The sequence below is a fragment of the Bombus pyrosoma genome, linkage group LG10, assembly GCF_014825855.1.
Source record: "Bombus pyrosoma isolate SC7728 linkage group LG10, ASM1482585v1, whole genome shotgun sequence".
NCBI lineage: Eukaryota > Metazoa > Arthropoda > Insecta > Hymenoptera > Apidae > Bombus > Bombus pyrosoma.
The window spans coordinates 1,840,426-1,962,321 of record NC_057779.1 but is presented as its reverse complement, the minus strand read 5'-3'; the positions used below and the strand labels follow the sequence as shown (position 1 = coordinate 1,962,321).

Below are 121,896 nucleotides of genomic sequence, written 5' to 3'. Positions count from 1 at the left end.
TCGAGAGGAAACTTTCGTTCCAGATTGTCTAACGACCGAGGATGATGGTGTAGTTGGAATCGAACGATCCCAAACCCTAGCAGATAACGGCAAATTCGGAGAATCCTGCATCGTGCGTGTCACCCTAAAGCTTATCAGTGCTTTTAACCAGGATTTAGACCCGTGTGTTCTAGACTCGCTTACGGCATGCGCGCCGACAACAGACCATGGCAAATATTAACCTAAGCGCTATCTTCGATACGGGTACGCTTCCTGTCTTTCGTTAGTGTCTTCTATTCCTAGCTGAATATGTTTCCTTTTTTTTTTCTTTTTCTTAATCTCCTGCGATAGGATTTTATGGACTATAATAGTTTTTAGAATTATGTTACGTTCTTCGTTGCTAGGGTTAAGACAGGGATCGTTCTTTTGCAGAAAATCCATCATTTTCACGTTAGAAACATTGTAATCTCGTTGCTCGCAAATTGTTTCTTTAAAAATGCACGAAGACAAAATCCCAACAGTTGCGTCTGTCTAAGGGTCGAGCAATTAAGGCTAAACTGTCGTTTTAACGAATACGTCAGAGCTATCAAATATGTACACAGATGCTTATGAGTGTACTCGCACAGATATTTAAATATTTCATTCAGAACAGTCACATGTATATCAGGATACTCATACTGTAACCACAACTTGAATCTTAAATAATTAAGACGACGCAACGTATGCGTCAGTAGCTGCAACGCGTTAACCTCGAGTAATTATAGCTCAACGTCGACTGTAATCAAAACTTAGGAAGTGCTTAAGCTCCTCCAGAGTCCGGCACCCTTAAACACTCGACGTTGCTGAAATTATTCTCCTCTTTTTGCCACTCGTCTTGGACCTTCCTTCAACAGTCTATCCGCGTGTCGTCTCGCGAGAAACAAATCATAGCTCTCGTCGACCATCGAAAAGGCAGAGGCCACTTGTTCAGACCGGCCAGCCGTCGTCCTCAAGTATTCAGCCAGCCGAACACACTAGGCATCGTACTCGCTTTGACCGAGTCGCATGCATAACTAAGTCTTCGTCGATCGGCTATTTATTTAGACTCGAGGCTCGAAACTCGATGGCGCCAGAATATTTGCGATATTGCGGAGACTGGTTCGAGTGGGCGGTCCAGGTGAAATGTTTATGCGTTTTCGTAGAAGCTGCACGCTCAGGCTTCTTCTTCTTCAGGTGGGGAAACCGACGAAATATACCGTGAAAGAGCAAACTTATACGCGAGACCGAACGTTAACGTTTCTGCAGTCGATTGCAATTTTGAGAACGCTTTTGCTGCTTGAAAATGGAAACCGTGATAAATTCTATATATAAATGCTTCGATGTACAAACGCTGGTACGCAAAGTAAAGAGAAGTACCTAAACTTCGAGTTGCTGTGTATTCGATTGCAATCCAGAGTGCCACTCGAAAATAATCAAGCCGAACGTAGAAATTTCGGGAAATTGGTGGACGTTCTGATGTACAAAGGATGCACGTTGAACTATAAATTTTGGCCTGAGTCTCCTATATTAAATTACACTTTAGCTTCGCTAGTTAGAATACACGATCGAAGCAGCACAGTTCCCCCCGCATTCACTGCGACAACCCATTATTATCGGACGAGTAAAAGTTTCCAAGGGGAACCTACAGAGATGGAAATATCTGAATAACGGATACCAAGAAGTTTCATTCTCATCGAAAAGGAACAATACTTATCGCTTTAGTGTGTAATTCCATCACGATTGTTATGATCGTATGTACACGTTCCGTGCAGCGGGAGCGCAAACAGTCAGCGATCTTCTTCTGGTAAGTTCACGAGTTTGGTCAAAAACGAGCAACTAAGCGACTCGTTCCGACCTGCCACATAATTATTCTGTTCTATTGGAGTCACAACGACCTGACAGGCAGCTGCTCACGCGACCGCTTTCGTCTAACGCGTCTATTCCTTTTCGATTCCCCGGGGGCATAATTAAAGTCTCGTAGATCATGCGTAAACGTGTCCCTATGGTACGTAATAATGATGCTTAGGACACGTTTGTTATTGGATAATTACACGAGCCGCTTGAAAACTACTTGATCGCTTTGATCCTGATGAACGTTTGAAAACATCGATGTGTTAACAGGATACTTCAATGGATTTATTAAGATTATAGACGCATCACAATTATGTCATCAACACGTATTTTGATGGACGATATCCCAGTATATATGTAATAAGATCTGTCAAGAGCCTGAAGAGATCAATTTAAGATTCAAGAAAAATTGCCAATTGATGGGAATGTCAAGGTAGTTTCAAGATAAAACTAGTGTAATATTTCAATCACGATATACACTATAATATACACTATAATATACACTATAATATACACTATAATGGCATCGTTCTCTATGATTCCAAGAGGAAGAATCTTTAGAATGTAAAGAATGTATCACTCCAAGTTGCTACGTGCAATGATTCTCATGAATAAAATTGTACATTCGCAGGAATCTCATTGTTAATTTTTCTATTCAAAACTCCATGAAACAGCACCTACATATTACAACGAGTATTTCATGGCCGAGTTCTCAGGAGTTTATTGGAAAACCCAATGTCCCGGTGCCATTTGTCGAGACATTCTCACTCGGGGAACTCTTGCTTTTATCATTAACCGCGAGGATGCAAGAATGTTGGCTGATAGTACGTTAAAAGGTAGTACACGAGATAAGGACGGGGTAGGTTAGACAGGGGAATGTGTGTCGAGTAGTCTGCTACACTTTCGAATCCGTAACAGAGCTACAGCTCGAGGAGCTTGCTGTGTGCGTCATACATAATGCAGGGACAAAGTAGAGATGAACGGCTGCCGAGTAACGCGCATGTTAAATCCGCAATGCAAATTTCACGTGAAAACTTCCGATCGGTTGTCCCATCGCATCGCGACGAATTCCTGTTTTTCATCAATAATTTACCCTCGCTTTCCTCTCTTTCTTCCCTACCTGACCAGAGAGCGTGCGAACTTCCATCGGGGGTATCTGGCATGTTCATCTCAACGTTCGTTTCGCTTTCTTTCCATAAGAATAGAATACATTTGCAGGAGACGAGAATGAACTGTCGAGATCTGCAATGAATACGTTCAGTCAGAAACTCGTGATGCAGCGTCGAGTGGTTTGAGTTTTCGTTTTTAATCCTATCTGCCAGTACCCTTGTACGTTACTTGTTCTCTTCTTCTTTTTCCTTCGTTTCTTTATTTTATATTTATATTATCCTGCTTTTTGTATAGTGTAAAGCCACTTTATAAAGTGACTCGTGTTGTATTGTGTTGTATTAATCGAATCGAGCCATTCATCTTCACCCCAATCGAAACAAACATCCCCTCCGTCCTGCTCGATCGAAGCTAAAAAGTACTAGGCTGCTCACATGCTAATCCCACGTTAGACGAGTGCTGCTTGTCTCATTTACCGATAGATAGATCGAATTACTAGCGGACCACCAACGGATAGAGAGCAAGAGTTACTTTACACTGAATTAGGTCACCTGTTCCTTCGGTCTCCGCAGACAGGAAGTCGTTGAAGTTCGTCGATTACACGGTGGTACATCCCCTTTGGCTCATTAACGTGTACTATTCATTCGTTGTGACGCATTTTTTGATGGACTGGTCGTTTCAATCGAAAAGAAGACGAGGGAAAAAGAAACGTTGACGCTGCTGGCAATCTGTTCCAAGTACTCATCATCGTAGCCATCATCTGGCTATTTATACAAAGCTGACGCCCGCGTGAAATTAAACTGTGCGGCTTGATTAAAACGAAGCGTAACCGTCGTGCGAAAGTATAGGAAGAGGAGGAGAAGGAGGAGGCCTCTATCCGCCTTATTTCCTCCGTGGCCGGAGTCGTTAGCGGCCTGTCTCCTCAACGATTAGGTCATCTTCACCCTTGCGGCGTTTTCATCCGCGACGACAAAGCCACGGCATATCCCGGATGCGATGATTATCGTTAAGAATTACCGAGTCTTACCAGCCCCTTGCTCTTGCCAATCTGTTCGTTCCTCTCTTTTCTTCTTTCGATCGTTGGCTGGCCATTCCTCTCTTTCCTGTCTTCGAGACAGGACGACCACGTGCGCCCTGTCAGGGCCCACGCGACACCCATTACGAGCAATCGGCCCTTCAAATGCACTATAAATGACGCGGGCGATTCTTCAATCTCGCCGTGGAATGCGTTTTCAGCAAGTGGTCACGCTTATCAGAATTATAATATTATCTAGTTGGAGCGCAACCGGACAAGAAGAATCACCCGACTCGTTATGCAACAATGTGTATACTCGCGACGCGATCGTTGAAAATTCTTCTTACAAAATGAGATGAACGTAGATTATGGTCGCACGAAGTGATAATGATCGTTCGATACATAGACGCATGTTATGATGCAAGCATTAATTTTATATTTCTTTCTACACCGTGGGATCGTTACTCGTGTATAAATTAAACACGTGAGTCGTCCAAACGAAACAGGGTTGTCTTTACAAAAAGTGTTTTACTCACTTACACTCGTGTACAATACATTATTTCGTACAGTATAAAATTACTTTCCTGTTTACATACTCACGAAATATTACAGTACAATATTACAGTACATTTACACCGTGTATGCATCACACGGTACGACTACTAGTATATTACAAACGTTCAAGCGCTGTGGTTTATAAGAACATTCGAGAACCTTTATAAACACATTTTGATTCTATGGTAAAAAGTTTGGTGACAGAAAAATTTGTTAACTAATTACAAGTGCACGTTATATAATATCGCTATTATACATCACGAAAATTTGATAATAGAGAGACATGTACAGCTGAAGGAAAATCGATTATATAGAAATATTAAGTAAATTTAGAGTAATATCATTTAAAATTGCCAATATTTCACAGAGGGAAGAAGAATATTGGTAATTTCCCCTAGCACCACCACCACACAAACAATCATTAGATAAGGAATTTTGAAAACTATACGATAAATTGATCGCTTCGTTCTATCACGAAAAAAGTAGTATGCTTCAAAATCATTCAGTATTTGAACTGAATACTATTGAATACTATTATATACGATTAATAAATAAAATTCTGTATGGAACATTGTAAATAGTAAAATATCTTAACAGAGTTAAAATAAATATCGATTGCATAAAGACGAACGATTCTTTTCTTCCATTTTAAATTAAGAATATGTACTCGTTGATATTTTAAATTATAAAAAATTCAATTTGGACGGGGAATTTTTTGGCACGTAGTGGTCCATAGCATAATGGCACTTTCCAAAACCACTTTTTTAAAAGTGGAAAAATTAATCGTATTGATATTTTGTTTTCTAAAGTTGCTCCACTATATCGTGATCGTTTTTGTAGGAAGATTGTTTTATACTAATTTTCTGAGAGTGCTTCGTCCTCTGTAATTCTTTAGCGAAATACATTATCGTCTTTTTAAGTCCTTCAGCTAAAGGAACCTTCGGTTCCCAATTCAAATACTTCTTAGCTCTAGTAATATCGGGTCTTCTTCGTTGTGGATCATCTTCGACCGCGGCAAGTTCGACTATCTTACTATTAGTACCAACTAGATCCTTTATTATAAGGGCAAATTCTGTAATCAATTACAATTGACTCGTTGTATATTTTCTATAAAGTATTCGATCGATTTTTCTAAAAGTGTTTGACAATACCATATTTACCTTCTATTGTATGCTCGACAGGATTTCCAATGTTTATTGGTTGAGTGTAATTAGACGCCATTAGGGCAACTAATCCATCGACTAAGTCGGATACATATTGAAAAGATCGCGTCTGTTTTCCACTACCATATATCGTAATCGAGTCATTTTGTAACGCTTGTAGAATAAAGTTCGAAACTACTCGACCATCATTCATGTGCATCCTTGGCCCAAATGTATTAAAAATTCGGGCAACACGCACGGAGATGCCTTCTTGTCTCATATATGCATAGCTTAATGTTTCTGCTACGCGTTTTCCTTCGTCGTAACAAGCTCTTGGACCTATGAAAATCATATCTCTAATTTTTATTTTACTATCTTACATTTTATTAAACAAATGCAGTTGCAATTATTTTCATATATACCTATAGGATTCACATGTCCCCAATAAGTTTCTGATTGAGGATGTTCATTAGGATCTCCATAAACTTCAGATGTGCTAGCAATTAAAACTCTTGCTCCTACCCTTTTTGCAAGACCTGATATAATTGGATAATTATGTTTACTGACTACTTAAGTGAGATTCTCGACGCTCTAAGTTGGCACAGTGTTTACATACCTAAGATATTTATTGTACCTAATGTATTTGTTTTTATGGTTTTAACTGGATTAAGCATATAATGTGGTGGACTAGCTGGGCTAGCAAGGTGATATATTTCATCAACTTCTAAATATAGAGGTCTAACAATGTCATGGTGAACAAGCTCAAAATTTTCATGGCCAACCCAATGTTCAACATTACGTTTCCTGCCAGTAAAAAAATTATCTACAACTATTACTTCATGGCCAGCAAGCATTAAACGGTCGACCAAATGTGATCCAACAAAGCCAGCTCCACCTGTCACCAATATCCTCTTTCGATTCTTATAGTTAAGAAATTTGACTGTTGGAAAGTCCTTTGATACTTTGTTCTCAATTTTAGCTTCAAGATGTTGCAGTTTGCCCTCTAATTCACGAATTCGTATTTTTGCTTCTTCGATATCTTTGATATCAGTGTAACGTACATTTTCTTCAGCCTCTTGAATTTTTTCATTGACATTTTCAATCTCATTTACATCTTCTAGACGAGATTTACGATCTCTTGGATGAAGTCGGGCGAAAGATTGTTCATCTTCTGGATTGACTAATGTTCTGTAAAATCCTAACACTGCAAAAAGATAAATATATGACTTTGATTTTATCATTCAAGGGCAAGTGCTCACAGGTGTAAAGAAATATTAACTGCTTGCTAGAAAGCAGCAACAACATTTACCTAATATTATACAAATCACGAAGAAGGCAACCTGTTTCATCTTTCGCGGAGTGACAACCATGCTTCAACATTGCACATGTCATGGAGATATTTACATTACTTTCCCATCAACTTGTCACAGACTAACGTCATGATAATATCTAGTAGATAAGAAGATGTTCAATCGCCACAAATATGTCATTTTCAGGTTTCTATAATTAAAAGACATAACCTCTTACATCATCACCTTTTATCGCGAAATTTGCGATACTTGAAGCGCTATTTTATTTAATTATTGACGTAATGTTGGTGCTGCTCTCTGAACACCATAACGCAAACGTTTCACAAATTTTGTTTCTTATTGTCTGTTTGATCCATGTTTGATCTGACGTATCGTGGGCCGATAACTTAACCTCAACATTTTCTGTGAGTATTTACGCAGGCGCAGATGCTGTTTTTTGATTGATATATAAGGCTGTGGCAGTACAAAGGAAACATCTCAAGTAGTTTTTCTGGAGTTGCAGTGGCAGTGGTATTTGAAATATGGCAGAGGTCATTGATTGTAATTTTCCTGTTTGGGGTCTTTTACCTAAAAAAGAAACTGGTGTCACTCAATTTCTTGCAAAATATCCTGAATATGATGGAAGAGGAGTCATCATTGCAATTTTCGATTCAGGGATTGATCCTGGGGCTCCTGGTATGCAGGTAAGTGAAGCTTTTATATAGACACGCCTCGCGATTGTTCAAGTCCCTGTTTTTTCTTCCACTTTTCTTTCATTTTTAAATTTTAACGGAATATCATAATTTTATTTCTGGCAGTAATTGTCAAAAGTCTTGGCTTGCTGAATTCCTTTTGTTTCTTATAAATTTCTTTGTGTTTTCTTTGTATACAAAGTGGAAGTCTTTGAATAATTTTATGTGAAATTAGTAATTTAAATTTATTCATCTTTTCCTTTATCTTTATTTTGTAATTGCTTCAATCTCAAAGATTTTTGTTACATTGTAATATAATCATTGATTGCTATTTTGTGTCAATTTTGTTGTAAATTAACAATTAACGTGAACATTGTTTACCATGGGATTATAGGTGATTAAATACTAAAATGAAATACATTAGTCATTCTTCCTTGCTGTTAAAATTTATAAATTTGAATCAGCCTTTCTTGTATATTTGTGAAATGATAATACAACAGAATTTTCTTGAACAAAGGAGTAAAATTAAATTTAAATGAAATGCTCTATTTTACAACAAATACATTTAATATAGGAAACTTCAGATGGAAAGCCAAAAATTATTGAAAGATATGACTGCAGTGGAGCTGGAGATGTGGATACCAGCAAAATTGTACAAGCGCCTGATGGATATATAATAGGGATAACTGGTCGTAAATTAAAGGTATATTTCAAATAATGTCTGAAATTAATAGTGCTTACTAGACACATATAACAGTAAAAGAAAATTATTTTTCTCTCAGGTTCCATCCAACTGGAAAAATCCTTCTGGACAGTACCACATAGGAGTAAAAAATTTGTATTCACTATACCCAGGAAAATTAAGAGAAAGAGTATTATCAGAAAGAAAAAAACGATCATGGGACACATGTCAAAAATCTGCACTTGCAGAAGCATCTAGGCAATTACAAGTAAATAAATTAATAATTGCATTTTGATTGCATATGATATACACAGAAATAAGAAACTTTCATTTCAATTTTATTTATTCATTAAAATTTGATATCTTTAAATTGGCTCTCAGATTAATTAAAAGCATCAAATATTTAAGAACAAAAATGTAAATAGGCTTTTAGACCATGTGATCCAAAGATAGGGTTGTTGTGGATATGTTGAACCATGCAATCAAATGAGGCCAGTTTCACAATGTGTCACAGTGATCTGTATCTAATGCTATATTTATAATTGGCAGTTTGATCTATTGTAAAGGCATTGATTCGTTGCATAATACCATGTAACGTTCTTTTATATTTTTTAATAGTGTGCTTCGAAACAAGAAAATGATTTTAATTAAGATATAAGCAAATATTTTATGGATATGTAATTTTCCAATAAATAAGAAACGACTTGATTTTTACGTTACTCAACTATTGTACATAGGAATTTGAAGCAAAGAATCCACAAGTAAACAGTTTAAAAGAAAGGCTAGAAAAAGAAGAACTTGAAGCTAGAGTTGAAATATTAAATAACCTGGAGAAAAAATACTCTGATGTAGGACCTACCTATGACTGTATTGTTTTTCATGATGGTGAAGTTTGGAGGTAAAGATATATGCAGGATATTTAGGGTTTCAATTAAAACATTTCCTTTATAAACATTGCTATTTGACTTAATTGTTTATATTCTGTTATAGAGCATGCATTGACACTTCTGAAGAAGGTAATTTAGAAGCTGGTGTCTTTCTAGGCGAATACACTTTAACAAGGGAATATGCACCCCTTATACCAGAAGATCAATTAAATATTAGTATTAATGTTCACGATGACGGAAATACGTTAGAAATCGCTGGTTTATGCTGTAGGTATTAGTGAGATTCTATTCGTTATTTTATTTCGTTTTCGTAACTACAATTAATTTCGTTATATTGCAGCAAGTCACGGAACACACGTAGCTTCGATTGCAGCAGCGTATTTTCCTGATAATCCTGAATCAAATGGTGTAGCTCCTGGTGCTCAAATTATTTCATTAGGTGTCGGAGATGGCCGCATCGGTACAATGGAAACAGGAACTGCAATAATACGTGCAATGATACATGTAATGAAACACAAAGAGAAAATACATGTAATTAATATGAGTTATGGAGAACATCCTCATTGGTCTAACACTGGGAGAATAGGAGAATTAATGAATGAAGTTATCGATAAATTTGGTGTAACATGGGTAGCATCTGCTGGTAATCGTGGGCCTGCTTTGTGTACTATTGGTTAGTTGAAAGAACATTCGAAAATTTTAAATATATACTTGAAACATTAACATCTAGTACATCCCATCCATTTTAAAATCATATAGGAACACCACCAGATATTAGTACTAACAGTGTGATTAGTGTTGGTGCCTATGTTTCTCCTGATATGATGGTAGCTGAATATTCTTTAAGAGAAAAAATGCCGGGCATGTCATACACGTGGTCATCTCGGGGTCCAATGATCGACGGTGGAGCCGGAATTACCGTATGTGCTCCAGGAGGAGCTATAACTAGTGTTCCCAATTTTACATTAAGAAAAAGTCAGCTCATGAATGGTACAAGCATGGCTGCTCCTCATGTTACTGGAGCTATTGGTATATATAGACATTTCTAAAATATAAAGTTTATGTTACTATAATGAAAAGAAGTATATTTTAATATGGTACTTGTATTACAGCACTACTTATGTCAGGACTTCTTGCCAAAGGTTATCCTCTCTCTCCATATAGCATAAAAAGAGCGCTTGAAAATACAGCTCTATATATACAAAATCTAGACCCTTTTGCACAAGGGTCCGGGCTATTACAAGTCGAGCGTGCATTCGATAATCTTCTTACTTACAATAACGTACCTGAAAGGGATATAAGATTTACCATTAACTGTGGTCCAAATAACGCCAAAGGAATCCACATGAGAAGTGGTGTTATTGATCGATCAAAAGATTATGCTATTAACGTTGAACCTGTATTCCTTAATAGCGAAAATACTGGTATAATTTTACATATGTTACTGTAATACTATATGCCTTAATTGGATGTGATTTATTATAATACTTGAATACTTTATAGACCCCGCAGTTAAAATTGCTTTCAATTTGAAATTAACTTTGGTATGCGATGCACCTTGGGTACATTTTCCAACGCATCTTGATTTAATGAATATGGTTCGCGCATTTGCTATTAAAATTGATGGATTTAATTTACCCGAAGGTGTTCATACAACTAGGTAAATACGTTCGGATTAACATATTTTTTTTATATTAATAACGTGTAATATCAGTACTAATCGTCATTTATAGTGTACGGGCGTATGATGTAACAGACGTTGCAAAAGGACCAGTGTTCCAAATACCAATAACTGTAGTGCAGCCACAAACACTGCCAAAAACTGCGGTCCTTCCAGACTTAGCATATACAAATATCTTATTTAAACCGAATACAATTCGTCGACATTTTATTCTCGTTCCTGAAGATGCAACATGGGCGGGTATGCATTTTCAGCAATATTTATTTCATATGTACAATATTGAACACATAAAATGAATGTTTTAATATAATTCAATTCAGTGGTTAGATTGAAGAGCACAGAAAAAGATAAAACTGGAAGATTTGTGATTCATAGCGTTCAACTGAAACCACGTTTGTCCTGTAAAACTCTTGAAGTTAATAAGTTGTTCACTGTTACTTCTCAATCAGAAATTGTTCATCCATTTGCCGTTCAGGTATTATTAATTCTCTTTATACATTTTAACAAAACGTTTAGTATTATCAAATAAGAATTTAGATGTAAGTATTATCAAATAAGAAACATATTTTATTCATAGGGAGGATTGATCTTAGAAGTGGTCATCGCGAAATATTGGGCAAACATAGGTGACATGTTAGTGGATTACTTCATTGAATTCCATGGTGTTCATATCATAAATGGGAATCTTACAATGCAATCTGGAGATGGAATAAATCGCTTAGAAGTGCGAAGTTCTCTTAGAAACGAAGAAGTAGTACCCAGTATTTGCCTTAAATCATCCGTACAAATATTGAAGTACGTAAACTAAAAGTGTTGCACACGATATATATCAATGCAAATGAATTAATGTAGTTCTATTTTCTTTCCTAATATTACAGACCCACTGACGCAAAGATCGCTCCTTTACGAGACAGAGATATTATTCCTCCTTCACGACAAATTTATGAATTGCAATTAACATATACGTTCCACTGTGCAAAGGCGACTGAAGTAACTCCAAATGCCGCGCTGCTTAGCGATTTATTATATGAAAGTGAATATGATAGTCAGATGTGGATGATTTATGATACTAATAAACAACTTATTTGTTGTGGGGATGCGTACCCATCCAAAGTAAGAACGAGTGTATTAATATGAAACAATGAGGAAATAATGCTATTTTTTATTACAGTATGCTAATCAAAAATTAGAGAAAGGCGATTATACTTTGAAAATACATGTACGTCATGAAAAGAAAGATTTACTTGATAGATTAACGGAAATGCCGTTCCTTTTAAGTCACACGCTAAGTAATCCAATTAGTCTAGATGTATATGCCAGTCAGTCACAAGCCATTATCGGTGGCAAGAAAATGATAGCAGCTTCAGTTCCACCTGGCCACATTCTTCCTTTGTATATTGCTCCTTTATCGAATGAAAACAAGTAAGTATTTTATTTGAAGTATAATATTTTTTTTTAAACACTATATATGACAAGGATTATTATTTGCTATGATGTTAAAGAAAATATATAATTATTTTAAAGTTTATTCACGCATAGCTTATATTCCTTCCTAAGATTATTATTTTACATTCATTTTGCATGTAGCAGTACATATATTATTTCTTTATGCAAATAAAAATTGGTGCATGAATGTAAGACGTAGTATATATGCAAGATGTGTACGTTCAAAAAATGTTAGATCAGATAATTTGTGAAAAATTATTTTATATTTTTTTTATCAATCAACTGTTTCTAAAGTATTACTAAGAAAATTTTCTTTTTTTTTTTCGTTCCGCACTGCAGCGCTGAAAACAAGTAAGTCTATAGCATTCTTTCTGTAAACATTTTTAAACATTTACATGCTTCTAATTAAAAATAACATCAATTAAAACAGATTTTCCTTTAATAGATATACTTCTATTTTATGCATTACTTCATTGCATCTACATTTTTATTTAGTTTCGTGAATTTACATGCTTTATTATTTAAAAAACATTTTATTTGTTGCTTACATTTTAGATCTGAATATTTAGATCAATATGTGTATCTGTGCATATTAGAAGATTTTTTAATAAATTTTACATAGTGATTTTGCTTTATATAGACATAATATTTTAGGTATAATGCTTTATGTATGCTTTTTTAAACATAAAAATGCTATACACTTCCTTTTCATCTTAATTTGTTACCTTCACGTTTGATTTCGTTTATAACATTTTGTTGTAGCGAGATTCTTAGGCAATATTAATCTGTTTGAAAGAAAACGAAATTTCTATTTCATTTTAAAGAGTTTCCAGAGGTGCTGCCTTAGGAAATGCTAGTTACTTACAGGGTACACTGACCTTCTGCAAAGATGATAATGGAAGGAAGGTGGATTTCCATACGTTTAAATATATTTTATCTGAACCAAATAAAAAATCTAGTAGCAGCAGTAGTAGCAGTAGTCCCTATCATTCATCAAACAAAGAAAAAACTACTAAGTGGGATGAATACAATGAAGCACTCAGGGATTTCAAATGCAATTGGCTTACAAAGCTGGGTAATCAGATTTTTCACACATCTAATATTGATTATATATAATTACGTATTGTGTAAGATTTAGCATCATATAAATATCTTGTTTTTCTTTCCGGTTTCAATTCAACAAATAGCGCCTTCTACGAGTAAGTTCATTAGAGTGCAATAAAACGTTACTCCAAAATTTGATTTGAAACCCTGTTCAGTTCCCTTTAGATGATTATCGAATTTCCTTATAGCCATTTGTTTTATTCCAATGCACGACTATGTAATATGTATAACAAATAATTTACTATAATTTGTCTTTTCTTCTGTAATGTTCAAAAGAAATTATTAGTAGTAATATATATCATTTAACAACATCATTTCAACACAAACATAAACGTATATGTACATTAGAATAATTCATTTCAAACAAGTTTATACAAAACCTGTCCTATTGTTTTTAATGCAAGCATATGTCCACATTTTTATATTATTATTTGAAAATATAATTAATTTGGTATTATTACTAATAGAACCTGGAGAATATGCAAATCTACTCTATGGAGAATTAAAGAATCTCTTCTCTGACCATTTGCCCGTTCATACTGCCATGCTGATTTCTTTGGACTCACCTGAAGCTCGACGTCATGTACCACACGATGACATTTCAGAAGAATCTGTTTCTCTAGCAAATCAAATAATAACTGTCGCAGATGCCGTGATTACAAATATTGATCAAGATAAGCTCTTAGCCTATTATGGCTTGAAGAGCGATCAACGTGACGATGCAGCAAAAATTAGAACGACAATGGAGAAACAGAAACTTAGCTTGATAAAAGCATTAGTAAAGAAAGGATGTGCATTAGCACGATTGTACGTACATAGTGCAAAAAAAGGAGAGGGAGATCGTCAGTCATATGAACATTTATTAGAGAGTGTGACACATCACTGGCAAGAAGTACAAAAATTCGCTGAACCAACTGACATTAAGGTAAGAAATTTTGAAATATGGTTGCACTATTATTTAACAATTATTATTATTTATTTAAAGAAGCTATATGTAAAAACAAAATACTTCTTTACTTGCAGGTCATTACTCTCTCACTGTGGCATGCTCACATTAATAATCATTATGGTCGCTATTTGAAATTACTGTTGCGTTATTACGAAGACAACCCATTAAAAGAAGTTGATGAGAAATGTATAGAAATTGCAAATATCTTAGGATGGGAACATTTGTCACGTCATATTAAGACAAGTATACCGTCACGTTATCCTCCTTCGTACAGATCGTTTTGATCAATGGTAATTGATACTCATTTAATTCTAAATTAGTTGTAAAATATAATGAAGTGCACAGGTATCTTTTCTAGGTACGCAGAAATCAATTTGATATTCTGATAATGGAAACTAATCATGGCAAACAGTTTCCAATGCACCTCTATGGCAGAACTATTTCTGTTGAGTCATTCAAGTGTATTATACACTTATAAATATATACTTGTGTTCATACTCTTTAAAAAGTACGAAAAAATGATATTAGAAAAATATATCAATTTTTAAACTTAAGAAATTAAACATAAGAAATTATATTACTAAAAGTACCGCTGTTTTAATAGTGCATTTTTATGGCGTTTATCGCATCAAAAGAGAAAGAAGCGCCAGAATATCATGGAAACTGTTATCAATTTAGAAATTAAAGTTTTTAAACAATAATGTGTTGTTTGAGAACATTCATTTCAACTAACACAATGTATATCATTTAAAATTATTTAGGTTTTTCCATTTTTACAATATATTAAATGTAAATAAATATATATATTATATATATACATATGTATACATACAGGTATTTTCTTTATATCCACGGTATAGTAGTAGCGTTATCGTACTGGATTCTGTTATTTAAAACTGTATACATTTACTTATGTGACTGTGAGATTCATATATAATATATTCAGGTTTTGCTGTCATTGTGTTACATATAGCAAATGTTTCTTCACTTTATACAATAAGCGTTAAGTACGCTGGTGTGTATAATGAGAAAAACAAAAAATAATTAAAGCTCTATTTGAATTTTATAGTGAATATGAAATGTAAAAGGTAATTCATACCTTTTCGTTTTCTTGCTGTTATAAATTCAATAATTGGAGAATAATTGCTTAATATTGATTGTGCTAGAGCTGTACTATTAAAGGCCAAGATAAAAATAATAAATGCACTAATACTAGCCTTTTAAAAGAAAATAGAATGTCTTATTTTCAAGAAAAACTTATATTAAAGCTTCAATTGTGCTTCATTAGTACGAAGTTGCGTACATATATTTCTATTGTAACGTTCCTAATTCGATTTACGTGAATATAAAAACAAATTCACCGCTCAACCAGCTTCATGGCTCTTAATAGTTGGAACATTAAATTTTTTGTAAGAATATACTAAGTCAAGATAAGAAAAAATGCTTTCACACGTAAAAATTTACAAGTAATAAATGACACGTCAACCGAAATTTGTATAAAGAGTTATGTCCTTATCGCTGTTGCTCAACTCTTATTTGTCTTCGTATGCGAAAAACTATTTCGAAAATAACGTGAAAGTACTTTGGTACAATCAGGAATTTTCACAAAGTCGATTCCCACCAGGACAAACAAGTAAAAAAGATATCTTCTCTTTTATTTTATCTGCACCGTTCCGAATACGATATATAATTTTTAACACAATTCTAGTTAGCGAAGCATGTACTCTTATTTGCCTCCTTGTTGCTCAACGAATATCTCAAACAGGATTAATAATATACGATGCGGAGAAATCTCCTAAACTTATTGCTATCATAGCTGAAGCTATGATAGAGGGTAATACTATCCATGCATGGATTGTTAAAAAAGGTTTAGTTTCTCATCCTTATCTCAGTACAGAAGAGGCACTGAGACTTGGGGGCAAAAGTTTGAGTCTATTAAGAGAATGGGTACAAATTAAATTGACATTTTATTATCTATATTTTGCAATGATTTTGTAATTTATGTAGAATTTGTTTACTCGACAAGATAGGATATAAAACAATATTAATGATGTTATAGACATTTCAAGTATTTCATGAAAAGATTCAGAGAGGTTTATATCAACATATAAGTAATTTTTTACACAAATGGTACTTAGCACCAAAGTCTAAGAATTTATTTATGCTTCTTATTACTTGTGGACGAACAGTACTGTTTATATTTCAAGAAAAGACTTATATGGTAAGCAAATTAGCAAAATCTGTAAAAATGTTTCTACATAAAACTTTTATCTGTAGGTAACTTTTTTCGACTCTCATAGTCATAGTACAATTACAAATCCAAATCGGGGATTAGTTATTGCACAGGTAAGGATTTGTAACAATATATAGCAAAATCAATATTTGATAAATACTGCAATATTTTATATTTTTAAGTGATAGTAATGCATGTCATATTAACAGTAAAAAAAATAATGTAGACATATATAGAGAATTTGGAACATTTATGCAATTGGTACACGAAGGATATATTAAATAAATGTTACAATACAAAAGCAAACCAATATGAGCTAGCCTTTTTATATCCATCCAATTCACCATGCTGTGGCTGTGATCCTGTATGTAACTGTGGCAATCATTGCAAAAAACAATAACACATAATCCTTACTTTTCAAGTGTCAATATGTAAAAAACTTTTTAAAGTTATACGTATACATACAAATATATTTTAAAAAAAGTAAAATTTATATATATAACTTCATTATGATGTGTGTATGTATGAAATGATCATGGAACTTTTTGTTTAATTAGACATATTATTTAGATTAAGACTGACGGATTTATTTACATTATGTACAATTTCTTCCTAAAACTATTACAATTTTTTGGTGTTCACGCAATGCATAAACTACTAAAAAAATAAAGTAGTTTAAGTCTGAAAATCGTATTTTCTTTAGTATTAATTAAATAAAATGTAATATACATCTTTCATGAATTTTTTTCTGCATTGCGCAAACATATTTCTGACAATATTTTACTGGACTCTCTTTTTTATATTGAATGTATATGTCACGAACTGTTTTCATTTTACCTATTTTAACATTTTTATAAAATATAATCCAAAATTTCTGGACGATGTATTCTTTATATTGCTAATTCTCTACTTTGCACCTTTCAATGTCAATATATCTAAACTGATATAATGTTCTGGTTCCTTAACTGTTAACCATAAAGTTGCAGAGATATATATTTTTTTACATTATATTTCTTTAATCTCTTTGTATTATATATAAATTAAAATGATTAGTAGTAAATTGATGTACTTTACTAAACTACAAAAGCATTAATCACATATTGCATTGTGAAGTAGGGAGAAAATATAAAACTGAAAATGTTATTTATAGCTTCAACACTTTATAGTACAAGCAAAAAGTCTGTTATGAAGATTAAATCTGCTTTTATCAGTTGTTCATTATTTTTAATCATTTGATGTGTACTCGATTCAAACATGCCTTGGAATCAATAAATACTTATAATCACGATTTTTATGACATCATAAAAAAATATATTTTATCTGCACTAATTATAAATGAAACCCATAATTTAAACTTGTAAAAAATTCTTAATTTATTTTCCCTAACATCTATTATACTTCAGAATTACAATATAAATATTACTCTTCGCTAATAAAACAAAAACAAATCTTTTTCTGTCACCATTTAAATCGGTGATTGTAAAAAAGATAAGTATATCAGTGCCGAAATAGCAATACGTTTAAAATACAGATTTCTCTCTGTGTTTTCTTTTGTTTGTATGTATATTACAAGTGTTCTGTAGAGTGTCGTAAAATTTATTTAATAACAATTTTTAACAACGTAATTTCTAGAAATTACTATCTACAAAAAGGTATAAATGAATAAATTTTGTGATTTTTCCCTTTCGAAGCCAAATTCGTGCAAAGGAACACAGTCAGCGATTTCTTCCGATGTTTGCAAATACCTTCGGTAATTGAGCAACATTTTTTTACTGTTATTGTTTTTTCGAACAAACTGATCACATCATATTACTTTGTACAGATAGATATATAATAATGCACCTCTTATGTAAAACTTTAATAGTTACATAATTTGGGATTAAACAATATAAAACCTGTAATTTTATATGAAATTAACTTATTGCTTATAAGCAATAGTTTCTTCTCTTATATAATTTTGTTTACATATTACAGAGTTATTATACACTAAATTGATCCTAGCAATTGTAATATTCCTTTGCTATATATTCTGTACACAAAGTAAAATGATGCTCTATCAGAAAAATATGATCAAGTATCACTTGAAGAATATAAGATTTTATAATTGAATAAATAAAGCTTTTTTTTATATGAAGTTACAGATGTAACAAAAAGATGTTAGAGGGACTGACGAATGCGGGGTTGTGCCCATTCTACAAAATCATCTATCAGTACAGGCCAGGCTCCCTCTTCATCATAATTACTCATATCTGGGTTGATCATGAGTGCAAAGTCTAATAATAAATTCCATGTATCTTTTGGAATTGACCTCTTATGGTGTTCCTAAAAAATTGTGTTAAGTATTTTGTATCATAATTTAGCTAGACAATATGTAAGTTTCCTTCTTAGGCTTGATCAATATTTATATTATAGTTCACATGTACATATACATTAGATATCTTACCTGTAAAAATTGACACCATAAAGGGAGGAACTTAAATTTATCATCTAATACAATGTTCCAATAAGCAATTGCCATATCAAGATCCAAACCCTTCTGTCCTGGGTTTTTCGCATAATTAAACGTAAACTGATAAAAGTCTTTAAATTTTTGAGGATCCCTTAATTCATTTTCTAAACTACTTAAGCAGGCTTTTAATTTATCTATACTGTCCACTCTAAACAATAAGTTTAATAAACAATATTAAAATAATACATAAAGGATTCAATTCTTTTAGAAGAAAGAACATTAAAAAATTTGCTTTACCCTAAGTCTGTCATTCCATTCATAAATTCATCTTTAGTAAATTCACATTGTGTTTCTGCTCTGAATTTCCATGCAATGATTAATACTAATTTGCTTTCAGGGCTTAAATCCAAATCATCCAAAAATTTCATTATTCCATCTGCTGTAATCTTGTCAGGTTCATTTGGATCTATTTCAATTATGAAATTAAACATTACGCAAACGTTACAGGCATATTTTTAATCTTATGTGTACATAGCTATTATGTGTCAAGCATCTTTCATAGAATTACCTTGATATCGACTAAATAATATTTCTAGTTTCTTTTTATCTACTGTATTTTTTGGTTCTTTACAATATGCCTCAGGATTTTGGAAATAATTATCACTTGCCAAGTCTAGCTTCCAATCATTTTGTGCTAAACAATATATTGCAGTTTGTTCTCCAGTGTGTGTAAAAGTTATGAATTTCTTCACTTTATCTCTTTGTGAGAACTTTAACTTATGCTGCAACAAAGATTAGAATTACATTATTATATATTAATATATTAAAGATTAATATAAAAAAAATTATAAGTTCTTCTACTATACAACATTGAATATCACATTAAATAAAAAATCTGCTCATGACCATGTATGTATACATTATAATGTTTCACAATTTTTAAATTTATAACAATGAAATCAACATGGACGAGAACGTATAAACAAAGATTTTGTTGCATGTACAATAGCTATTGTTACTACTTTAAGTAGCACCTTGTTGATTTTAAGAAATGTGATAATACCTTCGTGACAATCTAATTTATTAGACTAAAAGGATCATGTATTATTTTACAATGTCATTAATCAGAAGGTATGTCACGAAATTGATTTGTATTTAATGCAAAAGGGAACAGTAACGTTGACTCACGATAGGTTACTTTAACATTTTTAATACACTGTGTGGACATATAAGGGAAACTATGGTTTTTTTAGTAAAATTAAGTCACGAGGATCGTTGGATTAACGTAATCCATAAATTTACTAAGTGCTCACCATTTTAGTTAATTTTAGGCCCCCGAAAGCCAAAATATTATTTCCTTTGCACTACACTTGACATGAACATGCGCATGTTCTGTGAAGGCCCTGAGAAATGCAAATACACCAACAAGATTATAAAGCAATGCCACCAGACGTTGCCAGAGAAAAGTAACTTCGAGAACAATGTCGCGGGTTATTTAAAAGATTTGCATACATTCAATTTATTAAACATTGTATTTTACGATACGATCAGATTAAAAAATTCATCGAAAACGTCACGTGATTCGGTTTTACGTCGGGTGGCATCGGTGAAAATCTTTCTTTTTTCTGCGTTTTGTAGAAATCACGACGGATGAAAGCCTTCGTGAAATAACAACAAAACGCTATCGTAAATATTGGCCCACGCAAATGAATGCCTATACTACACCAAGTTACAAGGCCGTACGTCAAAGACCGAATGAATAAACATTAATGAAGACACAGCAATATTTTTATTGATACTGTTTTTGAATGAATTATTATTGGCTCACTGTGAACCTTTGATGGGAAATCTTGTGATTTTGTCAATTCTCTATGCGTATTTTATATGGTTGAACAATTTTTTTAATAAGAATGTACATAAAGTAAAATATATTCGTCAAACTAGTTTGTAATAATATTGATGATTTGTTTCTAATGATAATTGGTTGTGTTTTCAAAAAATGTGAGCGGAAAATACTTCGTTGTTAGGTTATTAGTGAATAATGTCAATCAAAATTCCACAATTATCATGTTCTTGGTAAGTATATTCATGAGCATCATAATTTTGCTACTTATATCATTATTGCTATAAAAAGATATATAATAATATATCGTTAATATTTTGTGTGAAATAAAGAAAATAATGTTGCTTATTATAACAATGTCTTCTCATTGTGTTGGCAGGAATTTGTCAAACAATCACAAAACAAGTTTATTGATTTGAAATTTAAATAAACATGAATGATAATCTATAACACGATGGGAGGAAGTATATTTGAAATACTTCCATTGTACCATCAAAATGGAAGTGGCAGAGAAATTTGTCATTGGATAACACATATCAAATTATCTAGAATTATAATGTTAACATCCGCTGTTTTATTCATTGTACCATTATTTACTCACTATTATTTATCAAAGGTACTGTTTTTTATTCTATATGTATACATATATTTAGATAAAAATGTTATATGTATGAGTGATAAATTTAAAATTTAAAATTTTTTATTTTTAGGTGGAATCTGACTCTCCAGATAAAGACATTTATCGTACATTTTCCACACTGGAAGCTTTTGAAGATTTTACTCCTATGAAAGCTTCTCAATTGAAGATGAGAATAGAGGAGATGCTACGTATTAAAGTTTCTGTAAATAATGAGCTTAGGGATTTGAGTGCAAAGAGACAAAGACTTCAAATCGAAGTTAGTAGCTTAACTCAAAGAATTGATGAATTAAAACAGGAATTATTACACCAGCAAACAGATCTCGATAGATTAAAGATCAGTGTTGAACAAGCACAAGTAGCTCAAAGAGAAGCAGTGGAAAGAAATACGCCAGAATTGGCTCCACCCAAACGTATTTTAATGAATTCTATTCCTGTAGTATTACCTAGCACAATTCCACATTTGTGTAGAATGTATAATTGTTTTGACCACAGTCGATGTGCATTGACTAGTGGTTTTCCAGTATACTTGTATGATCCTGATCAGTATTCTGTAGTCAATTCTGGATGGGATGTTGATGGATTTTTGAAAACTACCATAAAACAAACTTTAGGTATATATGGATAAATAATCTTTTATAACTATATATAAACACTTTTTTTTTAATAAAAAATTAATTAATATCTTTATTTTACAGGATACAATCCGCATCTTACTACAAATGCAGCTGAAGCTTGTATATACATAGTTCTTATAGGAGAAGCTCTCTCTACTCAACAAAATGTAGATAAAAAATTTCGTAAACCTATAGATGTAAAGAAATTACATGCACTCCCTTATTGGGGCGGAGATGGCAGAAACCATATTTTATTAAACTTAGCACGTAGAGATCTGTCTGTAGAATCTGGAGATATTTTTAATGGAGTAGATACAGGGAGAGCCATAATAGTCCAATCCACGTTCTTTAGAAATCAATTTCGCGAAGGTTTTGATTTAGTTGTTCCTCCAATTTTGGGACCTCCGGGTGGCGACGTGTGGCAAGAATGTGCACAAATGTTGCCAGCAAGAAGAAAATATTTATTATCTTTTCAAGGAGAGATGAGATCTCCAAGAACAGCTACCATGACACATCAAATTGATGATGCAGATGTAGATATGGAAAGGCTAACAGTCGATGAAAATAATTTAGATGCTTTCATTATTCAACATCTTAAAGATATGAGTATAGGATTAACATTGGATAAATTTTTCATTCAGTTTGAATGTATACCAGCCTCTGAGGAGAAAAATTTAATAGAAATACTTGACTGGTCTTTGTGTGGAACCGATTCCTCGAGAAAAGCTATACTGAAAGAATCAACATTTACTTTAATTTTAGCTCCTAGCAATGCCTCGTTTGTAACTACTTCATCTATGCAGGCTAGATTATATGAAGCATTGCGATCGGGATCTATTCCAGTTTTTTTAGGTGGCGATCAGATTTTATTAAGTTACAGTGAAGTTATTAGCTGGCGCCGAGCTGCTATTTTCTTGCCAAAGGTAAAAACTACAATGTACTTATCTTGATATTATTTTTTATTATTGGACATGTTTTAAATTTCAGGCTAGGGTAACAGAAATGCATTTTCTATTACGTGCCGTTCTTGACACTGATCTTTTAAGTATGCGTAGACAAGGCAGATTAATCTGGGAACGTTATTTAAGTACTGCTCAAGGTGCTGTAGATACTATTATAGCTGTAATTAGGGACCGACTCGGCATACCACCCCTGCCAGCACCTCAGACTGCCAGTCCAAGTGTCTTTAATGAAAGCTTTGTGGTAAACGTTGTAATATACAGTTATGCAGCTTCTTTTGTGTTACGCATAATAATTTTATTTTTTCTTCAGCCTTTAAAATCTGATACTATTATTGCTGAGCCAGAAGCAGAAGAAAGTCTGGGTCCTTTAGAGCCACCTTATCCATCTCCTGCTTTTAAAAGAAATTATACCACAATGCTGCTGCAAGGGCATGAAATCTGGAACGATTGGGTGGATCCGTTTTATTTGTATCCACAATTACCTTTTGATACCGTTCTTCCTAGTGATGCAAAATTTCTTGGTAAATAAATCTATATTCTCCATCCAATAACAATGATCTCATTCGGTATATTATGAACTGTAGGTTCTGAAATGGGATTCAGACCAATTGGTAAAGGTGCTGGAGGTGCGGGTAAAGAATTTAGCGAAGCTTTAGGTGGAAATTATCCAAGAGAACAATTTACAATTGTTATGTTGACATATGAACGAGAGCAAGTGCTTATAAATTCTTTGGCTCGGTTGTATGGTTTGCCGTATTTAAATAAAGTGCTAATAGTGTGGAATAGTCCAAAACCACCCATGGAAGACCTAAAGTGGCCTGATATTGGAGTTCCAATTCATGTAAGCTTTTTTCTAAAAATTAAGTGAGTATATTCAGTTAGTGAATAATAAGCAAAAGTAGTGATTTCTTTGTATGTAGGTTATCAAGGCTCCACGGAATAGTTTGAACAATAGGTTTCTTCCATTTGATGCTATCGAAACTGAAGCTGTTCTTTCAGTAGACGATGACGCTCATTTACGACACGATGAAATTATGTTTGGATTCAGAGTGTGGAGAGAGCACCGAGATCGTGTTGTTGGATTTCCCGGTCGTTTCCATGCATGGGACCAGAATTATCACAATGCGTGGAACTATAATTCTAATTATTCCTGCGAATTATCAATGGTTTTAACTGGTGCCGCATTCATTCATAAACACTATACATATCTTTATACACACTGGTTACCGCAAGCAATACGGGACAAGGTTGATGAATACATGAACTGTGAAGATATTGCTATGAACTTTCTGATATCTCATCTCACAAGAAAACCACCTGTTAAGGTGAATGCTAATACGCGTGAAATATTTAATACGCGTGTAATGCTTAACCAAATCTCTCTTTCTTTGTTCAGGTTACATCGCGTTGGACTTTTAGATGTCCTGGATGTCCAGTTTCTCTTTCTGAAGATGATACTCATTTTCAGGAAAGGCACAAATGCATCAATTTCTTCTCTCAGGTAAGTGTGTTTTACTATTTTTTTATCAAGATTTTTATTGTTTTTTTCACATTTTATTTCCAAAAATGAAATGTAGTTGCAGTGGATGTATTGTAAAAATCGAAATTGTAATAATTTCAGGTCTTTGGATACATGCCTCTCTTAAACACTCAATATCGAGCTGATTCGATATTATTTAAAACGAGAATTCCACATGATAAACAAAAATGTTTTAAATTTATATAAAAGAGAAAAAAGTAAAAATAACAGAATTATATATATATATATATATATAATTATATATATAATTATTATTATATTATATTATTATATATATATAATTATATATATATAATGTATGTATATATTATATATACATATATATATAATTTATACATACATTATATATACATTTAGTAAATATCACTTGATAGAATTTACATGGTTTTGATAAAATTTTGACTGAATTTCCTATAAAGTATATAAATACATAGGACAAACATCGTAGGATTTTTTATTGTCGTCACTTTTTTATTGTACCTTTTTTTATCGATGTACACGTTGATTGAGTGAAATGCACGTTCGAAAAAATTTAATGATGAAACATCGTTGACTGCATACATATATTATAGTGAATATAGGACATAGTGCATAATTTTTTTATGTCCCCGTACACATAACTTATATCATACCAATGATAACGATTTACGACGGAGCGTAATAAATTTATTTACAAAATCGAGTTTAGTTTTACGATGCACGAAGCAGGACGAAAAATATAAAAAATGATATTGAAGATGTGTACAATACGCATATGTATGTATTAAAAGTTCTGTACGATCGAATTGGAATACATCACTCTTAATTTATTTGAGAATACAACTAATATGAATACGATCGTTACTCTTCAGTGATTATTGTTATGTACAATTTGCACAATAATCTCATTTGTACATAACGACAGTGTAAACTAAGCTATCTAGGAATTATGCTTATCGAGATAATGTAAATAACTATAACTAAATGGAAATAATTAAATATTACTGTTATGGCAGTGCGCGCTAGTGAATGAATACGAAAACGTATTCCATACAAAATTGAGAAAAAGTGCTCCTTCTACTAGAAAATCGATAAAAAATATTTATATCAACGTATAATTATCTTTTCTTTCTAATTTCGTTTGCCATTTATTCTTACATTGCTCTTTGATAATGCTTCAATTGTTATATGTTATTTTCCACCTAAATGTGCCAAATTTGTAAGAATTTAAATTAGCTTCTCTTAATCTATTAATTTCACATAATACTCTTAACAAATTATTTATAAGTACGTGTACCGCACATTATTCAATTTTATGTAACGCATTGCAATCATTATGAAACATGATATATGTAAAAATGATTTTGTCGAATCTTATACGATTGATTGTAAAATTTGACCTGAATTGAGTTCAGGTGCACGTGCAAGAAAATAAAAATATATATTATTTATGATTGTACATTGGAACCTGATTTACGATACGTATAATATTATTTTTTATTTGATTCTCGCGAAAAAAAGATACGATTCAGTATCTTTGGCTACCCTCCATACATCATTAATCATGCGTGTACTGCATACCATAAAAGCGGATCAGCAGAGTCTACTACTTTAGGTTGATGGCTGTTGGCAGCTGATTTTAATATTGCTCTTGATTGATCGACATTTAAGATGTGATCTGTCGAAACAAAGTTTTTTTCATTTGCATAAAATCTTTTACTTAGATACTTTCTTATCTCACTCTTTATCGAAATTTATGTTAAAATAAGATAATGTAAGGCACCACTGTTTAAGACAGTATATACTGTCATCGCTAGTCAGCCGCGCGCCAGTAGTATTAATACAGTCTATGTCAGACGTTCGTCGACCAAGCGCTGCAACAAATTTCTCATTCTATTTATGATCTTATTCGCAAATTACGATTTTATTATTATCAATTAATTGGGAAATTCATCGAATTAGACTTTGAAACATACCTACATACAATGTACATTGCACAAAACCATCATCCAAGAGCTTTCAAGATAATTATCGCCAATGATATGCGATCTCACGACATCGATGTTCGACGAGAAAATTCATACTTTACCGGCGTAGAGTGTTGGCAGTGACTGGTTCGAATTCACCGCCAGAACAGTAAGAGTAACACCGTTGCGGCGGTGAACCCCATTGGCCTAGGGTGCGATCAATACCAGGTTTTCCATGACGTAAGTGCGGCCTGTGATCCTTATTGGTTCGAACATACGCCGCATCCCATTATTTATTAAGACCGCATGAATGGATCGTTTCTCAGCGATCAACTCGATGAAACCTAAACTCAAAGAATCGTCGTACACCTACAAATAGGACCCGGAAGTCAGCTGGCGTGCGTTCCTGTAAAATCAGGAGAGTGGAAGTGGCCGCGAGCGACAGACGTCCTTTCAGGACGCGTTTCTGCCTCCCCACCTTGGGCCTGGCACATGCACGGGAAGAGAGCGGAATTCGTGCAGGTCGGGTGGTGGTCCCGAATGGACAAACACGTAGGAGAGGGGGTGTGTGAGTGGTTCGCGCAACTGCGGTCGTACACAAGTACGAGCCGTAGGAGGGTGTCCTCCGCGGTGAAAGGTCTCGGTGGTTTTCGACTCGGTTCTCCCGTTTCTTTTGTTTCTTCCATGAACGATAGCGAGTGGAGCCGAGGGTCGTTGGTTCGTCGTCGGTGGTTCGCGCGATTTCGATGCCAGAATTCTAACAGGAAGTCGATTCGCGGTCGGAAATTAGCCCCCTTCGCGGAGACCGGTTTTCTCGTTTCAGTTCGTTGCGGAGAGGGACGAGGGAAAGGGGCGAACGAGATAGAAGTAGATAACGTAGGTAGAGGGAGAAAGATGTAGGCGATCGGTGGGAGAAGGGGCGAAAGGGAGACAAAGAGGGCGAAGGAGGAGGTGGAGAAAGAGAGAGAAGGAGAGACCGAGCCGTCAGCGAGAGTAGTACCAATCGCGGAGCGTTGGCGGACATAAGCGCGCTAGGGGTGTGGAATAAGCTCATTCGTGTGTTGTTCTAGCATCGAGCGTTAGCGAGAGAGGAAACGTTGAAACACAGAAATGAGAGAATATCGTTCGTTTCGCTATTCGCCGTCAACGATTCGACTGGACGCCGTTGCCATCGTCTACTCGCGTGTGTAATCAGTGCGAGCAACGGTAAACTCAGAGCCAAGCACGAAGTCACCCGCGATAACACCGTAAGTGGTCGTTTTATATCGACGAGGGAAGATAGTACGAGAATCCATATTTCCGTGGAAATAAATTATAACGCGAGGGTTCGTAAACGAGCGAACAGCTGACACCGCGAGCTGCTAATCGCACGAACGCGACTTGAAAACGTCGTGAACAGCCGGTCAGCTGAGAAAACGGCTCTCGTGGGTGTGGAACAATCCGGTCTAGGGCGATTGATTGTGTGGGTGTCGCGGTCGCTGCAGAGACGTCGAAGAGCGCCATCGTCGTCTCGGCCGCCACGTGAATCGCAAACACTGAGAAGAATACTTGTAGCGTTGAATATCGTCTGGAAGCGAGGCATACGTGGCACGGATTTCCTCGTATGATCGAGGCTACGCGTGTATTCTACCGCTCGCATTAACGCGTTTCTTGTGTCGATTCATTTTCCAAGGATTCGTCTGCTTTCAACTTGTGAAATTTTGTTGATCGCACCTCGACGTTTTCGAAGAATTTTACGATTAATTTTGCTGTGATACAACACGACGTTACGTTGTTTTATAGTTGAAGAAGGCGAGAAAATACATACATGGAAGAGTGTTTTTCTGTGCACGATTCGAGGCTGAAGAAGAAAAATCCCGAGAGCCACTAGATATTATACCCAGTGACCCGTTTCCGTTCGAAATCGATGAAATTCCGAAAACGTTTGACAGAGGTCAGAAACACGACCACGTAGCCATTATTATCGTATCGTATCCGATTGGTCGTGCGGCCGTCAACGCGACACTTGGCTAGTGCTGAAACGCGGACTGGTCTCGTTAAACCGGTGGCAGAAGCGCTCCACCTGCGGCCGCCGTGTATAGGATCGCGTATTCCCCTGCAAAGTTCAAGAACCTGGGCTTCGTGTGTACGGCAGAAACGAGTGCACCAACGGCACCCGTGACCCGTTTTCGTTTTCAATCGATGTACTCGTGAACTGGGCCGCTCGTCCGCTTGAAACCTCGATACCTCGCGAGGTGTTCGACCATCAAAACAGAGGGAACAGGGTAAACAAATCTGCGAAAAGTGAATCATAGAGTACACGATACGATAGTCGTATAGGGAGAGATATACGAGGAAGAAGAGTAGATTAAGATAAAGAGAAGAATCGGAGCACGTTAGAGAGAAGCAAAGAGAGCGGGGGAGAGCAGTGCGCACATTCTAACCTCGCAGCCGCCATATCGAGGACGCGAGGAGGAAGCTCGTCGAAGGTCGCTTTCGAGGAACACCTGGGGACAGCCCTTGTATCGTTCCATGCTGGCTTCGAGCGGAGAACTAGGATCGGGGACGGAAGAGAGAATGCGAGAACCTCCACACAGCCTGTGAAACATGATTTGTCATACAGATGCGGTCGTTGGTAATCGTACGACGAGAGATAACGACGACGAGGACACCGACGGAGACGAGGATCACGGATCTGTCCAGAGTCGCGTCGATGCCTCGACGAGTCTCGATGACGTTCGCATGAGAGCCAGCCTCGAGGCGGACGATAAGACGCGCACGAACAAGACAGTCCGGTGTCGAGTGGCTTCAACTTGTCCAGTCGAACGTCGGGCGAACGTGCTGGTCGTCGTCGACGGGCTTCCAAGCTGCGTACCGATCGTCACCGATTGTCATCGTCTTGTATGCTGTGACAAACGGCATAAACAGCAGCGACAGAAACAGCAGCAGCGGGATAAGCAACAGCCAGTGGAAGATACGAAAGCGAGAGCACGGCATAATCTACGCTCGTCGAAGGCGTACCCGTGTTGTCGTGGCCAGCTGCGCCGATTACCAGGTGTCGGATGACTCCCCCCGTACGCTACAGCCTTCCCGTAGTCGTAGAAAGGACGCGATATCCCGTAGGAACGAGCGTTGTCGCGCGGCGAGCGATCCTCGTCGCGGTACCTCATCGGCGGCGTCGTCGGTGCTGCGCCGGCCCGCGCGTCGCGCTAAACTCCTCGCGATTAGACCTTCCCGTGCACGTTCCTATCTTACGTCCGTGATGGCGGCTGTACCTGATATGTCGCACCTCACCCCTGAGGAGAGGAGCACCATCGAGGAGGTTATAATAAGGCAGAAGCAGGAGGAGGAAAAGGAAAATGAGATTATGAGGTACGTCGGTTTTGCAACCTGTTTTTTCGACAACCACGATGCTGCGGCTGCTGACGATACTTCTGCCTCGTGCACTATGCTTCCTTTTTTTTATCCTCTTTGTATTTAATTATTTTCTTTTATTAGCCTTTATGATCAACATATAGAAGGATTTTTCGATTTTATTTATTGACGCAAGGAAAAAAAAAGGAAGGAGACGATGATCGACCCTTTGGCTACCATGGATTACAAGGACTACAGTATTTGATAGTTAACAATAAACAACAGAATGCACTTAATTATTTAAAAGTATAAGAGACTTTCTTTTAAGTTGCTTAGAGGAACGAAAAACGTAAAATGTTTTCTATAGAACGTTTATTTTTATCAGCCATTTATAATACCATTATTTTTTCATTTGCATCCCTCTTATCGAAGAGATTAACGTTCGAGGAGATTTATGCGTTTATCCAAGAAAATCAGGCCCCTTTGCGCGTTTCCACAAAGAAAGAAACGAACGAGTTAGGAAAGAGACATTGCGTCGAGCAAGTAGTAGAAGGTCTGAATGGCCAGACAGACTAGGCAGAGCTACAAAATGTGACCATGGACGGTCACGCGTCGTTGATCAGAATTACTGAACGAACGAAACGATACCCGATCGATCGAGTACGTGTATTTCTTGACCAGCAAATTGTCCCCGCTGACGTTTTCCGCCTATTTTCTCTGCTTACCTGTTCGTTAGTCCTTGACCGTTTTATACCTATCGTATCTTCCCTATTTAGGTATTCGTCGCTACCTCGGATGATTATCCCGTCAATTCTACATTTAGCATTTACCAAATAAAAATCTAATCCCACAAACTTCGTCTAGTTTAACTAAATTAAATCACTCAAATTGTCTTTTGGATAAACGTAGTGAATTTCTATCTTCTTAAACTTTTCTCCTGGAAAGTGTGTCCGCGTAATTATAGGAAACACGTAGAACGAACGTTCCTTAAGATCGACGAAGCGATTGTCTGAAACTTTGCATCGTACACCGAAAGGAATCAACGAAAACTGATCCTTTCAACGGCAGGCTGGCACCTAACCGTTGCAAGAGGCAGCGGGTGACGGATGCGCCAGCAGCCTCATTCGCATGTAATTACGGTGCCAGAGTCGCAGCGAGGCGACGCCGAGGAAAATGGACGGCGTTCTTCGAGGAAGGCGTTTTATTGATAGGTTGTCGCTGATGGAAAACGGGAACGTGAGAAAGCAGTCGAGCGGAGAACGGAGACAGGCAGCCAGCCAGTGTGAGAGAAAGAGACAAAGAACAGGGTGAAAGAGGGGTGAATCGACAGAGGAAGAGAAGTGGAGAGGGGATGGGCATCGAGAGAAAGGGAAGGAGCGAGAGAGTAATGAGGAAAGCGTGCTTCGCCATACCGATGCGAGATCGTGTAATGTGGACGATAAGTACGTGTAGGGACGCATGTAAAATGCAAGGCAGCAAGCCTTGACGTGGCTCGGTAACGAGCTGCTGTAGTTGCATAGGGTATGCATAGGGTATGCAGTTGCAGGCCGTGGATAGAGTGTGAAAGAGGCTGGATTGGCATGGTAAATTCTTGGATCCTGAAATGTACAGGGTAGCCCGTTCGCGGAAGGGTGACGCGGTTTTACGCGTGGTTCCAGAGTCGGCAATTACAGCGTGTGGGTTAGGTTTTGTATTTGCTACGTTGTCGAGTCACGTATAGCAACGAGAATCCTTTGATATCGCGATGATAATTTTAGTCGTGGTATGGATGGGAGGTCTCCCGTCGTGACGCATCACAAGGCGATTCGCGCAAAAATAGACGTAACCTTTTCCGTCCCTCGCTTTTTAGGCTGGTTCATGCGTGCGAACCGATGTAATTTTCTGATGTAATTGACGTCGAACTGTTTCCAACGCTAATTCCTCGTCTACCTTTCACCTTAACGAGTAATATTCTCCGATATTTTCTTTCCCTCTCTATGGATATTGTAAAGCTTGGGTATAATAGACGAGGTAAAGTTTGAGGCATGAATAACAAAAAAAAAAAGAAAAAAGAGAAAAAAAAATGAAACGGAGGCTCGAATGGACGGAAGTTTCGACGCGTCGCGCGAAGATCGGGGGAGAGGGTAGGGACTCTTTGTTCGAGCGAGGCACGTAGCCGGGACGTCGTGTGAAAAGTCGCGTAGTGCGGATTTTGTGGGACGGAAAAGTCGCGCGTAAATCACGGGAGGTATTCGTTAAGTAACCTACATTTCTCTGCTCTGGCTTTGATCTGCTTCTCTCCCTTCCTTCCCCTCTCCTCTCCTTTTGTCACGAAAGAATATTTTTTTTCTCGCGTGACGGATAGATCGTGTCTCGGGGAAAACGCGGCCGTAACGCGACGAGCCGCGTTTCAGCTCGACCGATTGTCGTCGCGTGTTCGCGAGTCGCGCGCGATTATTGGTAAAGCAATTAGAGTAACGTAGGCGGACACACGTACACGTTTCTCTCTCTCTCTCTCTCTCTGTCTGTCTGTCTATATACGGGTGTAGCGCGTTGTATATGTACTTTGTGACATGCAGCCACGACCTTTGACTCGATCGGCAAACTCAAGATTTAGGTTACCGCCGCTCACGACTGTTCCATGCAAATTTCCGCTCGAAACTAGAATCGACTACCGCTGTATTTAATATAGGCGTCTCTTCCTCCTTTGTGCCAGCAGCTATAGCTAGCTAGAATGATAGCGATCAAAAGGAATTCGATGCGTTGTTCTCGGGTCTGTTTCGTTGGGATTCAAGTTCGAATCCGCCGTCCCAGTGCCAACAACCCTCGTGATTCCCAACTTTCATTCGTCCACGTACATACGACCTAGAGACACCGAGGGCTTCCGATCTCGTAGATGGGCTAACCTCGTGCCAAGTATTCCCGCCTTCCTTACTCCCTCGTGCATTCGTGCTAACCTACTTGGCTTGCGAATCCTTCCTGCCTGGACCGGCTTGTCATCTTCATCCCTTGTGATTAGGATGGTTAACGTTGTTTACGAACCACCCTTCCAAAGAAACTCTCTTATGATCATCGAATCGTGTACACGCTCAAAGCGGGTGAACACAAATTGAAAATTCCTGTGTACACACCAAGAGAGGACAAAGTTGGAAGTGTATCAGAATTTCATCGTCTCGACGAAAGACACGGAAACGTCGCAAGTTAGCGACAGGCTGGAATAAATCGATGACATCGGCCACATACCATTCCAGTTCAATTACCTCAGCGATAAATTGACTCTCCTCCGGTATCAAAGCCTGGCCATTCCCTCGACTGCAACCGCTCACAATCCTATCTTTCTGTCCACTAATCGAAGAGTGCCCGTTCGTTTCTTCCATTCCAAGACTTTCGCGAATGATCCCGCCCTTCTTTCGATTGAAATCGAGCACCTTAACAAAGTCCCTTCCATCGAAGATCGTTTACCAGACGACCATTCACTAGAGTCTTACATACGACAACTTCAAATCTATAGAAACTCGCTAGAAAGTTCTTTTTTCATCGATTATTCTATAGCCTGCAAAATACTTCGCATCGTTCACGAAGCGATAGAAACCAAGTTTCCCTTCTACGCGTTATCTCCTTCGCTTCTACCGACAGTCAGAACTCTAGCGTCGTTCATACGGTGTATAAACAGCAGGACTATAGTCGTAGTCGACATCGAGTTTCTGAAGCTCGATAATAAGACGTTCGAGTGCGTTTGCATGGGGATTGGCGATTTCGCATCGTTGAACGTTACATGGAACTCTATCGCGCCTTCCACCCTCCTTGCTTTTCCTTTCGAGTTTCCAGTCGATGCTGATAGTTCTATAAGCAAACTCTGTTCGATAGCAGCAGAGAACGTTCGATAAAAGCCTCGCGTTCGCTGAATTCACCGAGGCTGAATTCTCTCGGACGTCTGATGGCTGTTCCGGTCTCTTGGATCTCGAAAACCGCGCTGAAAGCTAAACGAGCGGGGGTTAAAAACGTCGCGCTTCGAATTAGTTACGCGGCTGGAATTAAGTAGCTCTGCCTAAACGAAATCATAGCGGGTGCAGATAAAAGTGGAACGACGACGGTGCGATGCAATTTACAGAAAAATCTCAGCTCGACGAAGAACGACCGACGATAGACTGAATGTTAATAGCAAACCGAGAGAGATAGGAAAAGAAAGAGGAAAAGATCTGGAGGTCTGTTTCTTAGTTTTGTTTGGCCGAAAATCTCGAAATTGAGGATTCACAGTTACCAGGGAATCTACTGGCGATTCGAGTCGAGTCTTCTGAAGCATTCCCGCTCGAAGAAGCACGCTTTTCTCCTCTGTTTTCCTCCTCGAAGCTCGCTGATGCGAGCATACCGCGGTAGGAGGACTTCGCTATCTGTTCTCGAAGCTACTTGCTACAACGACGAGAAACGAAGAAGAAGGGTTTGTTAGAACGGAGCTAAGCACGTACGTACACGTGCGTCTACATATTTATCGAAGCTGGTGTGTCGTCTTCTATCCGGGGTCTGTTCTTTTTCAACGTATCCCCCTCGCATGCAGCGTTCGTTTGATGGTTTAGCCTGTAATTTCCATACGACGTCGACTGCTTCTAAACGTGCTCCCTTCCTGTCCTATCTGCCTTCGTGATATCGCGTTAGTCTTCGAGAGACGTGATGAAATTGCGTTTCTTTTTGCATCTTCCTTTCAAATCGATCCAAAGTAGCGAGATATGTCGTAACCGATTTTGTCGTAACCAAAAGGAGAGGAAACATCTTGCGTTCTAACGTTGCCGGAATTATCTTGAGCTCCATCTGACATTTTCAATGTTTATAAAATAGATTCCTTCTCCCCCTATTCGTTTTGCTCACGGGGGAATAATACGTTTCTTATATTATACTTTACAGACGAAAGCAGGACGAGGTGACGATCCTCGAGGAAAGGATACGGGCCTGTTCGGAGAAACACAAGAAGGCGGGAGTGGAGTTGCACGCCACGTGTCACATATGCCTGAAAACCAAGTTCGCCGACGGCGTCGGCCACATCTGCAACTACTGCAGCATCCGGTGCTGCGCACGCTGCGGCGGAAAGGTCACTCTACGGTCGAACAAGGTAGGGGCGAGATCGGAAAAGAAGCGGCAAGATATATTGTCCGAAGGAATCGAGTTCTCTTTGAGCTCTCGCGCGTTCTAATTCCCTCTGTTTTTCTTACTCGTTCGCGTTCTACGTTCGAACACGCCGGGGTGGGGTCCCGGCTGACTTATTAGCTACGTTAACTTTTCTCTGTTCGATCTACTGTCGTCGAACCTTATCCGAATGCAATGTCTGATTTACCGATTGTCTCCTATTGCTAGCTATATTTTAGACTTTCGAATCCATTTCTTTCCACCGATAGCGAGTTCATAGTCAATCGACCGATCGACTATCTTCGTAGTCTGTATTCCATCCACTGATTTCTCGAATCTTGTATCGATATAAGTTTTCATCACGATTATCTTATATCATTAGCTGTACTTTTGAATTTATTTCACTTATTTCACTCCACTAGTTAGTGTAGTTTGATAACGATAAATATCGATTAATTAATTACTTTAACTTTTCTATTATCCGATCTACTGTCGTACCTTGCATATATATAATATCCGATGCTTTCTAGTTTACTTCATTTCACTGGTAGAGAGATTGGTCTCGATATTGATTGACGTTAACTTTTTGTATTTCATCCACTGCCCTTTGAAACTTATATAAATACAATGTCCAACAATGATTGTCTTCTACCACTAGCTGTACTTCAAGCTCTCGAAAATATTTCTCTTCACTGGTTGCGAGTTTGGTTTCAATATTGTGCAATCACGAAGAAATCGTCGCTCCTCGCTGTCTTCCATAGTTTCAAATATCTTTAGAAGCATTGAGAATAGTATTTTTGTATTGTTTCGTTGGTTACTCGTAGAGAGTTTTGGGATGATTTTGGCGAGAGAATGCGCGCTTTCGGTAGAGGGTGGCCAGATAATCCGCTATTTTTCTTTTAATTACGGAAGCCACTTAAATTTAGTGAACATCCATGCTTTGAGGGATCACGAGTTTTATTTGTCGCCAGACCGGTCAGGCTCGCGACCAAAAAAGATTCATTACCTAAATGAAGGGATCAAAGGAAATCCACTGTGACGGTGCATTCGGTACGCGAGCACCGGAAACGCCTTGCCTCTCGTGACGTTCCAAGGCTCGTTCTTTTCACGCCACCCGAAGATTCAAATAAATTTGTCCCCATGCGGAAATATTTGAATTTCTATCCTCTTAATTGCAGTAAATGAATCGTTTAAACTTATCGGAGAATACAGATGAAATTCTGTTGTATAGATCGTTAGAAGCAAATGAAAGATTTGTTTAAATTCGAGAAAAATATTGAAATTGAAGATGAAATGAAAAGCATCACAGATCGATAAGCAATGAGATCTGTCGTACGAATCGATAGGGTGGAAACTAGCCCGAAAGTCACAGTCACTCGCTCGGCCCTTGCTGATAACTCTGATCAATGGGATCTTGGGCGCGAATCTGTGCACTCGGGAGAACGGAAACGAGGCTACGATTGCCGACTCCTTCGAAGTATTATCTCGGGCTTGTCGCTGTACGTTTCGTTGCACTATATTCGCGCGTTGCACAATCTTGCTATCCTAAATAGAATGGCGACGAGAATCTCTGGTCGACTAGGAAAATTGAACCATAAATTCTGGTGGTACTTTTCTCTTTCCATTTCCAGCCTGGAAATTTTTGAACGCTCTATATAAAGTCTTATTCGGTGAGATCATTATAAACATTTATTATACGCTTAAGATGTATGCTGATATACTGTATGCTAATCTCTCTTCTGTACACATTTTGGCATTTCAATGTGTTTTATATAATATACAAATTTTCCATGATAAACGGTCAAACGTTTTCATGAGTCGTTGTATATATAATTAGACGAACACACGGAGGCGTACAATTTTTATTTAACAAAAATTGAGACGAATCGTAGGAGGAGAGATAAGAACCGTTGAAAAATTAGATCGACGTCAAATGGAATGGTAGCGTGAGAGGCGGTTAATGGCGGAAGAAGGTCTCGTTCGCGCGTTATCGAAGATTCCAGCGATTTCACGCAGTTCCAGTTCCCGGCGTTCGCGGAAAATTGGATCCGCGCCGCTGTGATTTATCGCGTCTTCAAGGCAGTCCATTTATTTCCTAAGCGAAGAGATTTCGAAACACGAGCTTTGTCGTCGTCGTCGTCGGGACGGCCACGATTACCGCCACCGATGGTTTGGCTTTGGTGTTAAAAGTGCAGAAGCGGTCAGCGTTAGAAATGTCACCTTCCTGGAAACAATTAAGAGCAGCCCTATCGTAAAAGACGATAACTGGCCGCGTATCGTCGCGCACGTTTGAAATACGTGGAAATAATTGACCTATAGCGGCGCTGTTGTCCCCCTTACCGCCAACCCTTCTCCATGCTACACCAATTAACCGTTATTGTGGACGTGCGCGTGTGTAACGTATGTGGGCGTAATGCCATCGTTAAATAGCCAGCTAGCGAATACGTTTCCTATCTATGTACGCTGGTATTTCTCCGGTCAGATCGCACAATTTTGATAGGATTTTCATCAATGGGAATGAAATAGCGCTTACGGACTTGCCCGCAACCTAACTTTTTATTTCTTGTTCCTCGCCTTTGAACACGACACGCCCTTCGTCATGCATCCCCTTTTCGAGGCGATATTTAACAATCGGGTGATTATGGACAGATTATCATTATTGTCATTGAACATTTATCGTCGAAAGCTGGATTTTATAATCGATCGTTGCGATTTTATTTGCGATTGAAAGTTCCTTGGAACGTTACTTCTTCCATATTTAAATTTCTATATCTTTTTATATTTAAGAAAGTAATGCCGATGATAAGTTTGTAATTTGGCAAATTTGATTTTTATTTATTTGTCGCTTACCGGCTCAAATATAGCCTTACCACCAGCTGTTTGGTAAAGTAACGTCGATGATTTAAAACGATTCGAAGAGAAATCCTCGAATAGATCGCGTAACTCGATTAACGACACGATAGTTTAGCGAGCGATTCTTCGAGGTTGCGGCAGTTATTCGCTCGTATTCAGGAGGCCCGCGGTATAAAGGGTAATTTAACTTCGTTTTTGAAAGCGGCGCATCCGGCAGCGGAGAAATAAGAGCGACAACCGGGGCTTTACGCACGTACAGAGAATACACGCGCGCGCATTTCACCCGGCGAGATACAATAATATAGAGGCAGACGCGCGGAACTTCGGCTTACAACTTCCTGTAAGTTTATTGGTTTTCATCGTATACTAACGCGGCTTAAGAAACGGAGGCTGGCTATGCAGTCGGTTAAAGTGAACCCTGCGCGCCCGGTTCCCTCCCCGGCCACGTATTCCCCCAAGAACGCAACAACAATTTACGATACTTTCGAAAATATTTAATCTTCGATTCAACGCCTTTGCCTTTGAAACTTTCGCGAAAGTATCATCATAGCTGCCAGTTAGTTTCTTAGTCGTGCACCTTGCTGCAGATTCGAAGAGATTCATTGATCGTTCTCTGAGAGACTCGTATTCCTCTCCGAACATCCATCCCCGTTACAGCGAATCCTCGCTTAATACAGCCGAAAATATATGATAGACCGAGGAGGTGGCGTGTACGCGCGTGCCAATGGTTCGTCCAGCGAATACGTACTCCCACATGAGCACCAGGGCCACACGCAAGCACGATGATAAACGTCACGGCGCGCGTTACGACATCATCGATCCGCTAGAACGGAACGCTCGTACGTTTCTTCGTTGCTGTGAAGAGAGAAAGAGAAAGAGCCGGAGCCACGGTACGCGAGGTTCGTTCAATTACACGAGCCCGGGCTTTTTCGCCAAACGGGGTTCTTCGATTCGTCGGTTCTCAGGGTCCGAACGAATCCCTTTTTTTCTCTTCCCTTCTTCTGTGTTTTTTTTCCCCGAGCCTTTTCGTCTTCCTGCTACTACACCATTACGTGCGATCAAACCTAACACGCATATACACACCTTCCGCCCCCTCCCTCGTCTTTCTTTCTTTCTTTCTTTCTTATTTTCTTTCCTCGCCGATCTCTGTAGTCGTTGTGGTTTCGTCTCTCTGCGTGAGAGAGCCTATGAATGGGGCGCGTCCCTGTGTGACGTCACGTTCCAGGGGTAGAGGGCTGGGGTCAGGAATGAAGCGCGGGGTGGACGAAGGTGTGGGTGGATGGATGTCGGGCGGCGTGCAGGGAGGCGAAACGTGACGCAACATATTGATCTAAGTTTCGTAGGGAGGGTTACAGAGTCCATGATGGGGACACACCAACCGACGCGGACAGGGTTGGAGGGGCTCGAGGAGAGAACGGATAGGGAATGGAATACAAGGTGACCGGTAAATTTACGTTGTTCTTCGTTTCGACGCGGTCGCGGTGTATTTGGCGTGGCGGTGCCTCCCGTTCATCGAGGGGAAGGAGTGGCTTTGAAGCTGGTCGCACACGCGTGGGCGGAAGGGTGGCCAAGGAGACGGGCTGAAACGTACCGCACGGCCGAGGCAGTTGCATTTCTCTTAATGAAATTAACGCGGATTGAACGTTGATCGGGAAGGATCCCGTTAATTGAAACGATACAAAGTCCACGATATATGATATAATAGTTCAAAGGGAAAACTGCGTAGAGTACAATAGTGCTTCGGTAACTGGTCGTGGGTCGAGATCTTATTTGGTCAGCTATCGAAGCAGCGAAATCCTGAGTATTTCTCTTCTCAGATTGAGATACGAATGCTTGGCACGTACGTATCAGAGCCATTAATGCTATTAGGGAAATTTTGGGAGCTACAGAGGTTAAATAGATTTTCAGTAACAAGTTTGGTAATAAAACAAGCGAGTTTCACAAACTACAAATCAGCTAGCCACTTTATTCGACACGAAACTGTAAGACTATGGAAACTGTTTCTGCAGAAGTTTGTATCCTACAACTTGTCGCTTGTCGTTTTATTAATATTCATTTTATTTGAATTCCGTTAATGTTTATTTAGTAAAACATCGTGCAATTATGTCTGGAGACTCTTTCGAGGTCAGCTTCGCGAACTGCTAGGGTCAGTCAAAACGATACTATCGAGACTTACGATTTAAGGATTAGAAAAATTTCAAAATAATTATGTTCTGTGGAACATAAATACCTAGAATTCCAACTATTATCGTTTCCACTCGCGCAGCCAGACAATGTCCCTAAACCTTTCGACATTGTTCGCGTTACCGATGCAACCCAGGTTGCATAGTTCGCGGGGCTCATCGAATTATGGCGATTTTCGATTAATGACCGGGTCGTTCCGAGATTACTGAAGGTCCAGAAAGCTGGCAGGCACGCGGAGGTGAATAGCTGCAACGGTCCGTGGGACGTGGCGACTGGTTCCAAGGTTCTCTGTCGATCCATTGTGCGCTCGTGTTCGGCCGAGTGCACGCGTGTATCTCTGGTATTTATGTCAGAGCGGTAGGGACTGACGGTAATTCTAATCGAACGCTGTCCGAGGAAGTATCCTTCGTTCCAATACAGCATTCCACAGCCCCCGTTCCACAGAATCGATCCTACCCTACACGACTTCCTCTCTACAGCTGTTCAAAAATCGACACAATTTCAATTTTCTCATAACTCGAAACCACTTGTAAATTTAATTATTAATTTGGTCTAACTATGACATTTCTCTAATTATCTGTTCGCGTTAAGCCGTTCTTCATCTTACCGGTTGAAATTAAACTTGGGACTGTCGTCGAAGTTTCTTTGGACTACACGTAATTCGTGATTGTCGTATTTGGAGTTTGGTGAGGAAAAACTGGATACCCTTCCCCGAAAATGATTAAACGCACGCTCGCGTGATTCTCATTACGAGTGCACGGCTACCGTTTCACGTAAAATAAGCCGCTGGTAATTGAAAGTTCCGCAAGTTTCTCGTATTTGCGGGCTCCGTCGAGGCATCTGTCGTTCCTCCACGAGCTTCTTCCTCGTGGTCGAATCAGGCAATTGGAGTCTCGTGGCGTGTGTATGTAGGACAGCTGAAAAGTTCGGGGCCGCAAAGTTCCAGAGCTCGTGACGCTAATGCACGCGATGGTGGCCCCCGTTTGCCGAAAAATCGAGGAGGCGGAAAGGCCGAAGTTGTTCAGAGAGACATAAAGTGTACTCTGAATAGAAGAAGAGAGGAGGGTGAGGACCTCGATCGTCGAGTCTTTGCATACTAATTAGTTGTTTACGTAGGTGTGCAACGCCCACAAACTTCTTTTGTACGTAATCAGACACATCGGCGATTGCCTCGTTAGTTGTCCCGAGAATCGTTTCTTTCCCGTTTGGCCAGGGCCAATTCAGCGTTTGCATAAATCTTGTAATTACGTCGACCTTTCTTTAACCGTGGGACGACGTTGCCCTCGATTATTCCGTTTTGAGGCGAGAACGAATTACCATAATCTGGAGAAATTATGTGGAAGGCGCGAGGCAGAGAGATCTTTCGTTTGGCCGATCGATCCTCGGTATTATACCTAAACGCGATTTCAGGCTAAACTTCAAAAGGATGCGCCGCGATACGACGTGTCTGTGAAACGGTATCGTCGCTAGTTTGGATTGAAGGGTTGTCTGAGCACTGATGCCACTCGGCCAACAGACTTTATTATCTGAGAACTGAAACTCTTGTCCACTATCTTGCTCCTACTTCAATCTTTTCTTCGTCTTCTTCCTCATTCTTCGAAATATTCTCGCACTTCCGGCATTCAATGGTCGCTGCTTTAGACGCGAAGATTCTTTGCCGTTGCAAAAGTCCTCTTACGCTCGACGATTCGCGTACATCTCGTTAGAAATGAAAGAGCTCGACAGCTACTTGGCGCCGCGATCGTCGTTTGCCTCGGGGAAACTTACCGAGGGTTTCCATCGACACCATGAAACGACCTCTTCCCTTCCTCCACCAGTACAAGTGCAATCTCAAACGTTCTTTCATCCCTTCTTGTCGTCCGTTATTCCGTTAAACATCTGGACCAAGGAAGAGTTTTGGTAACGATCGACAGACGAATGTCCATACAAATCTAGCAATGGAAGCGAAAGTCCCGCGATCGACTCGAACGTCCAATCGACGAATTAAAAGGATAATTCGTCGCGAGCGTTACGCGCGGGCACCGAGCGTTATTGTCGGCGTGGCGAGTTATCGGACTGGCTTGAACGAGCGTATCGATCGCCGGCTGCTGTACTCGAGGCAACGGGACGTCAACGTCCACGTCGATGTCTCTCTGTATCGTCGTCGTCGTCATTGTCTTGTCTCGGCCGGCGTCGCCTGAGCGCGGTTGACATACTGCCTGCGTACACAGGGCCCGTGATAAAGTAATCTGAATTAATTGGCCTCTAATTAATTAATGCAAATCACTGACAACTCGCCTCGAGCCGGCAAACTAATGATCATTTACGTTACGGCCCAACACGCAACGTCGTGTTCTCGTTCCTTTGGTCCACCACCACCGAACACCACCCAACCTAGGCGGGTGTAACGACGGGCAGAGGGGCGAGACGCCTCGAGGGCCATCTCATTCCCCTACGTCGAATCTCTCTCTCTCTCTCTCTCTCTCCTCTCTTTCTCGGTCCTTTTCTTTCTCTTTACCACTACCAACAACAACGTTTTTCTCTTTTTAGGCTGCGGAAAATAGCGCACACGTACGTACGTACGTACGTACGGAATGTTCGGTGGTTGGGCGAAAAGGACGCCGCTAGCACAGGGATGAGCGAGAGAGTGGTGGAAAGGGGTTGAGCTCTTGACATATTGCTACCTAGGCAACTCGACGAAGTGCTCTTCACCTACCCCTTCCCCCTGCTGCCGCCTATCTTTGTTTCTTCGTTTCTCGCTCTCCTCTCCGTTCCTGCACAGTCCCTCGACACCATCTTTCTCTCTTGCTTGCTTTTTTTCGCTCGTGCACCCTTTCTCTTTCCTTTCTTGTTCGGTGCACTCTCTGTTCTACGGCCGGGCCGCCAGTCTGCAGCGAGGTTCGGTCGGCGTTGCAAGCATCTCGAGAACAAAAAAAAGCTACCTCCTTTTCGCGGATGCACGCACGTCTCTATCTGAACGAACGGGTCGACCGACGACTCGTACGCGGACACGCTCGAAAATCATGTGGAATCGTAAATTTTCCTGGAAACCCGTACTCCAGGGGTTCGTTTCTCAGTTACGTTCTCTTATGTTAAAGGACGTCGTCGCGACTCGATGCGTCGACGTCCCTGATTCTCATCGTCTGTAATCTCGCGATCGAACGATGCAGCTTCTCGAATCGCGCGGAGCCGTCACGCTCGGTGTGTAAGTGACGGATATTTTTAACCCACTTTATACTGCACCCTATGTTACTCTGTGCACCGAAAATCACGTTGCAACGATGAAATAATTACGTTCACCGCTCGGCAGCTCTGGAAAGCGTTTTCGACAAAGAGAACGCTCCTTTCATCGGAAACTGTTCACATATTAAGCAGCGCCAGCAAGAAGGTAAAAATAAATTCACGTTTACAGGCTCGCTTTTAAAAACTGGGACGCCTGGTCTGACGGAGGGACGAAATATCGTTCGTTGCTAAAGAGATCGGGTAAATTGTGTTCCGCGCACCGAATCCTCCACTTCATCGTGTCATCCATTCGTAAAGACTTCTTCGTTTTTTCTACTTCGTCAAACCTGAACGACGCTTCAACCTTTTTTCTTCTTCTCTTTTCCTTTTTTCCTTCTTTTCTTTTCTTTTTTTTAGAGAGACGCATCCGTTTTTCCGCGAGATCGCAGAATTTATTCTATCCTCTTTCGTATGCGCGCCGGGAAAGAATTTTCGAACGTCAACCCCTGCAGTCGGATAAAGGACACATTAAAGTATTATTTACGTAACAGGCTCTCGGCCTGTTAAGGCTGTCATTACCCGTTTTTACGTAATGCGACGCCGACTGCGATGCAATTATGTTATCCCGTGCAAAACTCACGATTCGACCTCGCGAAAATCGCCACCCTTTCTGTTCTCGGCCTATCTATTTATACAATACGGGAGCCGAATATGCGCTCACTATCTCGTTACGCAATTGATTCAACACGATAATAACAGAGAACGTTGATATAAATCGTGGAATAGAAATAGATCAAACGGTGATTGGAGTTTCAGTGATGCAATCGGGTGACAGTTACTACGTCGTTTCAAGAAGTTGCTTTTTATCGACGTGTCGATATTTTTAGAAATTAATTCCTGCATGTTTTATCGTTAACTCCGTATTATTAAATGTTTCACGCTCATAGAAATTGAGAAAGAATACGAAGGAGAAATACGATAGAAAGATTCCTTTTTTAAAGAACATTGTTCGAGCTTTTCGTGCCAAAGCTTTCAATGGCTTGATTGCCTCTTGACGAGAAAAACAGCCAGACTGTTTCCGTACGAGGCGCAATCGTAGCTGACTCGCATCGCCTAACAGGGGCAAACACGTTTTCATTTGCAGCAGCGTCCTCGGCTCGCGGATTAGCGGAATATGCGCTCGCGAATCTGCATTGGATTCATCGAACAACGATAATGGACAAGAATAATTGTGCAAACGCTGAGCGTGGCCGACCGTATATCGCGATATTCACGTCTGAACTGGCGTCTCTGGACCGTTCTCTGCCTAATTCCACTTTTCCTACCGAAAAAAGAATACCGAGAGGAATTATTAATCGAACCCATTTTCGTCAAATTCTATTTCGATCAAGTATAATAATACTCGATGATATATACACGCAATAATGCTAATGATGATACGTACAAACTTTCAAGGCTGATTACGGATTGAACAAGAAGATCGTACGAGAATTACATCCAGCATAATTCCTGCTATCCCTTCTCTTTATCTTAATCGAACTCATTTTCATCAAGTTCTATTTATCGAGCGAGTGGCAAGATAATAATTAACGAAATGCGAGTGCTTGGTCGAAGAATGAGCAAAAATACTGCATGAATATATAAAGTCAGCTCACCGTTATTTTCCACAAAACAGTATTCCGTATTTATTGTTGCAAAAAGTTCGTTATATTTTTTCAAATCACGAAACTAGTATTATAGAGAAGAATAAAATTATAATTGCATTAATCGCGAGAGCCAAGGGTTAAGGTACGCGATTAAATGCAAATTCTACGAATTTTGACATACACCGACTTACACTACGATTTTTAATCTGTCAATTGTACCGAACGTCATTCGAGGATCGTAGATGTTAAATTATTCGATCGATCAAAAGCTCGAGTGCGTATTTTAATCCCGCGGACTTTACGGCATCGAAGCGGTCGTAATTCAAGGGAGCAGCCCCGTGTCCTTGCGGCACGTTGTTCACGCCATTATAGTTGGTACAATAATACGCGTGAATGGGCATGGAAAGTGTTATCGATGGGAACCGGCATGGGCATTGTTTTACGGTTTGCTTCTAAATGGTCCATCCATCACGCTTTATCTTGATGGAGTATTCTGCCCGCCTATTCATCCTTCAAAACGCTTCGCTACCGCCGCCAACGTCGCGCTAGCCCGCTAATTATTAGCCTTTCGTTCATTGTACAAGGCAGTGAATGGTCGCCAGGCGAAGAATGCGCTTTTCGTCTACGAAGAGCCGCTCGATTTCCCTTTTCCTTTCGCCGACTCCTTCGCGCGTACTTTCGCGTTGCGCGTTTCTAAAGATTCGCCGCTCCAATTACTTCGTAAAGGAAGAAGAGTACGAAGAACGGTGTGTCTTGTTTCCTGCAACGTGTTTTCGTCGTTGTTGGATCGTGGAACGTTTTTCAACGTTGGACCAAGACGTTTCGATAATCGTGCCGAGCCCAGGTTCCTCTAGAATCTAGAGATTCTCTAGAAACCTGGATATTTGCAGTAAGTCGCTATACGCTGTCCTCTATCGGCGTCGGATCCGCTTGATTTAATTTAACGTTACTCGGAGCTTCGTCGGATTTGCATAAGAATTTCGCCCGAGGCGATGAAGTCGGAGACTTCGTTAAAGGGGATTTTACAATAATTTCTCCTCCGGCTGCGCGAAGATCGTCGAGTTTTCCAGTTTGCCGCGAAAACTGCCAGCGAATATATCTCCTGTAGTCGAGAATCTCGCTGCCACTGGGCCCTCTTCACTTGCCCGCTCTGGGTATCGTGTATTTTTAATGCCATTCTCGCCATCCTTTGACAGTCTCGCTCGACAAATATTCCGCGAGCGCGAAAGGGTGTCACCGTGAATCTATTTCGTTGTTCGAGCGATGGACGAGCGCGCGTTTTTCAAGGGTTGCAAATTGAAAGCTCGCACCACCCGCTTACACGTTTCAATTAGCATCGTAACTGGTCGACTTCCTATAGATAATTTCCTATTAATATCCTCGCTACAAGCGGTGACCTGGATCGATCAGTTTCAGGACTCTTTCCCTCTCCTCGCTCTTGCTAGAGCTATCTCCCTTTCGCGTCGCCGTGGATTATTTTAGTTACACCCCGCGATCGAACGCTCGATGGGATCGAAAAAGAAACGTTAGGATTTTAGAAGACTCTGGAACTTTTAAAACTCCGATGCTTTTAAACATTTAGCGTCTCGATGATACTTTAACAGCGAAGAGAAGGAAAAGGACGATAGTACGAAAATTATCTCCAGCCAAACCTCGGCAATTCCAACATCTACGATTCGAAAACTTTCATACGAAGATAACGGTTTTGTAAATTACCTGACGCTTGCCCGTGCAAACTTCTAGAAGTCGAAATATTAACTCGCTTGATCTCGATGCAGAGGTTGTGTAATGCGGTTTGATTGCAGGTAATATGGGTGTGCATTCTCTGTCGCAAGAAGCAAGAATTGCTGTCGAAGACCGGACAATGGATAACGAAGGCGGGCCTAGCAGCCGGGGACAACGCGATGCTGCGACGGATGCAGGACATGCAGGTGGGTGGTCCTCCGGGACTCGTGGACCAAACTCAGGATAAAAGACCGAAACTCGAGAGAGCGCACAGCGCGGCTGAAAAGGAGAATTTACCATTGTTACTAAGGAGCGGAAGTTTGCTCAGAAGACAGTACTCTCAGCAAGAGCAAGTACGATTTACTTCATTCATTTAGTGTTCGACCGCGGGGATCAGCTTCCCCGTGGCCATTAAATAGCGCTCGTGCACGCACTGTTGCTCTGGATGTACAACAACAACAACAAATAATTAAAAAGCTACTAAACAATCTACAACAACAATTGCAAAACACTTGGCTAAGCGAATTCGGTCGAAGCAAGGCAATGCAATTGGTATATTTCACCGTGTGTCACTGTGCTCATTGTCACTAATCATTGCTGCTGCGTCTTTGAACAATTTATTTTAACGTTGTAAAATGAAATTCGACATGTCCAATCTTTTTATTCAATTCATCTTAACGTTGATAAAAATCGACAAACAAAATTCGATATATATTTGTTGGAAATTTTGTAGATAAGTCACAACAATTGATGTAACTCTTCTTACCAGAACACATCACCATTGCTTTCTCTACTCTGTGGCTAGTTCATTTACGAGTAATGTTTCTCTTTTTTGAGACAATGCAATTATGTTTCGAATGACTAGCCATCGTTGGGTATCGACACATTTTATCGTACATCTTTCACTAATCATACTCAGTCTAAATGGTCGCAAATTCTTTCAAAACTGAAAAGCGCCAGACTAACCGTCTTCGACAATCTCTGAAAACGAGTAGTTGTTAACATACGATACATATGACAATATATACGATAGATTGTCCAAAGACACAGTGAAACTGCATATTGTTCACCACATGCTGATATGATCAAACAAGAACGCAACAAATCGCACTGTTTGCATCCACCACTGCAACCCACACGTGACGAATCGAAACCGGGCCGATTGCGGCACGAAAAAATGGCGGTTTTCTGCTGGGGATTACAGGGCCCAGGGCGTCGACTGCCAACGAGCGATAGCGGAGTGGATATGTCCGTTTCGCCTCACTCGAGAAGCCTGCCGACGCCCCACGTAGCTTCGCCGCATCAGATGCAACAACCGCCGAGGCATCCGGACGCGTACGCGGAGGATGACCCAAATCTGTACAGAGGCGAGATCGACGGTCTTATGAAACAACAGAACTACCAGAGACAACGACCGATCTACCCGGTGAGTGAGTGGGACCGCGTTCTCGCGATTGGTTCAGCCTGGATCGAACGTGACGATGATGTTAGACGCTCGAAAGAGGGAAAGAGAGAGCAACTTGGAGAAATTAAACATTCAACAAGTTATGCACAACCCTGTACAAGCTGCGAGCGCGTAGGAGCAGACCGCTAGCGATATTCTTACGTGGGCGGTGCTCGAGGGGATGTTCTCGACGAGCCCAGCCACACGAACAGATCCAGTGGAACGAAGTTATCGAAGGGGAACCGAAAAATTTCGATGTCTGCTTTATCCTGGTCTATACTACTTCCTCGTGCTTCGCTACTGTTACCAGCTGATTGAGAAACGCGTATCTATCCCGTTCAGGACGGAGCATTATTCTATTTCACTTTCACCTTCCTTTCTTCATCTCATTTCATCTCATCGCCATCTCCTGCTTCTGCGCTGTCTCACTTGAATATTATATCGTGTTGTAATATGAAAATTGACGTCGTCTTGTGACAACTTGGTGTTCGATGGTTTCCGATTTTTCTTGCCTCTGAGAGGATCCGTTCGTTACCTTTTTAGGATCAGAACACGGATCTCGCGATGACATACGGTCAACCAACGGTAGAAGCGGGCCCACCACGAAGCGCTGTGCATCCTACTCAGCAACACTCGGTGCATCAAACGCAAAGCGCGCACCCACCGCAACCGATGGGTGGTCAGGTTGGTCTTCAGCCTCAGAGAAGCTTCAGCAGCAGCGAGGAAGAGCGAAGCACACCCGAGTGTGCTAGCGACGAGCCTGACGAGTCCGAGAAGGGTGAGTCTATGCTCGATTCTTGCTTCTGTTGCTGTTTCTTCTTTACGTCGAGTTTTTTCTTTAATCGACTTCGAGAACGAGATCCGTGCTTTAATCTCGTGGCCGGTATGCAATTATCGCGACAACAATTTTCTTCCACCGTTATTTTCCTCTTAATACAACTATGATCTTTAGCCGAGTAAATTTATAAACGATTTCAGAGTTCGAGTTTAATTAATTTTCTTCCGGTGGAGTCTCTTGAAAATCAACGATTCGTAATATCAATCGCGTCGCGATTCAGGGAAACGCTTTGAACAAAGATTGAGCACGACGGCGCGCGAAGGAGGTGACATTTTCCTAACCAATTTCCAATAAATTCAATGATCGTGTTTTTCTTCTATAAATAATAGTCGAGTAATAGCTCAAAACGGAAACAGACGAAGCTTTAATGGTTCGAGGAGTATATATCGTTGATGGCGTGGCGGCTAAATCTGACTGGTGGAAGTACGTTCGATCAGCCAGTTCGCTCGGACACGTGCAAAGTTCATTGACAACGATATTGGCCGTTACTCTTTCGGGATGTCACGTCCCCGCGGTGCCAGTCGTATAATTCAACAGCGACGCGGTTAAACGTCAAATCCACCACCGAATTACCGTCAGAGGCTGGTGTGGAGAATCGGTTGCGACGGAGAGTGACATTAGAGAGGGCGAGAGCTGATCGGTAGGGTCAGCTTTGCCCTTGAAACTCGGTGCACGAGGAGAGCACAGGTTTTCCGTGTCAGTGGATAATTGGTTTACGGAGAATGTGTGCACCTGTATCGCGATATTTACACGCGAGCCGTCGAAGGAAAGTGTAATCGACCGATCCGATGCTCATGCAGTCTAAAAAGCTCTCTACGTACGTACGCGTGTTTACAAAGCGATTAACGCTGCACAGCTAGCCAGCTAAGAAAGAAGCGGTTCGTTCCGGACCAATACGAGGTCGCAATCAATCTGTTCCATCAGTTATACCACAGATATCAATTGATTTTCAGGATCTACAGAATCCTTGAGATGATTCTATCTCTTAAAGATCAAAAAAAGAAAAAGGAAGGGAAAGAAGAAAACCATCGATAAAGGGAATGATGCGTAGAGCAGAGATTCTGCGTTGATTCTCACCTCAAAGAGTAGAATTTACCACAATTCTTAAGGTAATTCTACCCTTTAAATATAAAAAACAGAATTAATTATGGAAATGATGCGTAGAGCGGAGGTTCTTCGTTGGTCCATTGGATAGTGGAAAGCACTGGGAAAAGAATATCGAGGCAAATGAAATATTTGAAATGGGAAAGTAGGTCTACTTGGTGGCAGGCAGATCGGCTCGAATGGAGTGGCAGATGAAAAGCGATACCGCATTATCGTGAAGGCGGTAGGCGCGCGGGGGAAAGCGTAACCGGGTTCCTCCTTGGCTAATGAGTAAATTTAGGTTACCGATGCTGTGCAGATCCCCGGGTTCGGCCTGTTCTAGTGCACGCGTTCCTCCGTGTTCACGAGAGAACACTCGACACCGGCGCTCGCTTTTATGCGACGCATTCGAGCTGGTTTCGAAGAGCGGACAAGCGCCAGCCAGAGGGAAAGAGAATACGCGTATACGTGGCTCACAGTTGATTAGTGACGGGGATCGGTGAACTGTGAACCGATTCATCGAGGTGCGCATCATTGGATGGAGAAAAAAGCCTCGCGTGGGCTACTAACACACACTAGCTACCTGTCCGCCTGCCTCTTTCTTTTTCCTCTTCTTTTTTTCCTCTCCTTTTTTCTTTCTCTTCGCGCTGTTCTTCAACGTTACGCTGCTTGATATTTATTCTTCACAGTGTGACGAGGCGATAGGAATGAGTTTTCTGATTCTTTTGGAAATTCAAAGGACAGTCTTGATATATCGTTGGGTTTAAAGTAGTTTTCGATCGCTACGAAACTCTAACTTCTGTATTCCTCGTGGGAAGAGCTTCCATGGAAATGTGAGGGTTAAGCTCGTTTTTTCCATTCGTGAGAGTATCAGGCGAAGAAATCCTTGCTGGTGAATTTTCTTCCAATTTTTCCAATCCTCTACCCGAGTATCGAGTTGACCAAGGATACGTGTGGACTCCTGATCGGTATCCTGCGGGAATTCTCGGGTTCTGCCCTCACGGTCTCGTCATTGCATTGATTCTTGGTTATCTTACACCCCGCCTAGTTTCCCCCTCTCTTTCCGTTATATCTTTCCACCTTTTTCGTACCACCTTATATACACTCCACTTTTACAGCCTTTTACACTTTACTTCTTTCTTTTATTTTTATACTTTCTTAGAAATCGTTCTTTCCGTTCTACCTCTGTTTCTCTAGTTCATACTATTATTTCTCTAATGTTTTTTTTTTACGACAGTTACATTGATTTTTCCTTGCTTTCTCATCAACTAACGATATAATATTCTATCTATAATATTCTATCCGAATAAATATAGAGAATCGTCGTTAAGTAATGTTTCCTTCAACTTAGAAATTTAATCAACGATGAGAACCTGTTTTCAACGTCATTCGGTGAGAAAAATTTAACTTCAAAATTCGAACCACTTTCTCTGGTCCATCGACTCTACGTCCTCTGAACACGAAGTACTTGATATTACCCCGTTTGAAATTTTCCATCTTTTCCATCACCTTCTCTACAGTATCTTTTCCGTAGCCAGTACATTTCGACCATTCTTTTCACCCTCTCTTCCGATTCGCGCATCCGTCGTTCCTTTTTTCCGCATTTTCCCCCTCATCTCCATCCCCTACTCAACTCACTGCCACCCTCTCCCATCGCTCGCTACGCCCACACGGTCGGCGTGACGTCACGCGGACAACACGTGGGCGAATTCAAACATCTGCCCCTTTGCTATTTCTGGAACTAGTCTTCGCAGCAAAGAGGAGCAGAAAGTACCGGGCAGTCGAAAACAACGCTTCTCTTTGAGGGTTCCATTCACTCGCTGGAACCCCTTTGGGATATCGTTCCCGCATTTCAGGACGAGCATTTTCGACAGGGGCATGCACGCTCCACGCTCGCGTCAATGCTCGTACGTCGTGCACATAGTTGGATGCTTGGCTTCAATAGATCCTCCACGGTGACCGTGTTTACGCTTCTCGTCGCCAGCTACTCGGGATCGATTTTACCCGAGGCTGGGGTGGCGAATTTGAGCAGCGGCGAAACCGGATTCTCGATGAATATAGAACTGTAGTCTCTTCAAAAATTGAGGAAGCGGTCCACGAATTTGTTATAAGCTTACGAAGGTACCGTCTTCAATCGTTGTTGATAATGAAGTTGAAAATAGGACAGTGAATGTAACGAGAAACGTAAGGTACACGACGAAATTGCGTCAGTTTTTTTTCCGAGTTTCTTCAACGATTGTTGAGAGTTTGTTAACCTTTTAATGGATTCGTTTCTGGCAGCCAGGTTACTTTGATATTTAATTCGTCCCGAGGCGTCATAAAAAAATCGTCAGCGTCAGCGTTAAGTAGTGCGAGATTCAGCAATTCTGGTATTAAACGCGTCTCTTCTCGGTGGTCTCGTGACATTTCTTCCTCGACACTCTGTGTCACGAAGATTCGATGAAATTATGATGAAGAGGTCGGGGTTTTGAAGATCACGCGGAGAGCGTCTTCTAAATTTTGTACGAGTTTTATTAGGGACATTCATTCTGGCGGAATACGCGCTAGAATTAATACCAAAGGGATACTCTTCGTGAAAGCAAATGTTCAGGCCAAGCAAAGGTCGTGAATCACGAAGCCGATTTTCATTATATATAATACGTTTGCATACGAAACATCGAGAGTAAATGCGATCGCAGCAAACATGATAAGTATATTTTCGTTGATTTCAATGTCACTTTACGACTAAACAGAAGAACATCAGCATAGGCATAATTGAAGCTACCAACTCGATCATTCGCAGAGAACGCGTTAAATAATTACAAAGTAACAGACCGTTTTCCGACATTAAACACCCCCTTTACTATTCAGCTTCCTTCTTCCTTTCAATTTTTAAATGAGTTCATTCGCAGCAAACTATAGCCAGGTCTTTGGTTCACGTTACCGGTACTGCTTTTCCGATAACACGTCGAACGACTCTTTGTGCATCGACCTTAGGGACCCAAGAACTGCGCTGTCGGGACGCAGACGACCCCCTCTGGCAGTTTCATCGAAATTTAATCCGAAGACATTGCAATTTGACGGTCGACTGGTCGGGACTCGGATTCGAGTTCCCTTTACAGGCTGCGGGTTCGTGACCCCGCATTATCCTCATCCGGAAATGACTATCGGAATTGAAATTACTTTGTTTACCGATAGAACCAAGAAACTTAGTGAATCTTAATCCCCTTCCGGGATTTCCTCCTATCCACCGCCACGTAATTGAAAATTCGTTTATAAATATTTCCACGATATAATTGGCTCAGTCTTTTTTAAGCGCATCCGTATAAACAAACAAGATCGTAGCTACTCGTAATTCATAAAAGCTTTCACAAAATCACCGTTTAACACCGGTTACAATAATTTCTCGGACTATCCCTGGCTCAGTCTTAACGAAGCCAGATTAAAGGCTTACAAAACACATTGGCGGAGTTCGAAATGGTTGGAAACAGCGTCGGGGTAATCAGACTGGTTACTACTGAGCTGTCCATCCGTTTTCAGCATTCATGGAAACGCTGGCTGTCTGAAGCAGTTGAACGTTGCGGAACGGCGCGAGAGATTCTGAAATTGTATGTACAAGTGAGACGCGTCGACAGTAATACAGCTATACGCTTGGTGCGTACGCGCTGATGCGGATGGCTGGGCTAGCTGTTATGCAGAGATCGTGCCTATTAAAGTCGTTGTCACTTCTGTATAGCGTTTCGAATTTAGCTATTTCTTTGTTCAAACGTTGACGATCGCCGTGAAGATCTAAGTAGTGACCTGATTCGCTGAATTATTTTTCCCTCGATAGGAAAATGAATTTTAGGGTTAAACTTTGATAGAAATGGGTAAACGAAGAGTCGTAGAAAGACAATGATTGCAACAAATGTCAATTAGAACTAAAAAGAGCATCGATGCGTCGATTACACGATCCAGAAGACAAGTCTGTCGCGATGTAATAGTAAGAAAAATCGAAGACGAATCGCGTCGAGTTGAATTTGAATAGATGATGATTAAGGGGATTGGCTCGATAATTAGCGATGAGCGTGTAGGCTCGTTCGCGATGATTTCGTGCGTCGCGTGTGTGGTGGTGTCACGCGCGCGCGCACGCACCCGAGAGAGAAAAGGAAAAGTGACCGGCGTCAGTCGGACGGCGTTGTTGCTCCCATTCGTAGATGCACACAATACAATTAGTGACTAGTGAAATTAGTTTGTAGAAGTTACGAGAGGTAAGTCCGTTTACGCGCGCGCGTTCGCATCTCGCAAGTTTCCCTTTAACGAAGGATTTGCAGAGGGGCGCAGAGAGCTGCTGCACGTCCATCGGATCCCAGGCGGACGAGGAGAAGGGAGAGGCGAAGGATAAATTGTCACGGCCACGCTTTGGCCTTTCATCGAGCCTGCTCCGCCTTTGATTACCTTTCTCCTTTGACAGTTTCCGTCCGGCCCGACACCCATCCACGTTTTCCCCCGTTCATGGCTAAAATTCTATTAAACAGATTTTAATTCGTTTTCAGGAGCAACCTGCGTTCCCGGAGAGAACTCCCGTAGATTAAAACCTTCCCTCCCTATCCGCCCATCGTCCTACGCGTGTTCCATGCTGACGTTATCGACGCATCCACCGGCGACACAGAGAACTCTCGTAGAAGGGGAGAAACGACGTTTAATATATTTAATATACAGTAGAGTTATGGGTCAGGATATGACGCGGATATCGCGACGGCGATGTGGCGACGTTTCGTCGCGAACGGCTGCCAAATGAAAGGACGTTCGTGGCTGCGGAGCTGCAATTATCGTCGAGGTCTCCGATCACTCGATCTTGAGTTTTCTGTGTCGAGGAATTCACCACTACCTCCCCCTCATTGGTCTCGTTCGTCGTCGGAATAAAGTACACTCGGTGCTGCGTTCTAAGTTTAGCGATTTTTCAACGTGGGTGGAACGCGAACCAGATACGGACGCGAATACCCGGGGACCGATGGATCCGGAGGGATGAACTCGGCGTCATCTAACTTTTAAATTAAGACTTCGCGTCATCGTAGCTTCGACTAACGACTGTCTGTGTCTATTTACACTTGCGTCGCGAGTTTTCTATTTATCGTCGATACTATCGCACGGCAGAAGGTATCGCGTTCATGGATAGTCATAGCGCGCCTATCTTGCCTATCTCGAACGCTCTTCAAACACCCTTTGACACTCTGCCTGGTTCGTTCGTTTCACGGTACGAAACGTTTCTTTCGCGCGTAATACTTTGTAGCGGCCGCCGGGGCTGATTATGCAAAGGACGTCTTTTGCGCGGAATACCGATTATCGCTACTCTTTCAACTCTGAACGTTGCCAACCCCCGTCGTAGTATTGCAAAATGGGGCGCGTTTTCGTTCCTACGAGACGTCGAATTAGTTCAAGTACACTTGTCAGCTCGGTAACTAATCGCGACTCGTGAAAAAGAGACAAAGATTCACATTTTATAACTCGTTACATCATAAAATCAAGGTTCGGTACGTTTCACATTTAAATCGAGGACGCGGACCGATACAGATACAGATATGTCGTTCGGTTATATAAGGAGACGACGCCAGGCGCGTCTCGCGTGGCGATCGTATGGCCAATTTGCCCATTTTATGACGCATGATCATTTACCTTATTTGCAGCGAGTTTGCACGACGAACGAGACCTCGTCGACCCCCTTCCTTCCGGCTGGATCCTCCTTTCAGAAACGATCCAGATCGAATTCTCGAGGCCGGGCCGTATCATAATGAAAACGACGACTTACTTCTTGCGTGTAGCGAGAGAACACCAGACTCTGCCTGCAATGTATTACGATTACCATTAGTTTATACAGTGTTCGATTGTTTAAACATATAGAGCAGTTCTCATAGCAGTGACCAATCTTTGTTTCTTTTCTTTTCCCTCTCTGTTTGCATTGAAACCGATCTATATATCTAGAGTATAGACACCCAGAATTATTGTTCAGAGATTTACTACCATTCATCCCTGCGTTACCACCAAAACGTAGTTGATACTCTTCGAGGAGACTATTATTGTTATCCACTCTCTCGTTTGAACATGCATCTACACACACTTGAATTCTCCGAGAGCGGGGGGGGGGGGAAGGGAGGGGAGAGTCAAAATGAGAGAAACGATTTCTAGAATCGTCGTCATGAATTCGAAGAGATAATCGCGACCGCTCTTATTCGTGTTCTGTTCTTTTTTTTTTTTAAGTTTAGCGATAAGCGAAGCACCGTTACGCATCTGACGCAACATGTGTGATTTAAAGAGAGATCGCCTTTTAGGGGATAAACCGCCGTCCATGGTGGTGACTTCCAGGAGCTCGAGGGAGAAGCCCGGGGACAGAATGAATCGTCAGTTCCTCGCGGTACCTACTAATTTTCTCAAATGCAAATAAGGCAGTTCGTTTTCCGCTATATATATGAATCGAACGCATACATATATATATATTTACCTATATACATATATAATATATTTTATGTATAATATATATATATATATTATATGTATATCTTTGCGTATGCGTGTGCATGTGTGTGTACGTCATCTGCCGACCGGTCGCGAACGTATCGCGTCAGAATTTTCGGAAGATCTGTACGATTCGATCGATGTGTTTCTTTTTAAGTAGAACATCAAGCTATTTCTTTGGCAGTTCAATTCGTCATTGGGCTTTTTCGACTAGCCTAACGACGCGCGAAAACGAGCGAACGATTTGCCAAGGGACACGTGTGCGCTCACATGGCGTCATGTTTCTTTCAATCATCGGCGATTGCTCGAAATTGATTTTTCACGAATCTAACGAAACGGAACGTTCGCGCTCCTTTTTTCTAACTTCACAGACTTTAACGAAAAGAATCAATAGAGGAATTTTGCGATAGTTCGTGACGAATTAAAACTCGCGCGAACGAGAAGATTCTCGAATGTCTCGACGTGGAAGTGCGATCGGTCGGCAGAGCTGTAACAGATTTTATTTGTTCTACTTTGGACGGCTACGAATCGTGCACAGGTATACAAGTATCTTATCGTTTACACCTCACTCACGCCACGTACACAAATCGCCCACCAAAGAATACTTCCGACATTCTCACATTCTGTTGCTTCGATGTTCGTCTCGAAGACCCACGTTCTCTACCCATACATGCGATACTGTGCAACTACGACGAAGATTTTATCTCGTGTGCCCCTATATTATTCCGAAACGTTCCACTCCGTGCCCGTGAATTCTCGCACGCTAGCGTTTCCCTCCGACGATTCAGCCTTTCACGATCGAATCATACGTTCATCGAACGACTGTTTCTCAAGGGAATCAATCAGACATCGTCTACGATTCGCCTGAAGCGTGCGGAATTCTGTCTTTCGATGTCTCACCTAAATATACGTAAGTCCCCAGGCAGGAAACTTTGTGGTCGCTTTTTCGAGAAACGGCATCGCTATCATGCACGCACACATACGTACACACACATACAACACACACCTTTGCACACACCGAAGCGTGTACAGTGGCGTTCTGGCGGCCGTGCGGCTCCCGGATGACATCCGGTCCAACCGAGCACCGTTTTCCTCGCACACTTTTCCCCCGAAAGGGTAAGCCTGCACCTATCTCTTGGCTGGTTTTAATTCGACAGGTATACTTAACGAACGCGATACACTAAAATGCACACGTCTTTCCGGAGTGGAAGGAAATTAGTTGGAGAAGGGAGAGGTATAGATGGAAAATATGGACATGCGGTTAGCTTTCGCTAGGCCTCTGATTAGGAACGACGTGACGGTGTTGTAATAGGACGTGTTAGGACGTAGAATTTTCGTGAGTCTGGCAAACTTACCAAGGATTAAGTAAGGGGTTGGAAGTTAAGGAAACAAAGGGATTGCGAAGTAAACGAGAGATAAATGGGAATAAATGATATGGTAGAGAATAGAGTTAAAGATGTGACGGTTAATCGGATAGCAGAGAAAGAAAGCAGAGGAAACGAAAACGTTTTGGATCTACTGTAGGGAAGGGGTACTACCACCATACGGGAGGTCCGATATCAATGTCCAGCGGTGGACGTAGGCACAACGGACCTCACAACGGGCACCACAACATGGCCGCGATGACCATCGAATATAACGGTCATCATCCACCGCGAGAGCCGCGAAAAGAGGAGAGCACTCTCGTGAGACGGAGCTTCCGAAGGAGTGGCGACGAGTGGCGCTCCGACAGTAGGAGGTGCGTGTGTACAATTGGCGATCGTGCGTTCGTTTCTCCATAGAAACTTTCTATCTCTCGAGTATCCTATAATTTCGATTCTGTTTTTGTTTTTGGCTCGTTTCTTTCGCGCTGTTCGCGTCGGTCGTCCCGGGATTGCCAGTCTCTGGCGATACCTGGATGCAAAATTTCCAACGTGTCTTTTCTTTCATTCTCACGTGTTATTGGATCAAACGGTGGATCTTTAATTGTTCAGTAATATAATTATTTCAAGTCACGCGAATTCGCCATCTCTGGCAAACTCGGGATCAAAGATCGTTACGTAGCGTAGGAGCTCTGTCTCTGAGTTCGAAAGTATTAGACACATGGTAGAGTGCGAAACTGTAAACGGGACACTATACAAACAACACCGTATATATAAATCCATGTTAAAGAGAACACTCGCAGACGAACACACAGTTACCACAGACACACACGTTCTCGTATCTCCTGTGTATGTGGCGTGTCCATTAGGTTCACGGAGAGGAGGGGGAAAAAGACAGTGCGATTTCACGGTGGGACCAATGTCGGCGGCCCTCAGGAGGATTGGTCTTGGGAGGCCGATCGGCAAGGTAGCCAAGACAGCGCGACCAAAGACTCCGGAATAGACACCTCTAGCACGTTCACGAGCAGTGAGGACAGCAACAGGGGCGACCTGCCCAAGGTACGGGCCCGTTACTCGACTTTCGCATCGATCGATCACATTCGGCAATATACTTTTGCTTGTCGATCGAACAACACACATATACAGGCTAGAGTTCCATCGGTTTCTCTTGACTCTCGAGTTTCTCTCGAGTACGAAACATGGCCAGGCAGTCGCTTTCGATTAGAAGTATACACTTAGGAGAACGAAAGTAGCCGGTGGATGATCGAGTAAAAGGGGTCTCTGTCGCGCGTGTGTCGACCGTGTCGAGAGAAAAAAAAAAAAGAAAAAAAAAAGAAAAGAAAAGTAAAAGAAGAAACAATTGACACGCTTACAAATTTTACAAGCTCTACTTTTTTTTCCTGTCGCGTGAATCGCGCCGAACTTGTATGAATGGCGCATAGAAAACCGTCGCGGGTCTCTGTCGTCCAAAGTGGAATACGGTTTTTTTAATTCTTCCTCGTTCCTTGCTTCTCACATAGCTTTAGCGAAGAGAGATACATAGAACGATGATTATCTCCGTGGTCTGTTTAGTGCCTGATGATATTTGATTGGTTCATGTACCACTAGTGTAGTAGTTTTAGTAACGTTTCAACTTAACCCTTTCGTTCACGGCCACGCGTTTTAGAGCCCGTCGAATGTTCGATGGCAGATATGATTCTCTTTACGTTTCGTCTTCTTTTTTTTTTTCTTTTTTTTTGGATAGTTATTTAGTAGCGTACGGTAGCACCGTAGATGTAATTTGCCTTAGACGCTTTGTTCGTTGATCTCGTTCGCAAGATGGAACGTCAACTCGACCACACATAGAATCGAATGCGTAACGAAGGGGTTAATTAATTCGACGTAAGTCAAATGCCGGGCGAGCCGAAGTTTCAGGGAGGGAAAGATCCCGTCTCCACTCGCGCCTTGATGCGTCTTACTTCAAACATATACAATTTTCTTTTTTTCAATCTCTATATGTTTTTTTCCACTTTCTTTCTTTCTTTCTTTCTTTGTCATTTCATACTACATTAACGTGATACTTCGTATGACGAAGAAACCTCTTTTGCTCGATTCACCCCCAAACTTCGAGCTTGAAGGCTTTCGTGCTTGGATTCGCGTCCTTTTCGTTACGACATTACTTTCCGACGCACCAGTTTCTATATAGTATACATAATACATATTTATGTATATATATATATATATCTTATATGTCTTATATATATAATATATATATATAAATCGAGTTCATTAACTGAATACTGGTTGCTACTATTGCGTGCAAAGTCCTTCGGACCTCCTTTCGTCGAGCGTCTTTCTAGCAATCAGCGACACGTATCACGAAGCGAGAGTATTTGAAGAAACACGTCGGGAATGCAACGTTCCTGGCAAACATAGTTGATCGCACCTGATCGCATGAGTCTTGGATTGATCTCACCACTAACAAGCTCTCGGGCCTCGCCCAAAAAACCTCCCCTGCCGTGATATAGCGACATAGAATATAGGATGCTTTCTTCGCGTACCCCCCATTCTCTCTCTTTCTCTCTCTCTCTCATCATTTAATTTTTCTTAAACTAGCCACGTATTATATATATATATATATATATGTTCTTCTCTTGGATCAAACGACGCGACTCAACGGAACGCCAGCAAACCGGATCCCACGTTCTCTCGTCATTTATCGACTTCTCAGCTCATTTATCGATTGCCTTTCTAATCGTTTATCAAAACGCATCTCGATCTCCATCCTCCGGATATTCTAGAGAGACGTTTCTGTCCTAGTTATCGATCGTTTCGCGTTCTTCGCTAGTTTCACAGCGCCGTTCCGACGACTCGTGTGAAACGTCGTCTCGCGATACACCCGACTCTCATCCAAACCCTCACATCGCCACTGTTCATTCACCACACGATACATCCCGCTACGATATATCGCTTCGCGTTATTAAACGAGCAGGGGTTCAGAGGCGAGAGAGCGCGACCACGTTTAATCAAGTTTCCACGGGATCACCGTCGAGCCGTTTCGTTTGACGAATTTTCGAAAACGGAACGTCGCTGTTAATTGGAAATTCGTCTCTTTGTCAGCTTGTTTTTCGCGAGAAAAGATTATTCTCTTCGCCGCTGGCCCCTTACAACTTTAAAGCGAACAATGTTTAAGAAGAGCTTAGATTGCGAATATAATTGCTCCTTCATTCAGTTTTTCATCTTCATTTGGTAAAACGAAATTGAAACGATAAATTTCCAACGATATACTGCTGGCTGTATGTATTTGAATAGTCTACATTTATTCGAAAAGTCTAAATTTTAGTTCATCTGGTATTCCATATTATAAGACACTCATGATGTGAATGATATCGCTATGTTGATACAGTTAATCAAAATTAACTCAATATAACCGGAGTAAATAAATACACGTAATCGTGTTTCTGTATCGATAAAAGCAAACGCTGATACTGTCAAAAACGCTCGTATTCGGTAATTGCAAAGACAAAAATTCCGTCTGGTTTGATAATCCTAATCTCAACTATCAGCACGTATCCTAATACTGATAAGAACGACCAGCAGCGTAAAATATAACACGATATAAAATCGTCCAAACCATTAAAATTTATCGTCCTTTTATTAAACTCTCAATTAATCGTAAAATGAAGCAAGTTCTACTCTACCATTTCAAGATTAACCGAAGATAAGCGCTGTTTAAAAAATATCGAAGTGATAAAAAGGCTAGAGTCATTGCGTGAAAAGTCGAGCAAACAGGGCCGACATCATCGTTCGTCATCGTCGTTCCGGACGGATGGCTTGCAGCATTCAAACGCTGGTTTTCCGATAGTCTCCTTGCCGGGCGTATTTGTCAATTTGCCGGCGTCGGGACGGACGATGGGCAACCACGGTTCGATTATCCGTTATTGTTATTACACGATCCCGTAAATCGGCTTCGAATTTCGATCCGCGCGCGGCCATTCTTTCGAATCTTTCCCACACTCCGTCTCGGATGTCTTTCGTTCGAATTCGTTCGAACGGAACCGACCGCTTATAAGCCATAGAACACCGCGACAGTTTGCATCGGTTTGACCGATTAATCGTTCGTTCCCGGATAGAAAGGTTCCGCGAACTTGTGAATTAAGGACGATCGTGAGATTCGAATCTCTCCCCGGTGGGTAAAACGATAGACGAGACGTCTCCAATGCTTTCAGTTTAAACGGTACTTCGAGAGAGAAAGACTAATCGACCGTAAGTATTTGGGTACTAGGAAACTCTAACAAATTTTACTTTATTTGTTATCTTAACCTTGCTAGCTCTTTTTATTAAGCATTTGCCCGACATATTTAAATATATTACTTTCCAATACGAATGAACAATTTCAAAATACGAAGAGGAGATATTCAGCGATATACAAACGCGAAGCAGGCGTCGGGAGGGGGGTAGAGTTAAATCATAATACAGATACAAATATAACAAAGTAATTAAATTATGATATATAGTATAGATTTACAATAAAGCGACTAGAAGATAAAGATACAGTAAAAAGCGTTGAATTTCTGTTAAACAAATACTTACGGCAGCTGTCTTAATACTTACGGCAACGTGCATTGGATTTATAGACGGAAAGTATTTCACGAGACGACTTTACGACAGAGAATTTTCCTCCCGATGAAATAAAGCAGGAAATCTTGTATCGATTTTTAGCACACGTGTAGCAATGGTGGGGAGGGGGGCATGTTTCAAAGTTTCTCCCCGGTGAAATGAGGGAAATTATAGCTTCTTAAAGCCCGTCCGGAACACCCTGTACGAGCCGCAATAAAAACGACAATTCAGTGCTCGCCAAGAGGTCGAGGTAATTCTTGAAAAATTCTCGGTGCCGCAACGAGAACGAGGGAATTGCGGCTGTGTCACGGTGCCGGCGTGACCGAGTTCCCGAGGCCCCCTTTTTCGACGGCGAAAATATCACTCGATCGTTCTCCTTTAGTTTCTACAATTACCCTGCGTCTTGATCTCGTAAGAGATCTTTGTCTCGAACGGGAACGAACGATTATCCTCGCGGCCAGTTTTGAATCGCGTGCATCTTCAGGCAAGCCGATATAATCACCGGTTTACGGATCATCGCTCGATAAATAGAAGAAGACAGGAAACTGTAGGGGATGGAAAGGCCGTGCTCCAATTATGCGAAGCAAATAAGCAAGATTAAATTCGGTCCGAATAAACGAACGGCAATCGAGCAATTTATCCATCGGCGATGAATCTCGTGTACTTTTTCCGTCGAATCAAGATCGACCTCCTTCCGGGATTTTGTCATTGTCCATTCAAGTCGCCGATTCTTCTTTAAAAATCGTTTATGATCAGAAACCGTCGATTAGTTGATAAACGTATACGATGATCAGAATGTCTGGAAATTGCATCGTGATCGAAAATAACCATCGTACGAAATTAAATTGTGTATTCCGTAGTTGATACGCGTGGATTCTGTTATTGAACGAACTCCATTCGAGCGGATAATGTTGATGAAGCAATATTTGTGAGAGTTTCACGAGATAATCGTTTGCCATTCTACCGATATCCCGGCTACATTGAATCAAAGTTGCGTACGTTCATGCTACTTTGTTTTATAAATATCGATATATCTTCGTAATCCTGGTCACAACCTTTCGTATGATTTTCTTGGAAATAATAGTTTGGGAAGTTGAGATCTGTTAGGAACGTGATGACTGTCAATTCGTGGAGGAATAGGGGATTTCACGAGTCGGTACCGTTCCAAAACGTCCAATTAAAATGGCCGAAAGGATGGTTGGTTGTTGAGAGAGGCGTACCTGTTTCATAATTAATCGAATTGGAGCACGGCCAAAGGATATCCGAAGCAGTGACGAGTCTCGATGACCTCGTTAAGTCTCGTCGATCAGTTTCGCGGTGTCTTTTGATAAATCCGCGACTTCTCGGCGTCCCGGAAACGAAACACGGATGTAATTGGCTGCAGCCGTGCAGTATCAGCGATGAAACGAGAACTAGTTCTCGGTGTTAGTTTCTAAGTTGCGCGTACTTTAAATAGAGGCAGAGAAAAGCAAAATGGAAGGGAAAAAATCATGGATTGAAACTCACATTTCATAATGGGAGAACGGACATATTTTAAGCGACCTCTTTCGGGTTTAACAAGAGTTCTTAACGGAACTTCCGAACGCGCGTTTAGCTCCGTTAATGAAATATTTAATTACAACTATTCCATCCGACTCTGTGCCGTGAAATGAAAAGTGGAAAGAAAAGCCCGTGTCGAGTGCATAATCCAAAGTTCCTTAGATCCTTTAATTAGGGCAAACAAAGAGAAAAAAAACGAAAGAAATAACAAGGAGGAATAAAAGATAAACGTGACACGGTTCAGGCAGCCAATTATATCGGGGTTAAGCAAAGTATCGTAATAAATGAAAGCTGAGAGATACGATTGAAATTAGGATTTAATATAGAACCAATCGTTTGCTGTACGAATGATACTTTACGATATTTGTCTGCGAAATCAAAGTGCCACGACTCACTCACGATCGACACGATCAACTGGAAACCGAAAGGAGGCGACCCCTCTCCCTAAAGTAGATCCACCAGATGAGTCGAGTCGCTCTTCGACAGAGAAACCTCAACTTCAACGGTGTTTTTTTTTCTTTTACGAAATGCAATCACGTCGCTGTCGCATGCCTGGAACCTTGAGTACCTCGAACATCGGACGTTCGAAGGGACTGACTGTTGCTTTTCTGCTCGTATGTCTGTTGATAAAGCATGTCGCAAAGCATGAACATAGTAACTATTCATACTGTATAGATGTACGATCATTAGATGTACGATAGCGTGCTTTCTCCTTTTGTCGAGCTTGATCGTTCTGCCATTCGCTCTTAAACATGTAGATTCACTTCACATACGAACACGTTTTTATAAATCTAGAGAATACTCGAATGAAATATTTCGATCGTTAAACATTTACGGAATTTGTGTAACACACCCATGTATATTACAATTGAATCGATAACAAGATTCGAGTATCCTCTGTGTCGCGCGCATCGCATCGCCCACGAAGGCTACCATCATTCTCTTCAGCTTCTCTTTCATCAGAATACCCTGCGACAGAAATATCCTGCGACTGATGACGCGATCGATACCGAGTTCCTTTGGTGGCTTGATTAACGCTATACAATCCGGCAGGCGCAGGATATTCTTCCAGGAAGGTCAGCTTGAATCCATCAACGTCACAGTCCGTTTCACGAATTACTTTCATAGCGATCAGTCGAGTCACGCCAGGAATTTGGAAACCAATGCACGATATTACCAGACACGAATCCTCCGGAGATTCCGTTTCGCATCGCATTTGGTTTCCAAGTCCTTCAGCGTGAGAAGACACGCGTTCCTTCCACCCACCCTCTTCTCATCTCACGCGAATCCGCGACAGAAGTCTGACAATGAAAAGCAAAGAAAAAAACCAAAGAAAAACCGTTCTCCGCGCTTCGTAGCATCCATTATCCTGGCAAGTGAGCAGAGACGGTCAGAAGATCATTGGCCACATGGTGTTGCGAAAGCAGCCCGGAAGCGGCTCCGGAAGCAGTAGTAGCATACTGGGGCTGAAAGTGGTCGGCGGCAAACTGTTGGAGGATGGCTCTATGGGCGCCGTCATCGAGAAGGTCAAGAAGGGTAGCACGGCTGACATAGAAGGTCAACTGAGACCCGGTAAGAACGATAAATTTAACCTCGGTGCCCTAGAATCCTGTGCCTCCAAAAGCTTTCCTCCTTCCTAGCTTCGACCAATTGTTTCACCGACTCTATGATTCGTAGAGTATTTCAGAGAAAGACAAAGCGATTCTATATGCATTTTCTAAAAAGAGCTTTGGCACTGTTATTTAATATATTATTTTGAGCGACAATTCGAACCAAAAGCTTGTAGAGAACGATTTCATTTTTCAGTTATACGTTCATTGTATCATATTCATTTACTTCGCAAACTCTAAATTATTGGTAGTGCAAATGTAGCGAGAAGTGACCATCCTTATCCATAATATGCGAACTATCTCCAATTTAGGCGGAATTTATCGACGATTAAATAAGTTACGTAAACGCGAAGTGCTTTAACGTCTCCTCAAACCGAAAAAGCCTTCGTCGGTTCGATCCAACCCGCCACAAACGCAGTTTCATCACCTGAAGCTAGAATCACCGTGTCAGGACTTTTCCTCCACAAAAGCTTCAGATACCATCCCCTTGCATACCCCGATCCATTGGGAAACCTCGGTAGCATTTCCAGCGAGGAGCTCACTGTCCGAAGTAAATAAATCCCCCGTTGTCCATCCCCACTTCCCCCCGGTCCCGGAGGCGATCCAATAGGAGAACAGACCGGACATTCAACGATTTCAGGTGACGAGGTGATCAAGTGGAACGGCAGGTCCCTCCAGGGCAAAAGCTTCCGTGAAGTTTACGACATCATCGCCGAGTCGAGACAGGAGCCTCAAGTGGAGCTGGTAGTTTCGCGGAATCTATCGTCGACGACGGGTGCGGTGACGATGCCTGCGGGGCTGACACCCACAGCGCCGATGCCGTCAAGGAAGATCGCCGCGCAGATCCAATGGAGACAAAAGCACCCGGAGACGATATCCGGGCCACAGCAACCGCATCACAAAGGTGACTATGTGCTTCAAGCTTCGTTCGTTCCCTTCCTTCTTCTTCTTCGTCTATTTCTTCTTCGACTGTGTTTCTTTTCTTTCCTCCTACCTCGTTGGACACACGCTCTCAGGATCTGTTCTCAGGCCGTTCTCTTTTCTTCTTTGCCTCCCATATTATCTGGCCCGAATACATATACATGTCTCGTAGAGTATACTGTATACACACACGGTCGCTGACAGATGTTTTTAAAAAGCAGAAAAAAAATGATGATAGCATTTAAAACGCCCCCGGAGCATAACGCGCGTTTAGACGACAAGGTAGAGAAGGTAGACAGTGTATCAAGGAGTAGCTCAAACAGCTACTCGATAGATCACACTTAGGATGTGTTATGGGAGTTTGCGAACGAGTAGTGGTTTGAGAGAGAGAACTTGTACCTCGTTCTACGATGAGTACTCGGTCTCCCGTTATTGTACGAGGTGGTTGTTGAACGATAAAAGATATCAATTTATCGACAATGATCATTATCATTGAATGTATAGTTTTACGATGTTGGAATATTAATAAAGTCGGAGAAGTGGTAGATTTCTTATGTAGATCGTTCAGCAAGTCTACCTTTAGTAGCATATTGTGTAGTATAGAGAGTTATAGAGCTAACTTAGCAAGATACAATTTGTCGTATTTCTCCAGATCGTTGAAATTTTAAGAGAATTTGCAAAAGTCGTTAAATCAATCGGTATGAGAGCATACGAGAAAACATCGGGTCCCTACCTAAGTCATACCATAGACATAAGTACAGTTAAGCGTATTAAAAACGACGCTATATTGTCACAGATTATATGATTTTTCGTATTCCAGGTCTTAAGAAATGTATTCTATGGGGTAGGCCTCAAAATTTCTTAAATTTCTCGATCCCAAATAATCGGTGTCTCCCCCCTCATTCGTGTTTGTGGTTCTGTATTTCACTCCCTTTGAATCTTTCTGTTCCTTTCTTTCCTGATTCAATAATCTTAGGAAGATTCATTGGGAAATGGTAAAACGAAAGGGTTTTGCCATTCTTCCCATAAAGTAGAACAAAAAAAAGCAACGATTATCGAGTGCACCGGTATCGAGATCGATGCTTAACGAGAACCATTACGACTGTTATATCGCTTTCTGTATACCATCGATGTTAACGTAGAAAGTAGAGAGTAGTGCCAATGCACCCCCTGCTAACACCGCCGTTTTTACGATACATAGTTTTATGGGAGCAACAACTTGAAACAAGTGAATCTTTTGTGTTTTTTTTTCTTTTTTTGTATCTCTACCCCTCGTTGACCACGAAGGACCATACATTTAAATCCTTCTGTATATAATGCGCCATTCTGCGATTTACCCATTTTATAGACTCTTGGAAAAGCTGCACCGTTTTACGATTCGCGATTTACGATGTAAAACGTTTATAGAAATGAAGAAATAAACGTAGGCGTTTATTAACGTTTCGCTTGTGTGACGATATCAATCATCGTGTTTCCGAGGTGAATAACACGATTATTAAATTAATACGTTTTAATCATTCTTTGTCTGTGTAATGTAAAAACGATTGTTTGAATAATTGTTATTGTGAAGTAGTGTTATTTTATAAACTGACGATAGCTAGACGTCTTCAGGAAGAGAACGTGCGGAAGAGAACGCAACACTACCGACGTGTATGCACTTTCCATGCTGCATCGCGGGGCTGCGTATAAACGCATCCGCGAACCATTTTACTGCATCTACCGCTAATCCGCCGGCTGCGTTCGATGCATCTACACAAGGATGCGTTATTTTCGCTATCGGCAGCTCGAGAGAGTATCCTGCACGTGAATTGTGATATCTCCCGAGGAATGGATGTATCTGCCCGCAAATTGCATTACACCCTGCTGATGGAAGGGAAGTTACGGGTTTTCGGCGAATCTTACAGTGATTCGATGGTTAACGCGGTTGCAACCATTCTAAACGTAACCTGCCGGAGTAATCTGTGAATTTCCACGGAATTAAATTTCCCAACTCACAGGATGCAACCACCAGACGATGTATGAGGATGCACGCACGAACTACCGTCGAATCTCTGTAACCCAGTATAATCTACCCGTTTCCCCTAACCAAGAATAATCCAAATTCGTGGTCGCAAAACGTTTTCCATAGTATAACAATTTATCGAACATCTCGCCGTAAGTTCCTCGAATTTCTTGCATTTTCCCGAAACTCGAACGTCACTCAATATTCCCCGGCTACCTCCGCCTGTATTCCAAGATTCGGTGTCCTAGTAAAAGATCGTCGAACCGACGTCCCCGTTCGCCCAAACGTTTTACGAATTCGTTCGCGAATTTTGCGTACACCTTTCGTACACCGCGATACGAAGCATCCCACTAGCTGCACACGATGCCATCTTCCCTCTTTTTTTCTCTTTTTTCTAGCCGTTCGTGAATGCTCGTATCACGTACGATATATACCTACACTATTTTATATATATATATATATATATATATATATATATATATATATCGTATATTACATAAATAGACCCCTTTAAACACACCACGTAGACCAAATTCCACCGTTCGAAGTTCTACCAGGTGTACGAAGAAGATCTAAAGTCTAGTCGGCACTGAACAATCACTTGCAGAGTTATACGACGCGAGGCGCGAGAAACCTTCGGTTTTAGTGACCTCGCCGGGCTCGCCGGATCTTCACGCTCAAGGACGCGCCAGGCACCTCCGACATACTTCCGGCAATGCGAACGTCGGAGGTAATCTTCAGGTGAAGCTGAGCTTCGATCCCGTGGCGCTACGGTTGATCGTCACGTTGATCTGTGCGGCTGGGCTCACGCCCAGGAGCAACGGCCAACCCAGAAATCCCTACGCCAAGATCTTCCTGCTTCCGGACAAGAGGTGAGTGAGCTCGATTGGCCCAGAAACTAAATACGCCTCTACGTGTGCTGTATTTTGTCTTGCACTGACTTGTTTCTTCTTAAATAATTCTATTCCTCCTATCCTACGTTACGAACGAGCGATATTTTATAAGAAAAAACGTTATGTTCCGGCGCTGGAACGAATTTCTTCGTTTTCTCCGAGAGATTCTCGATGGAGAACGTGCTTCGTTTTTCTCGTTGAATGTCGATAAACGGACGGTGTATAGATTTTTATGGGCCACGAGCGTGCGTTTCAAATCACCAACGGAAACTTCCATCCTTTTCGTAGAGTAGAATGTAAAAAGAATCGAGCGCACGATGCTCGATGGCGCCGGGCAAAGATTTCGCGAGGACGTTTATGCACGTCGGGGAAAACAGTGCGATCATGTCGAAGTCGAAACTGTCCTGCTTTCGAGATAAATCATTTCCTAAAGAAGCGTTCGCGAGCCAAAAGATAGCCGTTGAACTTGGCCGGGCTGCCAAACGGTCTCGCTGCTACACCAGAGTTCCCCAACCACTGTTTCGTTTCCCTCTCTCGAAGTGGCGTTGTCTTGTTAATGCTCGACATCGATCGTCTGGTATTGCCCCATTTGCGCGTCGATTCTACGAACGTATCAAGGACGTGTTCTATCATTCATCCTTCTATCTAATTCGTGTCCCGATGCAGCGAAAAGTCGAAGAGACGAACGAAGACGTTGGCGAACACGAACGATCCAAAGTGGAACCAAATGTTCATCTACGATGGAATCAGGAGGCCAGAGCTGAGGAAAAGGGCGTTAGAAGTAACCGTGTGGGACTACGGGAAGTACGACACAAACGATTTTCTCGGCGAAGCGATACTGGAACTGGCGACAGCTCATCTCGACGAGGAGCCCGAGTGGCATCCGCTGACCGGCCATGGGGAACACCGACATATTGGGTATGTGAATCAGCTCGGTAGACCTTAGGATGTTTCACTTCTTCATGCCTCTGAGATGAGACGCAATCGCTACAACGCATTCGTTCGCTTGTTGCAATGAGAGACTAGGAGAGATATCTTAGAGATTGGTGACTGACGAATACTCTTTGCGCTTCTTAGTCGCTGAATGCAAACAAAAAGTAAACCGAGTCTTCTAGAAAGCTTGTGAGAAGGGCTAGGCCTCTGTAGGCGTGCAGCTATTTTTTCCGAGTATTTAGGCTGAGGGAGAAGGAATCCGTCGACGGTCATGTGCGTTAACCCTTTTCTATATCACGTACGATCGCGGTGTATATACGGGCAACGTTTAATTCCCGTAGAATCAACGGAAAGATGATAAAGAAAAAGAAAAATGAAAAAAAAACGAATGAAAAGACGTTGAATAATACGATGCAGCGAAAAGAACAAGTATTTTCCGAATGACGTCGCGTGGTTCAGCGAATCCGTTCGGCTGATTCTTTTTCACCTAGCGCTAGCGAGAAGAGCGTAGCGTGAGATCTAAATTTCGCGTTGCACAGATACTATCAGGAGCCCGATGACATGGTGATAACTCCGGTGGACTGCCATCTCAGTCCACCGTCGACGACGTCGCGGCTGAGCGACTCTGACACTTCCGAATGCGATATCACGGACTGCGACGTCTCCAGGGAGCAAAGGAGAACAGCTGACGGTGCCAGTATAAGCAGTATCGGCAGTTCCTCCAGGTAAGAGCATCCTTCGAAAATCTCTCTACGTCGCGTCCCGAGAACTCTTCCACCAAACCGCCCCGAAACGATATACAATATAATATAAAACCGGGGGAGAGAGAAGAGCCCGTGCTATTTTCACGGCCTACGCGGCGCAAAAACCTTCTTCTACGACCGCACACCGGCCGGGATAACCGAGAACAGGGACCCGAGTCGAAAGTTGAAAACGTTTCGTAACGAGAAATAATCGTCAACGTCGTCTATCCATCGTCGATCCATCGTGGGAGTATACGCGGATCCACGTAAACACCGTCGATAGTAAGATGCAGATAGAATTAACGCTATGAGCAAGAAGTTTGAGACCGCCTCCTTCTCGTTTCCCTTTCTTTTTGTTCTCCCTAAAGACAGTACGCGTTTAGTTGCATCTACGCGTAGATATTGTTCTTTTATTTGCATGTGGACACATAGTACGCTTTGGTAATCGTTTTCTAATTTTTTTTTTTTTTTTTTGTAGCACCCTCGGTTCGTCAGTCCAGTTTATCTATTTAAGAAGAAACATTCTAAAAATGAGTCGATTCTTTTTACAGCGAGATGTTAACGTCTATATCAACGTTATTTTCTCCCTTTCGTTAAAGAAAGAAAAGGAAAGAAAAATATATAAATGGTTCGAGCTACGCAAGAGATGACGACGAAAACGTGAACGATCCATGGGGTGGTTTCAAACTCGTGTTCGATAGTGTGCCTCGCGTTGACCGCGAGCTGAAGAGGAGACCACGAGATTAACGCGCGTCGATTCCCTTTAATCGATCCACGGACTGTCTTGAACGGACGACGAAGAATCTGTCGAGAAGCGGAGAGAGAGAGAGAGAAAGAGGGCTGTGTCGTGCAAGGTCCCACGTGGCTGAACCAGTGCAGTTCATCAGGAATTAATGATACTTAACGGGAGTAGCGTGCCGATGTCCTTGGCCAACAGAAATCGCGTTACTAATCTGTTCGAGAGTTCCTATTCCCGGCTTAAGATCTCGTTTACAGGTCCCGTAACCGACACCGTAACTGTCGGCATAATGGTTATTCCCTCGGTAGCGTGCGACTTGGTCTTAATCGTCAATAAGACGAGCCGACGCCGCTACTCGAGATTAGCCGCAATTCGAACGTTCCTTCCATGCATCGTTGCTCTTTCTTGCATGGTTGCACCTCTTCCGGTTCATTGAGGAGACACACGGGTCAGGCGTGCGTAAGGGATGGTCCAGGGTCGATCGTGCAATTCCTGTTATTTTGGACGATATCATGTTTACACACTGATAAATATTCTATCAATTATTGATATATCGATTCTTCGTTATTCCAATCAAATTCTGTAATTTCTCCAAAGTTCGACTTTTGGAAAACTTGTGCATGAACTATACTCGTGTTTGAGGGTGTGAATAACGGAGTCTTAAGAGGAGCAGGGTGTTTACGCGACTTAATTGCTCCAAGTCGGCGGAGGCTGATCTCACCAGGTGAATCTCCGGATGATTGAAAGAGGAGCATCTTTATCTGTTGTGCTCGCGAAAGGCGGCGTCGCCGTGACGTAAAGGCGACGACCAGAACGACGAAATGGAGACAGAGACAGAGACAATGCGGCGGGGGTGAGAGGTGTGCGAATAAAGGTGTAGGTGGGAGGGGGAGGGTTGTGGGAACGAGAAAGAGAATTAGAGAAAGAGAGAGGAGAGAGGCCGTGAGCCAAGTTATAAAACTGGGCAACAAGCCAATTGACATGCCAGTTGGCCTGCAACCACCGCTGGCTGCGGAAGCCAGCCTCTGAGCCTCGTATCCATATTAATATTCCAACGATGACGTCCGATCGTTATTTGTGAGTGCAAAGTGCTTTCCCTCGAATATCTCAGTTCTTTATTTTTCTCCGAGGAAACGAGAAAAAGAGAAAGAAACACGGACTATCGACAAAGTGGCGGAGTTGAAACCGACAGGGGGTGAAAAACGGAAGGGTGAGCAAACTAGGAGAAAAAAGGGTAAAACAAAGAGGATACGAAACGAAGCCCACGGCTACGGACGGTGGTAAACGGCGTGTCTAAACAAATCCACTTTGAACGAGACGCTTAATAAAGTTTTTTGTCGTTTGCACAGAGGGCACGGCCCGCAATTCGTCCAATTTCCCCTGAATTTCGTGGCCACCGTTATCTTTCGAATCCAGTGACTCGCGAGGGTATAGGTCAGGGCCTCTGACGAGTTAATCGACTTCCTTTTGAACTCGCCAGGATTCGTGACTAGCTTCGAATTTGCTGATTTACACCCGCAACGACTGGACCATCTACCCTTTTATCCAAGTGTTTGTTTCTTCTGCGGGAAAATTCAGTGTTTCGATGTGTTTAACGGTGACGAAGTAACGAATGCGCGTGACACGGAAGTAAAAGCAACATCGAGTGTGCGCTAATTATCGTATAGCGTTGTTTGAATCACTCGTGGCCTTAATCCGAAGACCGCTCAAAGAACCATTGAAGATCGAAGAACCATGAGGTTACCACTCGTCCGTGCCGTTGCAAGGAGGAAATATCGAAGAAGGAAGGAATCTCTGTACCTCAGAACTCGCTGCCACTTTGTCCCTCGTCCGTTTGTGTCTCTCGGTTACCGATCCCGGTTCTAATTGGTCGAATCTTTGTAAATTTATTCCACGGATGATGCTTGGAATTCTCGAGCCACGTTTCCTCGAGAGCGTTCTCTGGTTCTCGTAGAGGAGTAATGCGATTGCCATGCCGGCAGGAAACTCCGCCTGCACGCTCGTTCGTTTTCGTTTGTAATCAATCGCCTTATCTGGTCCGACCCTCCTTGATTCGAGGGTGCTTGAATAATAATATCCGTAAGTTTGCCGGGGACTCGTTGAAAATTGCACGACACAGCGTCGAAAGCCCACGAAGGAAAAGTTGCCGGATCTTCTTCGTTGAAAATTTTGCGGCCGGTTTGTTCAATTTTTCATCGAGCATGCACGTCGCTTCCGCGGCCACCTCGAGGTCGCTACGTCGAGGAATCTGTAGAAACGAATCGGAACGGCGTGCATGCTTCGTTAATCCACGCTGGCCTCAATCTGCGAGTCGCTGACCAATTTTTTCTCCCCTCTTCTTCTCCCTATCCGTTTCATCCCCATTGACTGGCGATGATACGGCGAGATACGGTCGAGACGAGCCCGCAAAAAGACACGCGCGCGGCGAATAATTGAAACATCCGGCGACATCCGAGGGAGCCGATCGTACGGTGTGCAGATATTTAATAACCTTCAATATCACCTAATAGGATTATCCGAAGGGGTTTCACTGGTTACATTAATAAATCCATCGTCGGTCGAGTCGGCGGCCGCGACGTGTCGTACAGTCAGATTACTCTCTTTTCTTTCACCGCTACGTTCTTTCAGCCCGTTTTCGAGGGCACGGTGTAGATATTCTTTATCTTTTTTTTTCTTGTTCAATCGATAATCGAGGAACGTCCATAGTATCCAGTATCGCGTTAACGATGATTCTTCTAACGAGAAACAAAACATTCTAACGAGCCGTAATTTCTCGCGTTGGCGCTAGCCATCCCGTCTATTGATTTTCTTTGTTATTTATCTGTTCTGTTGTTTATTTTTTAGGTTTCATAATATGCCGTCAAATTATAAGCGGTACGGCCATTCAAACTTATATTTCCTCCTCTCTCTCACGAATCACGCAGTCACACATGTTCTTGCATCCTCACCGCTAAGTTAAATAGCGTTCCGAGTGTAGATCAATTATTAACGAACGTGATCGAATATAAGATATATTATATCGCATATATAGAAACCAACGGACGCAAACCGACGCGATCTCTCGACTCTCGCTGTCGAGCTAGATCGATGAAAACCAACGTAAAGAAATAATAAAAGCAACGTAGCACGATGAGTGCTACGTCAAAGAGATCGCGGCGTTTGTCAGACGTATTTCCACGTTTCCTCGAAAGAGGCGACTAACGACGCCGTAGTTTCGCGTCATTATCGACGAGAAACGACGGAGATCTAGAAATCCTCCCGGTAACCGTTCACTCTGGACGCACTCACGATGTAAAGTCACTCGAACGTGTCCGTGTGCATCAATGGCAACAGGAGGGTCCGTCTGAGAAATCGCTCGATCGTACTAATTCGTCTTTTCCGTGATAAGCTGCCTTTATTTCTTTGTCTTGAAACGTCTCTCGTTACGTCCAACGTTGTACCGAAATGATATTCGAGCTCTATCAACCTAGCGGAAATTCACGTGCGGATACGCTCGTTAAAACGACTGTAACCGATCTTCCAAACATATTCGAGGTCTTTCGCGTGTCGAGCTTCTATGCAAGAGACCAGACGCAGGTCGACTTTCGGTAATAGTCGCCGGAGGCTGCTTCCATCCACCCACTTGATGTTCCTGTGTTTGCACGCGGATCGTTCTCTCAGTCGCATGTGCACCGATCGAATGAACTTTATTCGATAGACGAACGGAATGAAAGAGTTTAGCACGTCGGCATTTAACACGTCGGTGTGCTGTAGATACGCACGACGAGAAACCGTGTGTATGGTTCGTTTTTCGTCGAACAGCACACGAAACGATTAGACTATATACGAATGAAAAATGAAAGTTAAGAAGAAAGAAAAGCGCAAGAACAAGTAGTTGCGCGCAGAGATTCAGCAGGTCACCGATCATGTAGGCACACGTAGGCGTCATCGTGTCATCGCTTCTTGCATTTGTCCCACGTTTTACGAGACTTAGATTGCGCGAAAGGACATGGCTTTTAGTAACGCTTAGTGCAACGCGATGCATCGGCCGGGGTGGCTCCATTCCCCTGTTCTTTTTATTTGTCCTCTCTCCGGCAAGCTTTACGTCGCGTCAGTGGATATTTGTTGGGCAACGTCCAGTTCGCCAGGGACGTTTCGCGATGCTTATTGGTGTGCCCGTTGCCAGGAACCGGGACGATGACTGTCAGTGGCACCGTTCTCGAAGCGATTCGCGCGCGATCAATCTCCCGGCTACGGTTTTGTACGCATTTGGCTCCGTTGATCAGTCGCGGAACCATTGTTTACAGCAGCCAGGCCAGCCTTTCTTTACCAAGTAGCTTCTTGGCAACCGAATCTGTCCTTCCATTTCGTCGAGGACACCACGGAGAGAATCGTCCAATCTGTGTCCGGCTTTTATTGGCAAATAACTCGTAAGAGATTAGCTTTCGCGCGTGTATCGCGACGTTGTGTATTTGCACTTAGTAGATCGACCGGTTTGCGACCAGTTCTCCGTCCGCAAAATGAGGTAACGAATATTAACTCGAAAGTATAATAATCCTTTCCGGTGATACATTGGTGAACGGATGAAACAATGAAACTTATTGAGAAACGCGAGCCTCCGAAGTAACGCTTCATCGATCGTTGAAATGTACCGCTCGTTGTTCGTAAATTCGTAACTCTTAGTTCTCCAGTTAGCCAGACCCGACGACGAAAGACGCAACGCTGATTGTTTCAAGGCTGAATTAGAGCGACTGTCTGTATAGTCCGCATATCTGACAGACCATCGTAGGACGTGCAAATATTTGAAAGGAACGAGCTCCTGACGAATTTTAACTATGGATTACGAGATTGCTTTTAATCTACGGGATATCCGGAAAACAATCTTTTTGTGTCCCTTTATTATTTCTGCCACGTAGTAGAGTAACCTGGCATTCTGTGTTTTGGTCTGCCGCTTAACCGAGTTCATTTCGTGCGTGTGTCAGGGGTCGGCAGAAAGACCACGGCACGGTGCAACGCGCAGCGTAGAGAATGCATATTTGATAAAGCATCGCCAATGAGAACCAGCCTGGCCGCATGCACTCTGTAATCTAGCGCGAGATCACAGCACTCGCCTTTCCCCTACGTCCATAATTTAACGTAATCTAAGCGTGACAAGACGATCACTAATTGGCGAAAAAATGAACGCATGCCGGAGCAGCCACTATTCTAGTCCCCCGCCGGAAAGGGAGCTGTGCATCGACGGGGAGCATCGAAGTCGAAGGGACATGTCGCCGCAGGGGCGTAAACGGGCCGCCATCATGATACGGGATCAGCCAGCGTCTATTTCTGGTTACCAGACCTATCGCAAGGTGAGTCCCGCTGCGTCATTTCCACCGATTTTCACCGAATACCTCGACGTTCTTTTTCTGCGAATTTAACGATCATTCGACGAACGCGTAGTTTACGTACTCGTTGTAGATTGTCGGATGTAGATCTCGCAAGTCATCGTCTTTGAAAAATCGCACTGAATCTTACAACTGTGATAATAAGCGGAAGCCTCGAGCAAAGAACGTGACAAGTAATCGGCAACCAACAATAACCAGGATCAAACAAAATCAAGTGACTTTTTGAAACTTGCTGTAAATTCATAGTTAACTTTTCAATATACGGAACCTTTTTTCCTCTTCTGACAGATACGATTTAAATATTGGAGCCACATTCGTATTTCTGTAAATCGTTCAATTATAAAGTCGTAAAAGAAAAAGTGCACAATCCACGACCTGTAACTTACCAATTTGCTACTATTATTAATTTGTAACTGATCGTAGTACGTATAGACTTAAATACACCTATTTTATCCGACACTTTCGTGGTTCGCGTGCGGCATTATCGATTCGTTTTCGCCTACGGAACACCTGGACGGCGTAGTTAAATATCTGTAATCCCCAGGACGATATTCATCGAGGAATGATGGGCCACAGGTCGCATAGTGCAGCACCTATGGACTCGCCGAGCCTTCGGTATCGCGGAAGGTCTCAAAGTCCCACCGGTCATCGCTCTCTGTCTCCGCCGGAACATAGATCCATGCTTTACTCGCACGGCTACGTTCCACCCAGGTATGTTGTATGAGTTATCGACGCGAGCCACAAACGAAACCGTGATAGAGCAGAAAACGAGAACGTTTCGCTTTACGCATTCCAGATTCAGCTCGAGGTCTGCGACAGCCACTCCCACCGGAAGTCCGAAGAAGAGACAATTGCCTCTGATTCCGACGGCTCTGAAGGAAAGGGCTGTTCAGGATCCCGACGAACGGGCGAGATTTATGAGACACCGCAATAGGCAGGTGCATACCACGTACAGGAGTACGGGTACGGGAGGTGAGCTCACTTTTCCCATTTTGTTCGCCGGGTTATTAATTTCAAAGTTTTCGAATACCTCGTGATATGAGAACAGTAATGAAACCTCGTGAAAATCCGCGTTCCTAATTGACCTTGTTCCGGTAATTTTTGGCTAGCGTGAATACGCCAGGATGAACTTTGTAATAGGATGTTATTAGAGGATGGACGTTTGACGTGTAAAATTGACCGTAATTTTGAAACAGTTTGATAGCAACTATTTTTATTTTCGATTATATTAGAATTTATCTGTGAGAAGGATTTATCTGTATAGGAGTTGTAGGTTGTTGGATATATATTTTAGAATTTATACGTGTACGAAGTACGTGTATCCCCAATAGGAATGACGTTGATTTTTCAGGTTGGGAAAGACACTATAGCGGACTGTCGGATTCGGATCTGCTCTCGATAGATCAGGATCCGTTATCTTTGCCGCACAGTCACCCTTATCGAATGCACAGACCGCGAAGGGGAAATTTAAGTCCTGACAAAGACGTACTTGGTGATCTTGGTGACTCCGATATGGAGAGTATAGCCTCCGTGACGAGCAGTGCCTTCAGTACGCAATCGGAACGACCACGTGGCTCTAGAGGACTAATGTGAGTATAGCTCAATGTCTATTGTATTTTAATTTTCGAGTCGATGACCTTGCATTTCAAAGTCAGTGTACAAAGCAAGACAAGTTCCATAGAGAAGAAAGTATCCCTTTAGAGGAGACAGCCATCCACTGTACCATTTTTACGTGACATTCGGGTAAATCGCGTTCCTTTCCCTCTATTTTTCCCCTCTTTTCTCGTTTTTTCCCCTTCGGCTCTCGTATTTCTTTCTCCCTTTCTCCTTCCTACTAATCTCATCTCATAGTCCATTCATTCAGAATAGCGTAATCCCGTTTTCTCCTCCAAGTAAATTATCGTTATGCTCGTCGATGGACCATGTACACCGCGCACAGAATGGAACATTTGATGGCTTACCTTCTCATCGACGATAATCCCTGAATTAAATGGACATTGCCGAATGAAACGACACCCCGTAGTTGCACTATCTCATTTCCCCCCGCCTGCTTGATAGGTTTCCCAAAAATCCTGCCGCGCTCTCTTCGAGGAATTCTACTACTTTAGTTGGCTAGACTGCACCTCCTATGCACTGTGTCAATGTCCATTTAATATTGTCCCATTCTAATAAAGCAGGGATTAGTGCGTGGCGTTGGTCGAACGGCTAGGTCTACCTACGTTGAAACACGTCACAATTACATATATGTATGTATGTTGTGTGTATAATCACGAAGAGACTAATCAATCGTCGCACGTCCTACAGACAACCTGCATTTATATATATTTGTTCGGCAAGTGACAAATGCAACAAAATTCTCGGCTCAAATTCTCTCTTTCGGTACCTATCGCATTGCAACAAAAGCTATGTTATGTACAAAAAAAGAAAATAAAAATAAAACCATTTTGCGAAAAAAAAAAACCCCGGTGAAAACGGAACCAAAAAGATAGCAGATATTTTAAGAAAAAGAAGGAAGAAGAGAAACGCGTTCGATCGATCGCGAACGTGCGAGTAGAGTCTTTTTTTTCTTTGATTAAAAAAAAATGAAGAATGGGCTCAAAAAAGAAATCGTTAATGTAACCGCAGAAGCGCTAAAACTCTATATGAAAAACATTGTTTGCAGACCGACAGTTAAAAACGTTTTAATACCCGGTGTCATATCCCCTATGCCCCTGCCCCCTAGGCGCAATAGGCGCAGGCACAGACTTAGGGTACCCTGCAGCGAATGTCACTGTCCGAACAACAATCCCACCAAGCCCAGGAGCAACAACCCCAGCAAGCACAATCCCACCCCGCATCCCCTCGTACGGAGCAAGTCCGCAGTGGTGCGCTCGTTGTACAGAAAGATGCGTACGCCGTTCACGAGGTCGCAGACCGTCGACGAGAACATGCTGAGATATTACAGCCCGGAGACCAGCGAGTACAGCGTCTCCGAGGGGTACTTGCTCAAGCCAGAGGAGCTAACCGGTAGCTCTAAGAATCGTATACCGGAGATATACGTGGAGGATTGCCTTCAGGTCGACTTCAACGATCGCCTCATCGAGAAGTTTCGCGACAGATACTCGTCGCCCTATCAACTGGACTCCGGTATGCGTAGACGGTCGCGTAGCTGGCAAGATCGTACCGGCAGAACCGCGAAATCTAGGCACCACTTGTTCTCGAGAGGCTTGCACGACTTAACGGACGATCACGGCATTAGGAACCTAGACGTTAGCTTACGGCCGCGTAGATCGTTTTTATTCTCGAAGGCTAGGAGCTTCGACTACGACGTGCTACACGATACCTACGCTGATCGTTACGGTTTCGGACTAGGCACGGGCATGCTCTCGCGTAGAGCCAAGAGTTTCGAGTACGACACTATATCAAGCAACATATTCAGCGACGACAGCCTGAGAACCGCCCGTCGTAAATTGAAGAAGAACATGGCCATTAACGATGCCGGTTACGGCGACAAGATACCAGCTCTAGGCGATCAGAGTAAATCGTACTTCGACTCGAACAGCGACGACAAGATGCCCAAGATTCTGCTCAATCGAGAGAAGAATTACGACTACATGCTGAAGCAGGATCACAAACCATTCTATGGGTACGATTCTGAATTTAGTTGCGGCGAGACGGAGATTTATATGCCGCGCTTCGACAAACAGAACATAGATATGGACCTTGCCAGTAAAGGTTACCATTCGTACGAACTGTCGGAGGAAAATTCCTTCAGCAGCGACGATCAAATAGGTCTGCGGAACGTCCTTGGCCGTGAAGATCCCACCAAAAGGAAATACAGAGACTCGACGTTCCAGGAGCACGATTCCGCGTTCGGTCGAGACATATCCAAGAAACGAACGAAGAATCTCGACAGCGATATCTGCGACCCGGCTAACGAGCACATTTACTGCAGTATCGACGAGGCGCTGTCATCCGCGGAGAAGTACGGCACGGACAGGGACATTACTTGTTCTTCGATGCGCGCAGCCTCGGATTTAGAGCACTACGACAATCAGAGAACTAGCGGTCGTTCTCGAAGAAGAAGGAAAAGCAGCGAATCGTATCTGCAGAACGGATACGATGGTTACAACTGGGATATCGAATACGACGAAGGGTTTATCGACAGAGGGAACGTCGACGAATACGACCACCGGTTGTACGATTACGAGGATGAAAATATTCCAAGAACCAACGCAGAAATGTACGAGGACGATTACTATAGAAGAAGAGACAGCAGTCGAAGTAGTAGACGTAAGAAAAGATCGTCGCAGTACGTTGATGCTGACTACATCGGTGATTATCGTGACTATCGTTCCGCGGAGGAGTACGATTATCAAGCGCACAGCGGCCCAGAGTGTGTTGGAGCCGACGCTTATCAAGATAACACGCTGCCACGAAGGAGAAAGAGGAGAAGTAGAAGGGGAAGCAGAGAAGTTAGTACGGGTGTCTACGAGAACTTACCGTATCGAGATACGATATCGAGCACGAGGGGCACGTTAACCGTACCGAGTTTATCCGATAGCAAGCGAATGATGCTGCAACGAGCAGAATCTACGCCGATCTTACGTTCCGACGAGGAATTGAGTTCGTCGGACAGAGCGGAAAGAGCCAGACGTCTGTATCGTCGCAAAAGGAATAGCAGCTGCCCCGAAGCTAGAGAGCTCCGATACTACGATCCTCCACGAAGAAAAGACGAAGAAAGAAGTACGAACTTTATTCTGGACTCGGACGAGGATTTCGGTTCGATGGAGACGGTCGTGTGCGCGGACTGTTTCCGTCAGAAGAACGTAACGGGCACGGTGGTTAGCGATGATATTAGATCGGGCTACTACGACGGGGAACAGGTTCGCGATGGTTACGTAGACTCAAGATACGACTACGAAAACGTTCAGACTCGCGATTATCGGGAACCATACGAACTGGCTAGGTCGGGATCACTGCGATCGTCGTCGCAGTATCGCGGTAGGCGAAAAACTAGTTGTCCGGAGTGTCGAGAATTAGCGATGTCGTACGAATTAGGTAGGTCTGGCTCGTTCTCGCGAAAGAGCGAAGAGAGGAGACCTTCGGTAGAATCGAGACATAGGTACCGTAGACGAAATAGCAGCTGTCCGGAGCCTAGGGATCTCGAGCTACTCGAGAAGAGGCAGCAGCAACAACGTCATCAGCAAGCCCAGCAGCATCCGAGTCAACAACAGCAGCAGGGTAGTAAGAGGAACGTAGCGATCAGCGACACCCTCGAGTACTACGAGTACTCGATGGAGAGCGAGAGCCAGTGCAGCGAGAACTGCGGATTTGGCCCGTGCGATCCGCGTAGGCCTCGTAACCGAGCACCCCACCCCGGTAACGCTAATTCAAGTCTCTTTGATTCCCAAACCGCTACCTCCGACACTACTAAAAACTACCACCCACGGGCCGTCGATCACCACGAAACCTCACGAAACACGAAACTGTCGCGGCGCGACAACTTCACCGATACCGCTGTCACCTCGTCGTCGTCCCCAACGTCGTCGACTCGACGGCGTTCGCGGAAAAAAACCACCGCCGACGATGCCTCCGCCGCCGTTAACCAACAACGTGACGACGCGCGGGATCGCCGATCCTCCTCCATGCCCGAAAGCAGCGAGTACAGTCAGTCGGGCTCGTACGAGAAGCCGTCCAGGACCCAGCCAGGCGATAACGAGCACGACGACCATAAAAGGGGTCAGTTCACCAGGAGTCTTAGTAATACCGACGCGCCACAGGACGAGAAAGTTGGTAAGTTTCTGCGATCTCTCTTTGAAATTAAATTTAGAGGCATTATTTTTTTTCGGAAGATTATTTTTAGGAATTTTCATTAGGAAAATTGTAGTTTAGAAATTTAGGAAGTGATTAATACAGATATGCCCAAATTATCGTGTAAAATATTTTTCTACATAGCGAGGGTTTCTCTTTATTTGAAGTCTAATCGAGTGTACTTTGAATGGAAGTAATTTTTTTTATTGGACAGCCTAACGATGCTGCGATAATCATCGTTCAACCATCGGCATATCTGCGTTAATTTCCTAATTCTACTCTTCTAGATTCTTTCTCTTTTTATTATTTTCGTGTTCACGCGACGTTTGTTTATTAGACGGTAGTTTGAGCGATACGGCGATCGGTTTGAACGTGGAGGACTCCTCGAGGAGGGGTCGCAAGAGTTCGCCCGGCAGTAAAAGCGGAAGCGGAAGTAGCAGCGGTGGCGGAAGCGCGGTGCAGTATCAGTCAGGTCTCGGGAAGAAGAGTAACAGCACCAGTCAGCTGTCCGCCACAGGTAACACATCGTCACACTAGTCGTTTCTTCCAATTTCACATTTTAAACGTTGCGTGCGGTGTATTGCTACTTTGTTCGGGAAATTCGATAAGTTCGAGAGCGGTCGCGTGAAGACGTTTTTCTATTTCGCATTCATATTATTCTCGCGCGATTTCTAGACTATCTTCTCTGTCTCTTCTTTCTATCTGGCATCTTAATGTAGTCAGTTTCTTTGTAATATATCGATAGTTCCTCGAATAATAGCATAGCATTAGTTTAGCGCCATTAGTGAGTAGACCTACGTGTGCTCTCGCTATATTTTTCTCGTCAATTTCAAGAAGATTATTTGATTAAAAATTTGTACGCTTCGTTCACATCACACGTGACAAGATGTGACGATCGAAAAGCGGATTTTCACGAGTTCCACGGGAGAATCCGCGAAGTAGAGCGAAGGAAGCGGTACAAACGATATCAAGAGCACACGGTAGAAGAGCAAAAAACCCAGTAAACGGGGCAGTATGTACATTCTAATCGTATTCTTGTTTTCTCCGCCATCCCTCCTCATCTCTATCCGCCTCTCTTCGACATGAACACATTCACACTTTACTTCTACCAACCAACTATCTCTCGACGCTGGGGACCATTCACGTCATCGATCTGCACCCACCTGCACGATTTCTCATCGTGGCGGGCTATATCGTCGCTCGCGCGATCGTGTCACGGGACAACACTCGACGCGGATCATCCCGATCGATCGCTGGAAACGATCGCTCTACTATTACGCAAAAACGTCGAAACAAAACACTAAAAAAAAAAAAAAATTATACTACAACTCTGCCACGAGAAAAATTTTTACATACGCACCACGCATATATCGATACTATATATGCAAATTAACACAACAAAATCACAATTCACCGCTCTTCTACTATGAAAACAACATCTACTACCACCATCACTACAACCACTACTTCTACTACTACTTCTACTACCACTACTACTACTACTACTTCTACTACTACTACTACTACTACTTCTTCTACTACTACAACAACCACAACAAAAATACTATATCACGTCACGCAAAAACCATAACATACCACGTGCGTCTGTTGGTGGTACATGCGTGGGCGACGAAGGACGAAAACGGCGGCTAGGATTCGGGAAGAAGGGCAAGTCCTCCTTTACAGTTCATAGGAGCGAGGAAGTATTGCCGGAGGACACGGCCAGCGGAAGGAGCGGAAGGCAACCGAGTTCCGCAAGCAGCGACGGCGAGGGTAGCGGCGACGGGGACAGGTCCGAACACACTCTGCAAAATATATCATCCCCGTTTTAATTGCTTCTCCCTTTTTGATTTCAATCCCCTATTTTCGTTACGTGGGAGCGTTCGGCACGGTGTGATCGACACGCGAATTTCTTTAACATATATTTATACAGACGTTGTATGAAACAAATACGCGCGTTAGATCTGTCGATTCTTCAGCGGTTAAATTTATTAACGATAATTAGCAGTCCATTCGAGAGGATGTCGTAGCAGCCTTCGGCGAAATGTGAGTACAAGTTACAGAGAGATACAGAGAGGCAAGAAGAACGACAGCAGCGTGATCAGTCTACGACATTTCTATGAACAACAACAACAACCATAAAACACGCAGCACATTCCTCTTTAGACAGAAGTTGTGCTTTAGAGAGGGGAGTGACGCGAAACTGTTCGTGACTATCGTTGGAAAATACTTTCTTCGACATTTTTAATAATCAAACTTCGGATTGCGATTATTTATTATTATTTAATTGTTGGGGAAAGTATTTTCGAGGTTGCACGGTCCTCCAAATAGTCGCGAAACGATTCACAAATCACTTCCCATAGATCGTAGAGACTGTTTCTACGTAGTAGCGATACGTAACTTTTAGATGAACGTTTGCACGAGTTTCCTGAGCTGTGTAGAGCTCGATGAAGTTGTTCATCCAGTTCTATCGAGAAGAAACAGGTTGTATCTCAAGAACCTTACGTATTAGCTGCTCAAGTATATTTGTTCATGTCGGACTGTCTTATTCGTGACTCTGTAGCTAAAACGCCGGCCAAAGATTGATGCTGGCAATACGTCGCGTTGTCTATCTGTTTTGTATAGCTTTTCAACTTATAGATGAAACATGTGGTCAACTTGTTGCGAATCTCGATTACCATCGAGACTTACACACGACGGTAGGTAAGTTGACCACCTGATTCGTTGTCGTTTATTTTATTAGAAGCCGCTGTTGATACGTGCTTACTGGTGAAGGTTACTTCACCCACTACGGCTTTTCGTTTCTTGATGTCTTCGAGCGATGCAGTGTTTTCATGCGCATATTTCTACATATACGTGCATATATATACATGGATATACGTATATCTCGATATTATTTTTGTTCTTTTTATTTCTTTTTCGTTACAAAGCAAAACAGGTTCGTTGATTGCAGCACACGAGTCTTGTACATTTTGCCTGTCGACACTTATGTACTTCTCGAAAGTTCGGCGAAACGCGAGCAAATGTGAAATACTCGCTTACACCGTAGATGTTCAGAGAGAAACGAACGAGTCTTCGTAGGATTAAACCCTTCTGTACACTTCTGTGTTACACGAACACAACACGCAAATACATCTGTATGAATATACATACATATATATATATACATAGCTGCAGCGAATTTTCCTATAGCAGAACTATAGATGTGACGTTTTGTTGATGATACACTTACAAAAATTTAGCTTGTGACGCTTTCTGCGCGCTTCTGATTGCAGGTGCGACCACACAACAGAGTCAGGGGGCTTTTGAATTTCCGTCAGCTGTTAATCATTGCCCTATCGTATTCTTTCTTCCAGAGAGCAGGAGTTTAACCCCATCGAGGAACGAGATCTTTCGCAGGCCTTGTACCACGGAATCGTCATTGATATCATGGACTTTGAAAGACCGATTCGAGCATACAGGCCATCGAAGTCTTTTTCCACGAGCTACGTAGTAGTTAACCGATCTGAAAGCACCTTTCCTTTACTTGTCTATCTTCCAAAACCTTCATCGACTTCATTCACATAGTCAGAATTTCATCCAGGTGTACATGTGTATTCTCTCTTATCATTTCCTCGATTTTCGTTATGAGAGAAAATTCGAACGAACGGTGAACGAAAAAAAAGGAAGAGAGGGTACTGTGAGAATGAGCGAACGAAAGGGAAAGAAAGAGAGCTAGATTCGTTGTGGTAAAAATAATCGAAAGAGAAACGCACGGCGACCACCTGAAGCTGGATGAGAGAGAAAAGGGCTGCGGCGGACGCGATGCGGGAATCACAATGAAAGATCATAGCTTTAGCGGTTGTTTCTTGTTTGATTTACAACGCAGAGTGCGGTATCGGCGGGATCTTCGTCGGAAGCGGTGTCGCGGAGGCACGCGCCGGTTTATCGAGCCGGAAACGCAACAGCACGCCGAGCAGCATACAGCGTTCCGAGGAGATCGTACCCTATCAACGCTTTGAATCCGGGAAACAGTCGGGATCGTTGGCCAGTGACACAGCCGGAAGTCTCAACTCGATCTCTAGTTCCGAAGGAAGCTCGTAAGTAGTGGCCTCCACCGACCGATTCTGCAGCCGGAACTGCGAGACTCCTTGCTGTCTGTCTCTTTCAAAACTTTTTCTTCTTCTCTGTCTACTCTGTCTTCTACTTTTTCAAAAACTATCTACTATCTTTCCAGCAGGGTTACTTCGTGAGCTTTAAATGTACCGAAAGGAGAGTAGATCGGTAATTTCGCTGACTCAGAAATTCCGAGTGTTGGATTAACCCTGCTAATGACTCTCTGACTTCTCTGTCTGACTCTGTCTTTCCGTTTCTACTTTCACCGTGCTCCTCGGATAACCTTTTTATTGTTTACTGCACAGGAGATCGCGATACGTGAAACGTGGATCGTTTTGTCTTTCGACGTGTGATTGAGCTGATGTGTATGCCCAGCATTGATGTTTTGCTCATTCATGCTTTTTACCCCTTCCTTCTTTTTACACCCATATCATTTTCCTTTGTATCGACAAGCGATTCTTTTACCCCTTGGTTGATGTAATTAGTCATGAAAAAAGGAGGAACTTGGAAGAACCAGAAATGGAAGCACATCATAAGAATGTCTCATATTTTCTGTTCCTTAATTCTTCGTTTTAAGTTTCGTTTATTTCGTATTTTATATGTCGATGTAATATCAATGTTTCTTGATGCTGTTATCATATTTTCCTTTGTCAATGTTATCGTCGTCTTGGCTTACTGCTTGGCTAAATAAACGTCAAAGCACCACTGTATGTGAACCACGCACACACACTCTGTGTATATATGTGTTTCCATCATTGTAAATCATTTCCCTTGTCCACCTACCACAGATATTTCTATCCATAAAATCCTACATATTCCATCTTAAATATACGACCGTAGAATTATCTATATCTACGAATCCCCAATATTCTGGTAAACGTTATTTTTCAACGATCAAGCGCAGTATACATATAATATATCCCGACTAATTCTTTACTCCTAAAAAAATTATCAGGATAACACACGAAAAGGTTAATGTACTAGAAATAAAACAACCCCAACGTCCTACATTAAAATCTTTCATTTCATACGATATAGCAACAAGGACGATAAAGCGTTCCAGTAAATAGGGGCAGATTTTAGACAATAAGACAGCGAAAGGTAATCCTGAACCGTAAGTTAAGAACAATTATTCTGGATTAAGTATCAAAGTAGCATGAATAGACATAGTACAATTAGTCGATTCAACAATAATCAGAAACTACACGTAACCGTAAGTGGTAGACGTACGATGACAAAGGAGACAGCTGATTATTGTTGAAGGATATTATACTTGGTATGGTAACTCGCCCATAGAATGGTCTGCATGCACCGATAGCCTGCTACGTTCTCCAACCTTACAATTTTCTTCGTACACTATATATATTTACTCGCTACACCAACACTATACTCGCAGCGTGAGTTCTTCTTGTCTAAAATTGAATGAGGTGTGCTCTCTCTTTCCGCACTTCCGTCGAAGACTTGCGAGAATCGTCCCTCGCTCCCGCGGAACGATCTCTTAACGATTCGTTTATTTAATCCCCTCCCTTTTACGTTCGATCGTCATCAACTCGATCAAAGTAACGAACTGAAGAAAGCATCGATACGAACGAATAATCATGATCTATCGATGAATACATACACATATACATGTATATCATCGATTTACGATGTTGTGAATCGAACTTCCCTCGAAATTTTCTGTTAGCCCCGTTTGTCCTGTATTTTATTTTCAATTTTTACCCTGAATTTTACTGACATACTTCAGAGACCTTCATCGACCACTAAACGTTTGATTTTGGGAACTGCAGTTGGTCTCCCAGTCTACGAATGACAGGCGAAACCGGCCAACTGAGAGATTTCATCGAAGATCTTGGGCCTGGCCAAGTGGTCGGAAGGCAGGCACTTGGTGCTCGCTGCCTTGGCGCGATCCAGCTTTCGCTCACCCAGAAGAAAGGCTACCTTGAAGTGGAGGTCATACGTGCCAAAGATCTTAAACCGAAACAGGGCACTAAAGCCATTCCAGGTTCGTTGCCAATCCTTGCACTGGTTCTATTTGTGTCGGGGGCCTTCCTAATACTAGAACTACCGATGACTAAGATATAAAACTAAGGCACCAAAAGCAAGCTAATCGTGTATGAAAAAATACGTATATTTCAATAATGCACTAATAAATTCAATAACGCACTGATATAAATTTATACAATTTGCTAGCGAAGAAATGTATAGCACAAGAGAAAAGGTAAGTTTTTATCCACATACTCTACACATTTAAGATCAAAGAAAATCTCTAAAATTGACTCGTGTAAATATATAAAATTTCTCTAAAAAAATTACGAATTCTACTGGTTCTAGTATTAGCAACCCTTCCACAATTTTTGAGAACACTGATCCAGTAAATTGAATTACCATCTATCAGTTGTGACTTTTCCCACTATTTTAGCTTCCTACGTGAAAGTTTACTTGGTGAACGGAAAGAAATGTATCGCGAAAGCGAAAACGATGGCAGCCAGAAAAACGTTGGACCCGTTTTACCAGCAGCCGTTATCCTTTAGAGAAAATTGCCGGGGTTGTATACTGCAGGTATTTAATTATAAATTACTTTCGTTTTATATCTGTCAAGATTCTAGTCGGTTTAGAATATCGATTTATCGGTTTTGTGTCTTCTACGTGATTCTAGGTAACAGTGTGGGGTGATTACGGCCGATTAGAAGGGAGAAAAGTGTTCATGGGCATTGCGCAGATCGTGTTGGACGAACTGAACCTCAATGAGATGGTGTTCGGGTGGTATAAGCTGTTTGGCAACATATCCCTGGTCAGTGGACCTCCATCCTTAGCTTTATCCCGTCGATCCTCGGCCACGTCCTTAGAGTCCTTTAAGATTTAAAGAGCTCTTCCATCTAGTATTCTCTTTACGTGTAATCCGACGGTGGCACGAGCTTCTTTTAATTCCCGACGGAAAGAGTAAGAAAAAAGTCAAAAAAAGAAGGTATCGAGTATATTATTAATCGCGTTTGTCCATATAACGTATACATTTCCTTTTTCAAAGTGAATCCATATATAATAGTTGTTTGCAAATATTCAAAGATCGTTTAAAAAAAGAATAAAACGCGTTCATTATAAGTAAAATTGACAAAGATTTTCATGGAGATTTCTCGCGATACATGTCCGTTCCATTGTTCCCCATTGTAAAGATATTAGTGTATTAACGTTCGAAATTTGAGAACGATTTATCGATAGACCGTCGGCTCTGAATACGGTAAAAGAAAAGTCAGTTACGATCGATGTCAGTAACGAGAAGAACTATATAATATAGAGAGAGAAGAGTTTGCGTGGCTATATTGGGCAAGTGAGTTCGTGTTGTTGAACAAAACGAGAAAAGTGTGTTTTATTTGCAAGGTAACCGCGAGAATGGGAAAAGTGTGAAAGGTCGTACGAGAGGACATGTCTTTCTAGAAACACCACTAGCACATCACATATCATGTACGGCATATCAGATGAGCCACTAGTCTTTATGTAGACTAGATGTAGAGATAGCAGCCATGTTCCGGGAGCGCCAGATAGTTTTAGGTACGCACTGAGATCAACGCATCGTTCCTAAATAATTGATTCGAACGATTTCACATGGATACTAGATCCCATAGTTATTTCATATTCTCCAAACTTCGTAAAAAGTTTGAGAAGCTTAAATTGGTTGAAATATTTTTGAAGTATCCACGTGAAGTCTATGGACGTGTGTTGTTAAAAATTCCCCATGTGTCTTCGTTTTACACTGAAATTACCCTACTGCCTTCTAAATTCTCTGTCTTGGTGGCCAACTTGTTCCTCGACGGCAACGAAGTGACGATAATTCAATGACGAACACGCGCCAAACATTCTGCCGATCCAGAATCGAAACTTCGTCGCCGTTTCTCTGTCTTTTTATCCGTTTGTTTCTCTGAGCATTCGCCAATTCGTACAACTCTTTCAGCTCGTTTTTTTCGTCTAAATTTTTTACTGCGAAATACCTGTGTCTGTTCTCCTGAAAGTGTCACTTCGCAATCTCTCGCTGTTCTTTCTTTTCCTTTTCTTTTTCCATTATACTCGCAGCCACGAGTATCTGTAGACAACCTGATATTGCTTGATTACGTGTGTTACTTTGTTAATCTGGAATTCTGCACAGTATTGCACTTCTATTTCGCAACCTCTTTCAACAATTTTCATTCCAATGTGGTGGAACCTGCCCGATTTTGTAAAATAAATGTCTCGTTGAAAAAATGAAAGATATGCAAAGGTAAGTCTGCCGTATTCGGAGTCCCCTGTTCAAGTTTTCTTCAATGTTTCCTACAAATATCAAGGATCCCAACGATCCAAAGTGATATACCGAGTGATATCCCAATAAATGCAACACCTCTTCTCCCAATCTGAATTCTTATTTTTAACTGTGTACATACGACTTGTAGTTATTTCCATCGTTTATCTACTTCTCATTGTTCCTCTTATATACGATGTTTCTATGGATATTACTGCACCTGGAATCGAACGCTCGACTGATCTGTACCTCTCGTTTTCTTTACAGTGAAAGCAACGCAGAGATACTCGATACGAGATCGATACGAATTTCAACGTGGTGTGCTATGAGAAAGGGGTGCCGAACGGTGTTTCGATGTTCGATGTTGAAGTGAAAGGAAGAACGAGAAAAGCAGTGAAGTGGTGAAATTTGTTGAAAATGGTAAACGTCGTAACGAACGGTGATGTGACGCGAACATTATGAATCATCGTCACGAACCACTAACGAAATTTTAAGTAATATTACCGTTTCGCGTATTCGCGATAGACATTTCAAATAATATTTGTACATAATTTAGGACGCTCCGAGTGTTGACGCCAGTGACGATTTTCAGAAATACAGCAAAAAAAAAAGACAGTCGCATTTAAAGAACAATCAAATGAACAAATTAAAAAACAAAAAGATATATTGAAAGAAGAAAAACAACAGATAAATATACTTGGAACTCGTTGTCAAAGTTTTTAGCCAAGAAATATCATCGTCAAGATAGCGAGAGAGAGGGAGAGAGCGAGAGAGCGAGAGAGAGAGAGAGAGAGAGAGAAAGGAAGAGAAAGAGAGAGAGAGAGCGTATATTATTTATTGTAAATATTATAACAATGATATATATACATATATATGAATTCGCGATACGTATGCGCGCAGGTGTTTACAAAATGATGAACAATTGCCTTGACCGTCGCGTTCTCGTTGTCCCGTTGCCCTCGCGATTTCGAGCATCGCGGCACCACCCGCGCTCCATATTGATTTTTACTACCACGATCAAGAAAATAGAGCTCGAGACGAAGAAAATATTCGTCGAGTCTTGTGTCGCGTTTGATCCGTCGAAATCGGCCGCGAATTCGAAGGCGTCGCGAGGCGAACGGGAACGAGGCCGAGAAATATCATGAATTAGCGAATTGTTGTTGAACGTTAAAGTAGCCCATCTTCAACTATTTTGCGCGAGAGAGTACGTGTGCGTGTGTGCGTGAGAAAGAAGGAGAGAAGTAAAATGCTAACTATATCGACTGTCATATATTGTGATTCTGTTAGTTTTTATTTAATTGTCGAAAAACCTCACGAATCGGATGTTTACGCGTAAGGGGACAGCCGTGTACAATTTAGAATCTTTTATTCTCTTTATCAACTTGCACTCGACTTTCAACGGAACGCTCGTTTTTTTAACGTGAATATTTACTGAACGAACCGCCCACGTAATTCTTGCATACAGCGGACACGACGTCCGTGAAATTCGCGTCTCGTTTCGTCGCGGGACTCGCCGCGGAAACCGTGTACCGCGCGATACACACTGCTGACGAACCTTTCGGGAAAGGAAGCGTGAAACGACGCTCGACCTCGGGCAACGAACGAGGCGAACGATCGTGAAACTCACAATCGATTTTATATCTCTTAATTCTCATGTTATGTGTTCGATCTTTGTCTGTGCATTTGTCTGGTCACTTGTGAACACAATTCGATGAGCATGCACGTGTACGTAGAGAATATCTATAGCATTAAACACTTGATTAACGAACGTGATTTTCTTTTCGCTGATTGTGCTTGCAACATGTAAATTCTCTTTACAAGAAAAAAAAAAAAAGAAAAAAGGGAAAGAAAAATGGGAATAGAGAAAGAATAACCGGGGAAGAAGACGAGAAAAAGAATCATTAATTACAAAGACAAATAAGAAAAAGGGGAATTACTCGAGTCGAAGATTAGAAATAACCTGCGAATTTAACTGCTTCGAACAAAATACTAATACGCTCTGCTTTTGGATTGCACGTATACATTCGGTAAGAAATATAATTACCTGTGGTCGTCCATTTTTATCACGAGAAATTCAGTTCGTTCCCTTACATCGCTTCACTTCTCGTTTGTTACTCTTTAAAAGGTACTCTCCTTCGATATTGATCGACGTCACTGAAATAGAGTCACCGTTTTTCTTTCGGAGATACCGCAGAATAGCTACTTTGATACCATGCAGGGGTTTAAAATTTGCCAACGAATTTATTATTTTTTTTTTTAATATCAATATCCCCTTTTCTTTATGATGCTCAAATAGAACATTTCAGATATTAAAATTAGTATTTCCAAGTTTTTCTAAGTCAGTGACTTCGACATCGATATCTTGAAATTGTCTACGCTTATAAAATTCGATGTCACGCTACTGTGCTTTCAATTTTCTCGCGACGATTCTCATTTTCTTCTTGTCATTGCACTCTGCCATATTATCCACTATCGCCACGCGAAATTTCTACAAAATTCTATAGAGTCCAAAGCAAGAGCAGAACAGTGAAACGTAATCACGATATAAGGGCTTAGTATCGAGAATGAAACAGAGACGGGATGGACGAAATAGTGAGAAACTCGATTATTTTGCGGCGAATTCTATAGATAGGAGGAACCATCTGGTAACCGGGTAATCGATCGACCATTATTAAGTGGAGAATGTATAAAAAAAGAGGCGGTATCTTATCATATCTATAACATGCTTGAATTAGTGGACAGAACGTGCAGCATGGGAATAAAAAAAAACGAAAAAAAGAAGCTTTTTTACTCGTGGAGATAAAAAAAAAGATACAAACCAAACGTAGAGCTCTATCAGACACGACGACGTGTAATGTAAACTATCAAGTGAAGAAACGAAGAAAAAAAATTACTATTGTAAGACAATTTCTAAATAAAACATTTTGCAAGTGCATGACTTATATTAGTAGGCTCTTGGAACAATGACTACATAATTAATCACACAGCAAAGTATAAACTCTGTATTAGTGGCTAACACTTGATAAGGGGGAAAAATATACAAGACGAATTATGTAATACGTTCAGTTTGTAATCCGCTGGTTACTTGCAGTTGTAAGATCCTTCGCGAAATTCGTTCGACCTTCATGTCGTTGGAATTATTATCGTTTTTTTTTCCTTTATTAATTCATATTTCATTCGTAAATGAAATGATAGCGTACAAAAATTCAATTCGATGAAATTAAAGTAGTTTGAACGTTTTTATTCTCTCCTTTAATATTTGTTATAGCATATTTGTTATGTGTTAAATTGTACGAAAAAGTTTCGCGAAGATCTTATCGTTGCGATACTATTAACGCTTACGATATAAAATACTGCATATCCTATACAAACGTAGGACCTTTATAATTAGTAGCCGGTTTTAAGAAATTCTAAACGAGAGAAGGAGCAAAAGCGCGAGGAAAAAGAAAACGGGTTTACTTTAATATAATAACATCGATAAAGTAATTCGGAGAACTATGACAAGAACATCGGCAAATTCTCGTAGGAAATTGCGCTAGAAATTTTGAAGGGAATCAGAAGCGAAAACCAGCTGGCTAGATGTGAAGAATGATAAATCAGATATATTGTGTTTCATTTAACGTAATTTTGATCTAATTTCTACCTTGACTTTCTTCGCAGCATCAATTTTTTATTTGCTATTTGTTTATTTGAGTATCTTTTAAATTATTTTATTAAAAAATATGTTCAATAAAAGTAAAGAAAATTCTATTCTCTCTAAACTAAAATGTGATAAGCGTATGACTTATTTACTATTTGCTTTGAAAATCGTCAAGTGTTGCTGAAGAAAAACAATGCAAGTGGAGGAACAACGCGAAGGGAGCCAAGGTGAAGCTTGTTAATTTTCACACTCTTGCCATGCCCATTTGTACATAGGCATGCTCAATCTTAGGATCGAACACGCATCGTGAATCACATATATATTATATATACACATATACATACAAATAGTATTAACTACGGAAACGAACAAATTAATATCCAACTTTGTACCTATATACTTACAAATTAACTTAAACGAAAACGAAAAAGAGGGTTGGAAGGGAGACAAAAAAAAAAGAAGAGAAATACTTTCGAACAAATATAATCGAGTCGAATAAAAAATAATGGCTGATACGAGATAGAAGGGGGCGTCATATTGAGAAAAAAAAAGAGAAAATAAATTAAACGCAAAGAGAGATAGAATGAGTAAATAATAAGATTTACACGGAATGCAGAAAATCTGAGAGCCAAGGGGTACCACTTTTGTCAAATTTAGAGAGCCAATTTAGGTTTACGATTATGATATAGGGTATGCGAGGAAGAACGAGTGCGAGAACAGAAAGAAAGAAAGAAAGGAAGAGAAGCAGGGAAATAAGACAAAAAACAGAGGGACATTGTCAACGATTTCTTTACAATGAAATTCATTACTTACTTAAAAAATTCGTAGAGACGATCCAGCGTAGCATAGAAGTGTTCCTGTAATCGCGTCGAACGGTATCTCGATCGATCACGTGCCTCGAATTCGTCACATTTACACTGAATTTCGGTCAAGTCGTGCACAAACGAACATGTAATAATCGCACTGAATAAGATCGTTTCGACGGAACTCAGAAATACTTAAACAGACATTTGTCAAATGCCTCAATCACGCGACTTCCGGATGCATACTTCTGATTCACGTAGTCCGCCGCAAGTGTCGCTCGCGACGTAATCGACGCACGCTATCGATCGTACGATCACGCGGACACCGATTCTCGAATATCGATGAGGCAAACTTCATACCGTTCGAATAGCGCGCGTTTTACCGCCCGAAACGGTTTCTAATTTATCTGTACGAGACGAAATCTGTCCGAATTTATTTCGAAAAGGAACACGGAGGAGTACGGGCGAGAGAGCGAGGAAGAGAGAAAGGCAGAGAGCGAGGGAGAGAGAAAGGTAGAGAGCGAGGACGAGAGAAAGGCAGAGAGCGAGAACGAGAGAAAGGCAGAGAGCGAGAACGAGAGAAAGGCAGAGAGCGTGGGATATCACGAGAAAAAAAGGTGCGTCATTTTCGTTAAAAAAAGATGAGAGAGAGAGAGAGAGAGAACAAAAAAGGATAAAGAGATACAAAGGCGAAAAGAATTTAAACAATACGATTAGACAACGTTCCGTGGGAAAACAAAAAGAACTCGGCCGGGAACTCCTCCGACGATTTCTTTTTCTTTCGTCCCCGGTGAAATGTCTGGGATCGATACGGAATCGGGTACAGATCCCTCACGTGAAACCGTTTTTAATCCTAGTTCTGTATATATCACTGGTTCGGCCAACCGGTAATAAAAAAAAGAAAAAAAAATTTTCGAAATGCAGCACTGCTACGATTCGAGGAGTTCATGGCGGGATCTACGCGGAATGAATTAATATAAAGCGTTAGTGACTGTATCCAGTATAATATATCTGATAAAAGATACCCCTGATGCCAGACATGGCGTGTGACAATAAAGTGATTCAATGATCTCGTCGCATTTCAATCGCAGCCACCTTTTACGATACACAGGCCCACACTTATACACACAAACATACACACACAAACACACACAGACACACATAGACACACACACACACACGAGACACATGCATATAGACATGTATATTTTAAACGCAAAACGAGAACGTTTTTTTTGTAAAGTACGAGACGACACCGCCGGAATTCAACGATCACGATGTGTGAAAGAAAGTATCTCATCGTTTTCTGATTAACTCGTTACTCCGCTGTTAATTGATAATGTCAGTAATATTTTTAACAAAATAAAGCTACCTTATTCAAAGCTGAGAGAACGACTCCTTTAAATATACCTATAGTTCTTGAAATTTCCATTCTGATATGTTCTTTTCTAAGATTCTTTTTTGTTTTAATTCTCTCTCCCTCTTCCCTACTAAATCCCATTTTCTGTTAATATAAAGTAACACATAAAACTAAACTCTAGAAAGACATTAAGTTATAAAATTTGAATTTGTATTTAAAGATTCCATGCACAATTTGTTTTACCTATTTATTAGCGCGTTAAACCGGTATTAGTGATTGCGTGTTCGTTAACGATTACGATAAAAATACACAAAATATGTTGAACAAAAAGAATAACTATATAATAAGAACAATAATTATGTGTACCAAGTTAGACCTGACATCTTACGGAATTTCTGTGTAGTATCGGCACTAGCGAATGAAGTGAAATGACATATGCCTTGACACTTGCAATTCAATAAAGAATAAAAATCCATTGACTAAATGCAGAATAAATCTGACATTATGTTGTATTGTATTGTACTGTAGTTATTGAACGAAATGATGACATCAGCCTTTATGTGATGGGTTTATTGGTTAAGTACAGAGGTTATGTACAGTTTATCACAGACGAAGTACAGAATAAACATGCAATGCCTTTTCGTGTCCTACGTTTTGGAAATCACTCTTTACCATTTTCGTGTCACATGCGACGTTATTGATTCAGTATAGTAATGGTTTGAATTAAAATTAAAGTCTTATATGGAATTATGAATAAAACATAGAACATCCTGTAATCCCAAGGAAGTATGGAATTTTATACTTTTACAATATTTCAGTAAGTATTACAAATTATCGAAATAATGAAATATTGTATATCTATTACGTACATTGCACTTATACATTACATAGTATTAAAATAATACATAACTGTACGGTAATAGTTAAATAATTTAATCAATTAAAACTGCCAATTAAATTAAAATATAGAGTTTTCAAATTGTAATTTCACATATCTCAAACATGTAAATGTGAATTTTCGAACCTCTTCAATTTTTATCTTTGTATTCTCAAATTGATTATTAATTACATATTATCAAGTACAGCTGGTCTGACTCAGAAATTCGCAACATAATTTATCGATAATCCAAACAATTAAATTACGTTCAATGAAAGCAGTACTTATTGAGAATAGTAAAAGATAAAAATGAAAATAGAGAAAAGATCATCGAAATCTTGCTTCACAAATATACTGAAACTAAAGCTTAAAACTATCTTTGCCACTTAAAATTAGGACTTAAAATTCAGGCTTAAGAGTAAGATTGAAAAACTAAGACTTCAAACAATGAATAAGTTCTCCGTTGTCTCTAAAATTAACTTAATCTAGAATTATAACTAAAACCTACCTGAAAGTATAGCTGAAGTAAAGGTAAATATTAGACAGATATTAATCTAAGGTACATTATTTCATTCGAGCAAAATTTTAAAACTAAAACTGTAAACACTTTGTCAAATTAATTATTCTGTTTAGTAATTTAATATTTAAAAGGATTATATGAAAAAGCGTTCAATTTTTCGTTCTAAATTCAAAACAATGCATCTTTGTAGAAAAGGCGGTCACAATAAACTTAGCCTACATGTATTTATCTTGAAATCTTAATTAAAACTATAACACGCGTATCTCACAAATGCCCATGCGATATCCCGCCTCACGACGGGTGCTACTAATTTATTAAGGTATATTTATCTTATAATTAATTGAAGCTAAGACACACTCATCCCATCATGTCTTTACAATATCCATTTGAAAAAGAATTTTGAACGGCCTAAACTAGACTGTATTAGCGTAGTTCTTGGTTTGATATTGTTTTCCAAAGATTAATCAACTGATTATTTTTTGGGAAACAATGCCAATTATCAGATCTCACCACGGGGAGGTCACTACGCATGTGATCCGCCCATGAGTTATTTAACATTACGCATCAATCTCGACATTCAAGCTATTAGCAAGAATGTCGAGTACTCACTCTACTTGATCATGGGCCTGCGTAAAGAGAAGGTTGTTTCGTAGTGTAACTGCGAAACACCCATCTCCCACGCAGCGTTTACATGAATCTTTACAAACGTAGAACAAAGCATACATAACGCAATATCTATCTCCCACACAATGATTACATCGATCAGTACAAATATCGTTCAATAATCCGCAACCGTACTGGCAACATTCGGTGTCATAGATACATTTGTCTAACTTGGAACGAGAGAAGGAAAATGAAACTACTGACACTGTATATGCAATTTAGAGTCTTGCAAAAGAGACATACGACTCGTTGTACTAAACTTTTGAAGATATTAAAAGTTATAAACTCTGACGTGACCGTAATATACTGCTCTTAAAAATGGAAAAACAGGAAGAAGCCTGAACGATCAGACAATGAAAGAAAAATCATTTGGGTACCTAGCATACATATTTCATATGCTATGAAATGTTCAAATATGTAACTGAAATATATTTTCTGTAAATTGATAAATCCGAAACAAACTTATTTACTGGGTTTGGTATATGAAAGAAACAGGCATCTTTAAAACGAGGACATTTTATACATGAAAGATAAACTACTAATAATGGTCAATTATAGATCAAATTATAATTATAATTATAGATGAAACCCCGATTATTATAAAATCACTTGCTTTGTCTTTTAACTTTTAACAGTATCTGTTGTTTTCTACAACAACATAGTGATTTCCAACATAATGAACCGAAAGGTATGTGCATAAGTACAAACGTGACGATGATCGCGAATAAACTTTTGTTTCATGCAAATGAAATTCGAATATTTATAAAATTCTACACAACTGTTAAAAGATTGAAAATATCGCGGTCGAAAAAATTCTAAAAGTTATGGTTCTAAGAACGAAAAATCACCAGCATTAATTCCAATAGTAATGAATTTATTTTAAAAAATATTTCAAGCCTTCATAACAACATTAAGATATTTCATTATAATACTTTGTTGCGCATGAAATCGCTCACAATTTCATACATGTAAATATATATATTATACATTCGTAATAAAGTTCTGTATTTTAGCAGTCATGGTAACGTTAACGCTGACAAAGGAATATGTTTTATAGCAGTATTTTCAGTAATAAACGTAGTAATAAGGGGCGCACTAATAAGGGGCGCTGAAAAAGAAACAAAGCAGTAGCCAGAAGGGCTACTAAAATTCAATCATCTTCCACTCTATATAAACCCGATCAACACGCTAAGAGTGGAACTGAATATTCTTGTTTCGCAACGCTAATTTACTACTAATATTTATGAAGCAGAAAATTCTCAAAATCAAACGCGACGAGTGCCTCGTTATATCTGCAATATCAATTAATCTACCATTTAAAAAAAAAAGAAATGTCTGAAAATTCTCGAAATTTTATAAGCAACGCTAATAAGTATAAATCTACGCACTCATATTTAAGCAATACGCAACACTAATAGCGAGAGATCGAAGTGCAACCATTTGAAAGGTTGCCGATGAACGATCATACTTGCACAGCTCTTGCAACTGTATCGTGTGATCCACGAACAGTATCCGACAAATACAGTCGGAGGGTTTGGGCATTTTGTAAACGCAACTCTACTTAACAAAACGCGATAATTCTTTATCGTAACGCTAACTCTTATAGTGAATTTAATGAAAATTACTATTTACTATATGAAAAAGGTAATTGAAATATTCTGATATTGCAACTTGCAATACTATAAAATTAATAAAAAGCTAATATTTTTATAATCTAATTTTAAATAATAGAAAACAGGATAAATTCTGATACGTATAGTTCTATAAGAACTTCTAAAAATTCATAATAAAATTTGTAAAAGACAATCGCGATATCATAATTCGCAACTCTAAAGCAAACGCGATTATCATTGTAGCGCAACTCTAATTCAAACCGTAATCACTTTCTCGCTACACTAATGAAAAGCCGCGATGTTATTTGTTTGTAATTAATTTGTAATTAATTTGTCGTAACACTAATAAGAAAAATCGCGATTTGCCCAATAGGACGATGGACCGATATATACATCGGCCAAAAAAGCAAAGACTACTACTACTACTACTACTACTACTACTACTACTACTACTACTACTACTACTACTACTACTACTACTACAAATACTAAAAGCGAGCATAGTGACAAAGTAGTAACAATAATGACTTCCCATGCTCTGGATGACCCAGAGGATGGGGAGCCATTAGTAGTTGCCCTCTTGAGTGGCAGTTTGCCGGGCCTTTTCGGCTTATAGCCTCTTCTTTCTTCGGGCGCAATGCCCGCTGAAACTTAAATCTAAGCTCGAGTCTTCTAAATCGCAAACAAAAAAAAAACTTATAAAGGTAAAATAAAAATATAAACCGCGGAAGCTGATTGAAGTGCACATGGACTGACCAACGATCACAGCAGTGATCGTTGCCCACTCGCATGTGCGTGCTCGAGCAATAAACGTTCGTTTTGAGCCTACTCGCAACCGCGACCGCGAAATTCGAAAAATCGAAAGGCAAAACCAGAGACGAGAGCATGCTCTACTCGTGCCAGTTTCACCGTCGATTTTTCAAATAAATTTCCAGAAACAGGTTGGTCACACGAAAACGCACCTACCCGACCAGAGACTGTGCCAACCTGCCCGGCCCTACCTACTTATAATTAACAGACATACCAGAAGGTATACTACCTATCCTACCTAGCGTTATATTTAAAAAATGGCAAAACAGGCACACCAACACACTCGCTCCACGGTTCTCACACAAACGCTCGGGTGCAAAGGTCCTACACTAGAGAGGACGACCCGGGACGCCTCCGACACCCGAGCTTAACACACAACATGCACACTCTAAGGTATGTACCATTTTCCTGAAATTGACTGACGAAGGCTAGTGACCATTGCGTAAAACGTGATAAAACACGTCTGAGGAAATTATATTTCTAAAATAGATATAAGTAAACTTGGAATTATAATTGCAATTGATAGAAATATTAAGAGTGTGAGTAATCCACTTAATCATTTGGATGATATAATCAAAAATTCTAATTGTATCGAGACGTAAATTGAATCGATATATGTCCCGACATTTTTAATATTTGAAGTTTTAACGAATGGGGGAAAGCGACGCAATTCCACGGCCTAATAACACACACACACATAATGTGGAAAATACGTCGTGCACGATACACTAACACATCGTCAGCCACTGAGAAATTATTACATTACTTAATTCTAGATCATCGTGCTCAATGTCTTTCTCCCATTCAAGTAGCACCTGGGCACGTGAATGAGATCCTGACAATGGGCACGGAAAGGGTTAAACCTGAAAATCCTGATCTAAAAAGATGATTAGTTTGTGTAATTTTTATTTAACGGACTAACGTTCTTTAATTTTATATTTTACTACTTTTTATCTGATTAAATCTACTTTATTAATTTAATAGTAATCAAGTAACTCTACTTTACTAATTTAATAAATCAGAACAAAATTTTAATATTGTAAAAAAGGTAGCGTTAATTGAAAAAGACTCAATGAAATGGGATAATTGACTCTAAATATATTACTGAGAAAGAAATAATCTCAGGCGATCTCTTTATCAAAGCATATACTCGAAAGTACAAAGGCAATGTTCAAAATTATTGCTTTGATTCAAAAATCTGTCTGTCGCGAAGTGTCTTCTTGCATGTCAAATTTCACACATTCTTGTACGGGAAAAAATGAAATTTAACTCATATTTGAAATTCTAGCCGAAGTGAAAGAAACGAACGTGACTTAATATTGTCACGATCAATTCATTGCTTAAGATCAAGTATATTTATGTCATATAGGTATATTCGTGTAGATATTTGCCATTTGCAAATATTCATACGGAATATTAACATGCATATTTAGAAATAACACGAATATATTCTCAAGTGTATGTGTTTAACCTAATTATTAAAAAACTAATTATTATAATCGCGATGTGCAAGAAGACTTATCCTAAACTAATAAATTTAAAAAAAGAATGTTACTACTCGCGGGTATAAAAAATACCCGCGGTCACTATGCTCGCAAAAAATTCTACGTAATACAACCGGTCACCCGTGCCGATTCGGACCTTTCATCCTACGACATGATTGAGTGACCGGAGGAACAGAAATGCATGCGACTCACCGTTCGAAGCGGAGAAACAGAGGACGTACCATGGATGCTGAACCACCTCAGCGAATATCATCAGGAACCGTGTAAGGTCCAGTGGTGGAAATGGAGGTTGAGAAAAATCTGTTACAGAACACAACACGATGAGTGATTGTTGATTATTTGAAAAGTTGGAGATAATGAAAAATGAAGGTTTATTAACTTTAGTAACTTTAGTAATAATAAAGATTGAAATTTTAATAAACTTTAATAAGTATAAAAACTGAAACTCTAATATGAAAGTTTAGAATCTAAAAATTGGGAATCTAATGATTTCTGAAATATGTTCTGATGTATGTAATTTGTTTCATAATTCGGCATTAAACTTTAACACTTATTTTACTTTAATGAAAGAATAACCTCGGAAAATGCCAACCTCCTGAATTTTCAATCGAATTGTATTTCTTAATTGATAGTGGTGAAAGAAAAATATGCAGAATAGACATAATTGAAGTACGATATGTAAAGATACTTACATTTTTGGCTTTTGAGCCACCATTGGAGCATTCCCAAAGAAGACAAAGAAGTTGAAGCTGTAATATGTCTATAACAAAACATAAGATATTATTAATATCATTAATACATAACGAAAGACATGGAACTTTAGTAATAATAAAGACTAAACTTTAATAAGTATATAAATTGAAACTCTAATATAAAAGTTTGAGAATAAAACATTCAATGATTTTTTATACGTATCAGACAGTTTTATTGTACTTTAATGTTAAGACTTTAAGACTTTATTTCGATTAAAAAGGACATTTACAGCTTTCTAAGTTATCAATCATTTTTATTTTATAATTAACAATATTTCAAACAAAATATAATAAATAGAACAAATTGAAATACAATATATAAAACTACTTACATTCTTGAGCTCCTGGAGAGGCTTTATCCTCTTGAAGGAGGCACTGACTCTAATACCGGAAACGAATATTCAAAAAAATAAATATATAAAAAAAGAAAAATAAAAGACTACGTTATCGCGATCGCTTAAATTATGATCGGCGAACAAGAACTCTAATATCGCGTACAAATTTGATTGATAAAATTTTATTACTTTCGCGTGTGATTATTCGATCGAATTTAATCGAAACTATGATGATTTTAAAATATTGAAAAGAAACTATCGCGTAGCAAACACTGACTCTACAACCGCATTGCGCGCGGTCACAAATATTCCCTGAAAATAAAGCTGTTTAGGGGTGAGGGTGGGGGAGGAGGAGAGGTGGAAAAGAAGCGAAACGTCGTTTGGACAATTTTCTTCTTTTCCTTATCGAACGTTTATTTAGAATATACTGCTATTTTTTACGCTTAAAAACTATTATTAAGAAATTGGAACAAATATGAGAAATATTAGTTGAAAATTGTGAGATATTTCTCGATAGCGAACAAATGCTTACGAATACCGTGAATGCAATGCAATCGTTTGCAAGAATTATACTGTTCGCTATTAGAATATATACTGTGAATTTTCGTTATTAGAATACGAAATATACATTTCACTAATATACTATAGTCGCGTGTTATAAATATTGGAAAATATTTGCAAGAATTCAAAAGTTCACCACTAAATATACTTAAAGAATACTGCAGAAACGTGCGCGAAACCTTGTTTCGAGGTATTTGAATCTAACAGTTACTAAGTTGCAAGTTTATGACGTTATAACTCAACTTAAAACAATTAGATAATTTGTTAAAAATTCGTTTGAAATAAGAGAATGATTTCATACATCGGAAATAGAAGAATAATTTATTTAATCGTCTTTACCTTCATCTTAGTATTCCAAATAACAAAGAAATGATCTATTATGAAGTATGAAATGTATTTAAAAATAAATATAAATTGTATATCCAACGTTACCCATGTTCGAATAAAAAGACAACAGTGTTGTTCATACAAAACTGTCTTATTTAAAATAAATTCATCGGATTGATCATTAATCGTCTTCGCGTTCATATATTAATATCCCTGTTACTTTTATATTATCCTGCTAACGATAAATAACTTGCACAAAATATAACTAGAAATTAAAATAAATGTATAAAATATTTAAATAAAATCACAGTCAAACTCAAATTTTATTAAAGAAGAACAATACTACGTTCGATATTACGTTATAAAAGAACGATATTACGAAAGAAGCTAATATTAGAAGTTAATGTAGTAACAATATTATTTAGTAAATAGACGACTGAAGAAAAATTAAAACAAGAAGTTTCAGAAAACTACTTAATTTCATTATATTAATGTTCAATGAATCGTTAAATAAATGTTTATTAATTAAAAGATAGTAAAAGATATAGCAATGAATAGTACAAAAAATATAGTAATGATAGTAATGAAGAAACAACGGCACTAGAATACGCCAGGTTAGAATACGTCACAATCCTGACGCAACGCGATCTATGCTATTGGTATGAAACGACTGAATGACTCCTTGCACCTTAATTTCTTTGTGAAACTTCTAAAGTGATAGGGGAAGGGAAGGGGGACGAATGATCCGGTGGTACAAACAGGTACACAGTTAACAATTACATGCAGTGACAAAATTAACGATCTACAAACAAAAAACGTATACAAAACGTTCAACTTCTACACAATGCTTACACAAATCTTTCCAAATTTCAAATGAAACATGCATACACGCAATGTCTACATTCTACACAATGATTACATCGATCTGTACAAACATCGTACAATAATTCGCAACCCTATCGGCAACATTCCGTATCAAAGACACATTTGTCTAACTTGGAACGAAAGATAAAGAATGAGGCTACTATGGAAAAGGAGGCCCAACAATCAGACGATGAAAGAAATACCGCGGCGCGCCCGGAACGAACGAAATCGCGATCTCTCGAAAGAACTAACAAACCTACGTGACGTACCCCCGTGCACCAGATAACCCTAAGGTTCAGCGGAAAGCCCAAGCATTGACCTTCGCTCGATTCCTGTCACGTCGTCTGCAACTTATCACGGTCGATGGCACCAACCAATGATACCAGTGATCCAGCAAATGGGCCTGCAATTTAACACACTCCAACTGAACAAGTGACGGCCCGGGGAGGGACCGCTGAACAGGATTACAAAGGCAACGCCCCAACTGCACAGTGGGGTCCACCCCCGCGGGTTTGCCACTTGAACAGGATTACGGAGGACGTTAAATGCGGGTCCCTGCCCAAGTACCGAAGTACCAATCGGACAGGATTGCGGAACTACGACTCAGGTATCACCAGCGCGATGACAACTCCCACGATTCGTGGCAAACGACGAGCAGTTGTCGAGTAGTCACCAAGACAGAGGTATCCTTGGGACGACTTACGAATCCAAAGAGTTGTCCAGCGCACGTTGACTCGCACGTACCCGGAATACGCGCGAGCGAGTACGTCACGCTACAGTTTGAAAGAACTGAGCGACCGTGAAAGGATAAATCGCGGGAACAATTTTTCCAATGTGATAAGCGAGGGGATCAAGAGAGACGAGATTTCTATTTTTCGTTCCAAGATGGATAAGTATTTTTGTACAGAATGAGCTCACAACGCACTTAACATAGATATCTATCTTATGATTAGTTAAGGCTAAAACGCACGCATCCAACGGTGTCCCACGGTGTCCCACGGTGTCCCACGGTGTCCCACGGTGTCCCACGATGCCCCCGCGGGGGGGTATTAGTCCAGTCTAGATCACCAAAATTATTTTGGATGATCAAGACCAGACTATATTCAAGTAGTTTTTAGCTTGATATCGTTTTTCAAATAATAATACTAATATTAAAAATAGTACTTAGTGTATTATTATTTAGAAAACGATACCAATTACCGGCACCCACCACGAGGAGGTAACTACGATCGGGTCCCATTTACATAAAGAGTTTTTAAGCATTGGAAGCAGAGATGTAAAATTATTTTATAACAAAGAAGTAGCGTGTATTGAAATTTATTAATTAGAATACCTGTAGTACGTGGATCCGCTTATCCGTAGTACGTGGATTGAACTTATCATCGAAGAAACGAAACCATGCAAGGTACCAATTGTAGCGCGTATGGATGAATGATGAGATGTCGTTGCCTTCGATTAAATTACACTTGCTTCCTTGATTCCATGAATACGTTGTTTCCTTGGTTTTGTGCAGACATGGAAAATTACATCCCATCCAGGCACTCAATAGGTACACTCTGCGTTGCCACTGGTTTTATATGAAATAGTGAAATGAGAAATTAAATACTGTATTCAAAATTTAAAAATAATGCTATATAAAAATAAAATAGCACTTCAGGGACTTGAAAGATTTCATTAATATTAAATAAACCAAAATAAATCATTAATTTACTCACTACGAATTGATAGTATTGATTTAAATCAATGAATGTAGAATTGCTTCCGATTAATAGTACAACTGCTATGAATTAAGAGCATAATTACTTTGAATTAATGGGAGGATATGGTTATAAATTGTAGGTATAATTGTTAAGAATTAATGCAGTAACTGTTTTAGATTAATGGCTTAAATGTTATAAATTAATAGCTTAAATCTATAAAATAACATTTTAAATGTTATGAATTAATAGCTTAAATGTTATAAATTAATGGCTTAAGTGTTATAAATTAAAGGCTTAAATATTATAAATTAATGACTTAAATGTTATAAATTAATGGCTTAAATGTTGTAAATTAATGGCTTAAATATTGTAGATTAACAGTTTAAATGTTGTAAATTAGTAGTTTAAATGTTGTAAATTAATGGCCTTAATGTTGTAAAGTAATAGTTTAAACGTTATAAATTAGTAGTTTAAATGTTATAAATTAATGGTTTAAATATAATAAATTAATAGCATAAATGTTAAAAAAAGATTGCCTTTAATATTGCAAATTAATAGTTGTAGTGTTTTAGACCAACGGCTTAAATGTTATGAAATAATAGTTTAGATATTGTACTTCTATTATTAGAAATTAATAATTTAAATCTTACTAATTGAAACTTTCCTTTCGATGTTCACGGTACGGAAGATCAAACACAAATAAGCTCACACGCGACCCGAATGTTCCTTATATACCTGTGCACAAGGTGACATTTCGGCACAAGATCGCGCGGTAACAGTTTACCAAAATCATAAGAAGTGTCGTTTCCTTTGTAATACGATCAAACTGAATAATTTCAAAAATTTTTTGGGAATTTACACCTTCAACAATTTATTACAACAATCATTTTTATAATTTTGATATTTTTTACAAGTTGAAATTAAATTTACACCCATATGGTACTAGTTACTGTGTTAGAATCATGGTAATTTATATTAAATGCCAGTTTATGATAAAAATAATTGTGCTATTATAGACAAACATGAAATTGACCAGTGGTCAATAATGATCACCTATTTTAAAGAAAAAAGAACTTGTATAATATTTCAACTTATAATAATTACAGATTTCTCGTTATTTGTTTACTAGATTTATGGTTTTTACGACTCATCATAATATTTTATAACAAGTTATACATTTTTTTAGCTTAGTTTTAAGTATGTACCGTTGTTTAAGAATTAATTATTAAATATATACTATAAATCTAATGTTTTACTTCTTAATATAATATTATGTTAAAGTAATGTTTTAGTTCAATTATTAATTTACTTATTTTCATTATTTTATTTAATAACGTCTGTAATTTGTATTTAATATACGACAGAATTTTGTTTATTTGAATCTGTTGTGCGATAAATACTTAAGTGTCTACTATGTACTTATGATTTATCGTTCGTATAACAGATTTTACGTTCAGGTAAATGAATATAATAAAATAATAAATGAAGTTTATTTAATCGAGCACTAACTAAAGTTTTGTCTGAATAAACGGAGCGCGTTCAAGCCTATGTTTCAAACGTACTTATAATTATAATCGTTGCGATACGACGTCATAAATCGTAAAGGATGTAAAAAACTCTCAGATATTTTTTAGGTGCGATGGTGGTATTTCAGAACATGGGACATGGATTTTCTTTTAATATCACGTCTATCTTGTCCTTAATCAATGGTGAAACTTCGTGGTCCACATTCTAAAATACCGACTCTAGCAAAGATCAGAATGTTTCATACAACCTTTGCGTAGGAATTATGTACCTATGCATACATATATATACGCGATAAAACTGTAAAAATGACCTGAAGAAATACGATTTTCGTGTAGCGACGTTATGGATTTAGGACAATAGTTACCGAAGAGATTTAGTCAATAATACAAGTGTAAAGTACAAAATGTCAAAACCAAGAAATTTATGAGTAAATTTATTAATAGAACTCTTTCTATTGGGGATATTTTTAGCATTTAAGTATCGTGAATTAAAAAAGATTTTGACTAGCAATTATACATCGTTAAGCAAAATAATATATCAGATTAACTTATACAACAAAGTGAATTAATAAATAAAATTATTAAGAATAAGTAATTTAAAAGCTCGAATAAGTCTATGGAAATGGCAAAAATACGGACATTTACTTTATATTTTATATATAATTGATATTTGTGAATTTTATATATTTTTATACGGTTTCAACATATGCTATCATCTTCGTTTTTGCGACATGAATCCTGCTTTTTATTGGCAATATATTTCATAGTACAGTATATGGGGTAATGTTGTTTGTCTTTAATTTAGTAACTGCACAGCTATAAGGCTTAAAAAACAACGAAGCTCGAAAACTTTCGAACGTTTCGAAGCAAGGCAATATGTCTTTCCATCTTCGAGCACTCGCACGTTTCTATCCGGACGCATTAAATGACAGAGTCCGGTCAAAGTTGCTAACAAAATCGAGTGACTTCGGTAACTCGATGTCGGGGGCCGTCTTAATAGCGCGCCCATGATATCCCAGAAACTTTGTATTTACTTTGTGATTTCAGAAACAAAAAAGAGAGAGGGTGAGATAGAGTTCGTTGACTTAATAAAAATTTGTGTGAATCTGATAATTACTCTGTCGAAATATTAAAATAATTAACATTTTAATTCGAAACAATTGTCTGGATTACTGTAAATTTCAGCGATTAAACACTTCACGCCAGGAAGAAAATTTATTCGACCACGATAAGGAAGATGTTCGTTTTCACATCGTCGTTTCTGCTACTTTTAGCCAGAGTTTATCAAGTTGCGTTTTCTCTGTGATATTTATCCTCTCGTTGAGAAATTCATGATATTTCAATTTTTCTCTGTTTGTATAAAAACATGGTTATCAGGCTATCGTTGGTATTCGTAAAACATCGTCTCTGAATATCTTTCATAAAAATTTTTAGTAGCATAATAGAATACGCAGTATAGTAGGATAGCGTTTAAAATATTATCACTAGCTTGGGACTTTTTTAATAGGTAGAAATATCGATTAGTGAAATCGAGGTGATACTTCCGTAGTGAACAACTTGATTTAACTTCAGAAACTGCTGGGAAAAGCAGGGACACACACAGAATATTAAATTACCGTGAGAACGGATTAAACGCGAATCCCGCGCGCTATGATGCATCAGCCTCTACATCGTGCCAATGTAATTCTCCGCTAAAATACATTAAAAGGAAAGTTTCTGGACTCTAGCTGGAAAAATGTGAAATTTCTCGAATAAAATATGAGTCGCATCTGGAGCTGATCTTTTACGAAGTGCGAACACGTGCTGCTGAAATTAACATAAGACAATAAATCTTTGATAAAGTCTTGAATCGCTCGACGATAATCATTTTCTTCCCTTACCATAGGAAAAGATAGAAAGTACCTATATCTACGTTAGGAATTTAATAAAACAATAATGAAAACCCCAAATTAACTCGGTTCACGCATAACATTTGTGCTTCGTGTTTTTCTCGTTTATCTTCAAACTACGTGGCTGCACATACCATTCGCCTAAAACGGTTTTATCGTGGACATCACGAGACAAAATTGTCTCGTTATCACGCATTCCTACGTTTAACGAGATTTATCGAGCAGTAAATTTATCGCTGAAGCTGGTTGTTTGACGTGAGGTCGAAAATGCTTGGAAAATTTGGTGAAAATGTTAAGGTTTCACGATTAAAAGCATGAATAACAGGGTTATAAAATATCGATTTACGAAGATAACAACCGGCAACCATTATGTCGAGAAAGATTCAATTACGGATCGACCTGAATCGATGTAGGTACATACGTTTGCTCGCCTTGTAACCAGCTTACATTGTCCCAGATATCTACGTGTAATCCGCTCTCCTTTCCTGAATTTCTTTTATATTCTCAATTGTTCGCTTTGTTACGTTTCTTCGTGACACCATTGTACGCTCGTATGAATGGAATTCTTAAACTTTGGGAATCTTCTAGTTCAAATTCTATTTTTAGTACCGTGCCCAAGTATATAAGAATCAAAAAAAGATCTTTTGCTCGATTAATTCCTTCAAATTTTTTTTCATTTTTAAGATAATCCTCCACTAATAATTAATACAGATTGGAAAATTGATCGATAACAAGTAAAAGATCAAAGACATGGGATTATCAGATCTCTCGCGAAACACTAATATTCTGCAACGAGTTATAATAAACTTTCGAAGTAGTTTCAGAGCAGAGTTTCTACGGTTTCCTCGGACGTTAACTAAGATTCCTCAAATTTGTAGTTGCCAAAGAAGCATAGGTAGCGGTATAGGGCCATAACAGGCAACACGTGCACTTTACGGATTATTGCGTACACGAAAACTCCGCTTTCTAAGAACTCTGTCCGAGGATTCCATTAAAACATTTGTCGCATTTCACCAAGCCGTGAATACAATTTGCGCCTCGAACTTTCGTCGAATTTATTAATACGAGCGAAAAGTGGGCCACAGAAGTTGGAATTTTGCGTGCCATGCTACCGCGAAAAGATTGGTTGAATTACGACCGAACCTAGAGAACATTCAACAAACTATTCACGATATAGTTGTTTCGTAACAAAAATGTAGGTTTTATGTTTCATTGAATCTTTTGGACAGGTTTTGTCTATAGTGAAAATCCTATAACAATCAATTCTACATCAAAAGTGTCCTTTCATTTGATTTTGGAATTAAACACTTTTGTTACCGTCTTGGATACATAAAAAATATTAAGAATATTAATTATGCACTCTAATATTAATTAACTAAAATATTATTCATTTTTTACAAAGCATTGTGAATTTATCATCTATTTTAAGATGATTTATATCTTCAAACCTATCACTTTATTTACTTTCTTCGTCAACTGTTTTACATTAAAATATTTTAGAATATCTAAAAAAATCAGAAAATCACCAAAAGTGGACTTGTATCATTTTCCACATGCTCTTCAATTATTTACTTGTCCGTTTCTATTATGCACAATTCTAATTATTTTTGTTAATTGTTTCGAAAGTTTTCTGATTCACACACCGCATATTTTCCGTTTCTTATATAACATACAATGTTCTGTGGAAACGTCACAATGAAAGACAGAACATTTCCGTTTCATGAAGCACCGACGTCTGTTTGCCAAAGCCTCGCTTAACCATTGCTCGATGCACTGAGGTGCATCAGCTGTTTATCCAGGTTTCTGCAAGTGTACTGGAATATCCGCAATCTCTCGAGAAAGTGATTAGAAATTTTACGCAAATATTGATTATGTTTGAGAGTTACCGAGGGAAAATGTTACGAATGAGATAACTTTAATTTGAAAAAATTACTGGTAAAATGAAATTCTGACAGGTAAGTTGCGTGTTTTTAAATGTTAAGATACATTACTATAAACGTTTCGAAATTTAAAGTATAGTCTTTCAGATAAACGTGAATGTTATCTGATTTTTGAAGAAAAATGCGTTCGTAACATTTTTCCATCGAGCTTCATTTAATACACTAGTTCTCCTCGTAAATTTGAGAACAACTCCTTTCTTTTTTCATTAATTTATTAATACAGAGTACCTACACAATACAAAAATTATTCATTAATAGAAAGAAACGTTGAAGAAAATATTTGTACTGATTTAATTAACGCAGTTGGTTATTCCGTTCAATGTCGAGATGAGGCATCGAATTATTTTCGCCAAAAATATCGCGGTCAGGTCGAGGTAAGAGAGAAACGTGCGCGTCGATTTTCCTCGCAGAGACGATAATATCGATTTAATCGGGACGGCTTGCGAGCGGGGAAAAAGTATCGACACGCGGACCAAAAATGAGAAGTCTAGGCCAAAAAGTCCAGGCCCGATTAATCCGTACATGATGTAATGTCCGTGCTACTGCACCTATTAAGCGTTGAAAGTGCGCCTATTAACGTCGATATCGCCGTTGAACACGCATCATGATGCTGTTCATGTAAGCTGATTATACAAAATGTACGCGCCAGACTGAGCAACCGCTCCATGTACTCTTCAGGCGTATCTACCATTAACCATTGTCGTTTTAACCATCGCTGATTAATTGGGTTAATTGTAGAAAGTTTAAAACTTCTTTGCGTCTTCTATTTTTGAATTAAACGACGAGTAATATATTACTGCACATATTTTTAATTTATGATATAATTTGTGTAACGCGATAGTGACAGTCAGTCGTAATAAGGGTTGATCTTCGAGACTCTTTTATTCATGTACAATTATACTAAAAATCAAAGGATATCGAAGGGTAAATCATTGAACAGTTTACTTTCTATTATTTCGTCAAAAAAGGATCCAACTCGAGCTCGAGTTCTAGGAAAGTATTTTTGCTCTTTCTTAAAAACCTTGTATCATGTTTAAAAATACGATTTCTACATACAGGAGCTCATACTTGGAATCAGTCAAGGCGACGCGTCGCGAATTTTGAAAATCCTTTTTGAAGTCCACCGACACGTATACATATACATACGTGTATATTGTAACATCTGTGTGCCCATACATACGTTGTTCATAAACACGCACGAACACACATTAGTGCACTCGTATATACGTGGATGTGTTCCATGTATAGATGGAATGGTATAGATGGAATGATCTGGCCCGTGAATAAAACGAAAATCATACGTGTGCAAGAAAGAAATTCGAAATACGACGCTCATGCTTTGGTCATGCACGACGTTGCATAGGATTATGCTTCCATTGTAACGTTACATGATCCACTGGTGATCGTGCAGACTCGCGAGGATCTGGAAGAAAAGAACGTCACGTTCGCGATGCGATGTCGTTCTCATGATTTGTTTTACGATTCTAGTGCCGCAGACGTGCAGTAATGGTTCTACGACTAGAGAAATCTTTAGTTAAAGAAGCAGGAAACTTTCTTTACACTTCAAACCTCTATAATGTCTTTTACATTTTATTTCATTTGCGTATTACTGTGCTATTGTATCTCGTTGCTATACCATTGTTCTGATACCAAGTAGTCTATTCATAACAGTGATTGATACTTAACTGTTAGATCAAAAAGAAAAATTATGATCAATGACAATTTTTATTCTTTTAGTTAGCTAAACTTCTGTTTATGGATGGTCGATCTTCGACAAACATAAAAATATATCTATGCAACGCTGAATATTTACTTAGAAACGCAATGTTTGTCGTGACACGGTTTCTGTCAACAGTGTCTATAACACTACTAATCGTGTACAATCTACTATTAATTTATCACAACGTTCCTCTTATTGTAGAATCGACGACGGTATTCTCGTATGCAATAATTTCATGGCTCTCGATTGATTCTATTATTTATCCTTCGTTGCCTCGAATCGAACGATATTTTTTCACCCACGCCGCGATGCCACGTGTTAGTCGGGATTTTTCCGGCCGCGCAGATAAACGAAACGTGACTACCGTGCATCGTAGTTGTATTTTTCTCTCCGTTTCGTTTTAACTCTGGTCCCAACAGCGTCATACGCGAAGTCGCGTACACCGAGCTGTTCCAGTTACACGCGACAGAATCTAGAAACACGAAACGAGTTCCTGTTGCAAGTGCCATCGCGGAGAGCTCGGTAAACAGCCAAGCCACAGGCATATTGCACTGGTGCGTTCGTCTGCGAAAACCACACCTGCGGATTGCACCGTACAACTCTGATCTTTCACAGTGAAATTTAGTTGAAATCGTAAAAAACATTTTGTTCGTGGAATATCAAGTATCTTGTTGTAAAAACGATATTTTCAAGAATTTTCTTTCGCGCGGTTGCTTTAAAACAAGGTTTCTCCCTTTTTTAATTTAGCGAAGATCTAAAATTACAGACGACCATACAGATCATACAGAACAATCATACACGGTAGTTCACGAAAATGTTCCAATATTTATAGAAGTATTTTGTGAATACAGTAGATGTTTTATTTTACAAGACATTTTGAAATCACACTATGACTATCATGATTGTTACTGTAACATTTAAAAGAAATATGAATAATAGAATTTATAAGATAATTATTGTGATTGTTTGCAAATATTGTCATAGTATTTTGTAGGACACCGGACATATTCGTAAAATCTTTTTTAAAATCTTCTTCGCATACTCGTTAGATTTATTTTTAAAGATTCGAAGATTTGCTAGATAATACTCGAAGCTTTGAACTACTTCGATCCATTCTAAACCCTATTGATATAAGCTTCGGTACGGTAACGGTACAGACTGAATATATCTCGCAGAAACGGCGCGGCAGACTTTCGTTTTTATCTGCAATCGAATGAAAGGCAGTAGTGGAATTTTTCGTCGTTTACTGCTCCATGTTCGAGCATGTAATTGTCCCGTAGGCACTGTTTACTTTAATACTCATAAGACTGGAAATTTATCGCGGACCATTAGCGTGGAAACGCGTTCCCCGCGATGCTAAATCAAGAAAGTAATTCCAAAAACGACGTGGATGTAACAACTTTTTACTCGCCTCTAACGGCTCTACTTTAGTAGTAGTTCTGTCTTCTTTTCAAAGGAATTAATCGCCTTAAAAATTAATTACTGTCGTCCCGCAATGGCAAGAGTAATTAATTATTTAACGTTGAAATCCACGAAACTCCAGCAGCGTTATTAATTCGTTTTCTCTTACTCTCGCTTTCGCGATAAACTTTCTACTGTCTCGTACAAATATCGTTCGATCATTAAACGATATATTTTCCTCTTAATTATTCTATTGCTTTCGATTAATCTCCTGGAATTCGAGCTAAGCAAGTTACGCGATCGATCGTTGTTCCGTCATTGGTTCCACGTTCTGCTGTTCTCGAGCCAGTTACTTTTCCCTCTATCGAGCAGACTGTTCACCGCGATCGCTCATTTCTACAATCCCATTCTCACTTACCAGCATCTGGGTTCTCCACCCTTACCGTAATCAACAACACAGAATCTACCAAATAAATCAATACGACAAGATCACCAAACAACCTCCTTCCATAAGAATAATCCACAATGAACTATCCAGCGAAAGAAGGAGAGAAGTCCTCTAGAATACAGCGTCTCGACCTTAGTCGGGTCCAATAACCTCGACAAAAGGGAAAAGCCGTATCCTTCACGCTCGTCTGGCGGCTTGAATTTTCAAACACACCTTCTGTAGAGGGTACTCGGAAGAGGATCCAGTTTGTTGGCACGTGCCACTTAAAGGGATAAATTTCGCGGCAGTCGAAACTGTGAATCAGAAGAAAAAGACACGGACAAAAAGAAGCGGATCCTCCGCGAGCGGACCAACTTGAAATCCGCGGCACGTGCGACCCTTCCAGGTCCTTGGGATCTTCCACTTCGTACAGACAGCCGAGAAAGAAAAAGGATCGATCGGAACAAGTCCCCACCTACAGGCAACATCCCCTTCCCCCCTTAACGACTTATGAAATCGCGATCAAAAGAAAATTTTCTTCCACTGTATTTCTAGGTTGTGTTTCCTCGAGAATAACTCGTTTTCTTCTCTCCAGAGAATAAAGATCGATCTGAGTTTGCAATATGGGAATGTTTATCGAGGGAGAAATTTGTACAGTCGTGAGCGTCACTGTCTTCCGGGAAATATTTCACATGGTTTCTTGCTGTAATTAAGCGATGAGATATCGTAGGATGGAAAGTGTAGGTTACAGAAGGAGGCGATTTTGGAATTTTATTGGATTTTTTGATACGTCAATGAAAAACAAATTTTTTGTTTTAACAAAGGAAAATGTTGGTCTTGACGTTATGAAAGGAGATCGGAGAAGAGAAGTCTTGGAGACTTTTAAACTATTCAGTACTTCTGGCACGTATTCGGAGTCTTCAGTAGTATTTGATCGTATATGGTCGGACATATTGTACCTGACGCAAGAGGCAGATTTGTCGAGTCCATTAGAATAAGATCAAGAGTGCAATATCCATCAGGAATGAACACATTATGTGTTTGTATAGTTTTATTTCTTATACAAAGATGTATTTTTGTTTTGTTAAAATTATACAAGAGTAAATTATTTTCCAAAGGCAATATTTCTTTTTGTCTTGCTTGGAAGTACAAGATAGACGAGAAGACAGGAAATACGGACTTGAAAGAAAAATTCAACTCAAAGTTTTACGCGTATTAAATAAATATTGATTTAGGAAAATCAGGGAATTTAAGAAGCGTCTTAGAAACTATGATACGTGCATCAATCTTTTCACGAAACTTCGAATAGGATTTGACAATGGGAACAAGATCGTGTGTGTCATACGTGATTTACAATTGAGATATTGTCGAGAAGTTTTGCTGCGATCGAAGGTTTAAAGTTTTCGCTCTCATAGAAAAGTCTCTAGATATTCCTATTTTTATCAGTTAGTTGAAGTTCCAGTTTCGCGATTTCTCATATATTTCAAGTTGGGTCAGTTTGACTCGAATGTAGAATTATGGTTGGTTAATAGCCAAAGTCACGTTAGATTACAGGCTCTGAAGTTCTTGAATGGGTTGTGAAAGGAGGTGCCGGCAGGCTTTCATCGATGAATTAAGTATAGTCCTTTAGCTAATGCTGAAGTTGAGACGTGGCATACACGATTACTATTAAAGGATGAATATAGAAATTAACGTGATAGGAAAAGCAATATGCGTGTGTCGAAACTTGTTTGGAATACTCTCCTTGCTACGAAATCGATATTATCTTGCGTAACGTTCACACCAGCTTACCAATACTTCCTAATAACTTCTAATTAAATCATATTGTATTATTGTTTTTCATTTTGTTCACTTACATCAATTGAAATTGAGAAAATAATCGTTCTTTACTTACACATTTTACTCTGAAGAATAAGTCAGAGTGAAATAAATAATTATAGCAATTTTGGATAAATAAGTATTTACGGATATAGTTACTTGTATTCTATAATTTTTTCCTGGTATTCGTGCCTCTGCCGATCATAAAAATTTTGTTTTCGTGTTGGAATAAGTGAGACGAAAATTCGCAATTTCTGTTCTTTAGAGATGTTTACCAGTACGTAGACAGGAATCAGCGCGTTGCTTTCTGAAGCTGAAAGAGGGAGTAGAGAAAAGGACGGGAGGTAAAAACGTTTCTCGTGGTTGAAGCTTAAGCTCTCGATACCACTCCGTGCTCGATTCCAAGAAGCGAGAAAAAGGAAACAGTTTAGAAGATTCGACGCGGCCTCTCCTCTTTCCTTTTTCCGCTTCACAATGTTAAGATCGTCCTCGCGTAAAAAAGCAACGTCGATACGTATATCTTCCTGCCCTTCATCGTAATTTTCCAGTCGATGGAGCACGATTCTGGACGACTTATTCTAAAATCGCCGGAATCATCTACCAAATAACGCTCTAATTCTAGCGATTTGTCCTTCGAAAATCGCTTCCAACAATCTCGAATATTTAAATAACAATCGTTATTACTTAACGAAAGATTTTACTCTTGATGTACTGAAATAATTTCATGAACATCTTGGGATACATCTTGAAAATAATTCTCTTAATACCGTCATTTTATTATTTTCGCTATGATAGTGTTCTTTTAGCCTTCGTTTGTTCATAACCGAGCATTTTTTCCATTCGTCGAAGAATTCTAAAGATCTCGGGGCCGTTTTGGCACTAGTTACAAGAATTTTCAATAAAGAAACTTCCAATCGAAACGTCAGAACTTGGTGCCAAGAAGAGTGTCGACGTTAAAATTCCAGCTTCTTACATCGATCCACTGGTGGAACGTCCCCGAGAACTCGAGTAATGAATTCTAATCGTTCGTCCCCCTTCTTGCCGTCCAAAGAAATATCGAAATCCCTTAAGAACGCGGCCTGACAACTTGAAAACACGAAACTTTTTAATTCTCTTCCCTTCCGATAATTACCATTCCTCTTGAGGAAAACGTGTTCTTGCGTGGTAACGGCGAGAATAGCGAGCTCGTGACTCTTCATTTTATTCAATCAAGCTTCGTAGGCTCTTCTTTCATTGCGATTAACCTTTCTGTTGTATCATTCTCTCGCGAGAAGTTATCTGAATCCGCACTAATTTCGTTCTCAGAAACTTTGAATAGTTCGAATCTTTAAATATTATATAAACTTTCTGTATATTTTGACATCTTCAAATTCTCCGTAGGTGCATAAAAATTCGCAATTTATTAATTACGAAAATAATCGATTTAACCTTAGCTCGGTATCACATCGCAAGGAACGATCTTCGCAAACTTTAATTAGATAAATTCATATTCCCACCATCTAGATACTTTTCTGTACTTTATAAATTTTATCTTTGCGTTTTTCAATTTTCCAGTATAAAGATCCTAGAATCTTCCAAGTCTTTTTACTCGAATTAGACTACCTCGTGTGTAGTTTATCTACTTGATCGCCTCCCTTTTGAGTATTGCAAGGAAATGGCTTAGCACGGATGTGTTAAGTAAATCGTAAAGTTCGTGAAAATATGGAGAGGGAGTAAATACGATCGGAATTAATCCGAGGTCACGAGGGGTTGACCTCGTACATCGAGGCAAAGAACTTGGCCACACCATTGGCATTACGAGATTGCACGTGAAAGGGATGATCCTGGAGTCGGGGGGTGATTTCAGGGTGGCGTGAGCGAGACCTTTGATTGTTTTCCGATATCGTGGCCAACCGACTTCGAATATTGGGCCTCTGACAGAAGGGAAAAATAACAAACGACCAATTAACGTTCCTGACGTAGCTTTGTTTCGAAGCTCGTTTCCACGCCGTGATACGAAACATTCGGATCAAACCCTTCGAGTTCGACTACGGTCGAAACCACCGCATCGAGAGGATCAATTGCGATTGTTGATTATCTATTAAATGGAATCCATTCGCGTATTCGTCACTCTTCGAATCGCTTTCGTATTGAATTTCCATTTCAACCCCTTTTTTGCTCTTCGCTAAGAAAATAGCATGGAAGCCCAGTTTTTTTGGAATTGTTTTTCCTCCACGTTCAAGGGGGAAGACCACTCTGTCGTTCTTCTTTGGTTTTTACATAAATTGCACGGGCGGGGCAACATTTTAATATCAACGACGATATAAAATTCGAAAATGATTCTCTCACGGTTCTGAGGTCATTCAGCTCGGCTGTCGAATAAAAATTTCTCAGCAAAGCTGAACCTTAAAGGAACACGAGAATCACAAGAGATCGGCGTGATGTATGTAGACCAGATATCCTTGCAAGTGTGTAGACGTCGTAATTTCCGGGGCTCAGGAAGGATTCGGCCCTGTAATAACACGACCTTTCCGACCATCCACCGTTTGCCCGACGTTCGCCGCAACTTTATCGCGCTCGATTTTCCTTCCGACGTTCGCAGAACGTTCGCGATAATAGATTATAGCTCCGTTCTTCTTCTTCTTTAACCGGAGGTCGCCTCTCCGTTTCAGAAACCAAGTACATTTTAATTATCATGCTGGCAAAGTCGATTTAAAAGTTGAAGAAAAAGTTTGCTGGCGAACGAAGATTTCCTGCCGTGGTATTGTTATCTCGATAAAGAGGTTTAAGAAAGAAATGAATTTATGCGAGTGAATTTAGATGCACGTTTAATTCAACGACGAAAAGGCTGGCTGGGAAGTTTCTTCAACGAGCTATACAGGGCGTCGTTCAATTTTATGCTGTTCAGTTAACCAGGCTGGTCCGTTGATCTCGTAAACGTCGGCGTATCCATTCGAATTTGCATTTCAAGTCGCAAGCATTTCTTATCCTGGCTACCACGCCGCAACTTGATAGAATAAACTGGCGGCTTGCTTTTCCGCATACTCGTCTACGTCTTCCAATTCACGGTACACCGGGTGTTCAATGTGAATTTCGCATTTTCTTCGTGTATTAACACGTAGTAACGATAATTGTTAATCCTTCGAAAATTTACTCAAAGGTTTCTACATTGAATTACCTTGTAAAGCTTTTAGAGTAAATTGTCGATGAGTGCACCTTGTCTCGGTCGATGTTACCGCAGTGAAAAGGAAGAAACAACACGATTAGTAAAGTAGTAGTCTAAAATAGTTCGAAATCGAAATAGAATTTCGATTCTCCTGGATCTGAGAAAAGAAAACACTGAATGATAGATAATATATATATTAGGTTGTCTGAAAAGTGCCTTTCTTTCGCAAACGTGTTTTTTACAACAGTGCACTTTCATACAAACGTGAAACCAAGTCTGTGAAATGTCGCGGTGTTTATCTCAACAGAACAAAATGGATCGTACGTAATTCGATAAAATA

General features: G+C 40.2%; 7 protein-coding genes and 1 long non-coding RNA gene across 32 annotated transcripts; 5 read left to right on the top strand and 3 right to left on the bottom strand.

The window, feature by feature from the left end:
• Positions 1-4,383: 4,383 nt before the first annotated feature.
• LOC122571852 (UDP-glucuronic acid decarboxylase 1) lies at positions 4,384-7,351 on the bottom strand. 2 transcript variants are annotated; one of them, XM_043736093.1, is made up of 6 exons: positions 7,203-7,351; positions 6,977-7,116; positions 6,284-6,871; positions 6,090-6,203; positions 5,686-6,006; positions 4,384-5,597 (listed from the first exon to the last, which is right to left on the bottom strand). In XM_043736093.1, exons 2-6 carry the CDS (start codon positions 7,035-7,037, stop codon positions 5,329-5,331), a joined length of 1,353 nt encoding a protein of 450 aa, XP_043592028.1. In that variant the 5' UTR covers positions 7,038-7,116; positions 7,203-7,351; the 3' UTR covers positions 4,384-5,328. The 2 variants fall into 2 exon arrangements, with proteins under 2 accessions (XP_043592028.1, XP_043592027.1); XM_043736092.1 differs by having other exon boundaries at positions 7,195-7,340.
• Positions 7,257-15,098, top strand: LOC122571850 (tripeptidyl-peptidase 2). 4 transcript variants are annotated; one of them, XM_043736088.1, is made up of 21 exons: positions 7,257-7,381; positions 7,463-7,660; positions 8,223-8,351; positions 8,431-8,598; positions 9,068-9,228; positions 9,321-9,484; positions 9,558-9,890; positions 9,977-10,246; positions 10,330-10,641; positions 10,721-10,877; positions 10,951-11,138; positions 11,219-11,373; positions 11,476-11,693; positions 11,777-12,011; positions 12,070-12,320; positions 12,684-12,695; positions 13,169-13,419; positions 13,532-13,543; positions 13,916-14,373; positions 14,472-14,687; positions 14,756-15,098. In XM_043736088.1, exons 2-20 carry the CDS (start codon positions 7,499-7,501, stop codon positions 14,679-14,681), a joined length of 3,846 nt encoding a protein of 1,281 aa, XP_043592023.1. In that variant the 5' UTR covers positions 7,257-7,381; positions 7,463-7,498; the 3' UTR covers positions 14,682-14,687; positions 14,756-15,098. The 4 variants fall into 4 exon arrangements, with proteins under 4 accessions (XP_043592023.1, XP_043592022.1, XP_043592025.1 ...); XM_043736087.1 differs by lacking the exon at positions 7,257-7,381 and having other exon boundaries at positions 7,430-7,660; XM_043736090.1 differs by lacking the exons at positions 7,257-7,381; positions 13,532-13,543 and having other exon boundaries at positions 7,430-7,660.
• Positions 15,099-15,526: 428 nt separating this feature from the next.
• LOC122571856 lies at positions 15,527-17,745 on the top strand. Its single transcript, XM_043736096.1, has 4 exons — positions 15,527-16,344; positions 16,457-16,618; positions 16,675-16,743; positions 16,857-17,745. The coding sequence occupies exons 1-4, from the start codon at positions 15,904-15,906 to the stop codon at positions 17,028-17,030; spliced, it is 846 nt and encodes a 281-aa protein (XP_043592031.1). The 5' UTR covers positions 15,527-15,903; the 3' UTR covers positions 17,031-17,745.
• On the bottom strand, positions 17,196-20,540 carry LOC122571853 (DCN1-like protein 1). The gene is made up of 5 exons (XM_043736094.1): positions 20,393-20,540; positions 19,648-19,861; positions 19,377-19,545; positions 19,074-19,287; positions 17,196-18,952 (listed from the first exon to the last, which is right to left on the bottom strand). The coding sequence occupies exons 1-5, from the start codon at positions 20,393-20,395 to the stop codon at positions 18,788-18,790; spliced, it is 765 nt and encodes a 254-aa protein (XP_043592029.1). The 5' UTR covers positions 20,396-20,540; the 3' UTR covers positions 17,196-18,787.
• A 142-nt stretch (positions 20,541-20,682) lies between these two features.
• On the top strand, positions 20,683-26,106 carry LOC122571851 (exostosin-3). The gene is made up of 10 exons (XM_043736091.1): positions 20,683-21,155; positions 21,302-21,538; positions 21,633-22,173; positions 22,258-23,099; positions 23,164-23,379; positions 23,449-23,659; positions 23,723-23,979; positions 24,059-24,463; positions 24,535-24,639; positions 24,760-26,106. The coding sequence occupies exons 2-10, from the start codon at positions 21,359-21,361 to the stop codon at positions 24,862-24,864; spliced, it is 2,862 nt and encodes a 953-aa protein (XP_043592026.1). The 5' UTR covers positions 20,683-21,155; positions 21,302-21,358; the 3' UTR covers positions 24,865-26,106.
• Positions 26,107-29,843: 3,737 nt separating this feature from the next.
• LOC122571849 (regulating synaptic membrane exocytosis protein 2) lies at positions 29,844-96,873 on the top strand. Of its 21 annotated transcripts, XR_006318261.1 has the most exons (26): positions 29,844-29,975; positions 34,836-35,040; positions 46,744-47,016; positions 47,868-48,089; positions 48,651-48,885; positions 58,024-58,237; positions 58,730-58,919; positions 65,357-65,570; positions 66,249-66,512; positions 67,326-67,373; positions 69,139-69,403; positions 70,091-70,342; positions 70,897-71,082; positions 74,684-74,713; positions 77,016-77,166; positions 77,747-77,913; positions 77,999-78,174; positions 78,554-78,791; positions 79,865-82,977; positions 83,333-83,512; positions 86,864-87,074; positions 88,881-89,095; positions 89,513-89,652; positions 89,750-89,884; positions 90,469-90,639; positions 91,628-96,873. XR_006318261.1 is itself a non-coding variant. In XM_043736084.1 (25 exons), the coding sequence occupies exons 1-25, from the start codon at positions 29,866-29,868 to the stop codon at positions 91,628-91,630; spliced, it is 7,437 nt and encodes a 2,478-aa protein (XP_043592019.1). In that variant the 5' UTR covers positions 29,844-29,865; the 3' UTR covers positions 91,631-96,873. The 21 variants fall into 21 exon arrangements, 2 of the variants coding, with proteins under 2 accessions (XP_043592019.1, XP_043592020.1); XR_006318264.1 differs by having other exon boundaries at positions 46,744-46,869; positions 89,750-90,639; XR_006318258.1 differs by having other exon boundaries at positions 67,350-67,373; positions 89,750-90,639.
• LOC122571857 lies at positions 37,007-84,718 on the bottom strand. The gene is made up of 3 exons (XR_006318277.1): positions 84,592-84,718; positions 55,663-55,829; positions 37,007-37,278 (listed from the first exon to the last, which is right to left on the bottom strand). It is a non-coding gene; the product is annotated as an uncharacterized LOC122571857 (long non-coding RNA).
• LOC122571855 (putative uncharacterized protein DDB_G0275629) lies at positions 83,519-84,600 on the top strand. Its single transcript, XM_043736095.1, has one exon. The coding sequence runs from the start codon at positions 84,422-84,424 to the stop codon at positions 84,584-84,586; it is 165 nt and encodes a 54-aa protein (XP_043592030.1). The 5' UTR covers positions 83,519-84,421; the 3' UTR covers positions 84,587-84,600.
• Positions 96,874-121,896: the final 25,023 nt, after the last annotated feature.

Coding starts and splice junctions, on each gene's coding strand:
- LOC122571850 (XM_043736088.1), top strand. CDS start 7,499: ATGGCAGAGGTCATTGATTGTAATTTTCCTGTTTGGGGTCTTTTACCT. Junction 10,642..10,720: donor CCTTAATAGCGAAAATACTG/GTATAATTTTAC, acceptor AATACTTTATAG/ACCCCGCAGTTAAAATTGCT. Junction 11,139..11,218: donor TGAAGATGCAACATGGGCGG/GTATGCATTTTC, acceptor AATTCAATTCAG/TGGTTAGATTGAAGAGCACA.
- LOC122571851 (XM_043736091.1), top strand. CDS start 21,359: ATGATAATCTATAACACGATGGGAGGAAGTATATTTGAAATACTTCCA. Junction 22,174..22,257: donor TACCATAAAACAAACTTTAG/GTATATATGGAT, acceptor TTTATTTTACAG/GATACAATCCGCATCTTACT. Junction 23,380..23,448: donor TCTTTAATGAAAGCTTTGTG/GTAAACGTTGTA, acceptor TTTTTTCTTCAG/CCTTTAAAATCTGATACTAT.
- LOC122571849 (XM_043736084.1), top strand. CDS start 29,866: ATGGCGGCTGTACCTGATATGTCGCACCTCACCCCTGAGGAGAGGAGC. Junction 35,041..46,743: donor TCACTCTACGGTCGAACAAG/GTAGGGGCGAGA, acceptor GTTTGATTGCAG/GTAATATGGGTGTGCATTCT. Junction 67,374..69,138: donor TAAGAAATGTATTCTATGGG/GTAGGCCTCAAA, acceptor AATCACTTGCAG/AGTTATACGACGCGAGGCGC.
- LOC122571855 (XM_043736095.1), top strand. CDS start 84,422: ATGAAAACAACATCTACTACCACCATCACTACAACCACTACTTCTACT.
- LOC122571852 (XM_043736093.1), bottom strand. CDS start 7,037: ATGGTTGTCACTCCGCGAAAGATGAAACAGGTTGCCTTCTTCGTGATT. Junction 6,204..6,283: donor AGGTACAATAAATATCTTAG/GTATGTAAACAC, acceptor CAATTATATCAG/GTCTTGCAAAAAGGGTAGGA. Junction 5,598..5,685: donor TGTCGAGCATACAATAGAAG/GTAAATATGGTA, acceptor AATTGATTACAG/AATTTGCCCTTATAATAAAG.
- LOC122571856 (XM_043736096.1), top strand. CDS start 15,904: ATGTCCTTATCGCTGTTGCTCAACTCTTATTTGTCTTCGTATGCGAAA. Junction 16,345..16,456: donor TGAGTCTATTAAGAGAATGG/GTACAAATTAAA, acceptor ATGATGTTATAG/ACATTTCAAGTATTTCATGA. Junction 16,619..16,674: donor TTCAAGAAAAGACTTATATG/GTAAGCAAATTA, acceptor TTTTATCTGTAG/GTAACTTTTTTCGACTCTCA.
- LOC122571853 (XM_043736094.1), bottom strand. Junction 19,546..19,647: donor ATTATTTAGTCGATATCAAG/GTAATTCTATGA, acceptor TAATTGAAATAG/ATCCAAATGAACCTGACAAG. Junction 18,953..19,073: donor TATGGTGTCAATTTTTACAG/GTAAGATATCTA, acceptor ACAATTTTTTAG/GAACACCATAAGAGGTCAAT.